The sequence below is a fragment of the Lepidochelys kempii genome, chromosome 9 (assembly GCF_965140285.1).
Source record: "Lepidochelys kempii isolate rLepKem1 chromosome 9, rLepKem1.hap1, whole genome shotgun sequence".
Lineage (NCBI taxonomy): Eukaryota > Metazoa > Chordata > Testudines > Cheloniidae > Lepidochelys > Lepidochelys kempii.
This window is the reverse complement of record NC_136388.1, coordinates 67,893,496-68,037,674: the sequence shown is the minus strand read 5'-3', so window position 1 is coordinate 68,037,674 and position 144,179 is coordinate 67,893,496.

The window sequence follows — 144,179 nt, the reverse complement described above, 5'->3', positions numbered from 1 at the left end:
TTCCTGTAAAGACTTATGCATGTCATTAATTCAATGACGCTACTTATGTGATGTTTTACAGTAGCAGCTGTGTTAGTCTGTATTCGCAAAAGAAAAGGAGTACTTGTGGCACCTTAGAGACTAACACATTTATTTGAGCATAAGCGTTCATTAGCTACAGTTCACTTCATTGGATGCATTCAGTGGGAAATACAGTGGGGAGATTTATATACACAGAGAACATGAAACAATGGGTGTTACCATACACACTGTAACGAGAGCAATCACTTAAGGTGAGCTATTACCAGCAGGAGCGTGGGGGGGAAAAAACCTTTTGTAGTGATAATCAAGGTGGGCCATTTCCAGCAGTTGACAAGAACGTATGAGGAACAGTGAGGGGTGGGGGGCAGAATAAACAAGGGGAAATAGTTTTACTTTGTGTAATGACCCATCCACTCCCAGTCTCTATTCAAGCCTAAGTTAATTGTATCCAGTTTGCAAATTAATTCCAATTCAGCAGTCTCTCGTTGGAGTCTGTTTTTGAAGTTTTTTGTTGAAGAATTGTCACTTTTAGGTCTGTAATCGAGTGACCAGAGAGATTGAAGTGTTCTCCGACTGGTTTTTGAAGGTTATAATTCTTGACGTCTGATTTGTGTCCATTTATTCTTTTACGTAGAGATTGTCCAGTTTGACCAATGTACATGGCAGAAGGGCATTGCTGGCACATGATGGCATATATCACATTGGTAGATGTGCAGGTGAACGAGCCTCTGATAGCGTGGCTGATGTGATTAGGCCCTATGATGGTGTCCCCTGAATAGATATGTGGACACAGTTGACAATGGGCTTTGTTGCAAGGATAGGTTCCTGGGTTAGTGGTTCTGTTGTGTGGTGTGTGGTTGCTGGTGAGTATTTGCTTCAGGTTGTGGGGCTGTCTGTAAGCAAGGACTGGCCTATCTCCCAAGATCTGTGAGAGTGATGGGTTGTCCCTCAGGATAGGTTGTAGGTCCTTAATGATGCGTTGGAGAGGTTTTAGTTGGGGGCTGAAGGTGATGGTTAGTGGCATTCTGTTATTTTCTTTGTTGGGCCTGTCCTGTAGTAGGTCACTTCTGGGTACTCTTCTGGTTCTGTCAATCTGTTTCTTCACTTCAGCAGGTGGGTACTGTAGTTGTAAGAATGCTTGATAGAGATCTTGTGGATGTTTGTCTCTGTCTGAGGGGTTGGAGCAAATACGGTTGCATCGTAGAGCTTGGCTGTAGACAATGGATCATGTGGTGTGATCTGGGTGAAAGGTGGAGGCATGTAGGTAGGAATAGCGGTCCGTAGGTTTCCAGTATAGGGTGGTGTTTATGTGACCATCGCTTATTAGCACCATAGTATCCAGGAAGTGGATCTCTTGTGTGCACTGGTCCAGGATGAGGTTGATGGTGGGATGGAAATTGTTGAAATCATGGTGGAATTCCTCAAGGGCTTCTTTGTCATGGGTCCAGATGATGAAGATGTCATCAATGTAGCCATCACTAGTCATCATTGGATTGGGTCCATGTACAAGTTAAAAACATTCTCCACCTGTAAAAAAGAGAGAATACTACTCACCTATAGTATGTAGAATTGTTTGAGGATGCTGGTGCATTGCTGTGAAAAATAAAGTGTTATGCAAGAACTAGGAATTACTTATTCTGATAATTTTAGAAGGCAATTAGAAAAAATTACCAAAATTCACTTGCTGTCATTATAGTTTCATAAGATTGCAATGCCCCCTTGAATTTGCTGACTTGAGTCCACACCACATACAATGTAAATATAATCACACACTGCTTCTTTTCCTGATGCACAAATAGCTGTATTCAATTTTCCAATGGGTGCTATGACACAAAAGGAGATCTAAAATTCAATACAATCTGTCATTTCAAAAAGTTTGCTTTCCTCTGGTATCTAGGCAGAAATACTGTACTTTGCACACTACAAGTTAGTGGAATTGGTTATTGCCAATTTCAACTTGGAGAGCTAGCAATGAGGTTTACTCAATTTCTGATGATTTATAAAAGATGAGTTTGTTCCAGTGGCATAGTCTAAACATACATCATTTCTCTAAATGATTTCTAACATTTCATATGATATACCTTCTCTTCTGATTATGTAAATTTTATAAGACCAATGTCTTGCAATTATTTCTATATGTTTTAAAGGAAACTAGTTATTTCTATTTTCTGAAAAAAGTAAAGATTGGTTACAGTAGGGAAAGTATCAAAACAATTAACAGAAATGGCTATTTTGACCTCATAGAAAAAAAATTCTTTTGTAAAGGCAGGTTTGGGCTTATTTTTAAGCACTATTTACATATGCAGTTGAAACATTAAACTTGTAACAAGTAATGCAATGTATCTCCTGTTTGCAAAAAAAAAAAAAAATCATAGACATTTTGAAGTTGTGGCATAACAAATAGAGTGCTTCTGAATTTGGTAGTCAAATTAAAGCTCAGGAAACAATACCCACATCAATAATCCAGAGGGACTGTACTTTAAGAAAAGCCTTTATTCAAAGACAATGAGGAGTCTGTTAGTCTTTAAGGTTCCACCGGACTCCTCGTTGTTTTTGTGGATACAGACTAACACAGCTACCCTTGCATTCAAAGAAACACTGTATAGCGCAAGTCTGGGAAATAAATACCTCATCCATCCTGCTTTTCCATAGCATGCTAGTTATATAGTCTCTCAGTGCTTTTTTCACTAAGTCTCAGACCAGATGTATAATGTGTTAGAGTAGAAATGCCCATTATATCATGGGGTGGAGATGCAATTCCTGAAGATATGCATGGCAAAGGGGAAAACCAACACAGTTTATATTATTGGAGGTTTTATTGTTAGTACACTCTAGCGTGTGCTAGTATTTGGTGACAGTGGGAATGTATGCTGGTGAGAAAAGTTTTCTTTACTTCCGTATTATAAGAGGAGAAACTGAACCTAAGTCTAATAAATGCTCCATATTTTGGACTGGGATGTGGGCAGTCTGGTCTAGTAGTCAGAGCAGGAGTCAAGTCTAGTGGGCAGAGCAGGCATCCAAACTGGAGAACAAAGCCAAAGGCTAGCACCAAAATTAACTTCCAATTACCAGAGCCTGGGCTCAAACCAGAGTCACAACTAGGAGTCAAAGCTGAGAGTAAGAGCTGATGTCAGATTCCAAATGCCAGACCCAAGAGTCAAGCCAAAGTCAGGCTCAGAAGTCAGAGCCAGGACTAGTAACTGAGGATTGGAGACAAGGTGTAAAGGCAGGAACAGAAGGAGAGGTAAGGATCAAGCACAGAGCAGGAACATGGTGGGAACAGGAGAGAAGACAGGGGTGAGTCAGGAGCCAAGAGCAGAGCAAGAATCAGGAACAGGGATAATGTCAACCCTTTCATGAGCTAAATAGATTCACGTTTGCTTCCCAACCCCATACTCTCAGCACTGCTCCTGTAATACAGGGAAAGGAAAGGAACTAACTGAAGCATTGCTGGTGTCTGAGCCCTCCTGGGAATTGTTCATCTTTCCCTTTTAATCTATAGGGAACAAAGGTCAGGAATCTGAGGGGAGCTGCATGAAATTGTGCCAGTTTCTAATTTACACAAGGGATAGAAAGCAGTAAATAAAATGAGTGTTTCTGGTGGTTCTGGCTTATACCACTGGACAGGCTGTAAACAAACTTGATCCTCTACTTATCTGCCTGCCTTCCCAAAGCTCAGCTAATCTTGCCTTGCTGAGGACACCAACATCCATGGAAAAAGACATATGTAACGGGAAGGGGATCTGCTTCTGCTGCTCCTGAATGGCTGCATTACAACCATAGTGGGATGGCTAGCAAGTTCCAGAACTGTAGCTAGGCTAGGGAAAACATCACCACCGAGCCCCCAAAGATAGGCTTGCATGTCACTGTAATAGAGCTTGTTCCGATCCTTGTACATTTTATTTAGTCTTCTCATTATTTGAAGAGCAATTGTATTTGTCCTAAGAGTACTGTACAATTCAATTTTCTTTTCAAGTGTCACAACTAGAAAACAATTCAGTTTTAAACTGACAGTCACTCACAGAAACAGTGACAAGTTCAAAGCAAAACTGATCAGGACATGCTGGTGAATGAACAAGCGATGCAAGGGATAGATTTTAAGTAGCAGGCCACAGCTTTATTAATTTAACAGTGTGGAGGGGCACTTTAAACTTCCCACCCCTGTTCTCACATACTAGGCATTTAACTTGGTCCAATTACAAAGGCTCCAAACACAGTTCCAATAACTCAGGGTGGACCCTTCCTCAACCTACCCCTAAGACACTACTCTTTGGAATCCTTTCACCCTTCCCCTACAGGGGATGAAGGCAGCAGGGTTAGAGGCTACCAATACAGACCTTGGGCCACAAAGACTTCAGATCTCCCCCTGGGCTACAGACACAAGGTCCACCAGAGAAATCCTGGCTCTCATTTACCTCTGGAAGCTGTCCTGTTAGCCTTTATCCTCACTGGAGACCAGTGGTAAGAGCTCACAATGTGCTATTTCCTGGTTGATCTAGCCATTAAGGCTACTGAGCAAAATTTCAGGCTTTGCATCTGACAGGTGGACTCAATCACCCTTTATAAGATCAGGCCCAGTGTTTCAGATGTCCCTTTGTGATCACTGAGCCACCTACATTCAAAATTGTCCCAGCAATGTTTTCTCCTCATAATTCACATTCTTCCAGGTCCTGTCCAGGCAGGCTGACTAAACAGCTTCCCACCAAACTCACCTTGTGAGCATCTCAGACCAAATCATCTTGTGTGTGGCCATAACCCCTTAATCAACTCTGTCTCTCTCAAGTCAATTTCTCAGATTTACTCTGGTGCAAGCCCCAGCATCATTTTCACCAAGTGGAATAAGCAGGACATAAGGTCACTGTAGTTCAGTCATGTGTGAATATAGAAGAGGCATAAGCTGATCCCACAACATGCCCCTTCTGCTATACCATTGTCACAAATCTAGTTGAGTTCCTTATGATAGAGCCTCAGTGTTGTGACAGGATCCCAATGAGAAATCCCACATTGGGGGATTAGCTTGCCCCAGCTGGACAGAATTTAGGTACTGTCCTTGGCATTAGGCCTCTAACCATGCACTCCATCGGCAGAGCTCATACCTGACACTCCTCTTGACAATGGGGAGCCCCCTGGAAAAGCCAACTGACCAGGCCCTGAACCTCATGCCATCTCCCCTGAGCCTTCTCAGGAGTTCTTGCTTATTCCTCAGAATCCAATGAAAGGGTTCAGTCTTCTTGCAGTGGTTTACAGTTTACCTCTAAAGGAGTATGTGGCAGTGAAAGCTAGATATGCAGATCTTGCACACAACTCTAAACACCATTATTTTTTAGTAAAGAAATAAAGCACAGAAGCACACAGATCATTTAGAAAACATCAAGCATTCTGAACCCAATGCCCCTCGCTCCAGCTCACCCTTCCCTTGGGAGTCCTGAAATTGTCTGTGTTGAGGTAGACAGCAATACCTTCTGCCTCACCAGGCTCCTGCAGCAGCTCTTCTCACCTTAAGCTGGTAAAAAATGGCTAAAGACCCAGAGTAGAGCAGTTCCTTTCCTTTTATAACTTTCCAGTCTCCTGTCAGGTGATGCCCTGATCAGCCTTCTCAGGCACTCACAGACCCCTACCAGATGACTTTGTTGCCATACAACTTCTTTCCTGACCATACCAATTATCCTATGTAGGAGCCAGCTTATTGCCTCAAGCTTTTTAATAGGGGACCATCAAGACATAGTGATCTTCTATTGATAGACCATCAAGATATAGTGATCCACTATCCCTTGGAATTTCAGCCCAGCATGGAGGTAAAAGGACAACCAAGAAGGCAAAGAATATATACAGAATTCATAAACCCACACAGAATTAATAATTTATACAGATTCCTTCAAAGACCAATGGCTTCAGGCTTGAAACCCAGTTGTGATCCATCTGCTGACCTGGCTGCCTGCTTGTGGGCCTACTGTGCAATAGAGTGCCTGAGGATCTAGACATCAACCCTCCTCCAGGATGTGCCACAGTGACCCATAGGTTGGGTGAACATAGATCCTACAGCAATCAGATTTCCAGCACCCAATTATCTGGACATTCCAGGAGTCAAAACCCTCCAATGCACTGACACTATTGCTCCAATCCTAAAGGAATATGTGCCAAAAATTTCAGGATTGGGATGTAAATAGGTTACTGCTTTCTTCGTGATCATGGCAAACTCATACCTGGTCAGGTAGCTGACATCAAGAGCTATCGAGAAGACATATGTGAGAGCAAGGAGGTTCTGCTTCTGCTGCTCATGGTAACTCAGATGGAATGCCCAGCAAGTACCAGAGATGTAACTAGGTCAGGGACACCACCTATCCCCAAAAGGAACCCTCGCATGTAGCTATAGCACAGTTTGTTCCAATCCTTTTCAATTTAGTCTTTTTCTCTTACTATTTGAAGAGCCAACAAAGCTGAATTTGTCATATGAGTATTTTACAATTAAATTTCCTTTTTGGTGTGACAACTAGAGGAGAATTCAGTTTGAAACAGAGATTCACAGAAATTGTGATTGAAGGTAAAAGCACGGAGATAAAATTATTGTGATTTGGTGAAACGAGCCACGAATGAGCAAGGGAAGGCATTTTTATATTTCACTGACAGTTCAAAAGCAATATTTTTTTCTTAAAAACAATCATACCTTTGTTTAAAGAACTACAGTAAAATAGAGACAATATTTAGTTTCCCTTGCTTGAGAACAAAACAATCCTTTTCTTCACTAATCACTGAAATACTGTATATCCCTATAGGTTGTGAATTCAAAACACAACCAAAACAGATTTTGACCATTTTTAACCATGATAAAATATTCACCTGAAGCAGACACAAAGAAGTCCCATTGCTAGGGACAGATTTACAATGTTATAATACTTGACGTTAGCAAAGCTTTTGACACAGTCTTCCACAGTATTCTTGCCAGCAAGTTAAAAAAGTATGGAATGGATGAATGGACTGTAAAGTGGATAGAAAGCTGGCTAGATCGTCGGGCTTAACAGATAGTAATCAATGGCTCCATGTCTAGTTGGCAGCTGTTGTCAAGTGGAGTGCCCCGGAGGTCGGTCCTGGGTCCAGTTTTGTTCAACATCTTCATTAATGATCTGGAGGATGGCGTGGATTGCACCCTCAGCAAGTTTGCAGATAACACTAAGATGGGGGGAGAGTTAGATATGGTGGAGGGTAGGGATAGGGTCCAGAGTGACCTAGACAAATTGGAGGATTGGGACAAAAGAAATCTGATGAGGTTCAACAAGGACAAGTACAGAGTCTTCACTTAGGATGGAAGAATCCCATGCACTGCAACAGCCTGGGGACAGACTAGCTAAGCAGCAGTTCTGCAGAAAAAGACCTGGGGATTACACTAAAGACCTGGGGATAAATTCACACTAGGCAACACCAAGAGCGCATGTACACACACAAATAATCATACATAGACTATATGCTTTATGTCAGTTGTTATAGCTGAGATTAATGTTACATACATTTATGATTTTAGCCCCCATTTTTACTTTCAGTTTCAGGTTTGAATGATCTACCAAGTTTTCCAGTTGTTCTGGACATGAAACAGCACCATTTTGCATGTGACACTCTAGGCCTCTAGGGGTTGTTCAAAGAGCCCAAATCCTGTTGAAACTGTGCTGAGTTTGTTTTTATCATGACACCTCAAATCCAATACTTACTGGACTTCCATGGTGAGGTTTTAATAGCAGAGAGGAAACAGTCTGAAAGACAGGACATATGATGAGATTACAGTACACTTGGCCACATTTTTCATCCAAAACTTTGCGGGGGGAATGGGGGTGCGAGAAAAGGCAGATTTGGCAACACCTCAACATTGAGCATCAGTGTCAGTTTTGTAGAATTGTTTAAAAAAATGTTTCATTTTAACTTTTAAAAAAAGTTTTAATTTTTCAATTCAAAGCAGCCTTTCATTTTGAAATTACTTTTGTTTTTAATTTTTTTAAATAAAATTTGATAAATGCTCAAAGACTAACATAACATTGTTTTCAGTCTAATGAAAATTAGAGACACTTAGATATGCTGAAAACAACAAAAAAAAATTATGTTTGACTTGATACAATTCCCGCCCCCCCCAAACCCCCTCCCCGATTTTTTGGAACTGTCAATAACAAACAAACAACTTCAGTTATTTCCACAGCTCCAGACTAAAGCTGCTCAAAAATTGTTCGAGGGAACAGTTTTCCATGTAGAATGCAGTTTTTGCAAAACAGTGCATAGGAATATGGTGATTTCAATGACATTTTTGACCAGAAAAAGTCAAAATGAATCATTTAAAATTTCTCATTATTATTTTCGATAATATTGAAACATTTCATTTCAAAAAAGTGAAAATGTTTTGTTCTGACTTTAGAAAGACAAAGTGGGAGAGATAATATCTTTTATTGGACCAACTTCTGTCAGTGAAAGAGACAAGCATAAGTAGTTAACACATTCTAAGGAACCATTCAAGGTGCAGTGGGCCACTAACAGATCAGGAGCCAAAGAAAAAGTGGTTAATGGGTTACAAATTGTTTCAATAAGCCATAAATCTAGTGTCTTTATTAAGACCATGATTTTTAGTGTCTAGCAAAGATATGAATTTAAGTTCGCAAGCCCATTCTGACTTCATTATTTTGAGGAATTTTTACTATTATATTAAATGTATACATTATTAAATATAATGCAGATTGTATATAATATTAAATGTAATATATTGTAATGTTTGACTTCATTGAAATAAAACAATTAGTGAATCCCAATAGAAATTTGTTGGAATTTGTTTTGCTGGAAATTTTGAAAATTTGTCTTTGTTTCAATTCAAAAAAGGCAATTTTTAAAATGTAGGAATTTCTCAATGTTAATTTTGTTTTCTGACCCAAGTCTCAGTGAGACATACAGTATGCTATTATCACTATCATCTCACCCTGGTTTCAATCCAGAGTAACAACATTAAAGTTAATGGAGTTACCAGTGTAAAACTAGTGTAGGAAGCGAATCTGGTGTCTAAAGCCTAGCTGATGCCACCTAAGGTCCAGAAGCATTACAAGTAGTGCTAGGTGAACTAGCTAAGGCACCCATTTCTCATTTCCTTTATTTTTACACCACAAAATGTGAATGAATTGGATCGGTTGTGACAGTGTGAATTACATAGTTTGTTTGTGGAAAATTATTTTGTGTTCTGCAAACAACTAATCGTTGTACAAAATCTGCACACCATTCATGAAATTCTTGGGTGAAAGTGCTTTCTGATAATTTAAAACATATGCTAGGAGCCTGAAGTCTATGCACGCCTCTGTCACATATTTGTTGTTTTACTTGGAGTAAGTCATTTAACCCCTCCATACCTTCATCTCACTGTCTGTAAAATGAGGAAAAATACATATCACATAGTGGCACTAGGAGGCTTAATTCCTGTTTGTGTATGCTAATTATTTAGAGCTTTCTCCTCACTAAAAATATGCACTTGTGTAGTGAAAATGTGTATGGAAGAGTTAAACTGGGAAGACTGGAATTTAGTTATGTCACTGAGATGCATTAAATAAAATACAGTTTTGTTGTAGAAACTATGGAAAATTGATTTTGAGAAAACTTCTGCCTTGTACAGGCTTCTGGAGTGTGAAAACTGGACTTTATTACTATTATTGAAGCACATTCTAAAATAGGTTTTTGTTTCCACATTTTCCCCCCTTTCATGCTTCATTGTTATTCCAAAACATATCCAACAGCTTTGCCAGACAGCCCTGCATCATACCATTTAATATCATTTCTAAAGGGAAACAAACAAAATGCATGTTTAGGAGGAAACAGGTGAGATTATTTTTATGAGTATTTACTGCAGTTTCATGACCTGAATATGGCCCCCACACTTGATGTTTTGGCATATTGATTTCTCAAGATTCCATGGTGAATAGTTCACACTGACAAAACTTGTCTAGTTTCAGACAAGGCTGCGATAAAATGGCAGAAGGTGACCCTCTATCTGGTAGCAGGCAGTGACCCACTATCTGAAGATTTGAGCAATAGTTTTAAGCAGCCCCATGGCCACCATGTGTGAAGCTCTGAACAGGAGACTTTTTTAAAATTAAGTTTAATCTTTAAAAATTAAACATAACTGCAAATGCTCCTACCTAAGGTGCATTCCTAGCCACTTAGTAGCTTTTTACACTGTTTATTTGCTGATCTTGTTTATGCTCCACTCACAAAAACAGGTACAAGACTTACCCCTGTAGTGCAGACAAGGCCTAAGTCGATCTCAGTTATGCAACTCCAGCTATGTGAGTAATGTAGCTGGAGTTGAAGTAACTTAGGTTGCCTTACTGCAGTGTCAATACCACACTCCGTTGACAGGAGACGCTTTTCAGTTGACTTCCCTTACTCCTCTCATTCCAGTGGAGTCCTGGAGTAGACAGGAGAGCGATCTGTGGTCAATTTAGTGGGTCTTCACTAGACCCACTAAATCAACCCCGGCTGCATCGATCCCTGGTAAGTGTAAACATGTCCTAAGGGTATGTTTTCTCTATGGAGTCTATACTGGTGTAACTAAGTCACTATAAACCTGTGGTGTAGACACAGCCTATACCAAGAGAAGAGCTATTTCCAAATGATGGTAGTTAGGTCAATGGAAGCATTCCACATACACTGGAGGTTAGGTTGGTATAGCTATGTTGATCAGGCGGTGTGGATTTTTGACATACAGTTTAAATGTAGACCAGGCCTTAGTAGTGAGAGCTACAGTTTTCCAAAAGTCTTTTCCCACATATTTCTCAAAACTCTGTCACAGGTATGATAGAAATTTTTCTTCTCTGTCCCACTGTGAAATATTTTCCAACCATCCCTTATAGAAAACATGTCAGATTTTGGAAAATATCCTACTCATTTTCAATGAGAGTTTTGGATGAAGTCAGAATAAACTCTGAGCCTGCTGTTGCCCCATTTGTAGACCTGCTCTTTCATCTCTTATACTTGTTGTCTGCTTTTCATGCTCTACAGCTTGACACTGCCTCATTTGCTGGTTTAATGCTGAAAGCTAATGGGAGATGAGGGGGGCTCAGTATCATGTAACAAAATGAGTCCAATTTTTTTTGGCAAGAGAACAAAATAAAATGCAGCCAGCAGATGATTACAGTTGTGAACTGTACCTTTTTGCAGGACTAGTATGGTAGTCACTGCTTGCATGATATTCATTTCTTAAACAGCTGAAAATATGTACCTATAATAAGTGTATCGTTTCCCACTAGCAAATGAGAAATTTTCAGTAAAGCAATGGACCCTCTTGTTTCTAGATACAATGAATAAATTTAAAGCCAGTTACATTTTTCTGTATTTATAAATGACTCTGTCAGAGTTATTTTTTCACCAGCTCTGGTTATGCAAAAAGCCAGATGGGGCAAGGACCATCTTTTTGTTCCATCTTTGTGCAGCCCCTAGCACAAAAGGAACCTGGATTAATACTGGGGTTCCCAGGCACTATGGTACCCCAAATACTATGGTACGCCAAACTGTAAGCCCAGTGTCCCCCTGACAGCTGGCGCTGTTAGCACCTGAACTGCCAGGATCCAGCTGTCAGTGTCTCAATGCCCCACTTCAGCTGGTGGAAGTGCTCCCGTGAGGACGTGCACCACCGGCAGAAGAAGCATTAAGTGGATATGAACCACCGCTTTGAGTACTGTGGTGGCAATACATTGACTTAAACTGACTTAATTTTGTAGTGTAGACAAACCCTAAGGCACTGTCTGTTTCCCAGAAATGGCATATAGAAGTTAAATGACTTACTGAATGTCATACAGAAGGTCAATGTCAGAGCTAACACTCAAACTATTCAGTAGCAAATGTAAAACCCACACCTCTGCCCAAGGCTGAATTAAGTCATAGGCACAGTAGACCCAGGCCTACAGTCCCTGCTCCTGGTGTCATGTGATTATGTGAGACTCAACTTTTTTTTTTTTTAAGTCACTCACCCTCATAGTTGCAAAAAAAGCCTGAACACACCACCCAGGTATAACTGATGTAGTCTGCTTGAGGGGGTGTGCAGACAATCTAAAAACAACAGCTCTGAGCGGTGTGAATTAGTCTATTCATCTAAATGAAGGATTAGCTGTAAGAAGCACATCTCTGGGGGCTCCCCCACCAACACCATTCAGCTACATGGCTGGAGAAGAAGAGTTCAGCAAGGCATGGTCCACCCACTTTACCAACAGATAAGTACCAGAAACTCCTGATAGTTCTAGGGGAGATAGGGCCGTTTCCCCTTCTCAGCCAGTTAAAGGTGCTCCTCTACTATTGCCACTTCAAGTGAGAGTCAGGGATGTGGTGCCCCAGTGTGGCGTAGCTAAATCCAGGCCTGACTCGGCCTCAGTTTTCCTACACGACTGCCCTCACTCACGCCAACTCTCCCACTCTACTCAGTTCAATACCAGTTAAAAAAAAAAAAGTAGCCTGCTTTCTATGAAGGAGAAAGAAAGGTTTCATTGGTGTCATTCTTGCTCTTTGAAGGTTAAATTAAAATGTGGGGGGTTCTGTCTTAATCTGTTGGCCCCCATTTTATGATATTACATCACACACACGCCCAGCTTCCATTAATGTAGCCTAGATAGGAACTAACACTATGCACCATTGAAATATGAGTTAGGACTGTGAGATGGCCTAGTTGACATTCAGAACGCAGAAATGCACAATAAGACCGTTGTAAGTAAACGAAAAATAGCATTTCATTTCAAGACAGGTAATAACAGTAATTCTTGAGCAATAAGGCAGGCACAGTCATCGATCCAGCTATCCTAAATACAATATTTGTCACCACCATCCTTGACTTGCTCTCACATATTGTACCTTTCCAGACACTATATAGCAAAGACATACAAAGTTGACATGAAAAGCTGATCATGAATATCTACTGACTAGAAAAGACCTTTTTATTCAGATCAATTGGCTTAGTGGTGATGATGGGATTTTAGACTCCCCGTTGCTGTCTAACAAGCACCCAGAAGCAAATATGAGATGAGGTGTTTCCAGGGAGAAAAGTCATTTATTTCTTCCACTAATTTTTTGCTTCAGTGAGTTTTGTTGGGTAAATTCTTAGGAACAGGAACATTTTTGCTCAGTATTTGATTTTAATTTTCACAGAATAAAGTTATCAGTCCCTCACACACAAGCACTACTAAACCTCCGCTGCTTCCTGCAGACACAAAAATACACAGCATTTACTAGGGTGTTCAACCACCACATAAAATTCTCCTGATGAAACAAAATTCAGCTTCTTTTTATTAAGGCATAGTTTCCATGATATTTCTGTTGCTAAGAAAGACATTATTCAATGTCTGGCCCCTGAATGCATCTGCCCTGACAGCAGACCTGCTCCACAAAATGGCATCTTCTGGATGCCATGACCTCGAACACACTGTACACGAGAGATTCTCTATGCGGTGTTATGCCATTTTGTAGATCATTTTCTTCTATATGTGCCCCACAGCTAGGTTCTAGCCCATGGCACTGAAAAGGTATTAACCACACTGCCTACCTCACAGTGAAGAGGAAGGCTAGTCTAATGATTAAGCCTATAGTTTAGGAGCCGAGAGACCAGTGTTTAGACTTCTGTTCTGCTACAAACTTCCTGTGAGCATATCACATCAGCCTTTCTGTACCTCTGTTTCCTTACCTCCAAATGGTAAGAATACTTCCCTAAATTACAGGGGTGATGGGCTGATAAATACATTGAAGACTGTGTGGCACTTAGTGTAATGTAAAAAACTAAGACAGATAATTTCTTCACATCGACTTGGAGAATGCTACAGCCAAGCTCAACATGTTAAAATGCTATAACACAACATGCCAAAAAAGTCTACACTTGAAATTCTTAGAGCACTTGCTGAAGGATTCAAGGATTTCACTGACGTGCAGAATTCAAACACGAATCATTTTAAATAACTTGTCATCCTATTGTAACATTTACATATTCTTAAGTTATATTATAAATACAGTTATATGATTTGTGATCTGCTCTACTGTCATATTTTAATTGTAAGCAGATACAGCATATGCAACATAAATAAACCAACCAACCAACATCAAACCATAGGATTAACCAATGCTTCTTGGAGCGAAAATATTAATGTAACCATGTTTATAATTCCAATATCTCTCCAATAGATGGCACTACTGCTCAAGAATTGCTTCAAGGATTGCACCTACAATGCATCTTCAACTCTGGGAATTGGATGGCTATTTTATAATACATTAGTTATAAGCCTGATAGCATAATAATGCCTCCTAATAGGTGAATATAATAGCTGAGAGCAAAGAGTCTCTGAGAGGAGTTTTTTTTTTTCCCTTAAATATCTTCTCTAATTAGGTCAGCATTTTAAGTACAGTAAGAACTACCAGAAGTAATAAAAAAAAATCTAGAGGTTCCAATAGATATCAGATGTAAAAAAAAAAACAGTGTTGCTAGCTGTATTCCTTCAGTTACTTTATTTTTATATGCATGTCTATAGAAAAATGTGGATACAAATATATACACCCACATACAAATAGACATCATTTTTAGAAAGTATGCTTTCTTGAATATGTACCATAAATATTTTCCCTTGATTCCCAGAATAACTACAAACACCAGTAAAAGAGAAACAACATTTTAAAATATCACCATTGCAACCTCATTTTTAGGTCATTATTGACCACTGGTATCTCCCCATCTTCAATCTTCAGCTCCTGGAAAGACTGGAAGATAGAGAAGCAAAGTTCTTCCAGAGATACTAATGTAGCCTATGCACTGGGTATTATAAAAATACTTGGCTCTAATATTTGAGTTTATTCGATTATTTTCTATTCCAGGTAGATCAAATATTGTCACAGAAAGTATTGCTGGTTTAATGGTGCTTGTTGTAGGTCTATTACATACAATAGACAATACATGTTTACAATATTTATCTGACAGACAAGACTGAAACAGTGAGCTCTTACTGCTCTTGCTAGCTACATAAAACATGTTTGTAAAAAGCTCAGGTGTCTGTATTTATACACAGAATCCAGGAACAGGAGCGGTTATGTTTTATTAAGCAACACATTTTTGACAGATAACTCTTAATAAAACCCTCTTGTCATATAAGGTTAGGGGTCTGCTTTTTTAAAAAGGCACCAACACCATGTCCTTTCAGCCACATTGATGTGCGCTTTTCCTCCCCTCTTACGAGAGCATAAGTTACAGATGGAATGTCAACCTTAACTGTCAATTTCCTGAGTTCAGACAGTTTAAACTAGACCTTCAGCAGTTTAGACTTTTTCTTCCAATTTCATTTTAAGATAGCTGACTCAAATGGACTAATAATTATTAAACTCTCCAAGAACATTTACCAGACACAAAACTGAGTAACGTTTATGCAAATCTATTGCATAATGTATTTTTTTCTACATAGATATAATAATCATATCAGGTCAAATATAAATATTTTTGATATAGCAACATAATGTATTTTATTCTCACAATCTATTTTCACTCCAATGTAAGCCAGCAGAAATAAAAGTTGGGAAGTTAATGTATTGTACATTTTTTGAGAAATTAAATTAGTCTTGGCTTTGATTGCAGTAATTGCAAAAATCACTGTAGTAGTAGATACATATAATGTATCATTATAAAGATTTTAAGTGATAATTTTTGAACTGGGTAATTTTCAGCTAGTTTGCCTCATCTGAAACACATCAAAGTGACATGTTTTCACAGTCACAGCTTAATTACTGTATTTTGCAGACCTGTTGATAAAGCCTACAGGAATTCTAATTAGCTGTGATTTTGCCTTGCTTTCCCTGTTGTACATACCACTGTTCTCAGCTTGTGCTCTCCAGCAGAGCAACTTGCTCAGTCAAGGATGACTACAGCTGCTGGCTCTTGGCTTCAATCCAAGTTAGAAACCCGCAGTGGTTATTTTGTGTGTGTGTGTGTGTGTGTGTGTGTGTGTTAAATCAAGGTCTGCTTACTAACTAACTCTCTTCTTTAACTTTCTAACTCTGGCTTTCAATTTTCTGAAGGCCTTGGCAAGAACATTTCCTTACAATCAGAAAATATGTTCTGCTTTTGTATATGTATCAGTTGTGCCTGTATTTTTAACAAATAAGACAATGTGAATGTAAATCAGTGATTTCAAATGTTTACACTTGCTATGAATAAAGTGAACACTGAATAGATATTAAAATACTCTTTATCGCTCATTGCGATAACAAATTTTCTTCAAGGAAAAGAGCTTTTATTATACTTGGACTTGAGTTTTTTTATTATAATAAATAATTCTTCAACAACTTATATTTTGCAGAATTGAACTTTCATATTGTGTTTTCTATGTTCTTCACAAGAGTTGGTTTTGGATGAGAAGTTACAAAGATGCTGTTAATTTTGCTAGACCAAAAAAAAAAAGTTTTTGTCCTCATGTTGTTGCAACACCCATGTAATTCCCTCCACTGCTTTTTAATGAAAAAGCAAACACTTCTATTTCTTTTCTAAACAAAATGAATGACAGTAGCAACCCACCAGCGTGTACACAATGGAAGAAAAAAATAACCTAGTAACAACTTCATATTCAAGCTTCTACTGTATTATAGACAATAGTCAACAACAAAAGACCTTTCAATATTACAGAAACTACCTTTACACTGGCTTTTGAAGTCCTTTCAAGTATGCAGGAAATGTAGAGCATTCTTTTGTGAGGTCCCTCTAGACCTGCTCTTGTTGCACATGCAATGCAGGGAGATGGTGGGGGGATTGAAGCAGGAGGCATGACTAGAGCTAGGAGTTCCTCAGCGGTGGTTCCAGGCTCTAGCTGAAGCTCTGAGGTTTCAACATAGGGTCTTCTGCACTGACTGCTATAGTCTCTGGTATCTTACTGGTTCAGGATCATTGCACTGAGGGCAAGTCCCTTCGTGATCATAGCCAGTACTGTTGAGCTGGCCTCTGAGGGCATTAACAGTCCTCGTAGCCATCCATATCTTCAGTCTTCCCAACCCCAATGTGTAATCTTGGCCAGCCCCGAGCACCATCACTAGGGCTGGCCATAGCCCACCACAAACCTCTGCTGCAGAGAGATGTAATTGTTGGTAACCAGGAGGGCACACCAATCCCTGCCTGTGAAGTCAGGATACCTGACTGTAATTCCAAGCTGAATGATCTCTTGGATCTCCCCATCTGGCAAAAGGCAAGGTCTTCAGAAAAATCGATGCTGTGGAGATCTCAGCTCCCACAGGTGCTGTAAATAGGGATGATTCAGCATGCCCTAGCTTGTGGTAGTTTCCATCATACACAGGGTTTACAGTTTGGTTCCATGTCTCTCAGCACCCCTACTATGCAAGTTGTTCCAGCACCCCTGCCACTCCTCTTGGATACCACAAAGATATCCAGCAACTCCCCTGTTCCCATATCCTTCTCTGTGTACATCCCTATCCAGTTTTCCAACATGAATAAGGGCTTATAAGAGTTTTGGGAGACATCTATAGTCTTTTTCTGCACATGGTCTCAGCTAGGAGTGTCTGTTTTAAGAACCATCTGTTATTGAGGTAACGTGATCCAGTGGACAGAGTACTGTGCTGGTAATCATAAGATGTGGGATCTATTCCCACCATTGCCACTCATGGCATGTAAACCTAGGCAAGTAATTCAGCTCTCTGGACCTCAATTTCCCCAACTGTAAAATGGAAACAGCCATATTTTACTTCCTTTGTAAAGTGCTCTAAGATATATGGATAAAAAGTGTTGTTTAAGAACACAAAATACTGCTGTTATTATTCGGGTCTCCCTTTAAATTGCCCCCCACCCCAAACACACACATTTCAGATTCTCTATCCTTTATCCAACCAGAAAAGGGGTATGAGCATTTTTGGCCAGGTTTGTGAAGCATTTTGACATCAACTTCCCTTCTCCCTCACAAAAACAAAGTGACTTTTGCAGAACATGATCACACCCCACCAAGAATTAAGGGTACCAACCTAGCAGCGTTTATAAATAGATTAGGGTAAATTAGGGTGATCAAGTACTGCTGAATGCTGGGCATGTCCCAGATTTCAGGACCTCTCTCCCTCTTTTTTTTTTTTTTAAAAACAGAACAGTGTTTTGTCCTTTTTCTTCTTTGGAAGTCCCTGTACACTGGCCACTTGAAGGAGTAACTGGCCAGCTGTACTAGAACAGTCAGCAAGCTAGGCTTGTTGTATATCAAAGCTGCCACTCTCCATTAAGCTTGTCAGTGAACGCTTTCCCCATATCGACTCAAAATCATGTTGGGCCAGGCTGTGGGTGTTACAGGAGCACTGCAAACATGAGAGATGTCTGTCTGTTAAGAAAGGGCCAGTAGATGGCACTCAAGAATATAGAGCAAAGTTCCTGGGGTTTTCAGGACCAAGAAAACTTGAGTATTGCAAATGGCTTCTTGTGTCTCTCTTTAGGTTATGTTCACAGCATACACACAAAAGTATAAAAATTAAAAAAAAATACTCTTGCTGCAAGGTTACAATGTAACTACTTTATTTCTCAGAATTCAGAGCAATAATAGACCAAAACCAGGCTGCTACCTAAGATAGAGAGGCACAACTTCAGCTGCCAAGAGGTGCCACCTTGCTTTAAAGCTAGTCCTTTCCAAACTGGCTGTCTGCTGGCTCACTCAGACCACCCAGATCACAAGGCTTCCCTCACTACCCCATATCCTGCGAGCAGCACCAGGGAATCACTCACAATTAATATGAAAGCTTGTCATTTTTAACTATTTTCCAATACACCACACTTAACACCAGAGAAAGTAAGAAAAGGGGGAAAACAACAAGGTAAGATTGAAAAGATGGTAAAAGAATGGGCTCCACCTCTTCTCTCTTTTCCTCCAATCTCAGCAATAAAAAACTGACCCCCACTAACCCCAAGTCCTCTGAACCTTCCTCCCAGACGAGTATCTTGATTTTTCACCTGGAAAATCAGTTCACCCTATAAACACGCTAGATGTTATTTTTCAAATTGCATAATACTATTGAACTATGGTAAACATTTGCAACAATGCAAAATTCAGGAAGCTCAAAGTTTCATAGGAAATTTTCTGAACCCTCTATGTATGAATTCATCTATCAGACTATAGTACTTAAGGCTTTTGACAGTTCATGTTCTAATATTGCAAACCCTGAGAGTCTCTCTTGACTCACAAAGGATCTCAGGTAGCACTTGATCAGCTTAAGTTTCAAAAACCTACATTCTACAGCAGTCATAATGTAAGTCATAGTACAACACAGCTGTGAGAGAAATTCTGCTAGTCTGTATATATTTCAAAGTCTTTGTAGCAGTTTGGCAGTTACTAATTGTGAAATCAACACAATAATTTGCTTTGTCAGCTAGTATTTCTTAGAGAGATATAACAAAACAGCCAACAAGACCATTTCTGGTTGGGTCTACAAAACAATGATTTACTCTCTCCACAAGTGAAACTGACTCATGTCCATCATGCTCGCTCCACTGAACATGAGACTGACTTGAGGGATTTGTGCTAGCATAGTGAAATGATTTTTGTCTTACACCCTGAACTTAAGTGGCCCTTAAAAATTCTGTCCCACCTTATTTAATGGCTCTTGTCTCAACACATCCTCCCTTTCACACCCTCTATTCCACCACTTGAGCCAGCTTTAACCCTGTTTGCTGCTTCTTCTGCAATGGTCCTCACACTTTTCTTTCACACTGCTGACTGAATTTATTTACGGAATGCCATCCCTGAATTAGGCTAAAAACCCACATCATTCCCTCCTTCAAATCCCCCAAATATCATTTTTAACAACAAATAAACCAAACTGGAGATAGCGGATATTCATAAAAAAACTGAAACAGTTCCCTACTTTGCCACCAACTCACAGAGATTGGTGACAGAGAGAAACCCCATAAGTTCTTGTGAGCACTTATCACTTAACTCCACAACTCAGAACCCTGGGAAAAACAACAGGGCTGAAATTCTCAAAAGTGTCTAGGCACTTAAATACTTTTGAGGATCTGGGCCAGGGTATACTGCTATCTTCCACTTAGAAGATTTGTCAAAATAGTTTTGCTGACATTCCTAGGCCCACGCAATAATGTCAGGCAATCTGGAAACCAGAAGATATATGATGTGAATTCAAATACTCTACACAGTGACAAACAATCCCAGCTCAAAAACAGAAATTGAAAATTCATTGTGAAAAGCGATGTCAACACATTCAGTTTGGGCCCTGCTTTAAGAAAAATATTGCTGATGAAACACCAAATGTTCACAGAAGCTCTACCAATTTTTTTAAAAAAGGTATGTTTTAAATGCTTTTACATTTGCATCAAATGTTTTGCAATTTGTTTGTACATCCAGGATATTTTTTAAAGTCTCCAAGTCCCAGACTAACTCCAATTAACCTACAGAAGTTAAGCAATGTAAAGTTAAGGCTGCCAAAACTTAAGTCATATTCCTTGCACCTACACACAACAGTATATATGGACTGTCTTCACAGGTCCGTACAACCTTGAACAAAATGGGCAATATTTATTTAGTAAATAATCACTAAATATAGAGAGAGGTAAAATTACAATATATACAGCATTCTGCAACACTAGAAGCATAGTATCAATTACAGATACATGACCTAACAAATAATCTCATTGTACTTGGCAATTTGATAGGCCATAAGTGTTTTCCAAATGATGGCAAATGCAATGTCTGGAGTGTATGCAGTAGAAGTGAGCAAGTTATTCTCAATGAGTACTTTATTCATTCAATTTAACCTTCTTTCTATTTGTGGATGGCCAGAGCAGATGGCAATTAACTTTAATTTATTCATTAAATCAAATTTACTCAATTTTTTGGGTGAGTTATTGTTTTTTTTACACTTCATGGCATGATCACAAACATTGAGCTCCAAGTATTTGAAATGAGAGATTAGAAGTCCAAACTAGATTGGTTAGTTATGATTGGTCACATGAACCACAAGCTTCCCCCCTCCCCCATTCTGTTCTCTGATAGGATGAATTTAAAGCTATAGGATAGCTTTAACATGCCATAGAGTCTTTGAATATATTAGAGAGGTAGCATTTATGCAGGATTAGAGAATTTTATATCATTTGAAGATTTTATTTTTCCCCTTTCTGAGCCACACAGATCTTGCAGAAGTCATAATTCCTAGAAAAGCTAAACTACTTCAAAACTCAATGGCTGGAGGCAGAATATAAATTTAATTTTCTTATCACATTTCCACAAAGTAAATATTTTTTGTGCATGTAGCAGCTGTAAAGAGCCAGATCCAATCCTAGAATGGCTCATTTAAATTACTTCTATGCTAAGTCTTGAGAAATGGGCTTGGGAGACTCTGTTCCTGCTATAAATAATTATACCAAATGATGAATCCCATGTACAGTTCTTTGCAAGATTAGGTGAATTATGCTTTGCTTCAGTTTCCTCCAGAGCCATTTTCACCTGCAAAAATAGCTTCCTGCCTTGGCCCACACAAAAGGGAGCTATCCAGGAAAGCAAACAACCAGTTTTGTCTTTAAAAAAAAGCTACCTTTTGGTTTTGTGCAAAGTGTGAAAATTTTTAGATGAACTCACTCAATATTTCGCTTTTCACAAATATGTTTCCTCTCCCACGGTGATTTTCCTTAACTACTTTACTCGTAAGAATGACTGCACTCTGATTTTTTTTTTTTACGTTTCTCCACTGTGAACATTCAGTATTGCCAAGTCCTCAGAAGGTTTTGTTCCTTTTTTCAGTGGTTCAAGGATAGCGCATTCATGGTAATGCCACAGAGCATGTTAAGTAGGTTAAGGGAAGCCCTGTGAGCATTATCGGAAGCCCTCTTATGACCCAATTTAAAAACTTCTTTATTGCCTGCAAATGCTTACTGCTTCAGGCCCAAGCATTCCTCTACCCTGCATGGTACAGAAGAAATCAAGGAATGCATAAAGAGAATTAACAACTCTGAGATTCACATAAGTTACAGAAGCCAAGCAGCATGTCCCTGCCCAAACACATTAAGTCCCTTCATATAAACCCCTCATGTTTGGGGTTCACACTGTCGGCTTGGAGTGGCTGAGTTAGGTAACAGCTACACTACTTTGCAGCCTCACCAAGCTAATGCTACCAAGAAAGGTAATTTAAACTGATTTTAAGAGTGTTAACTACATTTTCTTCCCAAAAATGCATAGCTTTAGCACAGAACAGCAGAAGCAACATTTTTACACAAGCCGGGAAGAAAGCAGCTATAAATTAAATCAGTGTCTTGACTTATTTGAGCATGTATTTTATATTGAGGCAATATTTTCAAATGTGTGATGATATTTGATCAAATGACAATTAAAGAGTTAATGTTAGAGCTTTGGAGCTGCACGGTGATGGTGCTATGCTCCCTGCAACCAGTAGGGATGAGAAGAATGCTATCATGTATTGAGATCATTTTAGATATTAGGCTGTCTCAGTAATCCCCTCTGTCTTGCTCAAAAATGATTTTTTTTCATCCACCTCTAAAAAGTGAGCCTGTTAGAGGTGACATGAAAACTGGGTAGAGTTGTAATTGTTTATAAAATAAAGAATATTGTTCTGGAAAAAAATCTGTTAACAAATTATAATGGAAGCCACAGAATAAGAGACCATCACGTCAAACACTGCATGTAAAAATCAAAGACAGACATTGGACCATTGTTTCTTGGAGCTTTGTCAGAAAGTCATCTGTCAGACACTGGTTTTATACTAGTCATTTCATCTATATGATTTACTCTTCCCCATCAATTAAATGAAGATTAATAATCCTTATTTGCCAGATTTATTAGGGTGGCACAAGGGATTAGAGAACACTGGCAAAATGAATTGGGAAGCTGAATTTTTCACAACTGAAATTAAACAGACAGACATTTAGCCCTCAGTATTCAGAACTCCTGGACGAAATTATGGTTAAGGGTAGAGGTTTGAAGAATATGTTAAAATTTCAGGCCATTGTGGGTTATGTTTACAGAAGTATTTGACTGACACCCATTTTGCAATGACACTCTTGCTAATTAAAAAGTCTCAATTCACCTCCCCCTCTTGCTGAAGATACAGTTTCCAGTCCCAATCTCTAACAAAAACAATAGGGCTAAAATGTGAACTACAGTATGAGTCAGGGGCCCATCACAGATTACATTTTATAACCATTATTTTTATTACAATATTTTCCTAATCTGACATATTCATTCAGAGCCTGCCACTAAAGTCAATGGGAGTCTTTCCAACAACTATTAAGGGCTGCACCCAGCCTTAGATGCCATCCTAGTAAAGGGTTATCTGTATGGCCCTACCAAATTCATTGCCATGAAAAACACGCCATGGACTGTGAAATCTGACTTCCCCATAAAATCTGGCTATTGTAGGGGTGCCATGGTACTCCCATCCTTACCTCTGTGCTACCTGTAGAGCTGGACAGCCGGAGAGTGGTGGCTGTTGGTCAGGCAGCCCGCCCAGAAGGCAGCACCACTGCCAGCAGCGGTGCAGAAGTAAGGGTGGCATAGTACAGTATTGCTACCCTTATTTCTGTACTACTGCTGGTGAGGGTGCTGCCTTGAGAGCTGGGCGTCTGGCCAGCAGTAGCAGCTCTCTGGCGGCCCAGCTTTAAAGGCATGGTATGGTATTGCCACCCTTACTTCTCTGCTGCTGCTGGCAGCAGCACTGCCTTCAGAGCTGGGCTCCTGGCCAGCAGCCACCACTTTCTGGCTGTCCAGCTCTGAAGGCAGTGGAGAAGTAAGAGTGGCAATACCGTGACCCCACATGTAACCCTCTTTTGGGTCAGCACTCCCATGGTTACAATGCAGTGAAATTTAAGATTTCAATTTCTGAAACCGTGAAATTAAATTTTTTTAAATGCTATGACTGTGAAATTTAACAAAATGGGCTGTGAATTTAGTAGGGCCCTAGTTACCTGATATCAAGTATCATCTAAATAAGGTGAGTGGAGTAGTCATTGCCCCCCCTGCACTCCCCTCCCCCCACTCCATAAAGACATCTGTTCCTCACCTAGTCTGGTTTTTAAACTTAGAACCTTCCCCCAAAAAACAAACACACCTGGATAGTGAAGACTTCAGCCCTTGATAGTTAGCAGGTAGAATGTGGCTTTCTAAAGCTGCAGTGGTGAACCCCCTTCACCACCAGAGTTATGGGGCTCTGTAAGGCCTGAGATCTGATTTCTCCCTCCCCTTCCCCCCCCCCCATATTAAACCAGCCTTGGTGAAACTCAGGGAGTTAACCACTAAAATTGAAAAAAGGAATGTTCTGCTGCTGATAAAGTATGCCCAACTCAGGAAGGTCCCTAACGAGAGTTATAACCACCAAGGTTGTCAAAACACTGGGAAATTAGGGAGGATACAGAAAGAGATTCAACAAATAGTAAGATAAACTCTGACCAGTACTTTATGCTGCCCATCTGCATAAATGGAGAAGGTCACACTTAAGTTACAATTTGGGCATGAAAGATAAAATGTAAAGAACTTGGGCAGGAAGGAGGACACAGAGGTGCCAGTGAGTAATTGGTTACAACTGTTGTTATTTAGGTATGTGGGATTATGTGATAGTATTAGTAAATTTGAAGGAGGGAGCTAGTTTTACCTATATAATGTACATGAAAATCTATGCTCTTTGGGAACCATTTCTGGACTGCAGTTCAACATCAAGCTGCTGGAACTCTGACCCCTCTGCATGACTGTGATGTGCAAAGGCATCACCAGGAATCTCCAGATGAGTGGATACTGACTGGCCATCGGGTGAAATTTGTCTGTATATTGGGAGTGGTGAGCATAAGACATTTGTTTGGTATACGTATTCTGTGTATGTTGCTAATAAATAGATGTTTACAGCACAACTGTGTAAGGCACTTTCACTGGGAAAAGGTTCCGCAGAGCCCTGAGCCGCGAGGGAAAGGATGGGTGCTTAATTGACCAGGTTTCTTCCTGAGCCCCATGGATAAGGATAGGTGCCTTACACCCTGAGCCCTTGGAAGAGAAAGTGTGGGGGTGCCTAAATTGACTGAATCATGCCTTGAGCCTTCGGTGGGGTATAGGTTGCGTGCCCTAAATTGAACAGTTAACACTCCCGGAACAAAAGAATCTTTCCTTCTCCTCCCCGCTTATGACTGTGGTTCATAGTAGGAGAGAGACACCTACAGACAGAGTTCTGAAAAAGAGCTGTCAGACAAGGAGTGATGGTTTAGGTTGTAAATAGAGCTGGTTGAAAAGCCCCCCCCCCCATGAAAAATATTCATTCAACCTTTTTGTTTTGATTTGATGCTTGATAAGTGAAAAGCTTTCTTTTAATTTCAGTTTTGGGATTTTTAGTTCCTCCCCACATTTCCCCCTGCCCTTCCCTTTTTGGCCACTGAGAAATATCCATAGCTTGGTTTGGTGTTTTGTTACGTTTTTCCATCTTACCTTTCTAAAGCTTCTGTACATATAAAAAAGCCTGGAGCAGCCAAAATAAATACAAAATTCTGTAACTCTACCACTCTCTCACTTTTCAGCCAAAGATTGCTTCTTACTCTCAGAGCAAGTAACCAGGGAAGAACCTGTCTTCCAATCAGAGGGATTCTGGAATTCACTGAGTATGCTCAGTGTATCTGCTCAACCTCACTGTCACAAGCTTGACAGCCCTGCATAGCAACATATTAAAACAAAAAACAGACTGGGAAATTCAATTCTTGTCAATCTAAGGGAAGTGGAAAAGCAATCAAGGAAAAATAAGTTTGGGCAAGATCCTCGGGTGGTTTAGACTGGTGTAGCTCCATTGGAATCAATGGAGCTATTATTCACACCTGCTGAATGTCTGGTGTTAAATGACAAATTACTAACTACAATTTAGATGAAAGGCTGAAATTAACATCCAGGGAGAGAGAGAAGAAAAATGAATATTTGCTGCCAGAAAGAGGATATTGCTTCACTTTTTTTAAAAAAAAATGTCTCAGGAAAAAGAGAGAAAGGAAAATCCCAAAATGACAGGTTTCAGAGGAACAGCCGTGTTAGTCTGTATTCGCAAAAAGAAAAGGAGTACTTGTGGCACCTTAGAGACTAACCAATTTAAAGTCCCAAAAGAATCCTTAGGAACAGAATAACCTCTTTTCCTCTCTAAATGAATGATAATGGGCAAACAATATAATTACAAAATAAAATGGTGTGATAGAAAAAGGTTACAATATTTTAACAAAGTATATTTCAGACTACTAGGATTACGCATTTTAAAATTTAATATAACTATTTTTCACTCTGCTACATTGACACGGAAAATTACATCCTAAGAGGCTTTTAATCCAATCAGTCTAGTTTATCACCCCTCATGGCAAATGCACAGCCATGCATCTAACTTTCATCCCTGTGCACCTCATGTGTTACTTTTAATAGTTATCTCTGCCATAGCTTAATTAGCTTCCTGTGTTTTAACTTTATTAAATATTTATGTACAAAATGATTGTTATAAAAATGGAAAACTAACTACATTTATCATTCCAAACAGGCCAGTTTACACACAAAACAAAAAAGCCAAACACCCATTTAAAAAGGAACATCCTCCCCCCCTCAACCCCAGTAATGTATTATGATTGTTCCTCACATATTTTTCATGTGTTAGGCACTTGGAAATATTTCCCTGTACTAAATGGGTCCTATAATTGTTTAAACATTCTATTTCTGATATTTTATTAAAGCTGGAATTAACACCTCTTTTAAAAATCTGGTATTAGGGGTTCAAAAATTACGCCCATTGCCTCCTGCACAGGCATATTATACTAGTTAAAACAAATGTAATTAAGTTAAAGATTTGCCCTGAAATGCAACTGCCAATGTGATTTGTTAGTATGTAACCAAGAGCATGTTATGGCCTAGAATGCATTGTGGCCATATCAGTTTGAGCTTTCGCAGTCTTTTGTCAGAACATATCTGTAGGATGCATTAGTTAAATGCCACAGAGTCAACTGTGGGCCAGATTCATCCCTGATCTAACACAAGGAGCTAAATAGTCTTACACAGCCCTTATGAGTGAGTTCAGATTAAGTCAATGGGAGTTTTATCTCCATAGTGACTGCAAAATTAGGCATTGAGGACTAGGGACCAGATTTTTAAAGTTATTAGGCAGTGTTGCACTCCGAGTTGCAATGCCTAAATGATTTAGGAGCCCAGATATTTTCAAAACTGATTTGGGCAATTCAGAGTCTAAATCCCATTGATGATCAATGGGATTTTGGCTCAAGTGCCTAAATCACTTTTGAAAATGAGGGTTTTTTTTAAGGCTCCTACATCTGTTAGGCCTTGCAACATTGAATGCAGTAACACTTAAATATTTTTAAAATCTGGCCCTAGATTCTCAGTTAATATAAATCTGTATATTACACCAGTTGAGAATCTGACCAATAGAACTAATTCCCTGTTTCTTGATGAAGGAGAGGTACATTTTTGAAAAGAGCAGCTATTTAGATGGCTTTTCTAAAAGTAGTTAATTTTAGGCTTAGGCTCAACATGCTTTCAAAAGCCATGATGTGAGCTGCAAAAGAGACTCACAGAGAGACTCTGTGGTGTGTGTTTATAGGTATGAAGTCTGTGTATGTTTTATATATAAAGAATAATTTGTGGGGGTGTGACAGTATGTACCCTTACATTCACCATTTTTTACAAGACTATGATAAATTTTGTACAAAGTATGACTTGTGAGGCATCATTCAAAAGCTCATAATCTGCTGAACATTATTGTCCTGGTAAAATGTGTGGGGAAACATTTTATATAAAAATCATAATATTTTACTGTATAACATTACTAAGACTTGTTCCAAGTCTGGAGAAGCAGCCCAAACCAGCTCCTCAGAGACAATAGGCAAACCAACACCACAGATGGTGGCAATTAAATCAAATGGACTGTCACTAGTCAAGTGGCCATTCTTTGGCAAGAAAAAGGGTGTGAGTGATAAATTTATATCTTGGCAAACATATTTGCTGTTGCCTGAACTCCCGCTGGAATGGATTCTCAAAGAAGGAAAAGATATAAAAGTGAGGAACAGAGGGCCCCAAATTTCCTCTCTCCCTCCATCTCTAACTCATAGCATCAACAACGTTTGAAAGAAAAGAAAGCATCATTGATCGTAGGGCATGGCCCTGGCTGAAGGAATCCAGCCAGATTGCTGTAAGCATATGGTGAGAGAAAACTTTTGCTTTAAATTCACTTACCTTGTTAAGTATTTGTTTGTATTTTACCTTTTATTTCTTTGTAACCCATTCTGACTTTTATGCCTCATTACTTGTAATCATTTTACAGAAAGATAGATTTTGTTAATAAACTTCTTTTATCTAAGCCAGCGTGTGCTTGGTACAAAGTGTTTGGGAAAATTCATTTGCGATAACAGGATCAGTGTATATCGTTTTCTATTAATGAAATGATGGACTTTTAATTAGCTCGTGTTGTCCAGGAGGGTACTGGGGTAGAATAAGACATACATTTCTCTGGACAAGTCTGGACTGGGAATTTGCTGGTGTAGCTCTGTAATATAATTCAGGGGTGACAGGCTAGAGGAATTATATATAATACTCTGTGGGTAATTTACACCCTAGAGGCTGTATATGAGCAGGCCAAGAGTGGTTGTTCTCGCAACAAAGCGCTGTAAATAGCACCCCCATGGTGGAGAACTGAGGGGACACAGCTGTTCAACAGCCCAGATTATACCCTGGAGAATGTCACGGGGGATATACATTTCATTGGTATGAGTTTGGGATGAAAACAATATTCACAGAGCCAGATTAAGGCAAAAGACTCTCTAACTTCAGTATCTCAGTACTTAAAAACATATACAGTTTATTCCCAATTATCCCAATGGCATTAGGAACATGGATTTTATTCAGATAATCACAAGTTTGGATAAATGAGAGGGCAGAAGCTATTCAGCAGTGAGGTGTCCTCACCTGTAGCTGGGGCTCCTCCTCCTCATAGTCCTGGCTGGGGTTCACTGCTCTGCCCTGCCACAACTGGAACCTCCCACCCGCATCTCATGCCTGCAGGGACTGGCTGTCACTTACTGTGCAGCAGTACAGCAAGCCCTCTGCAGCTTCACTGCCATGGCCCTGCTTACTCACTCCCATGACGGCAGGGCTGCAGAGGGCTTGCTGCACTGCCACAGGAACTATTCAGCTGCAGGGTGGCCCCCCTCATGGCTGGGTACTTGTCCTCTTCCTCCTTCTCGCAGCCCTGGTGAGGGGGTCTCTGCTCTATTATCTGAGCCTCTGTGTGACAGGGTGCTCCACTCACCACGTGGATGGTGCTTCCTCCTGGTCACTCTAGGGAATAGCACATAATGTCAAAGTCCCTTCACACAGTTGCATGCTGTCTCTCTGCCTCTCTCTCTGGTCTATAGCCCCTCTCGCTCGCTCCATGAGCTGCTGCTGCCTCTTTGTGACTCAACCATCTGGCCAGGTCACTCTACATGTTTTCCTGTCACAGGGGAACCAAAGTCTTTCAAAGTCTCTCTCTATACTAGTAGTGTTAGCAGTCTTCCCATTCATTACCCTATAGTGCTACTCCATCAGTGGCTAGCAGGGGAACAAAGGCCTGTCCTCTACCCTGGGTTCTGGCTCAGGGACCCTCTAGTCAGCAGTCAAAGTCTGTTCCCTTCTAGAGCTTACTACCTTTCTCTGAGCCCTGTCCTACCTTCTTGGCTCCCAGGTTTCCCAGCCCAAATATACCTCCCTTCTCCTGGGCAGGAACTGCAGACTTTCTCAGCAGCCCTTATCTGCTGTCAATTTCCTGCCTTTTTAGTCCTAGCCCAGCTGCTTCCTCCCAGCTGGGCTTCATTCAAGCAGGGGATTGCTTGGCCACTGATTCATATCCACTGTGGCCTGTTGGGCTAATTAGCCCCTTCTCAGTCTGCATTAACCCTTTCAGGGCTGTGGGATGAACACCCCATCACACTCCCCATTATCCAAATCCTTTCCTTTGTCCCCCAGCACGAGACACATTCTGCAGAGGGCATGTATCTCATGCTGGGGAACAAGGAAGGGAGTCAGATAATCTGCAGGTTCATATAATAGGGGTTCAAGTAAATAGGAGTATACTCTATATAGCCTTCATAGTCATGAAGAAAATCTTGAAAACAAGAACCAGGCGTAATTGCTGCAATCATGTCTGCAGTGCACCTGAGACAACTTCTCTGGAAGGTATAAACTGAACCATTCATCTAAGTGGGTTAACTCTGAAATCCACTGCCCTTGGCCACCCTAACTACCTCTGTGTGTGAGTCCTCCTGGCTGCCACCCAATCATCGCTTTGCTACAGTGGTACCAAAAAGGGCCCCACTCACTCAAACACACAGAGAATAAGTGAGGGCTGAGACTTGCCCATCCAGGATAGACACTAGCCTGCCCCAAACCAGAAAGTGGTGGTCCATGGACAGAAGGTGCAGCCTGTCAAAAGAATAAGTGTGGTGTACCAAGCCAACCCATCAGACAATTCTTTGTGTGGCTTCTGAGACTACCAACCCAGGAGAAGAAGGGCTACATTGCAGGTGGTGTAGTCTGGTAGGGGTGGTGTGACTAGAGTTCCATATTCCTTGGTCTGGCTTAAGAAATGACAAGTTAGTTAAGTAGGCCATTCCAGATATTGGAAAGAGAAAACTTAGCTATATCCCACCCCTTGTCATTCTTTATATGACATTTTGCTGTATGTTACCCAATAAACCTTTTTATTTAGAAATGTTAGGAGGAGGATTTTTGTTTTAAATCATTGGGATATTGTTTTATTTCTCCACTTGTACAGAACTCTGAGGGAAATGAATTTTATTTATTTTATTTATTTATTTAATATTTTTATATAATGTAAAAACTCTAAAAATGACCTAATATTGTTTGTGTATACTAAAAATATCACAGTATTATACTTTGATAGTTTATTCTCAGCTTGGAAAGACCTGGTCTGCTATGGTATCCACACAGAAATTGGGACTCTTCTCCTTTGCAATATTCTAAAACTCCTATTTCTAGTTCTGCAAGGTCATGAGATAACAAATCTTAATCATATCTCTGGTGGATGACTTAAAAAAGCCTGTTCTGGACTTCAGAGCAGTGTAATTTGTGGTGAAAATTCCACATTTTGTGGGAAATAAAAAAAACTATTCTCTTTGGAAGGTTGGTTTTGTTTTTGAAAGGTGGTTGTTAGAAGTTGCTTAGATGTTTAGGATTTTAGTCCTATGAGAGATGGATTAGTGAGCACAGTGCAGGAGAAGCAGTCAAAGGTGCAGGATATTTAGCACATGGCTACGTCCTGTATGTATATTTTGGGGGAGGGGAGCTAAAAAAAGGAGAAAAACCAGGAGAAAGGGGAAAAAATGGAGTAAAGCAAGTGGGTATTGATGGTAATTTTCCTCTTACCCCTTCTTTAGACAATGCAAATTGTCGCATATAGTAGTGCCGTGTAAAGTCAGGTCTTTGAAAGGTCAAATGGTTTAACACAATATATTTAGGTGGCGGAAAGAGCAGCAGTTAATACTACAATTGAGGATCTCCAGAGAATACTTAGACAAATCCTGACTCAACGCACATGGAAGTGCACAGATTTATGTTTCACCCTAGATATCGTACACATCTGTTCCTTAGCTCCATTGAACAACAGGATGGATATCTTGGACTTACTAAAGCAACTCATCAGCAGTTTGGAGGACAAAGTGCATACACAAGGCATACTGTATATTCTGTAAAATAGAACATCAGTAAAACTATGTTATAACAGAGACTAACTTTCCAAGAACTTCATTGTACAACTCTATTCAAAACAGATGCACTTCAGAGATATCAGTAATACAGTATACAGCAAATACAAGTTTGAGTTTAGATATAGTCCTCTACTCCTGCAGGATTTGTATTGCTAAAAAAGCAGCTTATTTAGTAAAGCTTTTAATAGCCTAATGTTTATTTCAACTGGAAACATGTAGGTCTAGACATAAATAGTACAAAAGTGCAAATGGCCTGTAAGCGTGCGGACTTACCCCTGCGGTGCCTCCTGCTGGTAGTCGTTGGGAATTAGCTCACCAGCCGTCGGAGCGCCCTCTGCAGGCCAGTGATCTACCTTACCGCTGCCTCCCATGTCCCTCCCAAGACCCGGTGCCCCTTTCTCTGGGGTGCTGCCCCCCTGGCAGTATCCCCACACTCTCAGGTTCTGGGTGTCCCCAGGGACCGAAGGGAACCCCCACCCTCTAACCCAACCTCAGTCTGGGCTACTGCCAGTCCCCATCTAATCCCACTCTCTGGGGCAGACTGCAGTATAACCAACTCATCACAGGCAAGGGGGTTTGGACCTGCTGCCTCCAACTACCCATGGGCTGCCCCTCTGCAACCCTGCACCTATTCGGCCTGTAATTAGGCCGGCAGCCTGGGGCTTTCCAGGCCAGAGCTCCCAGCCCCTCTGGCCCTTCCCCAGCCCTGCTCCAATCTAGGTGTCCTGCCCTGCAGCCAGGCCTTTCTCCCTCTACTGGCAGAGGGAGATTGACTAGGATCCTGGCTCACAGCCTCTTATCGGGGCCAATTGGCCTGATTGAGCTGGCCACAGCTACGGCTGCTCCCTTCATCAGCCTGGGCTTTTCCCCACAGCCCCAGCCCTCTCGCAGGGCTGGCCTCAGCCCTGTCAGGGCTGGAGTGGGTAACCACCTCGCTACATGGCCCAAAACTCACCCACTGGAATTTTTGAGATCAGATTGTCAGCATCCACACAAAACCACAACCACTTCCATCATCCTTATGATCTTCTCTGTGCCTGGACCTCCATGTCTGAGGCAATCCCTACTTTACATAAAGCTTTTGGGTCCATTTTGAATTCTCACATGATGCAGCGCGGTATTGGGGGGGGGGGGGGGGTGACATGACTTGGGCAAGTAAAAAGTGATGACACCTTTGGGGATTTTGGAGGGACATCCAAAGGAGGGAAGGGAGCTGTATGAGGCCCCACATGTTCCATCACTCAGGACACCATTAAATCTTGAAGATGGCCTTAAAAGTACTAGCGACTTGTGATATTTATAGTCTTATTTTCAAAGGTGTTGAGCATATGTAACACCCATTGAAGTCAAAGGTAACTGCACTTCAAAGTCAGGTAATTAATGCTTACAGTGTTCGATGCCAACAAACATTAACAACGAATAATTTTAGAATATATACCTAGTGGCCCGTACATAAATGGAAAAATGTCCCTATCATAATACATGGCATTGCTCCTGCTGGACCACTCACACACACAACAGTAATGATTTGTAGTCCAACTGCGTGACAGACAGCCATGACTTAATGTAAACTCACTAGGGTACCTTTTCATAACAGCAAACAGAGATTTAGCTGCATGACTCCCATTAACATTAATGGGAGTCACATGGCTAAATCCTTATGTACAACTCCGAAATTATATATCCCATTCTATATCATTGAAAATAATTTTCTCTGAACTGACTTCTTTCTATACAGCTGCATGCTGTGACAGAAATATATGGCAATGTCATTCCACCACCATGTTTGCAGACAGGTTTTACAAAAGGACTGAGAAATGCTTTCCAATGATTCTGACAGCTTCACTCTTGCTTTGACAACTTCCTGTTCAGTTTCTGTTCTCATTTATCATGTTTTGTGAACCTGGGTATGAATTTAGAGGCGGTAATACCTATATAAAATGCTTACTTTTTAGCATCATACTCATGGAGGAGTAAAAACAATGCAATTTGAAATCATACATTTAAAAAAGAGAAGTTAGATTTTTCCTGTGGTTCAAGTACAGGACCAGGTATTGAGACTGTTGGGTTCTGTTTTCTGCGTGTGCCACAGATTTACTAATTCACTTTGGGTAAATCATGTAAACTGGGTTTATCTAACTTGTGGGTGTGTCCCCTTCCCAGCTCTGAGGTACCAGAATTCCCCAGGAGGTGAGGCATATGTGCCTTCAAAACAACTGCCACCAGTTCTCTCCCCACTTTGCTGCTGCAGCCACATGTGCTCCCACAGCTCCTACTATCTGTCACACTCAGCAGGTGCTGCTGTTTGCAATCTCTACAGCAAGAGTCAGCGTGAAAGGAGCAGTTCTGTATTGCGTAGGTAGGTGGAAGAGGTTGACAAAGAATATCACGGACAAGAGCAGAGAAGGAACTTGTAGAGACAAAAGGAACACTGGGAGATGAATGAGGGGAAGATAGACACTCTACTGCAAGAGGAGTCATGGTAGTAATAAGACCTGCATGGGGGCCAAGGTCACAGGCAGTAAATCCAGTTAGTTCACAACTGCACAGGTATATACAGCAGCACAGACAGTCCTGAGAGAGGCAGCTGCCTCCACACATAGGAATAATAGCAAGGAGTGAAGCACTCACTGAGAGCTCCCATGATGGGGGCACTGGAGAAGGAGAGAAAAACAAGTTTATATAACTGTGGGAGAAGAAACTGCATCAGTCTTAAAAAACATGTTAAGGGGTCTGCTTCTAAGTCTTCTCCCAAGGTCTATAAAACTTGGCTGTAGAGACAGTAAGGGAGGGAATGCAAAAGAGGTGGAGGGGAAGGGGAAAGGTCTGTTGTGTAACTGGGTCTACAAATTTACCCTCACTGTGAGCTCAACTTTAAAAATGAGTGAAGTTCATAAGATGTCACAATAACCTATAACAATATACATTGATCGGAAATGGGACTAAAGTGAGACAGACTGAATTAGTTCAAACAAAAAGACCTATTGCCATAACTCAAGGACTCTCTTAAGTTCATGATTGGTATAAGAGAAAAGTGTGAAATCAAAAATCAGTGAACCAAAATAGAAGTGTTGGAATTTAGGCCTAACTGGTGGATTAAATAATGATAGTCTGCCTTTCACTCCCTTTAATGTCCTTAAAGAAAGAGTTTAAGGAGAAAAATTGGCTACTGGAGCAAGCTTCTCTATCATGGTTGCAATCCTCACCAACTCCTGGGATCCTGGATCTTCTTTGTCCTAGTTCTCAGATATGTCCTGACAAGACTGGGTCAGAGAGAGCGCCAGATGACATCATCTCCACCAGCTCTGCCTGAATCCTGACCACTACTAAGAGTCTCCCCGCCCCTGCCATGTATCCTTTTCCTTTCCTAGCTTGTTTATTCTCTTTCCTATCTCTCTCACTTTCCTTCTGTCTAATAAAGGTCTGGCCTAACCAGTCAAGACTGCTTATTTTGCAACACTGCTGTAAGCCTGTGACCAGAGAGGCAATTAAAAGCAATGCCCTAAACAGCCCAATGCTGGTACATGTTTGCCAAGTCTCAGAGTGGCTGATAAGAGGAGGTGCCGTGCCTGTGTTTTTCCAGCAGTGAGGTTGCAAGTTTAAGTCATCACCAGAGACAAAAGCTGCATTTTCTATCTTTGCTGTTCTTTTCTTGCCCCTTTTGTGTGTGTTTTTATTGTTTTGTCTTAGGAAATGGGGTTGGACATTAACAACTGTAACAGCAACAACAAACAGTATGCATCCAATGAAGTGAGCTGTAGCTCACGAAAGCTTATGCTCAAATAAATTGGTTAGTCTCTAAGGTGCCACAAGTACTCCTTTTCTTTTTGCAAATACAGACTAACACGGCTGTTACTCTGAAACAAACAGCTCAAGTCCATCTCTCTTAACTTCTGTTTTCCCCCAAAGGGCAGTTATTACCATCTTTAGTACCCTCTAAAAGATTGTCAGACAAGAAGCAGGGATGGGGTTTGTTCTAAAAACTGTCTCCAGCTAAAGAGAACGGGAAACAGGAATATTGTTAAAATGAAAGCCTTATTTCATACTTGACTTTTCAAATGTATTAACTGTTTTTCCTTCTTTTCTGTGTCTTTAATAAAAGGTTAAAAGGATTTTGAATGGTGTGTTGGCCATGGTACTAAGCAGTCTGAGGTTTCTGTATACGAAACTCCAAATCTTGTTTAATATTGGACAGTGACAGGGTGTTGATAACCCCTTTGATTCTTTGAGCCCATATATCCCATCTAAATTAATACAAAAGGACAATAAATGGAAAGAGAAGGAAACAAGCTAGTTGAAGAGCATAAGCAGAATAAGAGATAAGGAAAAACAGAAAAAGGTAAGAAAGAAAGAGAAAAAAGAGTCAGCAGCTTACACACAGCAACAGTTTTAGGGCTTAAGGGACAGAGGGAAGGGGGCTAAGTAAATACCCAGGAAAAATGCCTGGAACAAATGACAAATTATGTATCAGTTTACCCCTTTATAAAATAGGTATAATACCATGCCTGCCTGACAGCAGCATGGTGAGGCTAAAGTGGTGCTTATTAAAGCTCTTTGAAAGCTACAGATGGTGGGTGGCTAGATATAATAGCCAACTAAAGTGTCATTTGTTCACATAAGCTTAGTTACTGAACAGGACTTTCCTGTTCCTTTTCCCTTCCTGTTATTGCTGAAAACATATACTGAAAAAGTTCTCCAAACTGATTAACATTTCAATTTCTTTATTCTTCAGAATATTTTAGCCCACCTTAATTACTTTTGGCTATGAAACGCTATTTCTATAGACCTCGGTGTTTCTAAGAAAAATGGAACAGAAAATAAAGGAGGTAAGGAGTAATGTACCTCAGATGGTTACATTGGTCTGTTTCCAGTTTTGCTATGTTGAAGACAACAGCAAACTTCAATTGTCATGTAAGCTCAAAGAATTTCTTTGAAAATTATCCTTCAATAACAAGCAAAAGCTGGGTAAAATGGTAATAGATGGACTAATCCCAATATGTTGAAGGGTATGCTTGTTTTCATTTTAAACAAAATGTGATTTACAAGGTACTTATGCATAAGAAGCATGCTGTGGCTCACCACCCAAGGAACATTCTCGAAAAGGTGAAGGGGAGGAGGGTGAGCTCAACATGTGAAGTGGAGAAGTATAAGCATGTGATGAACAAATCCTTATATAGAAAGATTAAATATGATTGGTTACAGGTTTGTGTTATGTAACTTGTTATGTAAAATAGCAATGGAAGGGGCTCCTTGCTGGAGGGACTCTGGCTGATTTTTGTACCGGGGGCTCTCCCTTTGTGCACATTGAATGAAGTCCTGTTGAATTGAATTGAATCAAAGACCCTTGATTCTGCCTGACATCTGACTCATTTGCTTATTATTGGGAACCACAAAATCCCAAGTTTCTTGGCACAACGAGCCAGGTGAGAAATATCCTTCAGGATCACGATCTACAAATCAAATTAGAAGGTGAGTTTGTTCATTTTTTATTCGGTTGTGTGTCTCTGACCTGACTGGTGACTCTCATATCTTTTGTAGTAACCAAGTCTTGGTGTTGGGGAATTCAAGGGGTTTGTTGCAGTTTTGAAATATTTAGGTCGCAGTCTTAAGACATTGTACTTAGTGTGGGGGCTGGTTAAGCTGTAAGTTCCTCTGACTAAGTGTTGAAGTGGGAAATCAGAGAGGCCGTAAGGACCAACAGTTAGGGTAGGGGCAGGTATAGCCATAAGTACTTCTAGTTAATGTGTTGGCTGGCCCAGGTCTCCTAATTCAAAATTGTAATTGTGCAGATCAAATAAATTGGAAAAAGGATTAATCTGCTGATTGGGCATTTGAGTCTGGGGTGTTTGATTTTAATAAATTGTTATTAGTCTGTAAATAGAATTGTATTTAAAAAATTGGAGATTGGAGGATATTTAGGTTAAAAAAGCGGGGGGGGGGGAATGAAGGGATATAGTGATCCACAATATGAAGAGTGTATAATTAGAGTTTTTTATAATTACTGTAGCAGTAAGTTTATTAGTTTTCTTGTTGAGATAGTTTAGTTGTAAGAAGGGTAGGAGAGTTAGAAGCAGAGGTAGGAAAACTGAAAGCAGAAGCAAAAAAGTATAAAGAAGGAGACTTGCAGGGAAAGAGATCTTGTCCTGCAGCACCTTTGGACCCTACATATGGAACATGGGGCTATCAGTCTAGTTTCATGGCTCCGGTAAGAGTGCACACTGTCCCTAATCCTAATCAAGGGGAATGGGACCCTGCCACTGTTAGTTGTCTAGAGCACACTCCTATGAGTCCATCTGACTTGCGGAGCATGTTAAAAGAATTGCCATCTTTTCAGCTTAATAACCCAAACCTACCCTTCTGGGAAAAGGTACAGGAGTGGATGGCAGTGGGAGGCTTACATGCATTTGATGTTTTCACCATGGTAAAAGCAAGATGTCCTGGCACAGCCTGGAGTAGGATTGCTGGTGGTTTTAATAACTCTACATGGGCTTCAAACATTAGCAATGGCTTTTGGTCTGTTCCTGTACACCCTGACAGTCAATTCTGGTTTGCATTTACTGTTAAAGGGAAGCAATATACCTTTACTCACCTAAGCCAGAGTTTTCATAACTCACCTACTTTGGGTAGGTCTACAGTATGAAATTATTTCAAAATTATTCTATTCTAATTTTCGGAAGCGATTTTATACATTCGGTCTTCTGTGTCCCCACTAAAGCGCATGAATTTGGCAGAGAGAGTCCACAATACCAAGGCTAGCATCGAATGTTGGAGCGGTGCACTGTGGGTAGCTATGCCACAGTTCCCGCAGTCCCCACCGCCCATTGGAATTCTGGGTTAAGCTCCCAGTGCATGATGGGGCAAAAACATTCTCACGGGTGTTTCTGGGTGTGTGTCATCAGTTGCTCCTCCCTTTGTGAAAGCTACTACAGGCAATCCTTTCATGCCTTTTTGTCATGCAGACGCCATACTGCTTTCAGCAGATGGTGCACTGCTGCTCTTCTGCTATTATGAATCCACCTCACATTTCTTCTCATCTTCCTATGTAATTTCTACTATCTACTCTCTCATCGAACGCTTCCGCTGCCTACTCTGCTCGGCCATCGTGAACCAAGCAGCACAGCTTCCACCGCCAACTCTGCTCTCCTGCTATTGCTGTGCTTCTGGGGGTTGGTATTGGGTTGGGGGGTGGAGGAGGAGGGAAGTACAAGTCCAGAAACCAAATCAAAATTTAAGATAGGCCAGCTTTCTGCTTCTTGTGCAGTCCTCTGGGGTTGACTGTGTGGGTCCCTGTAGCCTCCCCCTGCCCCTGTGTTCTTGGGCATCTGGGTGAGGAGGCTATGGAACTTGGGGAGGAGGGAGGGCGGTTATACAGGGGCTGCAGCGGCAGTCTGTGGTCTTGAGCAGGGTGCTACCTTTCCCACATTAGAGCCACCATACAGCAGATCATGTCAGTTTGCTCCCCCATGAGCTTGAACATAGCATCCTGCCTGCTCTCATCTTGGACATCCCTCCTCTCTTCGTATTTATGTAATGCTTTATGTGACTCTGCAATTGTTTGCCTCCATGCATTCAGCTGGGCCCTATCAGTGCAGGATGACTGCATGAGCTTGGCAAACATGTTGTCCCGAGTTAATTTTTTCCACATTCTGGGATGGAGTAGATAGGGGCCGCGTTGAAACATTTGCACTTGCTCTGGGAGGAGGAAAAGGGAGGGTAATATTTTAAAAGATACATTTTAGAGAACAAAGCGGACACTCTTTCTCAGTGAAACAGGCAATTCATAGTACACAGCACATGTTCTTTCTGTACAAGGTCGCATTTTGCCTCTTATACTGAAGTGCCTGCCACTTTGGTATGAGTAAGCCATCACATGTGGCTGGGCAACAGAATTCAGCTTGCAGGCAGCCATGGTAAGCCCTAGGGGCAGGCAGCGTTCTGCTTCTTCTGCATTCATTTCAATGCTTTCAAATTGCCAGGCCCCCTTTTCCATAGCAAGCAATGCCTGGTGGGTTTGCCATATAGGAGGGCCTGTGAGCTCTCTGGCATGATTGCTTCACACAACACCCTCCCCCACCACCCCTCCACTGCATGGTTCTGATGAGGCTCTGAGCAGGGACAAGCCCTTTAAACTAAACGCAAATAGCCCAGCGTGGCTGGGTTTCCCCCCACCCCACACCACATGGCTCCAATCAAGCTCTCACTCACCAGAAGTGCATTCTCCAGGGTCATGGTCCGGGAGCATGCCTTGGGAGTTGGAGGAGGCTATTGGCTCCAGCGTTAAGAATAGTTCCTGGCTAGGGGGGAAAAAAACGGATTCCCCACTTGCTGCCTGTGCACTGTACTCCTCCTCCTCCTCCTCTTCGTCCTCCAAAAACTCATCATCCTTGCTCCGTGCTACTCCCCCCTTGCAGGTGTCCACGGGCAGTGGTGGGGTAGTGGTGGCATCACCCCCCATAATTGCATGCAGCTCACAGTAGAAGCGGCATGTATGGGGCTGTGACCCAGAGTGACCGTTCGCCTCCCTGGCTTTTTGGTATGCTTGCCTGAGCGCCTTGATTTTTGTACAACACTGCTCTGTGTCCCTGGAGTAGCCTTTTTCCGTCATGGCCCTGGAGACTTTAGCGTATGTATTTGCGTTTCTTTTTTTGGAACGTAGTTCTGCCATAACAGATTCATCTCCCCACGATGCGATGAGATCCAGTACCTCCCATTCGGACCATACGGGAGCTAGTTTGCGAATCTGGGACTGCATGGTCTCTTGTGATGGTGGACTCTGCATGGTTGCCTGTGATTGTGGACTGTGCTGATGGTCACTTCTGCTGATGGTGACCAAACAGGAAATTCAAAAGTTCCCGAGGCTTTTACTGCCTACCTGGCTTGTGCATCAGAGTTGAGAGTGTTGTCCAGAGAGGTCACAAGGGATAGCTTGTGGGTGGGATAGCTGGGATAGCTTCCGGTGGCCAATAAAGTCAAATTGCATCCACAGTACCTGTAACCCGGAACTGCGATCTCGATTTTAGCGCTACTCCACTTGCCGAGGTGGAGTACAGAAATCGGATTAAAGAGCCCTTTAAATCAAAAAAACTGGTTTGGTTATGTGGACGGAATCAGTTTTATTTTGAACTAACTCGGCTAATTCCGAAATAACCACGTACTGTAGACCAGGCCTTTGTTTCATAGAGTGTTAGCTGATGTGCTGGCAAAGTTGCCAGGCATGGCTTCTTGTGTTGTACAGTATGTGGATGATCTTCTTATCTCCTCACCAGATCGTCAAACGCACATGAAAAACTTAGATGTGATTCTGCAACACTTGACAGACACTTGGCAGGGGTAAAATGTAATGCTAGAAAGGCTCAGATTGCAAAGGAGGAAGTATCATATCCGGGGTATCTAATATCCAAGGGGTACAAGTGTTTAACTGTTGACCGCATTGAGGCTATTAATGAATACCCATGACCAATTACGGTCAGGGGAGTTAGGAAAGTGTTAGGGCTATTCAATTTTTGCTGAACTCAAATCCCAAATTATTCAAGGATTGTCCAGCCCCTGAATAATCTCCTGAAGCGTGCTGGTGGACCACATGATGCAACTGAATGGACACTTGAATGTGAACAGGCATTTCCCACATTGAAACAGAAGCTAAATACTGCCCCAGGGTTGGGACTTCCTAATCCATTAGTGTCTTTTACATTGTACACGCATGTCAGTGAGGGACATATGGCAGCAGTGTTAATGCAAAAACATGGGGACAAACAGCGCTTAGTAGCATACTACTCTTCTAAACTAGGTGCTGTTGCTCAAGCAATGCCACTATGGCTCCAGGCAGTGGAAGGAGCTTCTATGGCTCTAAGTCAGGCCTCAACACTTATTGGCGAGCAGGATGTAAATATTGTCATGCCTCATGCTGTCCTTGCTATTTTATCAGGAAATAAATCTTCGGCAGTCCATGTGGCAAGATAGACTTGATGGGAAATGAGCTTGCTAATGCCTTCAGTACATCTGCAACGAGTGTCATGGCTAAACCCTGCCACCCTCATGCCTACCCCAGATGAGGGACACCCGCATCATTGTTGCCTTGAGGAAGAGCCCATGAACCTTCCACTGGAAGAAATTGAAATAGCTGGTGCCCCTTGCCTATATGTGGATGGCTTTTCCTTATATGTGGATGGCAAGCGACACACAGGATGGGCCATTTGTACTCAAGATGGGCAGCTGGTGGTGCATGGCAGTTTACCTGGGGCATCTGCACAGGCAGAAGAACTACAGACATTAGTTGCAGCATGTGAAGCTGCGAAAGGTCATGCTGTTACAAGGAAAGACTGGGTCACCAACCTACAAGTGGTTCTCATGTCTATGAGAGCCAGTCCTACTAATCCACATTCCTTATCTCCTTTTGAAATGCTGACAGGGAGGGCTATGAGGACGCCAGGAAATCTGTGCATTGGGGGGAGGGGAGGAAATTGTATGTCATAGGTGACCAGCTTGCTGAAAATTGCAAATTGTTATCACAGTGTGTCTCAAACTGAACCAGACCCAAAGGCCAGCGAAGAGGACACATGTTGGGTGCAGCCCGGTGACCAGGTGCTGGTGAAAGCTTATAGAAAACAACTGTTTGAACCAGCTTGAACTGGGCCTCACACAATTCTCTTGGTAACTCCTTCAGCAGCCCGGGTCACTGGAATTCCAGTTTAGGTGCATCTGTGTAAAGGATACAAGGGTGAGACTCAACAGGGGGCACAATAATCCCTGTTTACCTTATGGACTCCTGGAGAGCCACTCAGTATTGTTAAGTGTTTTCATTTAATATTCCCAGTTTAAAATAATCCACAGTTTAGAAATTTGTTGTGGTTGTTTTGAGTCGTTTCTAAAATTGGAGAGTTCTTTTGAAGGTCTCATCTTAATAATATTGCAGTGGCTTTCAGTGTTTTATTGATGTAATCATCTGGGGAGGAGCCACTGGATGTAAATATCATTACTCAAGCTAGCAAATCTAATAATAGGAACTGGGTTGAGCTCAACATGTGAAGTGGAGAAGTATAAGCATGTGATGAACAAATCCATATATAGAAAGGTTAAATATGATTGGTTAGAGGTTTGTGTTATATAACTTATGTAACTGCCATGTGCTATAAAATAGCAATGGGAGGGGCTCCTTGCTGGAGGGAGTCTGGCTGATTTTTGTACCAGGGGCTCTCCCTTTGTGTACATTAAAAAGTCTTATTGAATTGAATCAAAGACCCTTGATTCTGCCCGGCATCCGACTCATTTGTTTATTATTGGGAACCACAAAATCCCAACAATGTAATCAGCCAGAGTTATTTTTTTATATTTCTCCAGTACCATTTTCCGTTTCTGACGAGGGAATGCTTATATTCTGATTTTCAAAATCCCCTACAAATCCCCACGTTCTATATTCTTTCTTTGAGCTGTCATAACTGATGACTTTGTACTTATTTGGAACCGTAACACCTTTAATAGTTGAATAGTTGCATTTGAATGGAGGGAGAACTGGAGGTCCTGGTGATGTCAAGGAACTATGACGTGATCGGAATAACAGAGACTTGGTGGGATAACTCATATGACTGGAGTACTGTCATGGATGGTTATAAACTGTTCAGGAAGGACAGGCAGGGCAGAAAAGGTGGGGGAGTAGCACTGTATGTAAGGGAGCAGTATGACTGCTCAGAGCTCCGGTACGAAACTGCAGAAAAACCTGAGTGTCTCTGGATTAAGTTTAGAAGTGTGTGCAACAAGAGTGATGTAGTGGTGGGAGTCTGCTATCGACCACCGGACCAGGGGGATGAGGTGGATGAGGCTTTCTTCCGGCAGCTCACGGAAGCTACTAGATCGCATGCCCTGATTCTCATGGGTGACTTTAATTTTCCTGATATCTGCTGGGAGAGCAATACAGCGGTGCATAGACAATCCAGGAAGTTTTTGGAAAGCGTAGGGGACAATTTCCTGGCGCAAGTGCTAGAGGAGCCAACTAGGGGGGGTGCTTTTCTTGACCTGCTGCTCACAAACCGGGTAGAATTAGTGGGGGAAGCAAAAGTGGATGGGAATCTGGGAGGCAGTGACCATGAGTTGGTTGAGTTCAGGATCCTGACGCAGGGAACAAAGGTAAGCAGCAGGATACGGACCCTGGACTTCAGGAAAGCAGACTTCGACTCCCTCAGGGAACGGATGGCCAGGATCCCCTGGGGGACTAACTTGAAGGGGAAAGGAGTCCAGGAGAGCTGGCTGTATTTCAAGGAATCCCTGTTGAGGTTACAGGGACAAACCATCCCGATGAGTCGAAAGAATAGTAAATATGGCAGGCGACCAACTTGGCTTAATGGTGAAATCCTAGCGGATCTTAAACATAAAAAAGAAGCTTACAAGAAGTGGAAGGTTGGACATATGACCAGGGAAGAGTATAAAAATATTGCTCGGGCATGTAGGAATGTTATCAGGAGGGCCAAATCGCACCTGGAGCTGCAGCTAGCCAGAGATGTCAAGAGTAACAAGAAGGGTTTCTTCAGGTATGTTGGCAACAAGAAGAAAGCCAAGGAATGTGTGGGCCCCTTACTGAATGAGGGAGGCAACCTAGTGACAGAGGATGTGGAAAAAGCTAATGTACTCAATGCTTTTTTTGCCTCTGTTTTCACTAACAAGGTCAGCTTCCAGACTGCTGCGCTGGGCATCACAAAATGCGGAAGAGATGGCCAGCCCTCTGTGGAGATAGAGGCGGTTAGGGACTATTTAGAAAAGCTGGACGTGCACAAGTCCATGGGGCCGGACGAGTTGCATCCGAGAGTGCTGAAGGAATTGGCGGCTGTGATTGCAGAGCCACTGGCCATTATCTTTGAAAACTCGTGGCGAACCGGGGAAGTCCCGGATGACTGGAAAAAGGCTAATGTAGTGCCAATCTTTAAAAAAGGGAAGAAGGAAGATCCTGGGAACTACAGGCCAGTCAGCCTCACCTCAGTCCCTGGAAAAATCATGGAGCAGGTCCTCAAAGAATCAATCCTGAAGCACTTGCATGAGAGGAAAGTGATCAGGAACAGCCAGCATGGATTCACCAAGGGAAGGTCATGCCTGACTAATCTAATCGCCTTTTATGATGAGATTACTGGTTCTGTGGATGAAGGGAAAGCAGTGGATGTATTGTTTCTTGACTTTAGCAAAGCTTTTGACACGGTCTCCCACAGTATTCTTGTCAGCAAGTTAAGGAAGTATGGGCTGGATGAATGCACTATAAGGTGGGTAGAAAGCTGGCTAAATTGTCGGGCTCAACGGGTAGTGATCAATGGCTCCATGTCTAGTTGGCAGCCGGTATCAAGTGGAGTGCCCCAAGGGTCGGTCCTGGGGCCGGTTTTATTCAATATCTTCATAAATGATCTGGAGGATGGTGTGGATTGCACTCTCAGCAAATTTGCGGATGATACTAAACTGGGAGGAGTGGTAGATACGCTGGAGGGGAGGGATAGGATACAGAAGGACCTAGACCAATTGGAAGATTGGGCCAAAAGGAATCTGATGAGGTTCAATAAGGATAAGTGCAGGGTCCTGCACTTAGGACGGAAGAACCCAATGCACAGCTACAGACTAGGGACCGAATGGCTAGGCAGCAGTTCTGCAGAAAAGGACCTAGGGGTGACAGTGGACGAGAAGCTGGATATGAGTCAGCAGTGTGCCCTTGTTGCCAAGAAGGCCAATGGCATTTTGGGATGTATAAGTAGGGGCATAGCGAGCAGATCGAGGGACGTGATCGTTCCCCTCTATTCGACATTGGTGAGGCCTCATCTGGAGTACTGTGTGCAGTTTTGGGCCCCACACTTCAAGAAGGATGTGGATAAATTGGAGAGAGTCCAGCGAAGGGCAACAAAAATGATTAGGGGTCTGGAACACATGAGTTATGAGGAGAGGCTGAGGGAGCTGGGATTGTTTAGCCTGCAGAAGAGAAGAATGAGGGGGGATTTGATAGCTGCTTTCAACTACCTGAAAGGGGGTTCCAAAGAGGATGGCTCTAGACTGTTCTCAATGGTAGCAGATGACAGAACGAGGAGTAATGGTCTCAAGTTGCAGTGGGGGAGGTTTAGATTGGATATTAGGAAAAACTTTTTCACTAAGAGGGTGGTGAAACACTGGAATGCGTTACCTAGGGAGGTGGTAGAATCTCCTTCCTTAGAGGTTTTTAAGGTCAGGCTTGACAAAGCCCTGGCTGGGATGATTTAACTGGGAATTGGTCCTGCTTCGAGCAGGGGGTTGGACTAGATGACCTTCTGGGGTCCCTTCCAACCCTGATATTCTATGATTCTATGATTCTATGAATGCGCTTTGTAATTTGCTGAAAATATGATCTAGCTACATTTAAGAACTGATTCAGGATTACAATTATACTTAATGCATGATGGAAAAGCAGTCTTGCAATTTTTGCTACCATGGAAAGCTCATATAGCAGCTGTTTGATTTTTTTCACCTCCCAAATCATTCCCCCTTCTGATATCTTTTCAATCATTGATAATTTAGGAAAAAGAAAAGGCCATTTCTGAGAGGAAATTTTATCAGGTGCTCTACCTTTCCATTCTCCAATCCATTTTATGCATGGAAGGCACTCAGGTTATGGTGATGGACAACATATAAAACCTTAAGATAGGTAGAATTTGGAAATCAGTTTCTTTTCAGGTTTCCCTTTCTCCTTCCAGTCTCACTAACAATATAGCACAGTGCCAAGGATGTATGATACACCAGACCCTCGCTAAAATGTGGGTTTTGGGATCCATGCCAAGTACCGTGTTATAGCAGGGACCGCGTTAAAATGAAATTACTGTATACAGTGAATGTCACATCCATAAAGTATAAAAAACCTTAGAAAATAAACTCCTACTTGAAGAAAACAACAAACAAGAAAAAAAGTGTTGCTTTATTAGAGATTTAAAGTAGACATTACAATAAACTAGTCTAGTTTTTTAAAAAAAGTCGGTGAGTTGCTTTTGCTTCTTGCTGCTGTGCTGCTTCCGCTTAGCAAACTGCAAAAGACTACGTAGCTGCATAACTTTTATGGGCTCAACGTCTTGTGTCTCAAACCATCTCAAAGCAGTCTCTAAGCTGACTATGATTGCAGTTGATGTTGGAACAACGTCCACTTCATCTTCCTCTTCTTCTTCCAGGGTGAAGGCCAATTCTTCAGCTTCTGGAATGTCGTTTGGTCGCACTGCCTGAAGAATTTGGTCATCTGTTAGACTTTCAGCAGCAGGACAAAAATTCTTCAGTTTCATCATCCCGTCTTGTCCAGGACTCGATATTTTGTGGCAGAACAGTTACCTTGAGCCCGGAAAGTTGCTGGCGCAGCTCCTGCATCCACTCCATGTCTGTTCTTCCAACTTTCTCCTCTGTTAATCCCTCGAAATCGAATTCCTTGTCAGACTGTGATCTGCTTTCTTCATTTTCTTCCAGGAGCGGGTGGCCAAATGACTCTCTCAGTCCCACCATCCAACAGCGGTTTATCATTTCAGCGTGTAATAAATTCCAGGAATCGCCGCCAATGTAAAAGAAGTCTTTTATAGTCAACTTCTTCAGAAAAATCGGTGACAGACAACTCACTTTCTATCATTTGTTGTACCAAGTTCTGTTGATAGTGCTGCTTAAAGTGGCGATAACACCTTGATTAAGTGGCTGGATTCTGGAAGTCGTGTTTTTAGGTAAGTATTCAACCCACATTTTACCATCACAGGTTCTGAGTCTTTCAGCTGGAGGATACATTGGACAGTTGTCTAGCAAAAGAACGGCCTTTTCTTCTAAGTGTTTTTCCCTCAAATGATTTTGCACAAAAGGGACAAATTTGGTGAAGAACCATCGTTCAAAAATTTCTCATCATCCAGAAATTTTGGAGTTCTTGTACAAAAACGGCAGGCAATTCACATTTATGTGATGAAAGCACCGAGGCACGTGAGACTTTTCAATGCACATTGTTTTAATGCTTGCCTGTTGCATTCACACAAAACAATAAAGTAAGGTGATCTTTTGCCTGTTTATATCCTTCTTTCTTATATTCATCTGTTCTGAAAGCAAGGGTTTATTCGGGCAACATTTTATAATAAATTCCTGTTTCATCTGCATTGTAAACCTGTTCCTCCGAGTAACCGTCTGCCTGTAAAATTTCCCTCAGCTTCACAGGGTATGATTAGGCATCATCATAGTCAGCAGAGCATTTTTCTTCCAAAACTGCAATCTGAGAGAGTCCGTGTCTTTTCTGAAATCCCATAGCGAACCCAAATTTGCCTTAAAATTGCTGAATTTGCCATTAAGTTCCCGGTCGAATTTTTCTGCTTGCACGGCTATAAGCAGACCAGAGATCAGAATGCCTTTCTGCTGTTTTTGCACAAACCACGTGTACACCGCAGAATCAAGATCAGCATCATTCACTAAACGGACTCGTTTTCTTTGAAGGACATGCTCTTCATCCAGGTTATGAATGTAAGTTCCGAGCTTGTCAGCATTCTTTAGTCATCCACGAAAGGTGGACTCATTAATGCCAATATCCCTGCTAATCTTTGCCTGGGTTTCGCCATTTCCAAGTCATTCAATAGCGTCCAATTTCTTCTGTACCAAGTAAGCCTTCCTTTTGCCTGACATTTTTGACATCTTTCTAAAGATAAATACAGTACTGTACCTGTAAACTTTTATTACATTACATTTGTATGGCGTTCTAGGCCTACAGCAATCGTCTTAGGGCCTGTCTACACTACCACGTGGGATCGATCTAAGACACGCAACTTCAGCTACGTGAATAGCTGACGCTTTCCCGTCGACTGCGCTTGCGCTCCTCTCTCTGGTGGCATAGTAGAGTCGACAGGAGAGCACTCAGCGGTCAATTTATTGCATGTATACTCAAAAAATTGTACTGTACCGTACTTAAATTTGGGATCCGTGGCCGCGACCGCATTATATCTGAATTCGCATTACATAGACATGCGTTCTAGTGAGCGTCCAGTGTATAATCATTCAGTTTGCAGTAAATGTACTCCTAACATTCCTAAATGTCCTTCATGTTTCCACAGATAGAGAGATATAATCTCCAACAGTGAGATAAATGGTAACCTCAGCATTTCTATTATCAGCTATCCAGCAAACAGGTTACTTAAACCACAGTCATTTTCAGGCACAGATCCCACTGCAATTATACTATATAAACATTCTTCTCCATTCTCTGTTCTTGATTTACACACAGACACTCTCTTTCAGGCTAGTTTTACTGCTAATAGTCTTTTCACTAGCATTCCAGATCTTACTTGTTTCCTTCTATTATATTAATGGCCTTATTTTCCCCTGCACAATATCCTAATTCTGACACTATTTACACAGTATGGGGAAGATAGCATACTACTAACACTATATTTGGTGACACCAGCATGGATTCACATTATTCTTAATATCAGGATTCATTTTGGGTAATTGCCATTATTTTTAATTTAAGGTGCTATATTCATAGAACATACAACCTTCCATTCAATCCTTAAGTGTGACTTCCACAAAGTTTCAGTTGGCCTGAACTTCCACCAAGTTGTTTAGTACACACACTTCATGCCCCTGTTTATTCACAGTCAGATTATTTCTGCCCTCCTTCCTTTCTTATGAAATGACCATTGATGACACTTGTAAAGCCATATTATTTTGCAATACCGAAAAAATATGCATATTGTGTTAACTGGGTTCATTGTACACCACTGACTTCTTGTGAGGTCTAGGCATAATATATAGGCAATACTAGGTTTTTCATGGGGTTTGCTCATCTTTCATGGAATTTTTGAGGTTCAGGCAGACCTGAGTCATTCGAAGGATAGGGTGGCCTTATTGCCATCTCCAGACTCTCTCTCTATATGTTGTACCCGTCAGACACTATAGAGTAGCTGATGGAAGTATACCCTACACATAATTTTAAATTTGAACTGTGCATGTAGAAAAACAACACCCAGCACAAAAGATCCTATCCTCTTTATAAATTAGAGAGACCCCATCATCTGGCTACAAGATATGTAATTGTGTGTGTGTAAGAGTGTATATTTTAATGGGTAAAGTGGGTTCTAAAAATACATAGGCTGAAGAAAAACCAGCAGGCAGCTAGTATACTGAAGATGTTTTTCCAGTGTGAACCTGTATCTAAGCTCTGATATTAGACAGTGATAAGTAGCCTGTTAGTGCAGTAGGCAATATTGATCAAGAGATCAGGAGAAGTATAATCAAATTCCTGCTGTATCTATGACTAACACATCCCAGATGCAGAATAGAAAATATTTGACTGCCTAGAACACTAACCTGTTCTGATATTTCCCTCAGCCTCCTCCCTCCCATGAGCAACCATGTTGCTTTTCTTTGAGAAAATGCAGCATCAATGGCTGAGAGAAAATCAATTTGTTCTGTCAAAATTCATTTAGTGTGTATTGAGGGTGTTCCTCTATTTGGCAGTGGAGGAACCTTATATTAAAACTAAAAGCAACGTCACTGTCTCTTGAACTACTTATCTGTGACATTTACTGTCATTCCACTAGAATCTTCAAAGGACAACAGCTTCAATTTTCGATTTTGTTGATGCAGAAAGACTAACCATTACCCATCTTACTGCCCCTTGGAATTAAGCATCGCCATGTTCATCACTGGGATGACAATGGAATAAAGTGTTAACGAAAAGCTACCAACATATTGACCTAGTGACTTGGGTCCTTTGTTTTATCCACAGAAGAACCCTTATTGCATGACAGGGGCCGTGCAAGCTTCCTCAAATTAGTTTGCCTGTTAAATAAAAAAAAAAGAGATTAAAATGATGCAGTTATAGAAAAGTCAGTTCAATTTAAAATAGAAGAAATTTATGAAAATAATACCTGAAAGGATCAAAAAGCAAGAAACAAGAGGAAAGGAGTACTAGTGGCACCTTAGAGACTAACCAATTTATTTGAGCATAAGCTTTTGTGAGCTACAGCATCCGATGAAGTGAGCTGTAGCTCACGAAAGTTTATGCTCAAATAAATTGGTTAGTCTCTAAGGTGCCACTAGTACTCCTTTTCTTTTTGCGAATACAGACTAACACAGCTGCTACTCTGAAAAAAGAAACAAGAGAAAACTCTGAGCTGCTCTTGGCTTCTCTTTGGGTATTGACTCTGGGCAGACAATCACTGTATTCATAAGAGCTCCTTTCATAGGAAAAGAAAGAGACTTAAAAAGTCTTCATACAAAAGTACAGATTATCTCATCAACACTAGCCATCAATTCTGAAACTTAGAAACCATTTCTAGGTTGCTAATGGACAGTGTAGACATGCTAATTAATATTCTCTGCAGAGAGTCTGAGGATCCAAACCATAGTAAGGGTAATTTTTTTGATATACGTAAGGCTCTTTTCACACAGACCACCTAACAACCATTAGACAATAACAGGTATCAGACACTTCTAGTTCGTCACCTATATAATTTAACAATTAGAATTCAAAACAACTGTACTAAGCACACTGAAAAAGGTTAAGATTCAAAAACTAAGTGGGCTAGGTAGCTAGATCCGAACTCAAAGCATTGTACAGTCGATACCACTATGCTGTGTGTAAAGTCATTCAGCTTTATGATAAAGTCAGTATTATTGCTCAAATAGTTACAGAGCAGATATAAAGTAACCCAGAAAACACTTATCTTTAATACTGAACCAGCAAATCTTAAGTATTTCTGAAATGCTGCCAACTAAGACAGTCCCTGAAAGAAGAGCAACTGCACGTTCAAGAGCACAAGTAAAGTGAAACCCAAGACAACAGCATTGAGAAGTTATCTGTGCCTCAGAAGTAGACTCATCTTCGATCTAGAACAGACTCACCTCACTTAAAACAGAAGAATTCTGCCTACTAATTTCCTTTTAATAAGGCATTCTGGGAATGGGAAGTATCTTCTACCTTATATAATACAGACTCTTCGCCCATTCAGTCAGTGCTGAAGAAAGCAACAATGAAAATTATGTTCCAAAGACTTTAGAAACCATAATCTATTGGTGACATACAGGCAGTACCTTGACTGTCTGAAGCAGTCTATTAACTGTCAAGAAAACCTTAGGAAACCAATAGCACTCATCTCAACTCAGTATGCACCTTTGAGGGATTGAACTCTGGATAACTTTGAATATCTGCCTGTATATTAAAACACCTGTGTTTAAAGAAGGACTCTCTATTATGTCACCACTTCTTAGAAGGATGACACCATATTAAGCTCTTCCCTTTCTTCTCAAGCCACAGTGCACAATCCTGGCTCATTCATTATGTTTTCTTGCCTGGACTACTCTAGCCCTTCCCCTTGTTCCCTTGTGACATTTGCCTTCCTACTACTGGGTCTATCTAATTTGTTTTAGCTAAAAATCTTGTTGTCCCACTTCAAAAACCTGATCTTTTTACTTCAGTCAAGCAAAGTTTTTGGATCCTTGTTACCCTCATTTCCCTCTTCCCTTCTCATGTCATTTCTAGTGACATTTCTCACATTTATCTAATTTAGAATATAAGCTCTTCAGAGCGTAGGCTGTGATTTTTTTTATTTCCGTGACTGGCCGTTAAACTTCTAGTGCTATAGAAATAACACACAAATAGTAGCAATAATTTACACTGGAGTAACTGAGATCAGGATCTAGCCCACACTGCCTGTTATCTGTTACTGTTAATCTGTATTCTTGGTTAATTGTTTTTCTTTCTTTTTTTAGTTGTATTTGTTTCTATTCCTTTCATTATGCTATCTTTAGCACTCCCATTAAAAGTAATGTTCACAAGAAAAAGAGAACACTGTAGGTTGACAGATGGAGCACATATTGCGTTGAATATCATGTAGACAATGAGAGACTTGAGAGTCAGATGGTCTTAAAAGGTGCCATCCCATTGCAAAGATCACGAGGCATCACTGGTTAAGTCTGGTGCTCAAGCGCAGTGATATATTGCTGCTGCAAGATTTACAAGACCACGTGTATAGCTGAAAACTATTTTGTCTGAAAGGTAAAGTATGTTAAAGTATTATTTGTTTTGACAGTTTATTTTATTTTCTGTTATCATCTAACCTTCTAACTACAATATGTCATCAATCACCACAATATGCAGAATCCTATGCTTCATTAAACAAGTGGATAGGTCTTTGCTGATAGCAATTGATCCTTAACATTCTGTTGTTCTACCTTTTCAGAATGGCATGGACGTTGTTGGGGTGTTTTTGTTTCAATTGCATTCATTTTATTATAACTAGATTTGTAATTATGGCTAATGAATATAATCATATTACCCTAAAGAGAAACAGATTTTGGAAAAGTGGGGTTGGGGAAGGAAGTACAAGTACACGTTTTTGCTTTCTAATTCACTAGGTGGTATATGGGCAGCTAAACAACTACCAAGTCAATCTAGATTAATGAGTTGAAACTGGGAACTTCTGAGTTCTGCTCAGGCCTCTGACTAATGCTGTGTGACTGCACAAAGTCCCTTGGACTCTGTTCCTCATTTTCACCGCTTGTAGAAAGTACTTAGCTACTCACATGAGCACTAAGTGATAAGATATTGTTTAAAAAGCCCCAGCCCCCAAACTGCACCTTTGGGCTTGAATGGTAACAGGACAGGTCCTACAAAATTTCTAATACTGAGCATTATTTCACTATGGGACATTTTCAATACACAACAACATTTGAACAATGGGCAATAAAATGTAAGTCTTACATGGAAGAGCTATGTTAGTCATAATATATTAGTTTGATCTAAAGCTTCATTGTTCCATCTACACTTGACAGATAGAATGTGATACAGAGAGAAATGGACAACTGTAGCTATATTTTCCTTTGATGGTAGAGGTATTAAGTTAGTAGGAAACAGGCAGGAAGAACATACCCAAAGAAGAACAAGTTGGGCTGACTTTTTCTTCACCATATCTTTCCCTGAAGCTTTTTGGCCCTGTACTCCAGTCCTGAAGTTGTAGGACCCAAGAACTCAGGTTTGTTTCTCCCATTTTGAAGGCAGTATTTATAAAACAAATTATTCTAGGAATCTCAGGGTTTAATTACCAGGTTGGGCTGAGCTGTCCCATTTATTTCTTAAAGAATGGAATCTTACCATATATACTCGTTCATAAACTGAATATTTTTGGTAAGAGCGGAGGCCGGCTTATAAATGGGTCTACACCAAAATTTGATGATTTTAAACTCTATGGAATCATTGAATATCAAATACGTTGTCGTTTTGTTTACCTGGAGCGTCTTCAGGGATGGTGCCCCTCAGCTCCCTGTGGCCGCAGTTCACCATTCCCAGCCAATGGGAGCTGGTGGAAGTGGTGCACCACTTCCCACAGCTCCCATTGGCTGGGAATGGCAAACCGCAGCCACTGGGAGCTGAGGGGCTCCAGATGCTCTGGGTAAACAAAATGTCCAGGCCCGCTAGCGGCTTACGCTAATGGGCCAGGAGCCAAGGTTTGCCAACCCCTGAAATATAGGGTCAGCTTATAAAAGGGTCATACAGTTTTTGTTATTTTTACCTAACCATCTTGGGGGGTCATCTTATAAATGAACAGGCTAATGAGTGAGTATATACGTAGTTATATTTCCCCTTTAACAACTCCAGTTTTATTTTTTAGATATAAGAAAAGTTAAAAGTGTATGAAATGGAGAGAAAATTTTAATTGATTGTTGGAACCAAGTCACATTCAGGGTAATAAAAATGACATATTTTTATTTAAACTTTTAATGGTTTTATTTGTAAATGGATCTTAGCCTAGCAGTTCACTTACTTTCCCTTGGCAGTTTAGACCATTTTTATTTCTGACTACCTTATTCTTCCAACCTACCTTCTCTTTTCTTGTCAGCATCCATAGCTTTTACTGTTATATTCATCTTATTCTTGAAGTCCTTAATCAGCTTCCTTGTCAGTTTGTATCGTTTTTATTTTTAAATCCATCTTATTACTTCAGCCCCTTCCGTCATCCTTGTCACTTTGCATCACTGTTATAGTTTAATCCATTTGATCTCTGCAGTCCTCTTCATCGTTCCTCTACGAACCCGTGCTCCATTAAATTTTTGGCAATGTTGTGGTAGGAGTCCCTTCTGTTTCTTCTTCAGATAGTCCAGGAAATAATTAAATAGGGTACTTACAAACTAGTTTATTTCCTATAACCACTTTCTAAAACAATAACATGGCATTGTTAATTCTAATTATATCTCTAAAAATAGTTGAACGAAAACACCTTCATTTTAAAATAACACCCTCTAGTTTAAACTTTTTCAAGCAAATTTAGTACTGGATGACAGTTAGACTAAACTAGCTTGAATCAGACACAACGCAAACTTCTTAATCCAACTCTATATATATACCTCAATGTCAACTTTAAACACCCCATATATTCCAGGAACCTGAAGTGTCCTTAGAAAGTTATTTGAGTGTTCTTTTAACATTTTAGGTTAATAACATGATATGCAGAAGTATCTCTCACATTACAAATTTTAATATTATTATTAAGCATTTTAACTACTTCAGTTGATTATTAAGGATATAAGGTGGGTGAGGTAATATCTTTTACCGGATCAACTTTTGATGGTGAAAGAGACACGCTTTTGAGCTTACACAGAGTAAGAGTAAGGATCAAAAGTTGATCCAGTAAAAGATACTACCTCAGCCATCTTGTTTTTCTGATATCCTTATACCAACATGACTACAACAACACTGCAAACACCAGCTGAATATGTTTGCATTTCTTTCCCATAAGCAGTGTCTGAGCCAGCTAAATCCAGAGGGGAGGAGAAATCTAGCTAACTAGCTATGTTTTTTGTGTGTACATCACCTTAGCAGCGAGGCTCTTGATCCAACATCTACTGGCACCAATGGGAGCCTGTGATGGTGCGCCCCATAAGGCTTTATGGAAATATGCTTATGAATGTATATGTGACATAACTGGAATATGTTTTATGCTAATATGTCATGTAACATAGTTCTGTGAAAGTTATGATCTACTGAATCTATTCATCCTATTTGTATGCATGGATCATTTTTGTATTCAAAGTTATGACTATTGGCTGTGTACTTGCCTGATTTTTAAATAGCCTTAGTAAAGCATTTGGTCAGCTTCTTGAGAAAGGAATGTGTAAATTAAGTGCCCAATCAAGAAACATTTAATGAACAATGGACCTTGGAATGCTCCAATCCACATAAGAAGTCTACTTGAGGACGTCCAAGATAGCATGTGAACCGTGGCTGCTACCTGTAAGTTCTGAGTCATGCATAGACATGTGACTTGCCCATGTGACTCCAAAACTCCATCTTGTAGTTGGGATTCCACACAGGGGAAGGGAGGGGTGTCCACCCACAAGAGAAAGTCTATTTAAACCCCAAGGAGACCCCTCCATTTTGTCTTCAGCTGGCTCTCCACCCCAAAGGATACCTGAAAGAAACTGGAACAAAGGACAGTAGTCACAGGGGATGTGAGTGATTGCTGGACCTAGACTAAAAGGAGACTAGCCTGTAAAAGGAAGCTTACTGGACACCTCTAAGGGTGAGGTTTTATCTGTATTCAGTTTTCTTACTGTATTAGGTATAGACTTGCATGTTTTATTTTTATTTTTCTTGGTAATTAACTTTGTTCTGTCTGTTACTACTTGAAACCACTTTAATTCTACTTTCTGTATTTAATAAAATCACTTTTTACTTATTAATTAACCCAGAGTATGTATTAATACCTGGGGGGGGGAACAGCTGTGCCTATCTCTCTATCAGTGTTAGAGAGGGCGAACAATTTATGAGTTTACCCTGTATAAGCTTTATACAGGGTAAAACGGATTTAGTTGGGGTTTGGACCCCATTGGGAGTTGGGCATCTGAGTGTTGAAGACAGGAACACTTCTTAAGCTGCTTTCAATTAAGCTTGCAGTTTGTGGGACATGGTTCAGACCTGGGTCTGTGTTTGTGGCCAGCAAGCATGTCTGGCACAATCAGGCAGGACTCTGGAGTCCCAAGCTGGCAGGAAAGCAGAAGCAGAAGTAGTCTTGGCACATCAGTTGTCAGTCCCAAAGGGGTTTCTTTGATCCAACCCGTCACAGAGCCTATGCATTAATTTCACTATGAAATGGACTGAACTTTAAGTGCTTAAAGTGGTCTTGAGCCAGCTCAGAAATTAGAATAGATATTTCATGTAAGTGTGGTTGTGATAGTCTGCAGTGGCATGCCAAGAAAAAGAGCTCTATCATGCACACAACAGTTACAGTACAGCAATGGCAGTAGAATATTCCTGCTGCTGCCACATAATATTCCTGAATACTGCCTGAACCTTGGAGGAACCAATTACAGAATGAAAGGGAAGTTGAGTCTCTAATCAGTTCAGTCCTTTGCCTCTCTGCTGGGACTGCCAATTGTGGTGATGGTTCTAATGACCTCTTCTTCTGCCACCTGCTGCACCATTGATACTGATGTGAATACAGGCATTAATCAGGGAAAATGCATCATCTCTTTAGAGAGGAGCTCTTTAAAATATGGCTGAACAACATACATGTTGACAGACCTTTATCTGTAGCACTGATAGTTGCAGTACTATAATAACTCAGGGACATTTGTTCTTAAAATAGGGCTTCATTTTTCTTATGAATCTCCTTGGTGCTCAGTTTTTCAAAGTGGAGCAGAAAATTTCTATCAGTGTGTTCAAATACGTCAACCCAGATGAAGACAGCAGTAGCAATACAATTAGACTTCAGAGTATGCTGGAGTATAATTCTGCTCTCGCACTAGAGAGAACTAAATAATCCAACATGTGTTAACATGACATTCTGTACAGAGCTCTTCCTTATACTTTGTAGATATAAGGAAGAGCTCCCAGTAAAGAAATTTAAACAAACATCTCAAAGATGGTAAAGAATGATAATTGACTGTGAGAACAACCCTTTTATGATGATATCATAGGCATCTGACGCCAACGCTGGAAAGACCAGAAGCAGAGCAGAGGACTGTATTACTAGCAGAGTTATCTATCTATCTATCATATCCTACTACACGGTTTGTAAGACAAAGCAATGTAACAGAGTCAGGGGGCTATAAGCAATACTTAGGCAAAGAAATAAAGATGAAAGTGGTAGAGGCAGCAGCTGGGCACATAAACAAAGAGTTCAAGATATTATGGGGAGAGCAGTGGATGGGCATATGTCAGTTCAAGGTGAAGATGTTTTAACATTAAAAATGAAATGGACAGATACTGTACACAGAGCGTGCATTGCATCAATGTAAACAATTTTGGAAGAAATGGTCCTGTTTTGACACACAGAGCCTGTCAACCAAAAGCCACTAGTTTCACCAAACTCAGATAACCTATTCTGTACCTTATTTACAACTATGTTTTAGTCCTTAATTTTAAACTGGACACTGAATGGCTCTGTTCTGATAGGTCTGAACCATAAAGCATTTAAGCAAAGGCTTACTCACAGGCTTAAAGTTAATAAAACTGCAAACGCTATGCTGCGGGGCTTATGGTAAATACTGATGACTCAGATTCCTGAAACACGAGACAGAGTGCTTAAGAACTGCTCCTCACCTAGAATAGATGGGTGAATACAATCAATGCAATCAGAAACAGTTTGCTACATGGGCTTTCATTAATATGCTGCATTTAATTCCTGGTTGGTATGAGTATCACTTCTCATCGCTATTATTGTAGAAAGGGAACTGTGGCACAGAAAGTTGCTTTCAGGTAGATGCACTGTACAAAACCCAGCTAGCAATCCAAGATTTCTACTAAAACTGAGCTGATGGGTTGGCCCCTGAAGTCTCATGATCTCTTGTGTGGAAGATAAAAACAGAGGGAGCAAAATAAGTATAGGAAATGTCAGTGTTTCACAGTAATATACACAGGGGGAAATCTTTGATAAGCTTCTGCTTTAAGACTGCAAAACTCATAAGTAAGGCTCCATGTCTGCCATGGAGGTCATGGAAGTCACGGATTCCAGGACTTTCTGTGACCTCCATGTCTTCTGCTGTAGACAGTGTGGCTGACTCCAGGGCTGCCCACATAGCTGACTCCGGGGCCAGCCACACCAGCCACTGCTAGAGTGGCCACGGGGCCAGCCACACTAACTGCTGCTCGGAGGGCCCTAAGCAGCTATCCCAGGGCAGCTGAAGCAGCCGCGGTCCATGGCCCCAGTCAGAGGCCCCAGGGTAGCCAGAGCAGTTGCAGTCCACTGGCCCCAGCAGAGGTCCTGGTGTGGCCGGCTCCAGTCTGGGGCCCCTCTGAAAGCCAGCCAGAGCAGCTGTGTTCCGCGGCTCCTGACTGTGGTGCCTCCAGCCCCAGGTGCCTCTGGCCCTGGGCATCCCCCTCCCTCAGCAGCAGTGTTCCCTTCTCCCCGGCCTCTGAGATTTAGTCACTGGTATTTTTAGTAAAAGTCATGGACAGGTCACAGGCCATGAATTTTTGTTTATTGCCCATGACATGTCCATGACTTTTACTAAAAATACCAGTGACTAAACTGAAGCCTTACTCATGACTCCTTTATTTATTGTGCATGTATAAATCACACAACAGATATACGTTGTGCCTGCAAATACTTTACAGACAAAATTTAAAAGGGCAACAGAAACATTTTCCTCAGGCAGTCTTTATAAATAGTGCAGACATTCTCAACCATATTCTTTCTGAGGCCCCCCCAAACATGCTATAAAAACTCCAGGACCCACATGTACCACAACTGTTTTTCTGAATATAAAAGCCAGGGCTGTCATTAGGTGTCAGCAAAGAGGACAATTGCCTGGGCCCCCACGCCACAGGGAGCCCCTACAAAGCTACATTGCTCAGGCTTCGGCTTCAAACCCGGATGATGGCTCAGGGTCCCAGGCTTCACACCTTTGCACTGGTAATTCAGTTTTCTGCCTTGGGCCCCAGCAAGTCTAATGCTGGCCATACTTGGTGGACCCCATGAAGCCTGCTTGCGGCCCCTCAGGGGGCCTTGGACCCCAGGTTGAGAACTAGTGAAATAGTGAATACACACAAATGGAGATTTCTTTGGCAACTGTAAGTGTATCAAGGGAAAATATTTCTTCTCTATTGATCATGTTCAACTAAAAAGATGAGATTTTCTGTCACAAATTGAATTTGGGAGGCTAGAGTGATTTTTACTAAATCCAGTCCTGTGTAATTGATGGTTCATTTTCCACAGTGTTTTCTTCACTTGTGGGTTAGGCTTGAGGTGGGTTGGATATTTTGTGTTTTTAATTTCAAAAATCAGCATTTCCTTCTGAATTGTAATGCACACACAAGTATCAGGTTAATGCTGTTTATGTGTTGGGCACCAGAAATCTACTCCCCACTAATGGCCTGTGCAGCAGAATGACTGAGTGATGCTCAGGTTCTCAGATTACAATATGGTGGCCAAAATACAGCATATTACACCAACTTTTTTGGGGAGAGCAGGGAGGACAAGAAATGGAGGGATCTTCCCGTTTATTTCTTCCTCTAACCTCAAGATACCTGCATCATGATCAACTATTCTCCAGCTAAGGGTACATCTATAATAGCATTTCTGATAGGATCATACTTGGGCAGCTAGCGCCTCTTACTGCTCATACTGCCGTGGGTAACACTGTATTTTTAGCATGCTACCTCCATCGGAGCTGGTGTGGATATGTCTCCTTGAACTGAGAATCTCACCCCCAGCTTGAAGTATTTCTTTACAAGGCACTTGAGTACAGAGTATTCTAATTGTGCAAATCAATGTTGCTCTTAAGGGAGCTAGACTCTCCTTAATAGCACCAAGATGGGGGCATTGAATAGTATGTGAATAGTTTCTTCCTTCAAGTACTAAACACATTGTGCTTAGAACCATCTCATAACAGCAGGTGTAAACCTGTTCCATTGTGTTTCTCCTGAAGAACTACTCTAACCCACTGGTTCCCAACCTTTCCAAATTACTGTACCCCTTTAGGAGTCTGATTTCATAGAATCATAGAAGATTAAGGTTGGAGGAGGTCTAATCCAACCCCCAGCTCACTCAAAGCAGGACCAACCCCAAAAATCATCCAAGCCAGAGCTCTGTCAAACCAAACCATAAAAACTTCTAAGGATGGAGATTCCATTACCTCCCTAGGAAACCCATTCCAGTGCTTTACCACTCTCTGACTGAAACAGTTTTTCCTAATATCCAACCTACACCTCCTCCACTGTAACTTGAGACCATTGCTTCTTGTTCTGTCATCTGCCACCACTGAGAACAGCTTAGCTCCATCCCCTTTGTAACTCCACTTCAGGTAGTTGAAGGCTGCTATCAAATCCCCCCTCTTCTCTTCTACAGACTAAATAAACCCAGTTCCCTCAGCCTCTCCCCATAAGTCTGTGCCTCAGTCTCCTAATCATTTTCGTTGCCCTCCACTAGACTTTCTCCAATTTGCACATATCCTTTCTGCAGTGGGGTGCCCAAAACTGGATGCAATACTCCAGATGTGGCCTCACCAGAATAGAGGGGAATAATCACTTCCCTCAATCTGCTGGCAACACTCCTACTAATGCAGCCCTATATGCGGTTAGCCTTCTTGGCAACAAGGGCACACTGCTGACTCATATCCAGCTTCTCGTCCACTGTAATCCCCAGGTATTTTTCTGTAGACCTGCCACTTAGCTAGTCAGTCCCCAGCCTGTAGCAGGGCATGGGATTTTTCCATCCTAAGTGAAAAACTCTGCACTTGTCCTTGTTGAACCTCATCAGATTTCTTTTGGCCCAATCCTCCAATTTTTCTAGGTTACTCTGTACCCTATCCCTACCCTCCAACATATCTGCCTCTCTCCCAGCTTATGTCATCCATGAACTTGCTGACGGTTCAATCCATCACCTTATCCAGTTCATTAATGAAGTTGTCGAACAAAACTGGCCCCAGGATCAACCCTTAGGACGCTCCGCTTGATACCGGCTGCCAACTAGACATTGAGCCGTTGATCCCTACCCATTGAGCCTGATGATCTAGCCAGCTTTCTATCCACCAAAAAGTCCATTCATCCAATCTATACATCTTTAACTTGCTGGCAAGAATACTGTGGGAGACCGTATCAAAAGCTTTGCTAAAGTCAAGATATATCATGTCCAAAGCTTTCCCCATATCCACAGAGCCAATTATCTCATCATAGAAGGCAATCAGGTTGGTCAGGCATGACTTGCCCTTGGTAAATCCATGCTGACTGTTTTTGATCACCTTCCTCTTCTCCAAGTGCTTCAAAATAGATTCCTTGAGGACCTGCTCCACGATTTTTCCAGGAACAGAGGTGAGGCTGACCAGTCTGCAGTCCGCCGGATTCTCCTTTCTTTTTTTAAAGATGGGCACTATATTTGCATTTTTCCATTCATCTGGGACCTCCCCCGATCACCTCGAGTTTTCAGAGATAATGGCCAATGACTCTGAAATCACATCAGCCAACTCCCTCAGCACCCTCAGATGGATTGCATCCATTCCCATGGACTTATGCATGTCCAGCTTTTCTAAATAATCAGCCTGTTCTTTCACCACTGAGGGCTGCTTACCTCCTTCCCATACTGTGCTGTCCTTGTCTGTGAAGGACGAGGCAAAAAAAGCATTGAGTACTTCAGCTTTTTCCACATCATCTGTCAAAAGGTTGCCTCCCCCATTCAGTAAGGGTCTCACACTTTCTCTGACCACCTTCTTGTTGCTAACACACCTGTAGAAACCCTTCTTGTTACCCTTCATGTCCCTTGCTAGCTGCAACTCCAGTTATGCTTTGGCCTTCCTGATTACCCCCCTGCATAATCTAGCAATTTTTTATACTTCTCCTTAGTCTTCTGTCCAAGTTTCCACTTCTTGTAAGCTTCCTTTCTGTGTTTAAGTTCACCAAAGATTTCACTATTAAGCCAAGTTGGTTGCCTGCCATATTTGCTATTCTTTCTGCACATTGGGATGGTTTGTTCCTGTGCCCTCCATTAGGCTTCTGTAAAGCACAGCCAGATCTCCTAGACTCCTTTCCCCCTCATATTAGCCTCCCTAGGTATCCTGCCCACCAGTTTTCTGAAGGATTTAAAGTCTACTTTTCTGAAGTCCAGGGTCCGTATTCTGCTGCTCTCCTTTCTTCCTTTTGTCAGGATCCTGAACTTGACCATCTCATGGTCACGGATGCCCAGGTTGCTACCTACTTCTACTTCTCTTACCAATTCTTCTCTGTTTTTGAGCAGCAGGTCAAGAGGAGCATGTCCCCTAGTTGGTTCTTCCAGCACTTGCACCAGGAAAAGTTGTCCCCAACATTCTCCAAAGTCTTCCTGTATTGTCTGTGCACTACTGTATTGCACTCCCAGCAGATGTCAGGGTGATTGAAGTCCCCCATGAGAACCAGGGCCTATGATCTGGAAACTTCTGCTACTTGGCTGAAGAAAACCCCATCTACCTTATCCTCCTGGTCTGGTGGTCTATAGCAGATAGCGACCACAACTTTTTGCTCTTGCCTCTAAACTTAACCCAAAGACTCAACAGGCTTTTCTCCAGTTTCATACTGGAGCTCTGAGCAATGATACTGCTCTCTTACATACCGTGCAACTCCTCCACCTTTTCTTCCTGGCCTCTCTTTCCTGAACAGTTTATACCCATCCGTGACTGTGCTCCAGTCATGTGAGTTACCCCACCAAGTGTCTCTTATTCCAATCACATCATAGTTCCTTGACTGTACCAGGACTTCCAATTCTGCCTGCTTGTTTTCCAGGCTTCTTGAGTTTGTGTACAGACACCTAAGATAACTAGCCAATTGCCCTACTCTCTCAGTATGAATCAGGAGGCCTCCTCTCGTCTTACATACCCCCATGTTTCACCTCACTTAAAAAAAATATGTGCTTACAAAATCAGGCATAAAATACTCACGTGTCACAGCCAGGGCCAGCTCCAGGCACCAGCTTTCCAAGCAGGTGCTTGGGGCAGCAATGAGAATGGGGTGGCAGCCCGTGTCCCGCAGTGGCAATTGGGCAGCAGCTCAGCTGTTGTTGCGGTGGCGGCAATTGGGCGGCACCTGCTTGGGGCGGCAAAATAGGTAGAGCCGCCCCTGGTCACAGCACACTATTACTGAAAAATTGCTTACTGTCTCATTTTGACCATATAATTATAAATCAATTGAAATATGAATATTGTATTTACATTTCAGTGTATTGTATATAAAGCAGTATAAACAAGTGATTGTATGAAATTTTAGTTTGTACTGACTTTGCAAGTTCTTTTTATGTAGCCTGTTGTAAAGTTCGGAAAATATCTAGATGAGCTGATGTACCCCCCTGGAAGACCTCTGCATAACCCCAGGGGTAGGCGTACCCCTGGTTGATAACCATTGCTCTTAACTACCATTATCTTTCACAGACTAACATTCAGGAAGAAAGCTGTCTTTACTGGAGCAACTACTTTATTTTATTGAAGGGTAAGTTTTGTTAAAAAAAAAAAAACTAAATTGATCACAGTGCCCAGCTGTGTCCAACAAAAACCTAACCAACAAAAGAAGTTATCAATTTACTTTACAATATCACCATGGGCACAATTCTTCAACAATGTGATCTTCTAAAATCTCTGTTGGAAGAAGAATCAAATTCGGTGACTAAACACTTTGCTGACGCCAACCACTGAACACTCACTTGCAAGGTGAGAAGGATGATCAGATATACCCCAAGCTTATAAATAATGGGAAGGATAAAAACCTCAAAACTTAATCTAAAGAGAAGGTTTTATGGTGGTAGGAATGTTAAGAGAAAGCAAAACTCTTGAAAAAAACTGATAAGAGATGCTTGTGTGAAGGTTTTAATGAGAAATGGTCACCTGATCATCTTGAAATCTTTTTGATTTCACTCTTTTTATCAGCAGAGATGATTGACTGGTAAGGTTTAGGCTAACACTATAAGCAAGGAGCTGAAGTCAGTCAAAGGAAATAGTTAATGAACAATCCAGTGGCTGATGTATGTTCCCACAAAGGAGGACAGTTTTCAAGTAATGAACACATTAATAAAAATAAGTATTTATTGATACTGCATCACCTGGAAAAGTACTAATTAAAATAAATTCTTTCCTTGCCATCTATAGTGACCACAGCTGTATTAGCTGAGTAGACCTTAGTGATGGAGAATATGATTTGATGAAAATGCCAGAGTGACTACACATTAATTGCTGATAATACAGCAGCAGTAACACATGCAGAAAGGATTACTGCAAATGAACGTTATTACTACAGCCATCATTTCCTATTACAGAAATAACAAGCAGGAAAATGGGTTATTGTTAGGTTTAGCAAATTTGCCTCAGATGAAGTATGTCACCATTCTAGCCACTTTGAAAAATATGAGATTGAGAAAGTGGATGTTTTAAAAATATTTTGAGAGAGAACACAGAAGGACAGATCCTTGCACCCCATTCCAGCTCTTCAAGCAGCACAAGGTAGCCAGAAAGATGCCAAAGAGGGACCATAGAGTTAGGAGGGTCCCAGCGCTTGGGTTGCAGCCCGGGCCCAAACATCTATACTTAAGTTAAATAGCCCCTTAGTCCAAGCTCAAATCTGCTGGCACAGGCCAGGCATGGGTTTTTAATTGCAGTGTAGACATACCCTTAGGTCCACACCCAAGCCTTTGAATCAGGTTGTGCTTGTCTTCTGGTATTTCAGAGGGCAACTTCCACTCACTGTAGCCTGGCTGGTTTCTCCACTACAGCCTGCCAGGCTTCTACTCCATTTGCTTTCCCCTCAATCCCTAGAGCGGGGAATTGCCTTACTAATTATCCCCCAGCTGCAGACTCCAGACTGTCCATTAAAGGAATAGCACTGTTTTCCCCATGCACTCTTTCACAAGCACCTTTATTTGAAGTCTCAGCAAAGATATCAAGGACTAGAAGAGCATGGAGCCTGATATACCTTAACACAAAAGGTAAAGGTCCCACTGCACATGAGTGTTGATACAGGTTGTGGAAATTGCACTGTTACGGATCATGCGGTAATTGTTCTTCAACTCTATGTCAGTAGAAGATTTGCGTCTTCAAGGCTGTTATTACAGCAGCCTCTAAGTAGTAAATTTGTGTATTAATTATACGAATGAGTTAAATTAAATCAGGGAATTAAAACTATGTGGATTATTGCTGGAGTCAGCAGCTATCTATTAGCCCTACAATTAATCTTGTGACAATTTAAGCTATATATTATCAAAGCAATAAATCTAATACTGGACCACACTTAAACACAATGTCCTATTTAAAAAAATTATAAATGAGATCATTGATAACTGTGAAGCCAGAAACAAATTTAACAAAATTCCATTGTTGGTCAAATTAGTCTCTTTTTATTAAAATGACACTTCTTAAGTATCAATTTACTGCTAATATTACCATTTAAATTATTCTGTAAAATAATAATATAATTAAATGAAGTATCTGTATTACATTTCTGACCAAACTAATTGAATGGAGTATATAGAGTTATTTAGAGGTTTTCTTTTTTTATTATTAGAACATGTGAAATGATGGGGGGGAAAATTAAATGTTGGATAACTACAGAAGTAATTTAACGTCCTGGTCAATGCATTAATCCTATTTAGCGTCATATATTAAGTGCGTTACACAAAAATAAAATTTTGTGAAGGTAATTGACTTCTTAGAGGTTATTGTATTATTCACTATGTTTTCAAAGAAACTACAAAACACTAAAACATCCTTTACCTCATACTAGAAGTATAGTATTATTGAAGCATCTCAAGGTGGAATAACTTACGTTAATTAACCCTCTAAATCAATGGGACAAATATTACACTCATTTCGCTAAGGGATAAAATAACACAAGCAATTAATAGATTAAAGTATGTGCGCAGCCCAAGGAAGCACAAAGTTAGTGGTACATACAGAATAACCAGAATTTTGATTCTGAATTCCTTACTGTAACTTCCTGAAAAGCAATAGGGTTTCTTAAAACACACTACTAGAATTCTGTCTTTGCATATAGTTTTCTTTTCTCCATCTACAAAAAGCTACTGTGGCTGCCCTTAAAAATAATTTAACAAATTACAAATACTTCAGTATTATTCTATACTTACAAATGTGATCTATTAGTTGGTAAATAGTGACTTTAAATGGCAACAATTGCAAAAGTGTGCTATTTGGGCTGTATAGTCATTCCGATCTAGGATTGTGTCATCTTCTGGGTCACACCTAGGCCATTTTTCCAGCCTATAACTTTCTACAGAGCGAAACTCTGGAATAAGGAGGTACAAGTGGTTTGAATTTGTACATTGCAGTTTGACAAATGTTTATCCTAGGGAGCTCCTTTTCACCCAATTACATAAGAAAGTACAAATTCACAAATGCGATTTACATGAGTAGCATAGTCTTTGCTTCTATAGAAATCTTTTTGAAATCCAAGTGCCCAAAGCATTTCTTTACAAGTCAGTTAATAAAGAGTACGCTAATTGTGCAAGTGAATGTTGCAGTCACATGCACTGAGCAGGAACTCAAGCATTGCCAGGAACGTTAGAAAAATGTGTTTAACGAGAGGTGGATTGTTGGGCAGAATGCACAGGTTAAAGCCCTCTCTTTTCAAAAGGTACCATAATCTTATTGAAGTTGAGTGGCTTTCTCCCTTTATTCTCCATTCATTTTTTGGAAGAGGAAATTGTATAGGGCTTTGAATGTTTCATGCTTTCAATGGCAAGGAATTAAAAAAGGCAAGTAAGAGGTGGGTGGAAGAGATAGGAGTGAGGGAGAATGTCACTTTGATTGATGCTGCATTGTATATGCAGACAAAACAGTAGCACATAAGGAAATCAGTACGGTGGAGGCAAAAGCAGTCATGTGACAACTAGTAATTAGACACAATCTTTGTATTCATGTAAGGCCTGAATCAGCATTTCTTGCATATACTCAAGGTACTAACCGACTTTGACCATGTAAATATGAAAGACTGGACCAATAATGTTACGGGGTTTATGATTATTTGTGTAGAGCATAAGTGGGTTCAGAATTCAGTACACCAACTGATGGCAACTCGGGTCAAATTAACTATTTGCCACTATTTCCCTTAAAGTTTTCAGGAAGATAATATCTAATCTGTTTTTGGGAGAAAAATTCCTTGCTTACTATATGTTGCATGCTCATTAGAGAATGAACTCTGCTAAGACACATGATGTTACTCAGGCTTTATAATACCAATTATACCAACGTCCAAAAAGACCCAGTATGACTTTGAATCGGATGCTAAGAATGACTAAGTATAACTACTGTGACAGGCTAAGCTAGCTACACAAATACAATAATAAAGGGATATGATATATTGAATTATATAATATTAAAAAGGAAGACATTCAAAACAAATAAAAGGAAATAGTTTTAATCAATGTGTAATTAGGCTGTGGAACTCATTGTCACAGAAAGTCACTGAAGTCAAGAACTGAGCAAGATTCAAAAAGTAATTGGATATTTATATGTATATCAAGAATATCAATAGTTCAGGTCTTAACCCAACCTCTATAAAAGACCAAGGTGAGTCCTATTTGGGGGGACAAATTGCCCTTTATCTGCCTACTGTGCGGTTTTTACACCATCCTCTGCAGAATCTGGTTCTAGCCATTGTTGGAGACAGGTTATTAGATTAGATGAATCACTGTTCTGATCCAGCATGGCAATTCTTATGTTCCTATAATATGTGGAGATGCTGCTATGGTATGTGCATAGCAGCATGAGGAATTGCTCATTACACAGTACCATAACATCATTCTTACTCTCAACACTGCTTTTATTCTAAGGTCTCCTGAATTTTGATAGGGTATTTTTCCCCATAAAGATTTTAAGAAGATAATTTTCATTGGTGCTTCCAGTTAGTCAGCACCATATTTTAGGAATCTTAAGTCAAATTCTCAAGGTCACAAGCTTTCTGAGTTTTAGAACTGTGTAGTCGTTCATAAACTTTAACTGGATTAAACCCCTTTTTTATTTATACCTATATAAAAATCGGCTAGATGACCAATTAACATTGAATATAAGATGCTGATTACCTGCTCTTGAATAGCAGGTTAGCAGGCTGGCAAACCCTCTAGAGAAGAATTAAAATTCTATGTAAAAATATTAGAAGGGCAGTAATGGGCCATAGTTCTATAAGTAACTAACCTAAATGTCTGATTGGCCTGAATATAGTGCTCATTAACCACCACCGGCAATTTATTGCTGATCATAATATTTTTAATGATTTCATAAAGGAATGAAACAGTAGACTGGCCAACTATAACTTTAACAAATGTAATATTTTCCATTTGGATACTAGCAGTAAATCTGGGCTTGGATCTCTCTCTCTCTCTCTCTCTTCACATATACCCCCTCACCTCCCTTTGGAAAAAAGGCAGACACAAGACTGGGTCCTGTATAACAGAACAACATTTCTCTACCCTTCCCATGTCAAACACTATATACCACCACAGCAGTTCCTAGATTCTGCATCGATTTATTGCACAGCTAGGAAAATAGAATTTATAAGAAATATCAGAGAGGAGCATAAAAGTACCACAAGAAAGGATGAGTTGGTGGCATCTACTAGTAAGAGGAGGGGACAGAGTGGCTTTCTCTGGTTCTATTTCCTCCCCTGAAAGTAACTTGCCATGTAATCTTGGACAAGCCACAGGATGTGTGTGTTTCATTTGCCTCAGAAGAGTGATTTGAGGATTAATTTACAATTGTAAAAAAAGAGATCCTTGAATGAAAGCTGCCATGTTAGAAGTTCAACATAAACCAGAAGTTATAAGTTTAAGAAGTTTGCTGCAATAGCTCCAATTACTTACCTAGATTATTAATTGGATTAAATATTGCTATTTTTTCATCCAACAAGTTGTGGTAATAGAATACAAACTTAATTTTTTTCAATTAACTCTCCACCCAAAAGGATGTACCTAAAATAGTAGCTTATTCAAAGCAAACAATTTAAATCTTTCTGCTGTATTAGCTTAGTTTTATATTATCTAAATTCAATAGCAGAAAAATAACTACAATTAAATACTAAACATTTATTTCCACCCATGGTAGTTTTACAAGACAATGGCCCAATCCTGTGAGGTCTTCAAGAACACAGTGGTAGTTGAGGATACTCATAATTTGACAGGATGCACTTCCCTGCTTCAGGTCTTGAAGTGTGATTGCTAATAAGTGATACATTTACAGTGGTTCGTTATCAGTCATCTCTATAGACACCTGAAGCTCATGATGAATGAGGCAATTAATTGCTGGAGAGAAACACAATAGTTATACACGGCAGGGAAGCTTATTTGAATTTTGAAACATTATTTCCAATTAAACAAAAGAAGAGTGTGTGGTGGTCTCCTCCTTTTTAAGCCTTTTTCTTAGACAGCATGACTCTCTTTAAGATACCGCATAAATGAGTAGAGTTCTCAGGTTGCGTGTCTCAGAGAGACACTACATACTACACACTGTGAAACAACATACTGGGAAGAAAGAAAAAAATAGACTCATTCTGCAGAAGCTGTAATGAGACATGTCAGGTGTGTAGCTTACTGGAAGTGAAGTTCAACTCATTTATTATACCTTATCGTCTTTGGGCCTCTGATTTTCAGCAGCATCTGTGGAATCTCAGTATAATTTTATTGATAAAACCTAAGTCATTCAGATGGCATTCAAAATGTAAAACTGAAAGCCCCTTGTTATCTTCCATGAGACCTACCCTATTCTACAGCCGCTCATCTCAACAGGCAGTATTAAAGCCTACTAGTTCACTAATTGCAAAATGGGGCAACCTGGCATTGTATAGGCTGGCATTCTGACATCCTGTGCAGGCAAGCATGACCACAAACCTGCTTGGTTAAAGGAAGCAACAGGATCTCTAGTACTGAAGAGGGCATGTGGGGGCAGAACGTTGTTATTAAATCCTGAGTACAGCAGCAGTAAAACTAAGCAGTAAGCTTTTAAGGCTGCTTCGTCCAAACAAATAAACCTCCCTGACATCTGCAAGTGAATGGTAAACATAAACACCCAACTTTTTTTTTTAAAAAATGTTGTTTCCTTACTGTACACACCTCAGTGTTTATTACTTCACTCATCTTCTGAATTAAGTGAACTCCACATCTTAAATGCCATCATAACCACACACACAACTGGTCACGGACAGATTCTTAACTTAATTTCCCTGATGTAACGCCCCTTTCTAGAGGATGGAATATTGCATACACTTAGGATGATTAAAATTTACGCTGCTGGCATTAGGAAGTTAACCTTGACCAACCATGGTGCTGAAGTACAGGGAAAACCTGCAGTGCCTCCGATACCACTGTGAATGACTCTTTTTTTAAACAGCAGTGTGTGTGTACCTACGCTAACCAACACAGAAGTGTTATTAAACTCATTCTCCCACTTTCTTGTTCTTCTGTTGCTTTTGTTAATTTTCCTTGACTGCATTAATAGAAATAACTACTGTATATATACACAAGAGCCCTATTTCCTACCTTCTTTATAATGACATATTGTACAGGACCTTTAATTACTGAGAGATCCTATAAAAGCCTTCTGTTTCTTTCCAGTTTATAATTCTGGCCTTGGGAAAGCTAAAGGCTAACAACAAATGACATGACTGGAAGCAGTTTAGCAGTTCTGTGTGGGAATACTGGCAACCTGAGCCAAGTATCTTCAGCTTAGCTGTAGTTACTTTCAAACAGCGTACTAATATCAATAATCCAGAAACTGAGTTCAGTAATTTTTCCTAATGAAGGACAGGATATATGCACTGATTTTTATCACTAAGTCAGCTGCAGGATAGAATTTACTGCAGATTACACCTTCATGTGATATGCTCATCATAGGAGGAAAATGGGTTCATAATGATGAACGGTGAGCAATTTCCTACCTGATGTTTCTTGTTGTGAAGCCAATTTGATTCTAGTTAGTGCAAGCTCTCCCATGTACACAAGGGAGCATAGTCACACTATAGCTGCAATCACTGGCTCAGAGCATACAGAATGGCATTACATTGCTAAGTTAACCTCAAGGAGCTCTATGGTAATTCACGGAGAACTATACTTGAAACAAAGGTGAGTGAGAGCAGGGTGGAATGAAGAACCTTCACACAGAAAAGTATTCATTGCCCTGTCCATAGTGCTTGATAATTCTGTCACACAGCACTTGTTCTTCTACCCTGCACCATTGAAGATAGTGAAACCATTGTATGGGCTATGCATGGAAAGGTTAGTTTCTATTCACATTAAGGTTTTTCTATAGAATCCAAGGCCTAGAAAGTTTTTGAATCAGCATCTTTCAGAATCTGTTAGAAATAATGTCGTGCCTTCATGGTATTTTGAGACATACAGAGTTGTTAAAGTGGTGACTGATGTTACATTGGTTAAGGGTCTGGTCATCTGATATTCTGTTGGGTGCACGTGAAATTGAGTCAAGGTCTTAACTCAGTTATTTTTCCACACCTGCTTCCAGACGGACATTACTGCTCCAAGCACAACAAAATGTATATGCCACACCTCTTGTCTGTCCATGAGGAGTGGAGTATGTCAGAGATGATGGGTATAACATTGTTCTGTTTTCTGATAGATATATTTCAATCAGTCATAATAAAGTAGAATGGAATCCAATCTGACCATCCAAAACCAAGCCTCCCTTTTAGTGAAGTTCTAATTCATGAAGCATCCTCTGGGCATCAGAGCAATTTGATTGTTGCAAATGTGTTGTTTGTCTGCATACACTTTATATAGAAATTTGAATTCAATTTTGAAATTCATTTCCACTTGTAAACAATTGCCTCTCCAAAATATGAATGCACAAAGGGCAATTTCTTCTAGTAAAAAAAATATAGCAAAGCATCTTTTGAGCTACATAATGTGTCAGAATTTGTATTGGAGCTGTAAACCAGGAACTGTTTCCCTGTGGGAAATAAATCTATGGCTCCTATATGCATCCTGATTTTGCAAAAGATAGATAATTGTGCATCTTTAGAGTGAGTGTGATTTATGCAAATGTACAAGAGATTTACATCAAATCACCTGCCAATTAAATTGCCTTGTAATTAGGTGCTTTCAACTTCAGCAGTGATATGTCTTATCACTGTAATTCTCTCTAGCACATTTAATGATGAATCTTACCATATACGTCCTGTAAATTGGCATCTACAGTTCTACAAGACTAAATCTAAAGACTATATCTAAATTTGTCTGGATGTTCTATTTCTATGCAGGGATATTATATTAAAAACATCAAACACGTGTCATAGCAAAATAAGTGGTTAGAAAGCCTAGTGACTTTATCCAGGCATATGTCCATAGTCATTCTGCAAGAGTTGTTTGTCACATATACCATGTGGCAAGATGGCTGATTTTAGTTTGGTGGGTCCTGCACTTTTCTTGGTGGGGAAGCTAAGAAGCCACCCTTTGCCCCTGCTCTTGGGTTCCGAGGGCCCCGCTACTAGCCCAGAAAGGTGGTAGAGGAGGGAAGCGGAGGAGGGGTTTGGGTTTGCTCTTTGCTCCGAGTCCCAGCCCCTCTCAACCCCTGTGGGTTTCTTTCCCTTATCCCCCTTAGGTGGAGTTACCCTCGGTCCTTAGATGCTGGAGGGAAGGGAGTCTCCCTGTCCTGCTGGGCAGGGTCTCCCTTACTCCAATTCTCAGGTCTTCCAAATCACTCAACACCCCTCCAAGCTCCAGTCCTTTCTCCTTCCTCCCCTATCTGCCTGGCACAGGGGGTTTTATTAGGTTCCTAACAGGGCCTTAATTGACTGCAGGTGCTAAAATTAACCTGCAGCCACCTTCCCTAGTCTACAGGGAACCAAGCCTTAATTAGTCTTGAGTTTATATATTTCCCCTCTAGCACTCTCCCACTGCTCCCTGGCCCTCCTGTATCACAACCAATAGAGGTATGAAACATATATGATGATAAAATATTATGTTAAAAGCCACATTTTTGAGGGGCATTGGGAGAGAAGATGCTGTGATCACAAAGCACTTAAGGATCTGTCTTCATTGCAGAGTTAGCCCAAGCTCTTATATGTGTGTTGTCCAGAGCCTCCCCTCCCCCTGGAACAGTTAAGAACTTTGTTTCCAGATCGTGTCAGTGAAATATTGTGGAAAGTGGGGTTAATTATTTATTTTATAAACTACAAGGGAAAGAATCATCAGCCCGAAGAGGCAGTCAACTTATTTCTTATCTTCTTTTCCTTCTATTGTCTTGTTAATAACTCATTTCCTAGTAATTTTGGATAATTGGTCACACTTTTTGAACCCAGATATACTGATTTTTTTTATTTTTCTATTTCAACATAACATTAATGGACTTTTGATGGCTCTTAGGGTGCCCTGGACAAATCATTGAAAATACTTTTCAAGTCAGACAAACAATAGGAGAAAACCAACAGCCTTCCCTCCCCCCCCACCCCCAACAAAAGACACCAGAACACAACAGATATCAGACCCCAAAAACTATTTCCACTTCAGCTCATACAAAATCCTAAGCCCCATCCAAATAAAAATTCCTAACCACATCTCCACACACCCAAAACCCTTTCCAAATCCCACAACATTCCTCAGCTAGATGCTCTTTGCACATACTCTAAAAGTCAAACAAATGCTGACTATTTTGGACCAATTCAGTAGGAACTGAATTTTAAATTTGCGGAAAACAGCAGCTCCCTGTTTTCCACACCTACAGAATTGCACCCCAAGTGCTGCCTCCAAACCAAAATGCAGGACAGTTGCTAGGAAAAAGGCAGCCTTTCAGGTGTGTGCTGTAGGCTTTAGGCTTTCGTAAGTCAGAAACACCCTTACATTCTACCCAGAATCAAACAGGTAGCCAGTGCAGCTTCCAGATATTACGTGCTCCCAGTGAGATACACAGCTTGACAAGCAAGTCACCACCTTCTCAACTAGTTTCCATATGAGTTGACTTGGGGTGTCCCCCACCTTATAGAGTAAATTATAATAGTTGAATCTTGAAGTAAGAAAGGCACAGTGAGTGCCACCTCTGAGAGAAAATGTTGCAAACTCACGAAGAGAAGCTAATGGGGAGAAAAAAGACTTCCTGGCCACTGTGGCTCTATAAATTAGAGAACAGTTGCAACCTTGTAGAAGCCTGTACAAAAGAGCTCATGGCAGACAACTAATTACCTTTGTGGGATCACACCAATAGAGGGAAACACACACACACAAAATCACTACACCACTGCAAGGTAGTTCTGTCTACTCTCACTTGGTTCTGCCAGCAATTCAATATCATCTCATAATGAATGGGATCAAGAACAGATGAGAGACCTAACATCAGCCTGCACATTTGACTTTTAATCCATTGCCAAGTCATATGAAGGTCCATATAATCACTGATAAGCATCAATGAGATCTGAGGTAGACAGACACTCAAAGTTGTCTTGCTAACAACTTTGCTTGATCTTAACCAAAAATTCTGATTTTTAAAAGTTCTATAACTGGGCCTGATTGTGAGCATTAAGTGATGGTTTATTGAGCTAAGGTTGTATATGCACTTCCTTAGCTGCTTTCAGCAAGCTGCCCTAAAAAATCATGATGACTGCCGCCAATAGCTGAACAATAATGTTATCAAAAATACATTTGTTAACCCTTTTTGCGAAAAAAAAAAACCCTTCATAAGTGGCACACTCTGTTTAAAGAAATTGAAGGGGGCCAATGACCTTTTCGCTGGGTATCCAGTAAATAAGAGGGTATCATGTTGCTCTTTGTCTGAACCTTAGATAGTTGAACACATGCTTTAATAAGTCACAATTAAAAAAATAATCAAATCTCACTACTGGGAAGCAAAATTGCCAGAAGGCTCCAGCATAGATGAACTGTGAAAATATCAGCAGGTCAAGGAACAGGCCTCAATATAATACCCTGGGTCAACAATGCAAACGTAGGTGTTATTTTAAAATACTGATTACCAATACTGTCGCCAGTGAAACATATTGCAGGCAATGATTAATAAAACTGCAAGAATTTCAATAATACTTACAACAGGTTTCCTGATGACCCACACTTCATGGACTCCAATAAAACATTAATCATTCTCATTGACTTGGCATAATGATGACATTGCAAGGTGATATTAGTGCACCAGTACAGGTGCCTTATGAATGTCCTGTAATTAACCAGTTTTTCCCCTCATTTGGGACTCTGTACAGTTGTGGAAATGTCCATTTCTCCCACAAAGTTAAATCCTTTGTCATATCTGTGGAGACATAAGAGATAATTACAGAAACTGGTAGATATAATTAATAACTTCTGTAGAAAAGCTAATTGTCAATAAGGACAACTCCAACATGAACCTTAGCTCAAGGCTTTATTATTGCATGAGCACCTTCTAGAATTGAGGAAATTGGTAACTATGGTAACTGAGTTCATGAAGCTATCTTCTTCAATGTACAAATATTTCAAAGAGCTCCACAGTGGAACACCTTGTATTTTCAAATTTTCATAGATGTATAGAGTTTAAAGTCAGAAAGGACATTAGGTCATCTAATCTGACCTCCTGTATATCACAGGCCATTACATTTCACCCATCTACCCCTGGATTAAGCCCAGTAATTTGTGGTTGACTAAAGCATCTTCTAAAAGCCTAAACATCTAGACATGGAGAATCCACCACTTCCAGTGCTAGTCTGTTCCAACTGTTAATCACCCTAACTCTTAAAATGTTTTGCCTCATTTCTAATTTGAATTTATCAAGCTTCAGTTTCCAGCCACTAGTTATGCCTTTCTCCTCTAGATTAAAGAGTCCTTTAATACCAGGTTTTTTTTCCCATGAAGCACTTATACACTGTAAACTTTTTGAAAAGCTAAACAGGTTAAGATCTTTAAATCGGTGACTGTAAGGCATTTTTCCCAAGCCCACAAGTCATTTTTGTGGCTCTTTTCTGAACCCTCTCAAATTTTCAATGTTCTTTTAAAAATGCAGACACCACAACTGTATATAAGATTCCAGTGTCAGTCTAACCAATACCATATTCAAAGGTAAAATCACCTCACTACTCCCCTGTGTATACATCAAGGATCACATCAACCCTTCTTCCCACACCAGTGCACTGGAAGCTCATGCTGAGCTGCTTATCCACTATGAATCCTAAGTGCTTTTCAGAGTCATTACTTTCCAGGATTCAATGCCCCATTCTGTACATATGGCCTGCATTCCTTTTTCCTGGATGTATAACTTTACATTTGACCATGTTAAAACACTTTTTGTTTAAATGGGCCCAGCAAATCAGATCATGCTATGACTACTTTGTGATCACCACTAGTCACCGTTTTGCCAATCTTTGCTTCATCTACAAAATTTACAGCAGTGATTTTATATTTACTTCCAGATCATTGATAAAAATGTTGAATAGCATCAGGTCCAGTACTGATCCCTGTGGAATCCCATTAGAAACACCCCCATTTCATTTTGATGATTTCCATATTGATAAATACACTGGCACCTGTCGTTTAGCCAGTTCGTAATCCTTTTAAAGAGAACTTTATTGAGATTGAATAGTGTTTTTTAAAAAATCAGAATGTTGTGTGTTGCTAAGTCAAATACTTTATAGAAGTCTAAATATATAACATCCAAGCAGTTACCATTATCATCCAACTTGAAATCTCAAAGTATGAAATCATATTTATTAGACAAGACCTAAGAACATAAGAACAGCCATACTGGGTCAGACTAAAGGTCCATCTAGCCCAGTATCCTGTCTTATGAGAGTGGCCAATGCCAGGTGCCCCAGAGGGAATGAACAGAACAGGTAATCATCAAGTGATCCATCCCCTGTTGGTCATTCCCAGCTTCTGGCAAACAGAAGCTAGGGACACCATTCCTGCCCATCCTGGCTAATAGCCATTGATGGACCTATCCTACATGAATTTATCTAGTGCTATTTTACATAAACCCATACTCACTGGCACTACTTATATTCCTATCCTTTAATCCTTCATTAATCAGCTTACCCAGGATTGCTGTCAGACTAACTGGCCTATAGTTACCGGCGTCATCCTACTTACCCTTTTCTTTCACCACAGAAAATAAAAAGCCAATAAAAAGAGAACAGTAAGACGTCGCCTACTAATTTATCTAAAAGTGAAAGAGAATTTAGTCCTTTCATTGGTTAGCGTATCACCCCTGGTTTGGGCTTGATCATTTCACCATAATGAAGGCCGTTTAATTTCCCCCTTCACCTCCCGAACCTCCATCTTCTCTGTGTTCAGACTTCTTCTGGATTGCTACAGAAGCTCTCTCTGACTCAAGAAGGTGTCTTCCAAAACCACATCAACTTGATACAAAACAAACCCCGCTGAATTCAGTGAATGTTTCCCTTAGGAGGTGGTTTCAGATGCCCAACAGGAGAACCATGAGAAAAGTGTATGTGTATGAGTGGGGGTGACTACTTGACTTGCCCCAAAGTGCAAAGGTCTGTGAGGAAAAGATAACAATGAACCTGCAAGTTCCTATCTGACCCCAGTGTTCTAATGACAGAGAATTCGAAAGCATGTCCATTTGGATCTTTCCCTGGCTGATATTACTTACCCAGACCATACTTTGCTCCACTGTGCTGTGGAGAACTGCTGGCAGACCCAATAGGGTTGCAGCCTATGCTATGTCACGCTGGCAAACACATAGGTATTTGGGAAGAGAATAGGGGTTATCTTTTCCTGCACAGTCATGCTGTTTGAATGGTCTGGTGATACAGGCTGGCTGAGAGTATGGGCTAGACTTCTCTACTGCATTGTTGAGGACAGTCCGTGTAAAGTAAGGTTATATGGTAGCTGAGTTGGCTGTCCTGACAAACACTCCAGGGGAGCAGGTATTAATGCAGACTCAGTATATGGTATCCTCAGATTGCCCTGAAAATTGAGCTACCAGTTTCCCAGTTATTGAAAATCCAGTTCTCTTTTAAGTTTGTACTATGTCCACAGAAGAAATTCTCACTCTGAAACTCTCTCTTGTGAAGATCAGTGAGTCAGAGTTCTTTACTAGACCACATGGTAGGGCCCATGAATGTACTTAGAAAAGAAGTTTTACTCCAGCAAGACACTACTTTTACTCTCCACAGATTCATACAGCCAATAACCTGAGCCCCCTTTTGTTAAAAGTTCTCCGCAAGAAAACCTGCAGTTTTTTTGTCTGTGCACATCCGAGGTTACCAATTTGACACCATAGCAATGAAGGGGTTTTGTCCATAACTTCATTAATATTTGCCCCATAAAAGCCCAAATTGGCTTAAAATTATTGAAATGTATATGGAAGTATTTATGAATAAAATATGCTAAAGAACTAAAAATTTGTGGTGTTTTATGGAACAATATGTTCAATGATCATCAGTCTAACGGATAATATACAATAAATTACGATATCTACCTTTGGGTAGTAAGTATGGGTCCAGGTATTACCCTATCCCTACAATTTTTTTTCTTGGCAATACTCGCCTTTCACTCTAAACTGGATAATGTTACCATTTACCCTCAAGAGAAGTGTTTGTCCACCAGACTAGCTACATGAAATGATAAATTTAATATATCTGATGCATTTTTCCATGGAAATAGCTAACATATTACTATTTTCCTTAAAACCAGCATATTTTCCTCATCAATGGTACTGAAAAAAGTAAAAAAAAAAATCTTACCTGGAAAGTCCTTGTATATGACATTTATTTCTCAAATATTTATAAGTGACAACTTATCTGGATTGGGTATGAATTGAGGTAATTATTGATATAAATCTATATTTTATTTCCTTATTTAAATCCTGTGTTCATTTTGAATTATGTCTATTGCTGTCAGCACTGTAGCGCTTATTCCCCAAGTAAAATACATTTTTATTTCCCAGTTTGACAATCATGACATCCTTCCCATCAAAAAGAAAAGGAGTTCTTGTGGCACCTTAGAGACTAACAAATTTATTTGCACATAAGGTTTCGTGAGCTGCTACTATGAAACTTCCCATTAAAGTCACTCTCATGGGACATGTAATCATTGTGAATGACAGGTTCAGCAGCTTTTTTGTCAATGTTCTCACACTTCTGACACTTTCACAAGTCTTTGCAGGAAAGCCCATCAGCAAGACAGAAACGCCTTCCTGTTTGACATATCACATGCTTGCAGACACAGCGCACTGCCTACAACATACTATTTGGTGGGGGACTTCTTGTCATGCAGGTGACAGCAAGCTCCTTGTTTTCTAAAACCCATCAATGGCCAACAGGGGAAGGAGCATTCATCCTCTTGACAAGAGTGTGCCTCATTATAGCAGCCTGGTAATTTGCCTGCTTGCTGTGTTGGTGTAGAGAATCACATGTTGGTGGCAGGCTCTGTTCAGGCAGTGAACATGCACAACATCTTGTATCGGGCATCACTGACATCCTGAGATGATGCTTGGCCATACAGATGGACTCAAATTTCTCAGGCACCAAGGTTTGTTGAAAGTGTTCAGTCTTTCCCAAGGTCTCTGAGAGCATCAAGGAACTCTTCACTATCAGAGGCCACAGCAAATGCCTCTCTTTCCCTTCCCATAGAAGGCACTTGTAGAATAACATCCTGTGAATGTGGCAAAGAGTCCTGTGGCACCTTATAGACTAACAGACGTATTGGAGCATAAGCTTCGTGGGTGAATACCCACTTCGTCGGATGCATATAGTGGAAATTTCCAGAGGCAGGTATAAATATGCAAGCAAGAATCAGGCTAGGGATAATGAAGTTTGTTCAATCAGGGAGGATGAGGCCCTCTTCTAGCAGTTGAGGTGTGAACACCAAGGGAAGAGAAACTGCTTTTGTAGTTGACTAGCCATTCACAGTCTTTGTTTAATCCTGAGCTGATGGTGTCAAACTTGAAAATGAACTGAAGCTCAGCAGTTTCTCTTTGAAGTCTGGTCCTGAAGTTTTTTTTTGCTGCAGGATGGCTACCTTTAAATCTGCAATTGTGTGTCCAGGGAGGTTGAAGTGTTCTCCTACAGGTTTGTATATTGCCATTCCTAATATCTGATTTGTGCCCACTCCATCACCGGTTCATTCACCTGCACATCCACCAATGTCATATATGCCATCATGTGCCAGCAATGCCCCTTTGCTATGTACATTGGCCAAACTGGACAGTCCCTACGTAAAGGATAAATGGACACAAATCATCTCCCGCAATATGCTATTCCCTACCCTTAGTATTTTTTCGTAGATCTTAATCCCACCTCCTGAATTTTTCATCTTTCAGATAAATCCTATTCCTCCTTCAGAAAAGAATCTAAGTATCTTACAGTAATTTATACAATATTCTATTTCAATTACCTTCTTTTACAATTTCTCCATGTGTTTACCCTCACTTGTGCAAAAAACAGGAGTGTCGTGTTTATTCCTACTGTAATCTCCACATTTTTAGATTACTACTCAATAGTACTCCTGATTTTAGAAGGTATTAAAATCTCAACTTTGAGACATCTGGAGCACTACATTATTGACTACTTTACTGATTCTCCTCCCTCCCAGCCCCGAGGTTTTATTGTTCCATTTGGCATTTTAATTACTGACCTATTGTCAATTTTACATACTTGCTGGAGAGAAAAAATGTTAACTGAGCAACCTCCCCACTAATTTACATTATAACTAGGGTTTTTTTTAACAAATAAATAAATGAAAAACCAGAGCATTTAAGAGCTGTCTTCATTTCTATGATGTGGACAATGTGTATAGCACCAAGCCTGCACCAGGATCTGATAACTCAGATTCCCCATGCTCACTTGACTCAACATGGGCACAGGGATCAGCAGGAGCAGGTCTTGATTCAGCATCAGGATCTACAACACTCAGATGAGGATGAGCAGCATCAGGTTATTTTTGTTAAGAAAGAACCAGCATCTTTGATTAATCCTTTCCCAGTTTTCCTCTGTGCATGAAGTAGTCTAATGATCTAAGGACTTGGAGTTGCCTGTCAAAGATTTTTTCCACTTATTTCCCCACAAAAAATCTTGCTGATATTAGTGAACAGCTGCCAGAACTCATCAGAACACTTAACACATACCCTGCAATAGATGACAGATATGAAGCAAAGGTTTTTCCATAATCAGTATGTCTGACACCCTCTAACAAAATTAGCTTTTCTTAGACCACTTATGTCATCTAATAAGGGCTAAAAACACAAGCTAAAGAGTTTTTCCTTTCCTTTCCAGTTTCATGCAAATTTTTTGTTAATGCTTTGCTAAAATCGAAAAGAACATATTTTCTAGTATTGAAGGTGGATTGATGAATTCAACTTTCTATTCATTTATTTTAACATAAAAGTGACTTAACAGGTGGAGTTGAGAATTTTTTTGAATAGTTTTTAAGATTTGTTAAACATTTCAAGATGGGAACCTAATTATTTATGTAATTCCAATAGGAAACAGTAAAAAGGCTTCCAGAATTTATAAACTTATAACTGGCAAATATTTGTTTATTTTAAATCAAATGACTTTAATTACACAGGAGGGATTGACAAAATACTTAAGAATTATACAGATTTTAATTTGCACTCTGTTAATTTACCTTTTAATTAATTTAAGTTGATATGCCCAATAGATTTATTTCCACTTACTAAATTACACAATGAAAGTGGCAAAAGAAAAACAAGGATTTAATTTTATTACTAAAATAAAGCATAAAGTAACTTTCACTTTATATTACAGAAATATAGTTAGAAATTTACATGCTTCACAGCAGAGGGACAATTAACATTAAATGGATGGTACACAGACCAAATTGCAGCTGCAGACACATTTAAATGGAACAAAAAAAAACCTCATCACTTTTAGCATGAGAAATGCTGACACGATATTGAAATTGAATTTAGATAAATAGATTATAAATATTCCAGCAAGCAAACACAGAGGAAAGAAGAGAAATGAGAAAAGGAAGAAAGAGTGACTATGTTTAACAAAATGTCAGACAATGTGGGGCCAAGATATTTCTGAAGACAGTCTATCAAATGGAGTATTCCTACCCATCAAACATAGTATTTAAAATACAGCACACAATATGAAAGACAAAAATATGCCAGATACATTTAATGGAAATAGCATGCTGCATCAAGTAATGAAACTGGTCTGATGTTGTACGAAACTAACACATTGGCTAAGTGTGCTTTTCCACTAGTCCGCTAGAGGATAAAGCCTACTGCTGCTACCACCTAATGAAGTTATTCCTTTTGGTTGTATAGTAAATGTTAGTTTTGGCACTGAAGATCCAGGGTTCAAACACTGCTGATAACCCAGGGCAGATGAGGAGTGGGAGGAGATGTTACACTGACAGGCAGCTGGGAGGGATGCCAAGTCCAGGAGGAGGAAAAAAAATGAAGAGAATCAGTGGAGACAGTTATTGTGAGCTTGGACAAAACACTTTGAAATCCTAGCTCCTGCCCAGGAAACTAACTGAATAAATACAAAAGCAAAGGCAGTCTTCTTACAGTATAAAGTAATGGGACAAATTCAAAACATGATCACTTTATTGAAAAAAAAAAAAAAAGCAAATGCTCAAATTACCCTTGCTATGGGCAAAAGAAGTACTCCGAGATCCTCTGTAACATCCAACCATTCATTCATAACGTTTTAGGTGAAGCATTACATTGTGATGCATTGGGTCAGGTTGTTTCAATCACATCATGTACTGTCATCTTACCTAATGTGATTTGACAGATACCACTTGACATAACATGACATGAAATATGGATTTTTAAAAGGAATCTGGACACCAGATTAATTTTTCCTCCTGTAGAGAATGAGTCTCTTTAAAAAGACGTTTTTTTAAAAAAATTGATAAATAAACAAGTCCTAAGAACCATCTACTTTTCATACCCATTAAATGAAAAGAAGACTACAATTGTGAATGTGTCAAGTGAATGTTTTAGCAGGTAAATTTTTGATGCTAGATAAAATTGATAAAATTTCTTTATTTCTTGTATTTTTCTTTAGAAAGAGTGTTCTTTGGAAAGTCAAATGGATCCCCAGTGAGTTGTTGAAGGTCATTTTCATTCCCTGCATCCTCTGACAATTCTTGATTCAGAGGATGAGTAGTCCCTTGTCCACAAGCCTATTCTAGGTTTATACCCTGTACCCATTGCAACAACTGAGCACTTATTGCAGGTTGAGTAATGATATACAAGCCCTAGAAGTGAAATATTGGAACTTTCACAGACTCTTTTCCATCTCTCTTTGTATCACCCCAAAATGCAATGAGCAATCATGGGCATTATTACTCACTCCACAGCTGTATGAAGAGGATAAGAAAAAAAGCAGGTAACTCAGAATGCTCCATTACGAAGGGGAATTACATAAGTGGATGACTATAGCACATCTACCTTTGCAATAAAACCTTAAGGAGCAGCTGTACCTAATAATCCCCAAATTCAGTTCCCATGATGCAGTCATTCAGCAAATGCCGCCAACTCTGAAACCATTATACAAATTTCTTTTCATGGTTTCAATTTTCCCTCACTAGGTACTGATCCTGAAACCTGTTCTATAGCCAGAGCCTGTGCACTGCATGGATTATTAACTAATTCATTCATTTATATTTATAAAAGCACCAATACAATGCTCTGGATGGTATAGTAGTATTTAGAGATACATCACTAAAAAAAGTTCCTTGTATATCTTGCACCCTGTCTTAATAAAATAAATAAATAATTTTCTGTCAACAATTTTGTTTATCATTAATAATATTAGCAACTAAAGAACTTTAAGGGCCTGACTTTCAAAACTGCAGAAGCCCAAGGCCATGCACAATTACATACTTAATTTGTTATGCAAATTAAGTATTTTTTCATGTAAGTGTACAGTTCAATACCTAATAAACCATATCCAACTGGCTCTGGGCTCTTGAGGTTCTGGAAAAGAAGGCTCTAAAAATAAATAGACCAGCTATAATTTATCATTGCCATCACCATATGATTTGACTCCAAGGTCTTCCTAATCCTTTCCTTTCAAGATTCATCTTTGTAATAGGTAACTGCATATAAATACACAAGATCTGAATTTCAGAAGCCCTCAGCTAATGTGATTCTTTACATATGGCTACTTTATGAGCAAGCCATTAAACTCAGCTGCAAGAATGCTTATTATACTAACATTGCTGATTCTCTCTTTCCTTTTACAATTTGCTGTTTCTGTATGTTGTTTTCACATTGTACCTCAGAGTCTGTGACAGATTTCTGTTATCAATCTGCCTGAGGTGTTAGGTGATCAAGCTGAGGCTGCAGGATCATTAGGGAAGGAGATGATGGAGCACACCAAGTAACTGAATTTTAAAACTTTATTGATAAAATAATAAAACAGCGGAGAGCCCTCGGAAAGTTCCCCACATCACTCAGAGGAAAGAAGAAAGCGTTAGCGCCCCAAGCCCTAACCCACTTTCATACTCACACCCACAGTACATGAGGCTGGCCAAGACTAGGTGTAATGTAAGAAGAAGAGGGGGAGGGGTGGATGGGAGTTCTTGTTCCGTGCACGGGTCATCCAGGGTCCGCTGGTTGATATCCAATTTGCCTCAGCTCCTGGGAGGGTTTTTAAGTCTCTGGGGTCTCTTGGGGGCATCTCTTTCTGGGACCTTTGTTCCCCAAGCTCTGTGCACCAGTTCAAACTGGCCTTCAGTGGCTTCCTCAGCTTTCCCAAAACACACCAGCTTCAGGGCCGTGAGATGCCTATTTTTCTCTCATTGACCTTGTTGTCTCACGCCTTTTTGCGGCCCCTGCAATTTTGTTCAGAAACTCTTCTTTCTTATGGCTGGTCGGGGTGGGGGTGGACTCCCCACCTTCTGTCTTGGCAGGTATCAGAGTGTGTGCAATGGCCTTGGGCTGGAGTCAGCTCCTTCTCTTCGGGTTTAGCTGGAACATCAAGTTAGCCCGTTCTTTTTTCCTTTCCTCTCCCTTCGGCCTTTCGCTGCCTGTAAAGAAACCTTTTGTTCCGCATTCAGACCTTTAACCCTCCCCGAAATTCTTTCCAATACATACAGAAGCATTAACAATATATGAGGCTGGTGTTTAGCCATGGGACTCCCTGGGGGGGGGCGGGAGCCATCTTGTGAGAAGTCACCATAACCAGTTCCACAAAGCTCCTCCTTTAGCCCATTTCCTGTCACAGTTTAATAGTTTATATGTAAAACTATTACATATAAAATCATATTGTACTTTATTTCATCTGAAGTTAATCCATTTTTATACTCAATTATGGAAAATAATTGAATATAATTTCCTTCTTTTTAGATTGTACAAAGCAAACCGCAACTGAAGCTAAGACATATACTGTAACAAACAAGACATGCATAAAATACAGACTAGAGTTGTGAAAATATCTGATTTTTCTATTCTTTAGCTAAACTGGAGAAAAAATGGATTGACCTGAAATGAAATTTTTTCAGTTAACCAAAAGTCAAAAACATTTTGTTTTTGGCCAAATAAGATGTTTTGTTTGACCGCAAACTAAATATTTTATTTCAGCTTTACAAACCATTTTTAAATGAAATAGAACAAAAATTTCAAAGTCTTTTTCTCTAAATAAGATATAACTTAATTTTTTTAAATGTTGAAGCAAATTTTTTTGATGTTTCTGATTTTTTTTTAACTGCAACAATTTGGCTAATTTGCCATGAATTCATAAAGCATTTTGGTTGACCTGAATCTACTTTTGTGTCAAAATAAGTATTAGCTGAAAATTGTGCTCATCTCTAATACTGATAACAGTTATCAGTGGGTGGGAGTGAGGTCAAACACAGAACCTTGAGCATCAAAAAAGTAGACCTCTATCACTTGACTTGAGAGATAACTCAGTTGGGAAGGAGTTAGTAGCAAACTGTATAGCCACTGGGACCGGCCACAAGAGGGATACTTGGTCTCATTCACTAAGCTAATGTGTTACCCAAGCACAGAAAGAAAATAGGGAATCTACAGACCCTGTAAAAAGTACTTTTTGCCTGATGGTCTAATTGGTGTGGTTGGTTTAAAATAAGTCTTGCCAGCTTTTATTAATGTGAGCATTTAAGAGATCTAATTTTAGTTGGTCCAAGTCTGTCATTTATATTTTTAAAATATTACCTGCTTGTGTGAAACCTTTATCTAAATGTTTGACACTTAATCTACATGACCTCATGTAAGTACACAAAGATGTCTATCAGCATGTTTCACCTTACATACTCATCTGCTATATAAATTATTTCTTAACAGAATTTCTTTATAACTGGAGCAGCTGTTAAACAACTCTTGTAACTGCTACCTTTTAAAGTAGTATGATATTGCATTAGTATGGGGTGTCACTACCAAGGACAGCATCACATGGAAACCTAATGACTTTTAGCGAAGGACTGATACCACTGATTTGCTCTGATCACTAACTAAAAGAGCAGACAATCTCATAAAACCCCAAAGCATTAGGTTTGCTGAATTTCCTATACTGACTAAGCAGCTTTATCAATTCAAGGACAGTGTGGGAGAAAAAGGACTTCAGCTCTCCCTAAATGTAAATTACTGACACAATTCCAGATACTTACGCCAACATAAAGCTGAATTTAACAGGGCCCTCTGGAGTTTTAAATCCTCTGAACAGTGAATCTAATGGGCAGTATGCACTTTCTTTCAGGCAAGTTGTCAGTATTAAAATGAAAAATATGCAGGTAGGGGGATATTCACCTTAGTGAACTATTTGGAAAATAAAAATTAATGATCATTTTCTTGTTTAGGTCCAGTTCACAGATTATCAATAAAAAGAAATTGGACCAAATACCCACTGTCTATGTTTCTTACCATTATCTAGAGAGCCTATTAGGAGATAGTCTGTAATGTGACAAACACCAGGAAAAGCAATTTTTGGCATCTAACTACTATTATTTCCAAGTTTAACAGAAGTGCAGAAAAAGGCGAATGCTAAACCAAATACATTAGTAATTTCTTAATATAAATTTAAACGCTTCTTATACAATGGTGACATTTTTACTAGCTATTTTATATGGGCTTGATTCCATCTAATTTCAACTTATTCATTAGAAAGTGTAATTAGAAATTAATTAAAATACTAGCTACACACATCAAATACTAATAAAGTCTCCAGGAGTATATTAAATTGCTTGGTGTTCGGACATCACGGTGACAGGCATAGGCTTAGAACTCAACTAGAATAGCACAGGTGTGCTTCTGACTCACAAGGAGATTCTCACTCAACTCAACTGGAAGTTCTACCTGCACACCGACGACAGGATCGGACCTAAAAATGTCATATCACCCTGTAATATACTGCCTCCAGAAAAAAAAAAAATCAAGGATTGACCATGCCCTGTCTATATATGCAACTCTGTTGCCTAAATAAAACAACAAGACAGGATGAGGGCAGTGCTATGTAAAACAGTGCTGAAACATACGGTAGGGTTAGCAGCTCTCCAATCTATTTCCAGGCCTCTGGTGCCCCAATTTTTGGAAAATGTTCACAAACATCAACAGAACTGTTTTTCTTCTATTAAACTGAATTCAGTGATCATAGAAGATGCCAGATTCATGTTCCTGAAGAACAGAGTCCTCTGTTTATCTGCATAGCAGGCACACCATGAAGGCATTAGGTCAAGATTTCACACAGCATGCTCCATCAAGGTCACTGAAAGTGCCAATTCTAGGCGAAGAGGGTAATTAAGTCTGCATGCCCACTGACTAATTGGTCTCACTGCTGAGACCATCAGCTAGGTACCATTTTTTGAGTGTAGATTGATTTAACTGTCAAAGGAATGCACCATGGAAGTAAACAATATCACATAATGCTGTACAGAGCAGCCCACCACAGAAGCACTTGCAAACTGAACAATGCCATAATTAAACCATTAAATCTAATTTTAATAATTAAAGAGAGTGACCCTCTAAAAATGTTAAAATATAAACAAACAGATGGTATTAGACCAAAAATCAGTGGGAATAGGGACTGTAATAATACAGGTTCAAAATGCACTTTTTGGAAGAAAAGAAGGGTTGTCTCATTGACACTAAGCTGGGAGGAGAGGTAGATAGGCTGGATGGTAGGGATAGGGTCAAGAGTGACCTAAACAAATTGGAGGATTGGGCCAAAAGAAATCTGATGAGGTTCAACAAGGACAAATGCAGAGTCCTGCACTTAGGACGGAAGAATCCCATGCACTGCAACAGGCTGGGGACTGACTGGCTAAGCAGCAGTTCTGCAGAAAAGGACCTGGGGATTACAGTGGACGAGAAGCTGGATATGAGTCAGCAGTGTGCCCTTGTTGCCAAGAAGGCTAACCGCATATAGGGCTGCATTAGTAGGAGTGTTGCCAGCAGATTGAGGGAAGTGATCTATTCCGCGCTGGTGAGGCCACATCTGTAGTATTGTATCCAGTTTTGGGTCCCCACTATAGAAAGGATGTGGACAAATTGGACGGAGTCCAGTGGAGGGCAACAAAAATGATTAGGGGGCTGGGGCACATGACTTACGAGGAGAGGCTGAGGGAACTGGTCTTGTTTAATCTGCAGAAGAGTGAGGGGAGATTTGATAGCAGCCTTCAACTACCCGAAGGGTGGGGTTCCAAAGATGATGGATCTAGGCTGTTCTCAGTAGTGGCAAATGACAGAACGAGGAGCAATGCTCTCAAGTTGCAGTGCGGGAGGTGTAGGTTGGATATTAGGAAACACTGTTTCACGGGGAGTGTGGTGAAGCACGCTGGAATGCGTTACCTAGGGAGGTGGTGGAATCTCCATCCTTACAGGTTTTTAAGGCCCAGCTTGACAAAGCCCTGGCTGGGAGGATTTAGTTGGGGATTGGCCCTGCTTTGAGCAGGGGGTTGGACGAGATGACCTCCTGAGGTCCCTTCCAACCCTGATATTCTATGATTCTAGGAATACCAAAAAAAAAAAAAAAAAAGAGGCTGGGGAGGCTGAAACAAGTGCTAGCAAATTCCATTCTCTAGCAAACCCTACCCACAAAGGCCTGGATACCTGCCAACCATAAATTTAATGGTGGGGTCCATAAATACAGGTGTTTTCTGAGCAGAAATACAATAGCCATCAGGTTGAGAGTCAGGAGCCTAGATTCTATAGTCCAGAGTTTCATTGACCCCCAGAGTTCCAACTTAATTTGCCAATTTATAGGGACCCATTAAAAAGCAGCATGATATGATCCTAACAGTGCACACCAGTGAGCCGCCTGTGGCAATTATTTTTTAACAAGCTCCAAGCAACAATGATAAGCACTGATATGAGGAAATTATGAAAGTCAAGAGTATGATGCTGTTGTGATATCATTGTGGCATATTTATTATATATAACAAATTGATTATCCCTAAATACCCCCACTTTTCTCATAGCCAGCTGGATAGATTCTTGCAGCCATTATGCTGAAGGGTGTCTTATGAAGGAGACTTGAATGTGGATAAGTTGTGGCCTCTTGGACCACCTGAGGCGCCAGCGTGGATGAAAGTGCTGAATGTGTGATGGATTCAAAGGAGCAGCAGGAAGCAAAAAAACAAGAAACACCTATCATATTCCTTTGGGGATGACTTGGGGTGGGCAATGTGAAAAGAGATCTCTTTAAGAGAATGTCACTGCTAGAGTCCGTCAAAAAAAATTCCATGAATGTGTGTGTGTGTGGGTGGGTGGAAGGGTCTGATTTCAGTAGAAAACGTTGTTGTTGTTGATAATATCAAAAACCCTAATGCCCCAGAACCAAATATTTTGATTCAGATATACCACTGCAATCTGGTGTAGTTTGTTTTGCCTCATGTTCCCATTCTCCTGGATGGGTTGGGCTCCTCATGGATTCCACCTCCTGTGATGCACTGTGACCAGGAGAGTCACATGGTGTACCATCTCCCCTCATCAAGAAAGTAGACTGTGGTGCACCATCAGAGACATAGTCTGACCAGGGAGCCCAGCTTGTAGAAAAGAAGGAGGAGGATGAGGCACTGCGGTGGCATTTCTGAATTGCAATGTCCCATTTTAAGCCATTTTTTTTAAACTCAAGTAAATAATTGTCAGTGGAAAATTTCTACGAAAGTTTATTTTGGTTGAAATATTCTTTGGAGCACTCCCCACCCCAGATCCAGCAGTACTAGAGCATGTGACAATGGGGTATTCAGGGCTCAGCAAGCACCAAAGTAGGAAGAAAGAAATGGAAAGCTTGTTTAGGTTAGTTATGCAGAAAATCCAGAAAGAAAAGAGAACGAGGGATAAAGACCCAACCTGCACAAATTGGATATCTGAAAACCACTTGTACAACAATCAACTCATGACTTTTCAGGGAAAGGAGATGATTGAAAACAATACCAATATTCTTAAATTTACTTTTTACTTTCCTCAGTCAATGGGGTCATGGAGAAAGGGAGAGCATTCTTACAAAGAAACCTTTATCCATCAATAGGACTTTGTCTTTTCAGGGTGGCTCTGACACTATCATTTGGTAATATCATCAAAGCATTCCTCCACAACATAGACTTCATAGGTTCTATGAATCAAGAGATACCAGGCTGCGTATAACTGGAAGACGCACACGGAATTTTTCCAACTCCGTGTTCAGGTATGATCCCAATATTTACTTAGATTCATAAACAGAGCTAGAAACATAATTTTAGGTACATTTTTTTGAAATCAGCCCCTCATATGTAATATATAGATATGATTTGAACTCCTGGGTAAGGGCAATCCAGACATGTGAAAAATAGTGCATCAAAAACTGTTAAGTGGTTAAACAGAACAAAAATGACCGATTAATCCATCCAGATAAAAAACCAGATCCCCTTCTTCCTGACAAGCAGTCTCAGCATCAAAGGAAAAGCTAATCTCAGAGGTCCACAGTAACTAAAATTGATGTCCCTACGCCTTCTCATTCACCTTCCCTGAAAAGGCAAGGTGTGAGATGTCTATTACAGTAAGGGCTGCAAAAATTAAATCTAATGAGAAAGGAGTACAGGATTTTAAGGTAAAGTAATGGGAACAATGAAGTATTAATCTAAAATTATGGTACAGCACAGAATCAATTGACTGTACATAGTATAAAGACTACTACAGCCATCAATGAGAAATGAACCTGAGACCTCAGCACCACCACCATCATTTGAGCTAAAAAGATTAAATCTATTCAATCCAGAGCAGTTGAAAGCGGTTATCCTCTATTTGTGCCAGTAACAAGATAGGCAACTTAGCCAGTGTGTTAAAATAGCATTGCACACACTTATTGCATTATCATGGATAATTTAGGCTCCTTATTATATTAGTGAGATACAGTTCAATGATGAATCCCTGTTCATAAAATCATCTTATGTGCAGGGCCTATACTAAATATTGGAGTGAACATATATTTCTTATCTCTAAAATTTCTTGACACCCTGCAAAACCAAATGGACTTAATTTTATCCACAGTTGCAATTTTATCCTAGGTGCATTTGATGATCTCATTCCAGTACTCTCATAAGAAAGGTAACACTGCCTGAAGTTTACATGCAGCATCCCTGAACCTAGATGTGTGAGAAGAAATATCTGTAGCTTAAACTCATGGCCGGTATTGTTTTTGAAAGGGATATTACAAATCTCCAAATTGAGCTCCTTTTCACCTCTAGTTCATTGTGCAAAAACTAATCTTAAACTTTTAAATATATTACTTGACATTTTATAGCCATCACAGCCCAATATCATTTTTTAAGTGTTAGTGGAAATTGGATAAGAAACCACATCTCAAAGGAGAATCACCAGAGTATGGAAGTAGGCTATTCATTTTCTTCCCATTACCACCTGGAATCTCCTTTTACTATTCACAATCTATCATCTGTTCTGCTTAGTCTATACCCATAAAAAATAATTTCATGATTATAGGACTGAAAAATACCATCTTGTGATTTATAGTTGATCAGTACTCTAAAAGTAACACTTGAAATTAAGTGTCTCAAATAAGCATTTAATTTAGATGTAACAAGACATTTATTGTGCAGTATGTTAATTAAATAACCATTGATAGCTAAAGATCATTTGTTTAAGTTACATGGACCTCAAAGGATGTTTTTATAATTTTAGTCACTGAAGTGAATGACACATTCATTCTTATTAATCTTTATATGCTAGGTATCAGGGTGTGGAGGGGGGCCAAATGCCTTGATATTACCCCAAAATTACCCTCCAGAACCTCTCTCAAAGAAAGGAGGGAATGAGAACATAGGACCTCGCTTGGTGATTCTCCAGTCTGCTGTCATCCTGTGTCCTGTCATCCACAAGTGGAGAAATATTCGTCAGTTATCTTGTACTATAAATAAACAAGAACCTTCCTGTGGGCCACCTTAATCATTTACATGAACAAAATACCTCCCACAACCACAGAAGCTAGGATTGCAAAGTTAAGACATTTAACAGCACATGCCCATTACTCCTTACATGTACCATTACCACAACTCTCATACACTGCAGTCCACCCACCATCCTGTTACTTCTGCCCTCCTAGAGATGCCAGCCTTCCAGCACCCCATTTACTCCTCCCAAGTCACAAGATCACTTTCCCTTCTGCACACCTACTCCATCTCACTATTCTCTCCCAATACTATTAGTATGTAGGTCTTGTTGTGGTAAGGCGGTGATGTGCATTCTGGAAGGCTATGTCTCTTACAGAGTGTAGTTAAGGTTCCGGCATACATCCAGTTATTGTGCTTATTTCCACAGTTCCTAACTGCCTCCCATGACTTCCCCATAGGGCAAGAGCCACAACTGCATATTACCCAGCATCCAGAACATCCAGGTTCAACCCCAACAAGTTCTACGATGCAGTTGTGAGGTTTGAATACAAAACACATTGGCATATCAAACCATTAAAGTACAGGCAAAGCACAATATAAACTGAATTTAATCCCAAAATAAACACTGGGACTACCTTATTGACGACATCATTTATTTTCATATATAATTCATTAAAACTTGTATTTTGTAATTAAAATTGAGCTGCCATGTGATTAAAGCCCACCAAGAGAGTGCTGCAGAATCCAGAGGTCTCACTACAGAATTTTGGTTCAACCGGTAGCAGATAGAGTGCACTGGGCAACGAATGTGCACACATTACATTTCAGTAGTTAAGCAATAAATTAATCAGTTTTGTATAAGCAGAGGGTGGAAAGTACTTTAAAGAACTCCAAGTGGATAAGCAAGATAAAGTTGAGCAGACTGGAAACTACGTGTGACTTAAGTTCTCTCATGCCTGTCATGAGAGTGGAAGACATGCAGCATCTCATAGGATTGGGCCCTCAGTAAGGAAGCCCTGGCCCTGTAATGGCCTGTGGGTTCAATTGCTGGTCCTAGTCTTACTATTTCTGTGGAAGCAGGGGTTGGGAGTGCTACAGAGCACAACAGAAATCCCTGTTCCCAATTAAGCAACAACTTCATAGACGTTTCTCCCCTTACCCCCAGCCCAACTCCGTTCTCCTGAGATTTAAGAAAAATGATCAGCTCATGGTGCCATAAGGATTTAGCTAATAAAAGATAGAGGGATCTTCACTGCACTCATAGCGATAAAGCTTATTTCCCTCATCCCCTGGAATTTCCCTACATTTTCTTTCCCAACAGTGCTGACTGGCAGTGTTTCCAGTCCCAAAACAAAAACAAATTCTGCTTCTCTTAATCAGCCTCTCTTGGCCTGATTTATTGATGGTACAATCCAGTGTGCATGAAGCTAGTGTGGAAGTGATAGTGATATCACTAAATGACTGTCGCAGAAGCAAGCAGCAGATTACAAAGGAGAATTCTTATCTAGATACAAAGGGCCATTTTTTTCTTCCTCTGTTCTTTCCTCTTTTGTTTGTACCCACATGATTTTTGCAATCCATTGTCAGGGAATGATTGCATTTAAATATGTCCTCAAATCGTGTTGTTAGATTACTTGTATGTGGCCACAGCTGACTTCAGGAGCACTAGCTGAGGGTAGGTAAATGTCCCTTTAAAGAATAGGCAAAAAGACTACAGTGGGCCCAAACAAATACCACAAACCTAAATGATTCTAAACTTTGGGGAGATACGGAATCTAAAAGAAGATGCAGATCCAATTTTTGCATTTGGCTCATCTTTCTATAAAGACTGAAATTAAAACAGACAGATGCCAACTCTCCAAAATCTGAATAATAATGTGTGAGAATTTTTAGGTCTCGCATTTTAAAAAATTCTGAATTAAGAAAGGTTGGAAAGGAAATGGTAAGAAGTGTGTGTATATATATATATATATATATATATATATATATATACACACACACACACACACACACACACACACACAGAGAGAGAGAGAGAGAGAGACTCCTACTTCTTAGAATTTGTATATGTATTCAGCTTTTGCTGAGATATAAACTGGTCAATAGAACCATTTCCCTTCTTGCATGTTCTAGGAAAATGTTGGCAGGATTAAGAAAATCATAATTCAACCCCCAAAACTTTTGAAGACTAGAACACTGTCGTCAAAACAGCAGCTGCCACTGTAATGGGAATGCCTGGGAGCTAAAGGAGCAGTTATGGGATGTGGAAAGAGGAAGCTAAACTGAACTCCCCTACTCCTGACCAGGCACGTGGCCTTAACTCATTCTGTGGGCACCATATAGGGCAGGAAATGTGGCAGGATTTTCGCATCCCCAACAACTCCCCAGACTGTGGAGTATGAGTGAGTGCTGAGCCAGGCTCCTGCCTACCATCCCCCAGACCCATCAGCTCATTCCCCCTTCAAAGGGCACCACACAGAGCAAGGACCTCCTCCAACTCCAGGAGGTGAAAGAAAGCCATGTTAAGAAATGCCATATTCATTGTTGCCCATGCAACCTTAATTCTGTCGCCTTATATGCATAATACATATGCATAATACAATCTTTAATCGTACGCTCTCTTTACTTTTTTTAAAGGATCACTTCCTCATTTAGTTCACAGGATGGATGCACAAGGGGACAGAATTAAGGTTGCATGGCAACTGTAAATCTGTCATTTTCCAATATTGCAACCTAAATAACTAACTTTTATACACACAGTGTCACAGTTACAGGGCTACTTCACTTTTGTCCCCACTTTGTGGTCTCTCAAAGTGCACTCCCTCAGATGATAAGCTTTATGCCTGCACCTCTCTTATGGTGGATTCTCCCACTCTTGGACCAGGTCCTAGGTAGCCTGCAGGTTCAGTGAGTTCAGGCACCTATGTTTCTTCCCTTCAACTGTGAGCAGATGAATATAGTGAGAAAACAACCTTCTTAAAACAACAGTACTATTTACATTAGCAGTCAGAACAAAGCTTTTAGAGAAAAAGTATTTTATAACAGTCTACGTGAATGTCTATCTTACCTAAAATCTTACCATCCCTTGATGGTAGCCTAGGCAGGCCTAACTTCACTTCCAGTGAGTACCTGAGTCCCAGCTCAACTCCTGCCCCCCACCCCCACCCTCTCAAGAGCATCCCTTTAAATTCCACCAGCGTTTTTTGTTCTTCTGTCTCTGGTGGGTCCTTGGTCATTTCTAGTCAGAAACAGTTTCTTAGATTTTCTGGAGACAGAGGTAGAATCAAAGCTAACAGTTCTGGCATGTGTCCCTTAATGACTCTTAACTGCAGTTGCTCGGTGGCTGCCTGGAGCCATCTCTTCTCGGCTGCCTGTATTCCACACCAATCCCGTATGAATTAAACCCAGATTTTCAAGCAGAAGACATCCCAATAACCAGGCCAGCATAGAGTAGTCAAATTATAGAGCAGCTCCAAATCCATCAAGCAAGGCTATAGTGCAGTAGGGGCTCGTTAGTACCATTAAACAATCTTGTTAGAAAATATGGTAATAAATCAGAATGTCATGCGGAACAAGGAAAGGGATACTTGGAACAGCTTCTGACATACAAAGTAAACAAGAGGCAGTTACTAGCTATATTCCTATGCTCTTAGAACAGAAAAGCTGGAAACTGCCTCCTCACAGAAGTCTTTGTGTACTGAATCCCCTGCTTTTTTCTCAAGTATTTTTGTAGTTATATTGAACTCTGCATTGCAGTCACTTCAGGGGATTTTATACACATTAGGCACCAGTTGCAGGCATTGCCATTCTGGATTTGAGAACAGAAGAAACTGCACATAGTGGTTGTATTTCTTTTGGATACTGAAGTACCACTCATGCAGTTATAGAGACTCCTATTTAATTAGTGTACGTGTTATCTCAAGACAGGAAAAGCCTGGACCCCACTACAGAAATCATTTCATCTCCTGTAACTGGGTGATGTTTTCTCTCTTTTACATGACATAACATTGTGGGTTTGGCAGAAGAGCTACCAATACTGCGCATTTTTGGACTCTTCATTTCTAAGCTGTTCTAAGAGGTTGAATATAAATTTCATTCACAGATAGTGTACATAATAATTGCTCCATAATATTACAAACTCAGAAGTGTGTGAGAAAACACCATCATATACATTTTTCTGAATACACATACAAATTCTGTTCAAATTGGGAAGGGGAGGTTGATTTTTTTAAAATCAGATACATATCAATTGCAGCATGTGAAATAAAAGTTTTTGCATAATTTATCCACAGGATGGCACTGCAGGATTTCGTAATCAGCATGTTTTAGGGTGAACAAGTAGGCTGAAGTAATGTTATAAAAATAAAAGGGGCACACCTGCCAGATTCCAACAGGCACTGTTTTTTTATTTATAAATTTGTATTGGCACCCATCACTGTGCACCTGGATGCCTTACATCAATACAATTAACTTTAGAAACAATGCACCAGCTTCTAAAAACCAAAAACATGAGCTCTATTTCTCCAAAGTTCTCAGAGAGCAGAGTGCAAGTGTCACAGTTATGAGGCTGATGGCAGTTCTTTCCCCCTTTAAGGTCTTTCTGAGTGCCTCCCCTCAACCATGAGACCTACTTGTACCCTAATCTCTCCCACAACGTTATTCCACAACTCTCAAAGCTGGATCTGGATGCAATACTTTGTCTGTGCCAACTGCTTATTACCTCTCAGGTCCTATTGGATGTCTGTGCTTTTTTCATTCGGAAGCCTGTGATCAGTGACACACCATGATGAAGAGCTCTCTTAAAACAAGTTGGTTTATTAGAAAATGGAACAAAGCATTAGAGAAAATGATTAACGAACAGTCTACACACATTTTGACTCATCTAATCTTATGCTTCACTACAAGCTAAATTAGATGGGCTTTGCTCTTGGGTTGCACGAACAAAATATACTCAATTTACATTCTTTTAGCAAGTCCAGAAGCTCCTGACACCCAGCCTGGTCTCTTTCTTCCTTCTGGAGAATTTGTTCCCCAGTCTGTTTCCTTTTCTCAGGGAAACTCCCTTTTCTCAAAGCACCACCGTCTCTGTGTGACCTCAGCCCAATTACCTTACTGCTTAATGATTTTCTTACAGAGCCTAAGTGTGAAGTCTTCCTTTTTCCTCAACTCTACACTACAAAATTATGTCAAACTAAATTTGCATCTGCATACAGCCACCACAATTATTAAATCGCCTGTGCGCGAGCACACTTGGCTCCTTGCGTCAGTGGCATGTGTCCTCACCAGGAGCGCTTGTAATGACTGTACTGTTAGTGCAGGGCATTATGGGATGGCTCCTGAAAGCCAGTAACAGTTGATGTAAGCAGTGCAGTATCTACACTGACACTGCGTCGACCCAATTACATCAACCGTGACTCTACGCCGCTCGGGGAAATGATGTTACTAAATCGGTGTAGAGAGTCACTTACATCAGCAGGAGCCAAATTTAACTGAAGTAATTTCTACGGTTAGGTTGATGCAAGGCAGCTTACATTGACCTTTGTACTGTAGACCATGTCTGAATCAGCCAGCCAGGCCCGCTAGGTGTAAGCCCTTGTGAAGGTTGCTGCATTGTTTGGCATTACAGACCCATTCAGCTTTAGTGACTTTAAATCACAGGTCTTCTGACTGTGGAGGAGTGAGCTGAAGTTGTCTGCTTCCTCTGACATTCCAGCATACCATCTGAGAAATCCTATACATAAAATGTTTTGAGTTACAGAGCAATATTAATTATCAAGCACACTTATATTCATCACAGCAAGCTTGTATGCTTATCTCATGATTTAGAACATGTGTAGGATTGAAATATTGAGACACCCACATTTGGCCAGTTAAGCCAACCCAGCTGACACCAGAAGAGGGAAGACTGGCTGTTCTGAACCCAAAGCAACTGCCATGAAGAGTGTACAAAAGAATTGTTTTGTCTGAACTTGGCACCACACTCCTACAACGTAAAAAGGAGAGACGACAACACACACAGCGTCTCACCCTGAGAATTTCTGAGCTCATTAAAGTGAATGTGAGTTGGGGACATGCCAAGTGAAATCCAGGCTCTATTTAGGTCAATGGCAAAAGCCCCACTCGCTTAGTATAGCCAGGATTTCAACCTCAGTGTCTTGTACGATTGAAATCACAGACCAGTGGGATCTGTGGGCATCAGAAGATATAGTGTTCAGATGTTATCCAAACCTCTGAACCTTTTCCTCATCTCGCAAGGTCTTTATGCTTATGCTTTAACCACAAACTGTTTCCTGATGGATGGTCCCAGTAGCATAGTTCTGGGGAAGGCTTCTGATTGGGAGTGCATGTGCTTCCACATTGGAAACACCCCAGAGTGTATTGCATGCATCAGAAAGAACATAAATGGGTACCATTTATAAAGAGAAAATGCTGCCAGGATTGATCTGCCCTAGATGTATCTACTGGGAGTTACACAACTCTCCCTCCTTCCATTCAGTCCACAGCAAGACTCTCAGACGCTGGTAGCCACAATCCCCAATCAGAGAAACATAAGGGTCCTTTGGGGTTTGTTTGTTTGGGAGTTGTTTCTTTTGGGTTTGGGTTTGTTTAAGGAGTGGGAAGTTACTGACAGGCTCAGCCTCCTTCTCTTCACATTGCAGGGGGAGGTTTATCAAAAGGAAGATGGCTGAAGGCTCTCATTTATGGAGTGGGGGACCATTGAAAAGAGGCAGTTCTTTGGGAGAGACACACTTCACGTCTGTTGTTCAAGGTGAGATAACTTTACTATGTCTCAAAAAGTAAACTATGGGTTGATTTATATTGAGGGAATTGCTTAAGTTCAGGCAATTTCTGAATTCTAAGGCAGAGTATGAAAAAAACAACTATTTCAGTATTGTCCTAGAGACCCTTCCTCAAACACAGATCCTCTCCTGAATGTATATTAAAAAAGAAACTGGTTTCTGGCATCAGAGATCAGCTGCAACATTCACATAGTTGAATACATCTGGAGCACTGATGCTTACTTTCATATTTGCTAGCTCTCCTGCAGAAGACAAATGTCTTTTGGAAATCACCATAGCTTCTGCACTGGAAGACAGTAAAATACTGGTATTAATCATCCTCCCCAATGAGTTTTAAGTTTGAGTCAGCATTACTGTCTTCAATTTTCTAGCCTCAACTGAGTCACTCATTATCCCATGTCCAATTTTCTGGCACTGGGAAGGAGATTGTTTTGGCTGCTACAGAATGGTCACAGGTGGTGTAGTAATGCTGAAGGCCTGTACTCACATAGCACCTGCTGCAAGTTCTGTTCTTGTTACCTTTACAAACAGCCTTGATCCCTGCTATACCTCCGCTCCAGTGTGGGAAAAGCAGGAAACCCCACTTGATCCTTAATGTTCAGTAGCATGATTGTTATTCACAACAGGAGAGGTCTTTTGATTGATAGTATCCTGATGAGAATGGCCAAAGCAGCTTCAGAGGTGGTAGCAGCATGCCCCTCCAACTCCGGTTCAGTTGATGAACTGCAGCAACCTGGCACTGCAAGAGCAGGAACCAGAGGACTGACTGCGGCCAACTTTCTCCTTTGTTATTTTTCTCTCTTTCATTTTGTTTGACATTTGTGAAGCAAGAGTGTTCTTACAGATGAGTGGACCATGGCAGCCGGCTGCCAAGATGAGGCGTCAGTGAGTGATAACACACACATACACACAGAGACAAATGTGTGAAATATTGAAACAGCAAAGGCTGTTACAAAGAGAAAATGTGTGAAAATTGAAATGACAAAGGCTGCATTAGCAGCTTGTCCCACAGTCACAGACAAACTGAAATGGCTGCTAGCAATCTTGGAGTCAGAAAGAGGTAACATGATGGAAAGAGTGGCTGTTAAGTGACCCCTGCCCCCCTTCTTCCCTCCCTTTATAAGAGTCTTCAAATAGGTAATCTGAACTTCCCAACCAGTTTTCAGTAAGTAAGGGGTGCAGCATAGTAAAATATTTATATGTAGCCAAATACTATGCCCTGCTTAGAAGTATTTGAACTTCTTTGAACTGTGTTAGCACATTTCCATGTGATCATTCCACTGATGTTTGCAATTTAGTATCTTTTAGTGAAAGCTCAAGGTTAAGATGCCCAGTGTGTCTAGTATGTGGTTATTTATACTCTAATTGATTCATACTAAAATATATAATATTCAGAAAAAGACTGACTACAAAAAGAATAAACAGAGGTTAGTGCAACTGAGAAGTGAGAGATCCATCTAGAAAGAAAGGATTAGCAAGACATGATTTTCAAAACTGGTCACTGCTTTTTGGATGCCCAGCTTAAGAAACCTTAGGCCTGATTTTCAAAGTGTGGCAAATTGCCAGCACTACTATGATGGGTCTTGTGCTTTCTCTTCTTCGGGGGGAGGGGGTTCAGGGCACCATTTCTTGCCCCTGACCTGGGGTATTAAGTGCCCCACTAGTGTCCTAGAGGAGGGGAGTAGAGAGGGAGGGACCCAGGCCCGCCCTCTACTCCAGGTCCCAGCCCAGGGGCCCTAGGGATAGCAGTAAACCACTAGAACTAGCGGTTCCTTCCCCTGGGCTACTTCCCTCTCCTGCCCTTCAGCTTGTGGGGCTTCTTGCCCTCCCTCTGCACAAACCAGGTGTCCCTTCACCTAGGGTCTTGGTCTTCTTAGCCCACCGCAGCACTTCTCCGAACTCTCCTCTGCTTCCCTCCAAACTGCTCTTTGCTCCAATGCCAATCCACTCTGCTTCAAGCCCTCCTCTTGTCTGATTGAAACCAGGGGGTTTTATCATGTGACTGGCTTCAGGTGCTCTAATTGGCTTCAGGTGCCTTAATTGGCTTCAGGTCCTTTAATTAATTTATAGCAAACTTTCTTCCCTCTCCTGCTGCCCTCTGGCCATGCTGTATCACAAAAGGCACAGAGCACTTGTAGCTTCACTGAAGTACAATGGGAAGTGCAGGTCCCCAGTACTCCCCAAAATTTCCTGAGACTATTTTGTCTCAAAGTGGGCAGTCAAAAATCAGTGGGCATTTAGAAAGTTTGATTAAGGACCAACATTTGCTCCAATTGAAATTTTGCCACCAACTTCAATAAGAGTGAATTCTGACTTCACCTATTATAGCACTTCAGATTTACTAGGGTGACCAGATAGCAACTGTGAAAAACCGGGATGGGGGTAGGGGGTAATAGGCGACTATATAAGAAAAAGTCCCAAAACATGGGACTGTCCCTTTAAAAACGGGACATCTGGTCACCCTAGATATATCTAGGTATTGTTTGGGAAACTGGGAAACACCAATTAATTATGCCAAAAAGGAGAATATTTTCATGGAATCATAAGTGAAAGTAGACTCATAAGTAAAACTATAAAGTCTGATTATTGGACTTCTTTTGGTTGACCATATAAAGACTGCCAGAAATACACGATGCCTTATTTGCCAATTTAAAATGAAAATAGTAACCAAGTAGGGAATATACTCTACTTCCTCCTCCAACAGTATCCGTTGGGCTGGAAGTTGGCAGTGGCTGTGATTTCAGCTGAGAACCCCCTGCCCCTTACCCTAAATATGAATAGAAAGACAATAGTGAGACTGACTCAGAAGATTAAAAGACAGGATTATGAAGTCAGTGAGGCAGAGAGGACAGCCCCAGGCCTACACTTTGTTATGAGCCAAATTTCTTCCTAGAGGCTTTAACCAAAGATGCTTTTCCTTTCCTCTAAATCCATACCCTAGTAAGAGAGGGACAATTGAGTTATGTCAAAGGCTTATTTCTAAATTCATCTAACACAAAAGCTGGGATATAAAATTGGGTTTATTAAGCAAAATACCCAGCCTCTATGTATTAATACCCAGCCTCTATGTATTAATTCCTTTTCCTGCTATCCACTACCCGCTCCCCTCCTATCCAGTAATATCCATGAAAAGGGGAAAATAATACTGAATCACACAAATGATTCTGTTCCACATTTCCATGGAACGGAGAAGACGAATAAAAGGAAGCCAAACCCCTGAGTTTTCCACTGAAGTGGTATGTTTCCAGCTATCATTGGTTTATGTCTCAATATGTACAGTTTCTGTTACTAACCACTGTGGATATAGGGGTTTCACGAATAAATCTTTTCACAGGTGAAGTTTTGTAGTGATTTGTCAAATTCAAAAGACATCATCTGTGCAAACCTTCACTCTCTGACTGACAAATAACCCCCATATCCAGGCTGAGGCGGAGAAGCTGTGAAATCAATTCAAAATAGAATTATTTGTAAAATGTCACGTCTTCCCCTGCAACTGTTAAAGAAAGAGAAAAAAACTTCAGGGTTGTAAAAATATGAAGTGGATAAAGTGGGTCTGTTAGACCCTAGTAGGTGGAAGGGCAAAATTTAGCAGATTATTTCCCAAGCATCACTGTTAGAGGGCTTTCTCTTCACCTTCTCCCCTGGTTCTTGTCACACAGACAGAAAGCAGACGACCAGCAGTCCAAAGTGTAAGCAATGCAATGTTTATTGGGGTTCATTCCAAGCAAGCATATCTCTAGTTCTACACACCGGCAGAGTCTGTTTCCGAGTCCAGCTCTGACACCACAGAGACTTTACTCCATGTCCCCTTTCACAGCTCTGACGCTGCAGAGCCTTGCCTATGTTCCTGTTCGCCATTCTCATTCCCTATTCCCCATTCTCATTTCCTATTCCCCGTTTCCCCTATTCACCCCTCCTCCTTCTTAGCAGGCCAAAATAAACCTGCAATGAATGCCTACAGTCCCACTCCTTACAACTTAGGGTCATGTTCCATTTTGGGTCTGGGGTCTTCATCCCACCCCTTCCGTATCCTGTGGGAGGGGAAAGGAGTGAGGTTGTGCTGTGGTCAGGGACGGGCATTTCTTTGGTCTTTTAGTTTTTTATACCTCTCCCCCTCAAGCCCCTTTGCCCCTCCTGACTGGTTGCTTGACTTTGCCTTGAGATAGGGGTTGAGGCAATCTTAAAGTGTGCTCTTGAGTAACGCTTAAACTGCTTTTATCTGTTCCCATTGTACTAACAAATCCGGCTGACCAGACAGAAGTAACATCACAGTACCTTTGTCCCTTGTTTACACATTTTAGTATAAGAGTATAAAAAAGTCAAACCTAAAATTCTATCCCAGGCTAACAAACAGACCTAATATACTAATAATCACCAATTGTTCGATTTTTGCAGATGGACATACCTTCAGCTCAGTTCTGTTTGGCTTTAATCCATTCAACTCAGGAGATCATGGTTGTAATGTTAGCTCTGCTACTATCCTGCTGTGTGACCTTTGGCAATCCATTCAACTCTATTTATGCATCCCCTCCCACCTTTTGTCTGTTGTGTCTATTCAGTAGGACTGGTCCAAAAAAGGTAAGTATTTTCTTTGAACAAAATGCTTTTCCTTCAAAAAATTGTTTTTCTATGAGATTTTTGGATTTTCTTTCTCTCCCTCTTTTTCTAGTGCAAAAGGGATGGTGCTGAGGAAATAAAAGGGAGGAAACAAGCTGAAAACCCCCAAATTCATTTTCTCCTTCTAAAAATTATTGGCAAAATTTTAACTGAAAGATAATTTTTGAGGAAAGTATCATTTTAGTTGGAAAGTCAATTTTCAAAAAGCATTACCAATTTGATTGTAAAAATTGGTTCGGCCACAAACTCCCTCAAAGGGCATGGGAGTTGGGGGTGTGATTCCCAGCTTGTATAGACATACTAGCACTAATATGCTAAAAACAGTAGCATAGCTGGGATAACACAGGGAGTGGGGGCATGAGGTAGCTGTGCAGAGTATTTACCAGCAGGGTTCACGAAAGTTTGTACTCAGCCATAGCAGACCAGGCAGTGGTGAGTGTCAGCAGAGGCTAGCCATGTTGAGTACAAACCTACCTGAACCCCATAGGCTAGCCCATGCCTCCCGTTGCCACTACCCAAGCTACCCTGACGACGGTAATATTTTTAGTGTGCTAGCATCATGAGAGCTAGCCTGAGAATGTCAGCACAAGCTGGAAACCATACCCCTAGCTCAAAGTGTAGAAGTAGCCTTACTGTGGGAATGTACATGGCACAATGAGACCGGAGTTACAGCTGGGGCCTGTGGGCAGTAAAATACAGAAACATAAGCATACTGCATGTATGCACAGCTTACCTTTTGTCTAAAGAGTCACCAATATGAAAGATCTCATCTGGAATGGCATCCACTAAGTATTTTGCTATTGATTTAACATGGCAGGTGCTCAGAAATTATGCTAATGGGTGGCATCAAACCAGAGTTGAGCTAATACTTCTACAGCAGTGGTTCCCAAACTTGTTCTGCCGCTTGTGTAGGGAAAGCCCTTGGTGGGCCGGGCTGGTTTGTTTACCTGCCGCGTCCGCAGGTTCGGCTGATTGTGGCTCCAGGCCAATGGGAGCTGCTGGAAGTGGCGCGGGCCGAGGGACATACTGGCCACGCTTCCAGCAACTCCCATTGGCCTGGAGCAGCGAACCGCGGCCATTGGGAGCCACAATCGCCGAACCTGCGGATGCGGCAGGTAAACAAACCAGCCCAGCCCACCAGGGGCTTTCCCTGCACAAGCGGCGGAACAAGTTTGGGAACCACTGGTCTAAAGTGTGGGGTGGGCAGGTGCGAGGAAGAGATCAGCTTCTACTGATTTAGGCCACCCACAGTTCATAGTCGATTAGCTGGTAGTATCAGTTTGTTTTTTGTTAATGAACTGGACTGTGTCATCTTGAAACCACACCTAAGTTCATGTAATGAACGGTTGTGCATAGGCATACAAGGTACACAGATAATAAAATGAAAAAAAACGGTATTGTAGAATTCCAGCTGCCATCCCAAACAGTGCAGACTAACTACAATACATAAATTCTTGGATTTAAAACCCTTTGGCCATTACATATTAATAAATAAAACTGTGAATGAAAAAAATATAACAGCTGCTACCCAAGTAACTGCAGGCCCTATGACATCTTTCAAGCAGCACAGTCCCATTATCCTTACCGATACATTAGTGCTTGAGCCCCCATGGAAATTTTTTAAATGCCTTTCAGTGAAATCCTAGCCCTACTGTGTGTAAAGTTTTTCCTACTGAATTCAACAGCCAGGATTTTATCCCTGTGCCTTAAAATGCCTTTTCTGAGATGTAACACAATCCCCAGAAGAAAATCTTCCCAGAAAAAGAATCTACTTTGGAGATATGGTATGTGAGATTACAGGTGGAATAGTTTCGTTTAGGGTAAAATTAGGTATGGGTGTCGAAAAATTAGTCTTGTACCAGGAAGCTAGCTTCAGCCTTAATTATGGAATGGCCACCCCTGTTCCATAATGATCTTTTTATGCTTTTGAGGTTTTTACAAAGACACACCTTTTTTTCTGTTTATCCCTGCTTTATCTATTTTAGGAATTTTTTTTGTACCGTCACAGGGCTTGCTCCACAGGGGGTCGTCTCCTTGTGGCTCCTCTGGGGACTAGCTCAACACTGTTTTGATGCCTCCTCTTGCGGTTCTTCATCCCCTTGTTCCTATCTCTCACTCTGCAGCCTCTCTCACACCCCATGAGCTGTAGCACTTCCTCTTTGTGGCTTGACCCTCTGGTCAGGTCACTACAGTCTCCCCCCTTTTGGTCTATCAAAGTCTCTGTAAACAAAATGGCCTCAAGTGATCTTCAAAGTCTGCTGTCTATGCCATTCCCCCAGTTCCCTCGTAGAGGAACCTAGGCTTGCCCTCAACACTGGGTTGCAGCCTAGGGACCCTACCAAAAAGAGTTTTCTCCAATTTATATTCCCATTCCGTGATTATTGGAGCTGTCTAGAGTCAGGGCAGTACATATCTGTCACACCCATCACCATGGCATCTGAAGTGATTTATTTGGGAATTAAAAATCATATACCATTAGCAGTCTTCCAGAATATTTAATAATAAAAGAGAATATACATGCATAAACCCCAGGTTTCATCAGACTAACCTACATGTAAAAAGACAATGCTCTGGTGGTCTTACAAGTCTGTTGAAAAGATTGTGTGACGTAACAATAACATGCCTCACCTGTCTCTTACAAAGTAACTGGCTTCAAAACTATGGTGATCTAGTTTTGTTGCTGCTTACTGTTCCCTATTTCAGTGGTTTCTTGCTGGGGATATATCGAAAGTACACTTTCAATTGAACATTTATTTAAAATAATGTATTTTATGGAGTGGGAAAAGGAAGATAACTTTCGATACTGTTGAAGTTGGCAGAAGAGAAGACAACAGATTAGCCAGAACATATACAAGTTTTCATACTTCGCCTCACCTTTAGATGGGGAAAATGGGTAAAAAGCTTGCTATGACTGAAGAGTTGGCAAGACTGCCAGAAAAGAGGACTGCCAGAAACAATGGGTGTTTCTGAAAAAATGAGCAATATCTTCCATAAGTGCTGACTACAAAATAGTAAAGTATCCTAAATAATTTATTAAATAATAATAATAATTAATAATAAAGAAAATCATGTATGTTCCTCCTCATGGCCAGCATCACCCACTACTGCACAATCTCCATGTATTTTCTAAGCCTACAAAGTCCTTCTAGTATATGTGTCAAGTTCGCCAGAGGTGCACTCCATCGTCAGAAGGGCAGAACAGCCTTTTAATTTTACAGGACAGAGATGCACAACTCACCTTGTCACATTACATAGTTGGAAACCTAAACTGCATGCTGGATATATAAGTGACAGGTGAAGAGAGCCTTGCGGCTTCGAGTGCTCTGCCTGCTCGTGGATGTGATGTTCAGTGCTGAATAGAGAGGAAGATAGTAACTGCCTTGCCTTTCCAAGCAGAAGTACAATGAACAGTGCCTGGAGTGGGGAAACAACAGATAGAAGGAAAAAGTGATAAAGGGAGAAAAATAAAATTGTTAGAAGGAAGATAATGTCCTCACAGTTTGACCAAACAACATTCAATTTGTTTTATTCATGTTATGCTTTTTTTGAAAATAGAACAAATGGCAAACAGTAAGTAACCTGGACAATCCATATTTGTTCTGTTAAGCTCTCCATTCTCCTTCTAATATATATGTTTTGTACATACACAACTCACTCTGAAAATGTTTCTACCGATTTGAACGATATTCCCTATGAAGACTGGGGAATGGGTAAACAATTTCAAATTAGTGTCAGCTTTTTGGGTATGCATTCTGAACAAGTACATTCATCAAAGGAACAAGGGATAATAGAAAGCATATTCACACCTTGTATATTGTGTGTATTGTTTCTAGTATTTCTGGAGCTGGGTGCCAGCAAAGAAGAAAAGAAGTAACAATTAGTTAATAGGCAAACTTCAAATGAAGTCAAAATTTTAAAGTTAGGCTTCTAAATCCATATTTAGGCTCCTAAATGAAAACTTTTGTTTAGGTGACTACATAACAACAAAATGTCCTCTAAAAATGTTGTTCCTATAATTAAAAAAACCTCATTTTCCACATTCCATTTGTTCTAGAAAACAGTAGTATAAAAGAGAAAACTAGGAGACTGGCTTGGTTGTCAGAAGAAATGGTAACTCCCATTGTTATTCTGAAATAAAGTTAACAAAATGAAATGTTAGTCTCCACAGAATTACCTTGCAGAGCAGCTCATCAACAATGCAAACATGAAAAGCAAGACTAGACAATCAGACTAATAAAAATAGCATAATGGCTTAGTTTCTGAACTGCATGAGCCAAGGGGGAATGTCCTGTATAGGTTTTCCAGCACTAAAGATTGTGAGTTTAATTCTTAATCCAAAGTGTCATACCATATAATTACAGGTTAAAGTTTAGTCCAGTCCTCTTGTTGTCTTGGAAGAAATAAATTTAAAAAAAAACAAAACAGGTTTGCCATAAGTTATCCGAACAATACATTTGACCAACATATGGGATATGTAACTATCACTGAAAACCAATAGAACAAGTGGGAACAAAATCCTAAAATGCATCTTAATCTTTTAAAAGCAACAAGCAGAAATTCCCCATGGTATAATCAAATAAATACAATAAGCAACAAGGACTAAAATACAACTTCTAGTAAACCAAGTTCATATTAAAGACAGATGAATGGGGACTGTTGAAGAGTGAGGATGATGGAAACCTTATCCCACTCCAGGAAGAATGGCTGCCTGAAATTCCATCTCTGAATAGAGAGAAACATCACAAGTCCAGTGAAAAAGCCGGTCCATTATAAAAAAGGTTAATACAATATTTCAGGCAAAAAAGTACTAGGTTTTTTCCTCTTCATGTAGAAACCAGACAGGCCATAAGGAACTAAACAGAAGAAAGAGAGAAAAAAAGACTCCACACAGAAAATCAAGGTGGTGCTTTTGTAACTGCCAAGACTTGGACACAGGGTCTAAAAATACACCTTCTGCATCACCGTAACAACTGTGGACTTATGGAAGCTATTGGGAAAGACAGTCTTTCACTCATAGCCTGACCTGGAAGGGTTAGACTCAGACGTAGTTTGAATCTGTAAAACCTAATTTATACTAGAGACTTCAGGTATTTACAAAACTTGCTCAAACAGCTGAAACAAAGTGTCCACACAGATGAGTGCTCCCAAATATTCAGAAGTGAACTGAGTGTGGATACAAGTGCACCAGTTCAGACAAGTTCTGAAAGTGGTTCCACCTGAACAGTTTCACTGATAGCATAGCTGGGAAGCACAAGTTGTGTAGCTGCACTGGTCCGGTTAGCCCTTCCAGCATAACTCCACACTATTGTGGATAAATAGGAAGAACAGTGGAGTTCCCAGTTTTACATGTGGCATTCCTGCATTTTCCATCTGCACCACTCTCCGTTCCTTGTTAGATTACTGCTGTTTGATAAGCAGACAGTCTCTCATGCTCCCAATTCCTTTCTTGTTTTGGGTTCTCTGCGTGTTCTTTGTTTCTGTTTTGTTGTTTGTTTTTCAATGCAATGTGACCTACCTTTTTCTTACTATACACAATGTCTTCTATTATAAATTAAAATACTAGTTTAAGTGAAATTACAGACTAAATTTTGTACCAGACCTCTCCAGTTGTGATTATAATTCCCACAAACTCCCACTTCAAAGAGCTCTGCCAGGAAGTGCTCAAGAGATACACTGGGATGGTAAAAACCAGAGGTACTGCTCTACAGAAACACTCTGAAAAGGTTTATACAAGTGAAAGTGGCTACTGTGGATACCTTAAGGAAGCCTTAAGAAATGGGCTGTCTTATGGCTGCTTACCTACTAATAAATAGTTTTGACAGCCATTTGGTAAGCGATTTGAATAGCTTTTTCTTAGATAATAAAAAGGTTAGAATTGGTATATACTACAACAGCTACAACTAGACTAAGATGTTCAGAACCAAATATACTGTACAGATTGAACAGTTGATTCACAGGAAAATTGGATCCCAATATTATCATAGTGGCACTGGTCATATGGCAATGGTAAATAATCACAGAAGCTAGGCTATTTTCTAACAATGACTAAGCAACTTCTTTCGAACAATTAAAACAATACTACCCCTAAAACAGCTCTCTGCTTCATAGAATTTCTGCCTAATCAGTTCCCCTCCTGCCTGGCCTTCTTCAAGAGATTGAAAAAGACTGTACATATCCTCAAGGCACTGGGATGGGAAAAAAGTTGGGAGGTATGCCTGGCTATTCCTTTCCATACTGCACAGACATGATAGAATTAGACTAACCAACAAAAGATAAAGCTGAGAAGAAAAGTCATCTGGTGAATTATGCCAAGTTCATATTTTTTGTGTCCCATGTTACAGTGAAACTGAAACTATGTCTACACTACAGCTTATGTCGGCATAATTTATGTCACTTAGGGGGGTGCATAAACCACCCACTTGAGCAACATAAGTGATAGGAACAGTTAATAACACAGGAGAACTCTCTCCCATCATCTTAGAGCAGTTACATTAGAGAGCTCACAGTGGTGCCACTGTAAACTCTCTAGCGTAGCCATAGCCTGTATGTACAAGGTTAAAATGTAACAAAAGTATTAAAACAAGGGGGAAAAAACAACTTAACGCTGTATCTGGATCATCAACAGAATTGTTCATTTGTGTCAAAGCCAGAGAAAGCTATAGATTATTGGAATAATACATCATGGTTCCCCTTCACATATCCCCGTGGAATAAGGAGAATACAAATAATATATTTTTGAGCCATAAACAGATCAATGAGGCTTTATGAATGTTCTCTGTTTTCACAACCCCCCCACACACATTCAAACCAAACACAAGTTACAATTTTTGCTTTTCTACCTTTCCAATAACTTTTTAAAAGTAAAAAGTCTAAGTCCACATCATAAACTGCAGCATAAACTCACATCACTTCTTTTTTTAAAAAAGTAACAGCATTTACGCATAAAGAGCTATGTTGTGGCAAGTACTATGGATAGCCTAGCGGCAAACCTACAACCAACATTGGGAATGCAGGGGGGCACACTGTTGTGATCTCCGCAGAACCTGCATAGAAAGCCTGATTCAAATTTCACTGAGGTGAAAGGAAGTCTTTTCTCTAACTTCAGTAAGTTCTGGATCAGGCCTAAGCACTTCTCCATGGGCTATCTCATAGGAGCCATAAAGGAACAGAGTGGGATGAAATCTTGGCTTACTGGGCATCAGCCACACACTTGTGCACATATTCCCCACCCCCACCCCCAACACAGTCTTGGCCCCTGCACGGATTATGTATTTTCCTGGCATGAATTATATAGGAGGAACTGTGTGGTATGCTGGTGCCGGCCATGTCCTGGTGCATGTTCATCCTGCTTTCGCAGTATGTAAAAGCTAACTAGAGCATATAGGACCTCAACTTGTGCTAAGGCATCACCGGATACATAATTTACCCTGTACACATAGGTTATTTCTTCTACTGCATTAGACTTTGTAGATGACAATAAACATACAAATACTGAGTTATCTATTGCTAATGACTGCTGGCTATAGTCATCAACTGGAGCACCCTCACACACCTTTTCATTATCCTCTCTTCACCCCATAAGCTACTCCTAACTGACACATGACTCTAGAAAAAAAGAAAACTACAATTATCTGTATATCTTCAATAAACTTTAACCAATTAAATTTAGTAGATATTGTTCTGATATTTTTACCAACAAAATTCATTGACATTCTGTTAACTTCAGTCATTAAATTAATCCTGCAGCATTGGAAGGATGCAACAGAATTACGTATTGATCACTGGATTCATTATGTCTTCATGACTTTGAAAGATGTTATGTCATCAACCACAATAAGTTAGAATAAGGAATGCTCCAGAATGCATAATTCATGTATAATTATGCATACTAACAGGATAGACGTACTCCTAGAATAGTCAAAAGGTAGATATGGCTTAGAAATATGTATCATTTTAACACTGAATTCTGTAAAGAAAATTTGAAATGAAATACAATCTCATTTTGAAAAGGAATGATAACATTTGCAACCCAGAATCTCTCAGCATTTTGGAGGGTTCTGTTCCCCTTTATAAGGCTGATCATGCTTTACATATTACACTGTAGGGTTAAAGTGATTTTAACTTTCACTTGCTTCTGTGGATACTGTACCTTTTGTTTCATTTTCCTTTGTGTTATTTCCAGAGATTCCAATAAGCTGTGGGGTGCAGGGCTATTTTTGGTTTTTCCTTCTTTGCTTTTCATTTACAGGGATGGGCGTAGAAAAAAATTTGGTTTCTTGGTGAAGGTAAATGTGTAGCTCCACTGCTGAAAGTTTCTTTCCTTCTTAAATATCTTGTGAATGTTACCCATTTAATTTTAGCCGGATTTCTGCACTGAGAATTCCTGCTTGTAGGACACGAGAGGTATTAAATCACTGACACATTTATTCTTCCAGCACATCAGAAAGGAAAGCATTTCTGTTTTCATGTTTTCCAACAAAAGGCTTAACTCGTTAAATGGGTGCTGCATTATAGCTCTGGCTCATCTAGCATTGGGATGAGCCTGAATGTAATGTCTCGGTTTAATATTTTACTTCCCCTGCTCATGAAGGAAATAGCTCTTATCCCAAAGAAGAAAGAATGATAGTTGGCCTTACTCCAGCTTGATACAGAGAAAGAGAGACTGTGTAAATTAGCTACCTCAAAACAGTTCATGACACTGGACTCGAGACAGCCCAGCATAGGTACAATAGTACCCAGTCAGCAGGGACTCAGTTAGTTTGGATGTGTAATTTTGCCTTAGGGAAGTTCTGCAGCAGGTGCCTGAATTTCATTGCTGGTGGAGGCTCGCAGGAAGCAGGATTATGGAGATAAGGCTCCTATTACTAGTCCTGAGGTGAGAGAACATGGATCTGTTCTCACCGTCGGGAAAGCTAAATCATATGTTTAATGTTTTGTTCCTTTCATATCTTTGAAATATACATTTTAATCTCCATTTGTTCAAACCTACTCTAGGCACTTGGCTGCTGATCATAAACCCCCCCAAAACACAAACACCCAAAGATGCCTCTGGCGAGAGCTGTACAAATAATTGATGTTTCAGTTCCTGGCTGAACCAGAAAAAAAGTGTAGTTTTGGATTGACCAAAATGTTTTGTTTGAACACAAATCAGCCTATTCCGATTTTGGGCACTCACAAAATGGAGAAGGAGACGATGGTGTTGCTGGTGCCACCTCTACATCCAATAGCCCAATGGTTAGCACGTCATCTGGGTTGTGTCAGATCTGGGTCTCAATACCTGCTCTGAAGGTAGGTTTCCCACATCCCAGGTGAATGCCCTAACCACTAGAATAACCAATAGCCCAAAGTCAGTTTCTCTCAGTGTCTCCCGTTGAAGTTGTTCCACATTATATAAGTAATTAAATGTTTCTTGGAGCAGGGACTGGAACCCCGGGTATCCCCCATCCCAAGTGAGTGCCATAGTCACCAGGCTATGGAGTAATGCTCATTCACTCACTCTTTCTCGTCCAATGATTTTTTAATTATTCAAGCAAAGTGGGTCAGCTTCAACAGGAAGAACAGAGAGACTCACCCCAGAATACCCCACAGGCTATTGGAGTGGATGGCTCTTTTCTGTTCATAAATTTTCTTATGGTCTTAACTATGGCATCATAAACAGCTACACATTTTTAAAAAACCTGACATTTCAGGTTATTGTTCAACTGTTTTTGTCACCTTGGTAACTGCTAGTGAGCATAAGATAAGTAATACTTTTGTGTTGCAAACGTACAACCATATTAATAATATTTGTAGAAGACATACACATATTTGTAGAAGACTTGGAGAAAGCAAACCTTGACTTGTGTGAGTGTTAACAGTAAGTCTTTTCTCTAAACCATCTGCGTCTCTTTCACATGAACACAACACCTTTCTACAAGTACCCAGAGGATTTTTTTTCCTAGTTCTAATCCCACATTCACATATTAGTTTCCTTTTCTATTTCTTCTTCACTCTCATTCTCTAACATGCATTTACTTTGTCTCTATTCTGTCTGGTAAAAGAGGAGGTTACTCATCCTGTGCAGTAACTGAGGTTCTTTGAGATGGTTGTCCCTGTGGGTGCTACACTTTAGGTGGATCTGTATCCCTGCACCTGCAATCAGAGAATTTCAGTAGCAGTGCCTGGTTTCCTCACACATGGGCTGTCCCTGTCTTGAGCCGCCTATGGCAGTTATACAGTGCTGTGAGACCAACCCCACCCCAGTTCCTTCTCCACCACAGGAAACACCAAAGTAGAGAGGAGGAGGGAGCGTACTGGACCACCCACAGGGACAACTATGGCAAAGAACCTCAGTTACTGCACCGGGTGAGTAACCTTCTCTTCTTCTTCAAGGAGAGCCCCTGTGAGTGCTCCACTTTAGTTGACTGTACAACAGTGCCCCTCGTTGGATGGAAGGGGCTTTGAAGTTGCAGTCGTGACAGACGATAAAACTCTGAAGTCCAAGCAGATGTCAAGTCCTGCTCTATTGCATAGTGTGTGTGAAGGAGTAGGCTGACACCAGGTTGCTGCTTTACACAGGTCCTTGATAGGTACATTGTTAAGGAAGGCTATTGATGTAGCAAGCGATATGGCGGAGCGTGTGAGGGGGTTGTAGTTGTTGCTGGCAGTAGCAAAGGTGAATACACCCAGGGAACCATTTCAAGAGCCTTTGTTTGGATATGACATCTCTTTTAGATCTTTCTGTGATGGAGAGAAATAACTTTGATGACTTTCTGAAAGATTTAGTCCTGTCAATGTAAACGTAAAATGCTTTCTGACACCCAGGTATGGCCAGGGCAATGGAACATGCTGCTGTGTCTGCCGAATCCAGTGGGGCTTGTAAGGCTGTTCACACTAAAAGGTGGCCCTCCAAGATGATTGCATTAAATTGTTCCTTTATGTCCTCAGGGAGATAATCAATAAAGTCAGACATCTGAATACTTGGAGTGGTTGTATGAGGTATTAATGCCTCATAATTGGCTATCCTGAACTGTAAGGTTGCAAGTGAGTAGGCCTTATATCCCAAAGGGTCTAACCATTTCCAGTCCCTGTCCTATAGAGAGGCTCTGGAGTGATGTTGTCTGTCCTGCTCATTCGCGGCCTCTACAACCAGAGAGTTTGGAGTGGGGTGTGAAAATAAAAAATCCATTCCCTTGGAAGGTCTGTAATATTTTTGTCTGCTCTTTTGCAAGTGGGTGGAATTGTTGCTGGGGTCTTCCAGATGGTTTTGGCTAGGTCCATGAGTGCCTCATTTAATCAGGAGTGCAATCTTGAAGGAAGTTAATGTTTGTAGGATGTCCAACAATTTATGCTGGGACTCCGCTACTTCTTCAAGAGGTGTCTCCAGTGAGTCTGCAATCCTCTTCAATCGTTCTTGACTATTTAAAATCATCACCCATTGTAGGTGGTGGTGGCATGACAGCTTCATGAGGAGGAGGAAAAATTGGTAGCTGGCTGACCTCCTGATCAGAAGTCTCTTCCAGTGGCTCTTCCAGAGGATCAGAGGGTCTGGGTATTGAGGGTCATGGGGAATGTCTTGACCTCTCTCTGTGGGTACTGGCAGGCTTAGGATAATGGTGATGGTTCACCACCCATGGGTCCCAGTAGGGCCACTGTGGAGGGAATGGCATTGGTAATGGCATCCATGTATGTCTGTCCAAACCATGTGTTTCAGGTCTAGGGTGACATTCAGGTTGTTGTGGCGGACCTGGTCTGCTGGCTGTCTGGATGTAAAAGGAGTGGCACAAAAAGATCTCTTCTTCCTCCTCCTCCCGCTCATTGCAGGAGAAATGAGAAGCTGACCTAGATGGTGATGTAAATTGGTACAGTACCAAGCATGCTGGAGTAACATCGGTACCAAGGAGAGGAGATTCTGGTGCTGAAGAGACTAGGAGGTCTTTGTGCCAGAGAAATTGTTGCAGCACTGAGAGCATCGGTACCAAGGAGATTGTTGTTGGCAGTGCCATTGAAACCGCAGATGTTAGTACCAAGAATTGTGCTTGATTCACTGTGGAGGCAGAAGGTGATGCCATAGACTGCAGTGCTGATGAGCAGCTCTGGCAGTACCACGGAAGGGATGGAAAGCTTTCCCTTGCTGCTAATCTCAGAGCCCGCCAATTTAGGGTCTTTGACTTGCACGGTAACCGCAGTACAAGAGGGTCCCGCTACCTCAGAGATATTCTGCCTCAGTGCAGTCGGTACCGATAGTGTCCAACAGGTCAGGGATCGTCTCTTTCTGGTAGATTCCTGGGAAGGGGAGGTTTTAGCCCGCTTCTTCACCATCTCTTTGGAGGAGTGCTCTTTCCTCTGAGAATGTGGTGGAGAATGTCTGTCAGACACCACTGGAGACTGGTGCCCAGAAGGTGTCCGCGATCCTGGATAGGACACCGGGTGCAGAAACCTCTATATCAGGAGAAGTTTTAACTTAAGAGCCATCTCCTTTCTGGCATGGATCTTAAAATTATGGCAGAAGGAGCACTTTTGCAGTACGTATGTTCTGCCAAGACAGCAGACACACTGCTAGTGCCTGCCAAAGACCAGGATTGGTAACTTTGGCAGCTTTCAAACCCAGGGATCTGAGCATGACCCTTAGAATAGGCTTTCTTCCATTGACGGAGGGTATCTACACTATACTAAAGGGTTTAATAAGAAAATGAAACTTGATCTACGAAGAAAAAAAAATTCCCTAAGAAAAATTAACCGGGGAAGAGAAAGGGTAGCTAAAACTAGTAATTAGCAAGTTACTGGATTCTAAAAACCACTAACCTAAATTAATTATTAAGATAAAGTAAATTTTGAGGCACTGCTGATTGCTCCATCTCAAGCCAAGGACAGTAGACAAGGAACTGAAGGGGAGGGCGGTTGACCACACAGCGGTATGTAACCGCCACAGGCAGCATGAGACAGGGACAGCGCATGTGCAACCCAATCAGGAACTGCTACTGAAATTCTCCCATCACAGACGCAGGGATGTAGATTCACCTAAGGTGAAGCACCCAGAGGGACACTCCTCAAAGAAGAATATAAAGCCATCCTGCTCTAATTATAGGGACTCATCAGTACAGACCTTAATTTCAGATTCCCTTTATTATTGCATATGTAACAGGTCAGGACTTTTACAGCATCACTGATTAAGATGGTTTGCTAGTCAGTAAAAGTATTTGCAGGTATGAGGGGTTTGTCTTTTCCTTTTTTATAGGGTCTTGGGACCACAGATTAATTTTGTGATGGAAATGTTACTGCTGACTCATGCATGTATGGTCTCATCTCCTTTTCTTTTGAACTGGAAACATATTATGACCCAGGCTTTGAAAGGCATGTGCATGACACAGAAGCTTACATGTTGGCAATCTCTGAAAAGGGACTGAAAAGACACAGAGATTGAACTAACCTCCCAAGACCTACTTATGGTTTCTCTAGTGTTCAGTCAATATTGTGTAGGCTACACAGGGAACTTTAAGCACTGCCACTTCCTATATCATAGCTATTGCATGGATAAATGGATCTTAGTTTCCAGGGCTCCAGTTTCCAGCACTGTTTTGGAGCAATTTCATTCACTGGATCTGGCCAAGTATTTTTAATGTGTCAGGGTCTCTTGCCTCACCCCCTTTTTTGGTCAAAGTTTTGAAACAAAATATTTAGACCAGCTCTGTCAGTCACACACAAAAATGAAAAAGAGAAACACTGCAGCCAGTGTTAGAACCCCTCCCCTCATCCTTCCTTTAGAAATTCAATGGCTTGGAAAGCTCTCACTCTTACCTTGGGACAGGACATTTATTTATATTTAAATTCTGGAACCATCAATGCCAGAATGCTCAGCCAGAGTATACTCCAAGAGAGTTCATAAACCATGTGTTAGAGCAAGTGACTTGACTCAGGATTCCTGGTTTTAATTCTGTGCTCCTTCACTGACATGTTGCAGCATGCTGGGCCTGGAGGCTATTTAACCTTTCTACTCCTCACTTTCCCAGCCACACAAAGAGTATATCATTTACATGTGGCATTTTGCAGGGGTGTCTTGAGTCTTAATATCTGTGAAGTGCGTACAGATCAGTTAGTGAATAAATCCAGATTATTAATTCCTATCAATTCAGCACATTTGCTTTTTTGACACGTGCTTGGCTTTGGAACCCATGTGTTGGTAAGGGATGTGGCTGGCTTACTTAGATGTTAGGAACTTTTTTACCCTAATATTTTTTATTAAGTATTGAATTTAGCTTTTACTTCTTTAAATATTATACTTTTTGTGAAGTTAACTTGTTTTTCTATGGCACACACTGGATAAAAAACTGAGAAACTGTATTCCACAGACTTAGCAACCCAGTCTAAATAAAATTCATTTAAAACATCTATATGCACACACAAATACATTTCCTCTCTACTTATTTAAATTGTGTCTAGTGGGTACAGGTGGTTAGGAGCGCCTAGATTGTGGTATGGGGAACTGTTTCATGTCTCTTCAAAATGGAGACAGTAGAACAACTCAAACAATAAAAAAAAGAAAGAGGAAAGATGACAATGAAGTTGTGTTGACAAGCAGAAAGCAAGAGAGACCATAAGTAATGCACAGTCACAGTGAGCAATATTTTGAAAAATTTATTTGATTGCTATTGAATGGTACTTCCTGGATAAAGGCTTCATCATGATAAAAAATTAATGGTTCACTCTTCTTTACCATCAGTCATATTAAGATGGAACATGGAATGCTGCAGTTTCAGCTCAAAATAATTTCTTTAATAGCGTTTGCATGCTGGGTATTTATTTGTTATGTTACTGCTGCTAGTTCTTGTTCTATTTAGAGATCATAAGGAAAGTATAAAACAATACCATGTCCATAGATGCAGTCTGAAAAAGAGGAGAGGAAATTAGAGTGATTAAAGGGTTAATTACTCTGGTGCTTTCTGTATATTTCTGTGCCGTTTTAATGAGTTGCAGGTCGTTCAAAACATGCGTCTTTGACACTTGTATTTTTACAGATGTGTTGACAGCTACATATAAAATCTGAAATGTCATCATGGTACTGAAACCACACAGTGGAGCTTCAAGTTACCTGCCTAATTAGATCAATTGCCATTTTCTTGCCTCATCAGGTGAAAGGGTTGATGTGTTACATACATGTTCTCCATAACATTCCTATGAAAGTCAAAACTAGTTCATTGTTGTGAACTTACTATACAATTATAGCTAATACCATACTTTCTCTTAAAATGTCTGAATTAAAATAGCATAGAAGGGAATCTTTGTGCAAATAATTAATTTGTGCAAATAATCTTAATACCTATCTTAGGTCCTGAAATGAAATATATTTAAAAATGATGCCACCCTATGCATGAGACAGAAAAACCTCTTTGTATGCTCACTCCATTAGTAATTCAGCCCCGAGATATGAGAGTATGAAGGGTTTGATCAGTAGTAGTATTTCAAATCTGGTATGAGAATTTTCCACACTTCTCAGCATATATTTTTTTAAATTTTCCTTTTCTGATTTCTCCCCAACCTTTCTGTTCAAGGGGTCCTGCTTCCTCCCTACACTTGACTGAATGGAAATTTCAACCACTCTATTCTCTGTCAGTATTTTACTACTTTGAAATTCTAGCCCAGCCTTTGAGCACAGCTGCAAGCTACACTGATCATACATTGGAAAGTCCAGACACCCACCTTTAGGACAATAGTGCTGATATAAAAAGCACAAAAGCCGAGCAATATGTCCCCTCTACCTCAAGGAAATGAATACATTGCTATTATAATCATCCAAGGCCAAGATATAAGAATCACAAAAGTTGCTTATGAATCTTGATATATACTCATGCCCTGTGACACTAACTGGAGGTCAGTTTTTAGGGGCTGCAAAGCCCATAGGCAGAGACTCCCTGATTTTGGGAAACTAATAAGCATCAAGGCTAACCTCAGCTTTCATTTAAAAAAGAAAATGAAGTCTCTATGCCTCCTTCCTTAAAAATAAAGTTAAGTCTTCTGAAGAGACTCAAGAAGTCTGCAGGTACCTACACATTTTTTCATATATCCTCCAAAACTCTTTTTCCCCAGCGTAATATGGAAGTAGAGCAAGCCATTAAAATGCTTCGGCAAGCCCTTGTGAAGTTCCCAGATCCTTATCTTGTGCACAGCTTAGCATTCAACTCTTCTCACAAATGGATTCCAAAAGTAGCTGGGGAGGCAAAGGGGAGAAATGGGGCATTTTGTGATGGCAAGCTACAAGTTGCTGAAGTTCTCAATCAAATCTACTCAGAAACAATTTTGGCTAATAGATTAAGCAAAAAACTAAAAGCACGGAAACTTCAAACAAGGACAGTTATACTGGTTTTAATCCAACCCCACTAACATTTCCTTTAAAATCAGACAGACACAGTCATTATAAAGAGATGTTCAGCTTCTGAGTTAAGTATATTGTCAACGTTGCCCATACGGTCTCTGCTGGAAGTCTAAAACTGAGAGCAGTGACTGAACATAGGCATCTGAGTTCCCATACAGAAGCATGTATCAGTACCTCATCTCTGCCTGGTCTCAGAAATATAACTCATATCTGACCCAAGACTTTATGTATTCCAGTTGGTAAAGATTTAGTAATTTAACACCACCACAAATTCTTTAAAGACATTAAATGAAAATATCACAGTCCTATTAAATTAAAGCAGTAAAATACTGTATGCATCATTTATTTAACTCTGGCAGTTTTGTTCCACACTTACTGAAACAGAACACATTTCCACAAGAGATGCCCTCACAGCTCTCCACTGTTTTAAGATTAAGAATTATCGTTTGACCTTTTGTAAAAATATTAAGCACATCAAAAAGCAATGGTGAAACATAGGAAGCTAATATATTATTCTTCATTCACACATTTGGCAGAGTTTTCACTCATATTTTCACTTCCCACCACCTCAATCCACATACTGTCGGCCTGAAGTGATAGAAATCACAGCATATCAGTTGTATGATATGGGTCATCATAAAAGGGAAGAGTACAGTGAACGACAGAAGACTGGAAAGAAAATTAGGTGAGAGAGGAAAAAAATCCAGGTATTTTCAATAATGCTAATCTCAAAAGAAATAAAGTGATATGTGAGGTATATGGTGTATAGCAGTGAAGAAAAACTGGAACATAAACTGCTTTAAATAATCATCTGCAATTTAATAAGAGAAATTAAGTCTAATGCTTTCATTTACCACTACAAGGCTAGTGATACCAAAAGGTTTTTCCAATATACTATATGCACATAGGGGAATAGTTGATCAACTTCCTTTGAGGCTTTCAGCATCATTTGCAATTTTTTTCCCTGACATTTTACTGCTTATAAGCTTACACTTTTGGGGGTGTATATTAAACATAACTGCTCCTGGTAGATACAACACTTTTTCACCTGCTGCAAGAGCATTAAGAATGGGATAAAATAATCAACCTTGGGGAATGACAAATCAGCATCTGAAGAATCTGGAGCACATTGAGTTTTATATGCTCTCCAAAAAAAATAAATCCTATTTTGCATGGCTAGACCACACAGGAAAAATTGCTACTAAAGAAGAGATAGTTATTTGAAAAATTACTTGACACAAATAAATGGAGAGTTACTAGAAACCCCATCTAGAAGTGGAATTTTGTAACATTAATATAGACACAAAACACAAATCAATTTCTTTCATGCAGTTTTCCTAGAAATGTTATCAAGTGTAAATTTGGTTAAGTAGTCCAGGGGATATTGCTTACGCACGTTGAAATATATTATTGATTCAGCCGAGGCTGAAGAGTTTTTGAGATGAAGAAATAGAAAGAGAGCATTGTAACCCTGAAATCACAGAGACTGATCTGAAGGTGTTTTCTGTGTTTCTTACTTTCTCATACTTTATATCAGAGCCCGCATGTGCTGCAGATGTATATTTGTGAGGAGCTAACCTGACATTTAAAGTTGTTTTCAAAAAAACTTTAGAAATATATGAAGTGGTTTATGGATGAAAAGAAATCATTTGGTTACAATCTAATTAAATTCAGGATGGCTGGCATGAATCTATGCTAAGTGGGTTTCAAGCTGTCTAAAGTTTATTTCCAGTCACCTAAAATAGAGTATGATGGAAATAGCGTACCATAAAGCATATCAGACCTCTACGTTGAACAAGATATCTAAGTGTTTAAAGTGACTGTGTGTGTTGTCAGTCACCTTTAAAACCAAAAATATTTATCATACCAATACTTTTTAAAAAGAGGAGATTTTAAAACTGTAACATGATAGAGTAGCTGGTTAGGATTTCTACAAAGATACTGTGGTGTTTGTTCATTTTCTGAATCTAACAATGATTTCCAGCTATAAGACTTATCAGATATGTCGCACTATTAAAAAAGAAGCATGGACACATACTTTATTTCTAATTCAGACCTGGAGCTTTTCAATATTTTGTGCATGTAGCTCAGATTTATTTATTGGGCACAGGTATAATTTCAAGTTAAACTCAAGGTACTTTTTGATATCTTCCTTCAGCAGTTGTTTCTATAAGAATCCAATATAAGTCTGTTGGTTGCTAGAATCACCTGGCTTCAGCAAAATTTCCTTCTGGGTTGATTACAACACACTGTAAAAAAAGACATGCAACCATTGAAAGACCTCCCAGAGTTCCATTTCTTAACTGGGTAATAACATAGATAACCTGCACTGTACTGACTCTACGAGCACCACCATTACCTGTGAGAATATATTTCTGACATGGAGGTCATTTTCCAGTTGGAGGAGAAATGTATAAGGCACAATTAGGGTAGTGTAACTTGTTTATTTAGACTATATCCATTTGGCCCCAAACAGCATTCAGGCAATCTCATTTCAGGAATCTCATCCCCAACACTGACACCCAGTTTCCGCTAAACAGCTGTGCACCAAGAATTGACTCGAGTGAGAGAGAGAATAAAGAAAAGAGCAAACTCACTTGCTGTTTACAAGAGCTCCACACAAAAAACCTACCCCTAAGACAACCCCCCTTATAGTATTTCTTCTGAAGACTGAACAATGCGTGCATGGTAAGAAAAAGAATGTGCAACAGGATGTGTAATAGCACCATCTAGTGAGGCCTGCCATAACAATGAAAGAACTCTGAGCAATATTTTAGTGATTTTTTTCCCCTGCTCTCCAGCAGGATTTTGTAAGTTTTAGCCAAGCCAGTATAACCTACAAAGTTACAGACTGAAGAGTATCTACTTAGAATTTATGTTAAATTAAAAGAGGCTGCATTAGTAGGAAAACAAAGTTTTAACAATTAACCACAGATTGTTTTCCTTGTTTTTCAAGTATGAGTATTTGAGAGCACAGAGGTAATTTCATTGAACTGTTTTAAATTATTTGTTTAAGTGCTTATGAAAGGGGCCTGGATTGACTAAACAAATACAATAAAGACACTGCTAGTCTAAGGCTTCCCATATTACCACACTTCAGTTCCTACAGAGAAGAAATAAACCTAGGAATTATCAAAATACAATTTCTCCACCATTTCAGGGCCTGAAGTCTCATTTAACGGTGCTAATTAGGGTCAGTTATTTTGATGCTTTCATTCATTATGTGTCTACCTGGCATCAAAGTTGATTAAAATGATATATAACATTTATACATAAAAGCTATGTATATTAGTCAAGATTTTTTCTCACTTAATTAGGTGCACGTAATGAAGGTAATGTTTGAAATAAATTTTGGATTGGGAGAAAAGAGAAAATGAAAGCCTCAGACAATATTTTCCAACTAAAGAGACCAATCCTGCAAACCCATATGCACAGGCATCATCTCCGTTCAAATGACTGAGGATTATTCATGTGACTAAGAGCCCTTGATTTGCAGTTGCCATTTCTGTTTCTGCCAGCTTGAGGAAAAAACTTTAATACAATCCAGTTGAGAAATTAGCAACAGACATTGCTAAGGGATGGGAAATTATCATTTATGTATGTGTAGTAAGGACAACAAGGGTAATGCACAAAGAAAGTATTGACATATAGTGTTATTGGCTGCAGTGTTGTTGTAGCAATGTTGGTCCCAGGGTATTAGAGAGGCAAGGTGGGTGAGGTAATACCCTTTTTTAGACTGGGGTGTTGGGAAGGTGCTTGGGCATAGGCATAGTTTGACTTTTCTTATGGGGAGGCAGGGCCCAGCGGGGATTGTCCCTGCTCCACATGGCGCAGCCTGGGGAGGGAGTGCCATATCCACCCCTTGACTGACCTCAGCAGGCCACCCAGACTGTCTGGGTTCGGGGAGGAGGGCACCACCAAAAATTAAACTCAAGGAGGGGTGTCACATAAGAACGGCCATACTGGGTCAGACCAAAGGTCCATCAAGCCCAGTATCCTGTCCTCTGACAGTGGCCAATGGCAGGTGCCCCAAAGGGAATGAACAGACCGGTTATCATCAAGTGATCCATGTCCTGTCACCCAATCCCAGCTTCTGGCAAACAGAGGCTAGGGACACCATTCCTGCCCATCCTGGCTAATAGCCATTGATGGACCTATCTTCCATGAATCTATCTAGCTTCTCTTTGAACCCTGTTATAGTATTGGCCTTCACAACACCCTCTGGCAAAGTGTTCCAGAGATTGACAATGTGTTGCATGAAAAAATACTTTCTTGTGTTTGTTTTAAACTTGCTACCTACTAATTTCATTTGGTGGCCCCTTGTTCTTGTATTATGAGAAGGAGTAAATAACACTTCCTTATTTACTTTCTCTATACCACTCGTGATTTTATAGACCTCTATCATATCCCCCCTTAGTTGCCTCTTTTCCAAGCTGAAAAGTCGCAGTGTTATTAATCTCTCCTCATATGGAAGCCATTCTATACCCCTAATCATTTTTCTTGCCCTTTTCTGAACCTTTTCCAATTCCGGTATATCTTTTTTGAGATGGGGCGACCACATCTGCACACAGTATTCAAGGTGTGGGAGTACCATGGATTTATATAGAGGCAATATGATATTTTCTGTCTTATTATCTATCCCTTTCTTGATGATTCCCAACATTCTGTTCACTTTTTTGACTGCTGCTGCACATTGAGTGGATGTTTTCAGAGAACTATCCACAATGACTCCAAGATCTCTTTCTTGAGCGGTAACAGCTAATTTAGACTGCCATCATTGTCTATGTATAGTTAGGATTATGTTTTCCGATGTGCATTACTTTGCATTTATCAACAGCTCACAAAGTTTGAAAATCACTCAGGGTGCAGGCAGAGGGCAGCTAGAGAATGTGTGCAGGCAGGAGGGTAGCTCAGGCTGCAGGGAGAGGGGAACTAGGGTCTGTGTGAGGTCACACTGCAGGCAGGGGAGTAGATCAGGGTGCAGGGAGAGGAGCACTAGGGGCTGCATGTAGGCAGTGGGGTACCTCAGGGTTCAGGGATGGAGCTAGTTACGAGTTATGTGCCAGGAGGGTTGTGGTCACTGATTCCTGAAGGCTCAGCCGGGCCTATTATACCCGCCACCCACGTCTATGCGGAGCTCTGAGTAAGCTTGAAAGCTTGTCTCTTTTACCAACAGAAGTTGGTCCAGTAAAATATATTGCCTCACCCACCTTGTCTCTCTAATATAGGGTTATTAATGTATAGCTCTATTCTTATAGGGAAACACCAACTTCCTTGCACTGCGACAGTTCAAGGCCCTATGCCATACTGAAGCACCCTGTTAAATACTTAGCTGGTGGGTAGGACTTTGCTTGGGTCCCCTACAATGGAGTCAATTTCACTCAACCATTTTTCAGCGGTATCTGTGACACAAAGAAAGACAGGATTAGAGTGCTCCCAAAGTGGTGTGAGCTGTTGAAACAATTAATTCATAGCCTGCAGACATGGATTTAATATCTGGCGAGGCATTAACTACATTCAAGTGACATTTCTGCGGGTTGAAAGGTAATTTCTCACACTTTATCAGCATTTGACAGAGGGCACTTAATCTGGCTAATCAGAAATGGATTATACCATCAGAATTGAGGCACTAAAATGCCTTAATAAATGTTTTTGATATGTTTTATTCATTTAAACAGTGTGGCTCTGATAGGCATATTAAAAGTCTGATTCCTTAAGTGCATTCTTCCTTTAAGCATTGTTTGCATCTGTCGGTTACTCAGCTAAGTGGGATTTATTTTTACTGGGGTATATTTGGCAAAAATTAAAAAATAAAATATGGATTGTGAATACTGCAGCAGCAGAAACTCACTAGTTCACACCAATGATAAAAGCATATTATAAAAATCTCATTGCTCATTGATTTTGACAACTCTAGTTTACCTTTAATTATTTATAATACTATTTTATAATGTAGCAGTGTGAGTTCTATAGTATATTTTGTAAAATAATGAGTCCTAGTAATGCTAATCAGTAGATACACAGACAGACCTTCCAATAGAGTTTCTGCTATTTTATACTTTAGGGGCTTAGTGAGGAGGGAGAATGTCAAAATGCTGATTAGAGAGGTTCTACTCTGTCCTTATTTACAGATATTTCACAAATATAAGATTAAAATACGCAATAGAAAAAAAATCTGTTGCTCTCATCCCCTATGATGTCAATACTTTTGAAAGAATGAACAATATAGACAGGACATCCTAGCATTTCCTAGACCCATTTCTCACTATCCAACAGCATTTTTCCCTGTCATTGTTCAACTGAGTCCCTTCTTGAGTGACAAATTGATTATAGGCAGATTATAGGCAGTTTCCTTTTAGATGCCTGTTGCATGATACAACACTTTCCTTCCTGACATCTGAATAAATATACTTCAGACGTCAGCTATGAAGACTGTCTTTGCTACAAACTATTGTCCTTATGATGAATTAGACTATTTGCTATGGTGAATTTTAAAACAGAATCAGTGTCTTGGATTCTTTGGAAATGCTGCCCTAACAGCTTTATTTACCCAAGAGGTGTTTTCTGTTTCGTTGATCAAAAGAGCTTACTGAGTTTTTGGTTAACTTTTCCAAAATGGAGATGTTTATGACTTGGGCCACATCTACACTATAGACTTCTGCTGGAACAGCTATGTCAGTCAGAGTGTGAGGAGGTGTGATGCTGATAGACAGAGTTCTGCGGGCAGAAACCCCTGCTTAGATACAGTTATATCCCCAGCGAAGCTGCACTTTCACTGGTTTAGCTTGTTTTTCCTCAGGGTGTGTGTGTGTGTGTGTGTGTGTGTGTGTGTGTGTGTGTGTAATAAGCTAAACAAATAAAAGTGCAGCTTTGCTGATAGAACCTGTCAAGGTTCCTCCCCCACTCTGAACTCTAGGGTACAGATGTGGGGACCTGCATGAAAAACCTCCTAAGCTTATCTTTACCAGCTTAGGTCAAAACTTCCCCAAGGTACAAAATATTACCCCCGTTATCCTTGGAATGGCCGCTACCACCACCAAACTAATACTGGTTACTGGGGAAGAGCTGTTTGGACGCGTCCTTCCCCCCAAAATACTTCCCAAAACCTTGCACCCCACTTCCTGGACAAGGTTTGGTAAAAAGCCTCACCAATTTGCTTAGGCGACTACAGATCCAGACCCTTGGATCTTAAGAACAATGAACAATCCTCCCAACACTTGCACCCCCCCTTTCCTGGGAAATGTTGGATAAAAAGCCTCACCAATTTGCATAGGTGACCACAGACCCAAACCCTTGGATCTGAGAACAATGAAAAAGCATTCAGTGTTTTACAAGAAGACTTTTAATAAAAAATAGAAGTAAATAGAAATAAAGAAATCCCCCCTGTAAAATCAGGATGGTAGATATCTTACAGGGTAATTAGATTCAAAAACATAGAGAACCCCTCTAGGCAAAACCTTAAGTTACAAAAAAGATACACAGTCAGAAATAGTTATTCTATTCAGCACAATTCTTTTCTCAGCCATTTAAAGAAATCATAATCTAACACATACCTAGCTAGATTACTTACTAAAAGTTCTAAGACTCCATTCCTGTTCTGTCCCCGGCCAAGACGACTACAGACAGACCCTTTGTTCCTCTCCCTCCTCCCAGCTTTTGAAAGTATCTTGTCTCCTCATTGGTCATTTTGGTCAGGTGCCAGCGAGGTTACCTTTAGCTTCTTAACCCTTTACAGGTGAGAGGAGCTTTCCCCTGGCCAGGAGGGATTTCAAAGGGGTTTACCCTTCCCTTTATATTTATGACACGCCCCCCCAAATCTCAGCTAGGGTGAAACACTGGCTGGGATTTCTTCCTGGAGCTCTAGGAAAAACAGAGTTAATAAGACACATGCATCTCTAAATATACTACCAAGTACATAAAGACTAACAATATTTTCCACATCTCAAGGACGATTTTAACCAGTTGATTCTGGGAAACTTTCACGGGAGAGTGCATCAGCCACTTTGTTAGAAGCTCCTGAGATGTGTTGGATGTCAAAATCAAAATCTTGGAGAGCTAAACTCCACCGAAGAAGTTTTTTGTTAGTTTCTTTGACGGTGTGAAGCCACTTTAGTGCAGCATGGTCGGTTTGCAGGTGGAAACGCCATCCCCAAACATATGGGCGTAGCTTTTCCAGAGCGTAGACAATGGCATAACATTCTTTTTCAGTGACTGACCAGTTGCTTTCCCTCTCAGACAGTTTTTTGCTGAGAAACACTACAGGGTGGAATTCTTGATCAGGTCCTTTCTGCATTAAAACTGCTCCCACACCACGCTCGGATGCATCTGTGGTTACTAGGAACGGTTTGTCAAAGTCTGGGGCCCTTAGTACAGGGTCAGACATGAGTGTCGCTTTAAGCTTGTTAAAGGCCTTCTGACACTTTCCGGTCCACTGAACAGCATTTGGCTGTTTCTTTTTGGTTAGGTCTGTCAGTGGGGCAGCGATTTGGCTGTAGTGCGGTACAAATCGTCTGTAATAACCGGCCAAGCCTAAGAAGGATTGAACCTGTTTCTTTGACTTTGGGACAGGCCACTTTTGGATAGCATCCACTTTGGCCTGTAGGGGGCTGATAGTTCCTTGACCCACCTGGTGTCCAAGGTAAGTCACTCTGTTTAGGCCTATTTGACACTTCTTAGCCTTAACAGTTAGTCCTGCCTCCCTTATGCGCTCAAGGACTTTTTGTAGATGTTCCAGGTGGTCTGCCCAGGAATCCGAAAATATGGCCACATCGTCAAGGTAGGCGACTGCATATTCTCCTAATCCCGCTAGGAGACCATCTACAAGTCTTTGGAAAGTGGCGGGTGCATTTCGCAGCCCGAAAGGGAGTACATTAAATTCATACAGCCCGAGATGTGTGATGAAGGCTGACCTTTCCTTGGCAGATTCATCTAGCGGTACCTGCCAGTACCCCTTGGTTAAGTCCAAGGTAGAGATGAACTGGGCCCTTCCCAGTTTCTCTAATAGTTCATCTGTGCGTGGCATGGGATAGTTGTCTGGGCGAGTTACAGCATTTAGCTTACGGTAGTCCACGCAAAAACGTATTTCCCCATCTGGTTTGGGAACTAGAACCACTGGAGATGCCCATGCACTTTCAGAGGGGCGGATTACACCCATCTGTAACATATCCTGGATCTCCCGTTCTATAGCAGTTTTAGCTTGAGGAGACACCCGGTAAGGGTGGACCCTAATTGGGTGAGCATTACCTGTGTCAATGGAGTGGTATGCCCGTTCAGTCAGTCCTGGGGTGGCTGAGAACGTTGGCGCGTAGCTAGTGCACAGCTCCTGGATCTGCTGTCGCTGCATACGCCCAAGGGTCATGGAGAGGTTCACCTCTTCCACACCACCAGCACATTTCCCTTCGTAATAGACACCTTCAGGCCACTCAGCGACGTCTCCTCCCTGGGCTGTAAACTGACAAACCTTTAATTCTCTGGAATAAAAGGGCTTTAGAGAATTAATATGATACACCTTAGGCTTTCGGTTGGAGGTGGGGAATGCTAGGAGATAATTAACAGCTCCCAGGCGCTCCTGGACCACGAATGGCCCTTCCCACGATGCTTCCATTTTATGGGCCTGGAGCGCCTTTAAGACCATGACCTGGTCTCCTACTTTGAAGGAACGCTCTCTGGCATGTTTATCATACCAGGCTTTTTGCTCTTTTTGAGCATCCTGTAAGTTTTCTCTAGCAAGGGCTAAAGAGGTTCGGAGGGTGTTTTGTAGGTTGGTTACAAAGTCCAGAATGTTAGTTCCTGGAGAAGGTGTAAATCCCTCCCATTGCTGCTTCACCAACTGCAATGGCCCCTTAACCTCACGGCCATATACAAGTTCAAATGGGGAAAACCCTAAACTGGGATGTGGTACAGCTCTGTAGGCAAAGAGCAACTGCTGCAATACTAGGTCCCAATCATTGGAGTGCTCATTTACGAATTTACGTATCATGGCCCCCAAAGTTCCATTAAACTTCTCCACCATGCCATTTGTTTGATGATGGTAAGGAGTGGCAACCAAGTGATTTACCCCATGAGCTTCCCAAAGGTTTTTCATAGTTCCTGCCAGGAAATTAGTCCCTGCATCTGTGCGGATGTCGGAGGGCCAACCTACCCTGGCAAAAATGTCTGCTAGTGCCTGGCACACACTTTTAGCCCTGGTGTTGCTTAGAGCTACTGCTTCCGGCCATCGGGTGGCAAAATCCATGAAAGTCAGTATGTACTGCTTTCCTCTGGGTGTCTTTTTCGGAAAAGGACCCAGAATATCCACAGCTACTCGCTGAAATGGAACTTCAATGATGGGGAGTGGCTGGAGAGGAGCTTTGACCTGGTCTTGGGGTTTTCCCACTCTTTGGCACACCTCACAAGACTGGACATAGGTAGAAACATCCTTGCCCATTCCCTCCCAGTGGAATGACACCCCCAAACGGTCTTTGGTCCTGTTCACCCCAGCATGGCCACTAGGGTGATCATGGGCTAAGCTCAAGAGCTTGGCCCGGTATTTAGTTGGAACTACCAACTGTCTCTGAAGATGCCAGTCTTCCTGGTGTCCCCCAGAAAGAGTTTCCTTGTATAAAAGTCCTCTTTCTACAACAAACCTGGATCGATTAGAAGAGCTGAGAGGCGGTGGGTTGCTCCGTGCCGCCGTCCAAGCTCTCTGGAGGCTTTCATCTGCTTCCTGTTCGGTCTGGAACTGTTCCCTTGATGCTGGAGACATCAGTTCCTCATGGGATTGTGGACCTAGGCTTGGTCCCTCTGGAAGCGATATAGGGGATGGAGCTGTTTCTGTTGACTGTGAACCGCTCTCTGCTGGTGTACTATGTTGGGATTCAGGCTCCGGCTGAGCCTCTTGTGTAGGGTTATCGGCTGCTGCCAGTTCAGGTTCGGTGGGGCCCTCTGGTGTTGAGGTTGTCAGCACTGAATCCAGTACTTGCAAGTACTGGGTCTCTGGGACTGGATCCACTACTGCTGTTGCAGACATTGGCCTGGGGTCCAGGTCCATCACCTCTGACTGGGTCCTGATAGAAGTTTCCGGAACAGAGCTAGGCCTCACGGCTTGTTTAGCCTGGTTGCGGGTGACCATTCCCACCCTCTTGGCCTGCTTCACATGATTGGCCAAGTCTTCCCCCAACAGCATGGGGATGGGATAATCATCATAGACTGCAAAAGTCCACATTCCTGACCAGCCCTTGTACTGGACAGGCAACTTGGCTGTAGGCAAATTGAAAGAGTTGGACTTGAAGGGTTGAATCGTCACTTGGATCTCTGGGTTGATTAAATTGGGGTCCACTAAGGAAGCATGGATAGCTGACACTTGTGCTCCGGTGTCCCTCCACGCGGTGACCTTCTTCCCACCCACACTCACAGTTTCCCTCCGCTCCAAGGGTATCTGGGAGGTATCTGGGCCTGTGGACCTCTGGTGTGATTCCGGTGCAATGAACTGTAATCTGTTGGGGTTCTTGGGGCAGTTGGCCTTTACATGCCCCAGCTCGTTACACTTAAAACATCGTCCAGCTGACGGGTCACCGGGGCGAGGAGGGTTGCTGGAGAACGGGGTGGTGGGACGATAAGGGGTCTGGAGGGTTCTTTGGGAGGTAGGTGGGGCTTTGGGCGGCCCCCGGTAATAGGGTGTGGTCTGGGGTGGTCCCTTCTGGTCTCCGCTCCAACTGCCACCAGTTTTCTTCTTCTCTGCCACCTCCACCCATCTGGCTCCAATCTCTCCTGCCTCGATTACAGTTTTGGGTTTCCCATCTAGGATGTATCTTTCTATTTCCTCAGGAACACCCTCTAAGAATTGTTCCATTTGCATTAGGAAGGGCAAATTTACTGGAGATTCAACACTTGCTCCTGATATCCAGGCATCCCAATGTTTTACAATGTGGTAGGCATGTCGGGTAAATGACATGTCTGGTTTCCACCTTAGGGCTCTGAACCTCCGACGAGACTGCTCGGGTGTTATCCCCATTCTGACTCTCGCCTTGGATTTAAACAGTTCATACTTGTTCATGTGTTCTTTAGGCATTTCAGCTGCCACCTCAGCTAAGGGTCCACTGAGCTGCGGCCTCAGCTCTACCATGTATTGGTCAGTAGAGATGTTGTACCCAAGGCAGGCCCTTTCGAAGTTTTCTAAGAAGGCCTCAGTATCATCACCTGCCTTGTAGGTGGGGAACTTTCTGGGATGGGAAGTGGTACCTGGAGAAGGATTGCTAGGGTTTGTTGGTATATTCTGCTGGGCCTTTATCCTCTCCATCTCCTCCACATGCTTCCTCTCTTTTTCCCTCTCCTCCTCCACATGCTTCCTTGCCTCCATTTCCCTCTTGTGGGCAGCCTCTTGGTGTTGTTCTGCCTCCCTTTCTTGTTCCTTCTTCAGCTGCATGAGTTCTATCTGTCTTTCATGTTCCCTTTGTTTTTCCTCAGCCTGAAATTTGGCTAATTCCAGCTGTAGTCGAGCTGAGGATTTGGCCATTCTAACCTCTCTGTTTTTAACTAACTTTACACCCGAGGTTTAGAAATAAACAAACAAAACTTGGCTGTAAAATTTTGCTGTGCTGGAATAGAATACCTATTCTCTGATAGTGATTGTCAGCCTACAGAAAAAGACAATTCCCTTGTCTCTGCTCTGGGCCCAAATTAAAGCAAAAAACCTCCAACTACTTGGAAACCTGCTTACCCAGCCCAAAGAAGAAAAAAATTTCTTTTCAAACCTGTGCTCCTTGTAAAACAAAAAAAAAAAAATCAAAATCCTAAAAAAAAACCCTGCCACTTTTGTCTCCAGGCAAATGGGTAGAGCACACACCCCCTATTTACTTTTAGGAAGAAAAGAAAAAAAAAAAAAAAAAAACCTCTGGGTTGGAAGACTGTGAATTTCCCTGCAGGAGTTAAGTACCCTGCCTCCAGGCAAAGAAAACCTGCAATTCACAAGATAATCCCCTTTTGTCTCTGCTTGGCCACAAAGCAGAGAGAAACTAAGCTGCTTTCAGTTTCAAAGCTTCCTTCTGGACTTCCTAAAAATTCCTTTTTAAAATCTGTATTTCTAGTTCAAAAAATCTCAACTGGATCTCAAAATGATTTCAGGTTAATCCCACCACTGTGCCACCATGTCAAGGTTCCTCCCCCACTCTGAACTCTAGGGTACAGATGTGGGGACCTGCATGAAAAACCTCCTAAGCTTATCTTTACCAGCTTAGGTCAAAACTTCCCCAAGGTACAAAATATTACCCCCGTTATCCTTGGAATGGCCGCTACCACCACCAAACTAATACTGGTTACTGGGGAAGAGCTGTTTGGACGCGTCCTTCCCCCCAAAATACTTCCCAAAACCTTGCACCCCACTTCCTGGACAAGGTTTGGTAAAAAGCCTCACCAATTTGCTTAGGCGACTACAGATCCAGACCCTTGGATCTTAAGAACAATGAACAATCCTCCCAACACTTGCACCCCCCCTTTCCTGGGAAATGTTGGATAAAAAGCCTCACCAATTTGCATAGGTGACCACAGACCCAAACCCTTGGATCTGAGAACAATGAAAAAGCATTCAGTGTTTTACAAGAAGACTTTTAATAAAAAATAGAAGTAAATAGAAATAAAGAAATCCCCCCTGTAAAATCAGGATGGTAGATATCTTACAGGGTAATTAGATTCAAAAACATAGAGAACCCCTCTAGGCAAAACCTTAAGTTACAAAAAAGATACACAGTCAGAAATAGTTATTCTATTCAGCACAATTCTTTTCTCAGCCATTTAAAGAAATCATAATCTAACACATACCTAGCTAGATTACTTACTAAAAGTTCTAAGACTCCATTCCTGTTCTGTCCCCGGCCAAGACGACTACAGACAGACCCTTTGTTCCTCTCCCTCCTCCCAGCTTTTGAAAGTATCTTGTCTCCTCATTGGTCATTTTGGTCAGGTGCCAGCGAGGTTACCTTTAGCTTCTTAACCCTTTACAGGTGAGAGGAGCTTTCCCCTGGCCAGGAGGGATTTCAAAGGGGTTTACTCTTCCCTTTATATTTATGACAGAACCTATATCCACACTGGGAGTGCTTTGCCAATATAGCATACTGACATTCCTATACCAGCAAAGTCTGATGGCTGTCAACAGGCCTTCTTTATGTCACTTGATAATTTCAAGTATAGAATTCTAAATTTTTACAAAGGATTTTTCAAAAATCAGCTGATTAAAAAGTGGGACAGCATAAAAATCCCATAGTTTAGCACCAACTACATGTGCAACCTTCAAGGAGCCAGACATACCACAATTTACTATGTACAAAAACACGCTTCTGGGTGGTGCAGTTTTCCCTGCAGTGAGAAAAAGCCTGAATCTTTTTCAAAGCTTTGGCTCTGAACTCCCAATTTACTCAGAAATCTCTCTGACCTTCGAAAACTAATGGCTACTTAAGAAGCAGAAGTGAGATGGGAGGAAAATATTTTGCATTGAAATTTCTTTTAAAGAAATCTTTCATTGTAACTACATTACAGAAAAGGGGATGATGAAGTTTTGCTCTACCAAAGAAAGAAAAGAATCGATAAACATGTAAGTAGGGTGACCAGATGTTTTTGGGGACTTTTTCTTATATAGGCGCCTAGTAACCCCCACCTCCTGTCCCGTTTTTTCACAGTTGCTATCTGGTCACCCTACATGTAAGGCATATGAACATAAGGCTGCCAGGGCACACTCTGTGCCTGATCCTTCAGGGTGCCCTGAGCTTTCAGCTTCCCTTGAAGTCAATGAAATCTGAGCGTGCTTCACACCTAGCAGGAAGTGCAAGCTCATGCCATTTTCTCTTGTTAAGCAGAAAGAGGCATTCTAATCTCCAGAACTGTTCAATAGGGTTATATACCTTTGTGAATAATCATTGTAGCATGCCCTTCATATTCTGTTAGCTCTAGAGACTCAGGGTTGGCTGAAACTTAAAATTTATATCAACCTAGCTACATCACTCAAGGGTGTGAAAAATTCACACCCGAGTGCCATAGTCAAGCCAACCTAACCCCCAGTGTAGATGCTAACCCCCAGTGTAGATGCTAGCTCAAAGGAGGAATTCTTCCATTGACCTAGCTAGTGCTGCTCAGGGAAGTGGATTACCTAAATCCATTCCTAAAACCCATTCCATTGACATAGGAAGCATCTACACTACAGCGCTGCACTGCAATGTAGACATGCCCTCACTGAAACACACTTAAGAACACCAGCAAGAAAATATCAGTTTAAGGCATGTGTTTATCTGGAATTAGAGTATTTGGTTTTGGCCAAAAAAAACATGTACCTACTTTTTAAGCAGAGATATGCCAGTATGCTGCAATGTGAATGTGCTCTCTTCCCAGAGAGAAGGAGGGTCTATATGAAGGCATGCTCAGCACTCAGCAAGCTTACATAGCGGTGATCTTTCTGTCTCCTGCTTGATGTCACCAACCACAGCCATCCATAAGTTCCATTTGGCACTCGAATTATCACCAGCCAGATAAGAAGAATGCTATGAAAGTGTGAACCATCTGTAAACACACATTTTTATGGGAAATCTCAGCAACCCCCCCAGAATGAAGGGAAACACAAGGGTGTACCTTTCAACATTCATAAATGATTCTGCAGTGAAAGAAGGAGAGGCGTGACAGAAGGCACCTAAAGAATGAATTGTGTTGGTCTCACTACACCTTGAAGTAGTGCTGACAATCTCTGTCACTTCAGGTCTATCATTGCTAACAAAGCCCTTATTTGTGTTGCAACCACATATTCCTCTCTGTGTTTCTTTCGCCCAGCACCACCAAACTTTTCTGTTTACTGTGTTCTACCACCATCAATTTAAGAGCAAGAGCCAACCCTGTCTGGTAACGTTCTAACCTAATGCATTTGGTCGTATCACAATTATTACAATGTCTGCTATTGGGCTTATATTTCCAGTTTAGCTTTTTTAAAATAAAAAAGAAGTCATGTATGTTTAATTCTTACACAAGTGTTTCTTGGGGTTTATGCAGAATTACTGTTTTAGTAATGATTTTTCCCCCCTGCTCACATGAGGTATTCTGCCAGACAGCCAACTTCCTTTCCCCCAACCCCCTGGCTTCACATTATATCCACCTGTCCACTCTCAGTCCACCACCACTTTAAGCACATGCATCCCTCCTGCATAGTTTAGCATCCATGTGTTACCTAGCCAGAAGAATTATAATGCAGAAGAGAAATTGATTATACAGTGATAAAATCCCAAATCCTTCAGACAGCACAAAAGCATAACCATAAGCTGAAAAAATAAATTATTACAACAGATTTAAATAAGAAAAGTTTCTCAACAACATTTCATAATTGTCAAAAAATGGGAAGATTTGTGAACAATGCTATTGGAAGCTGCTATCACCTGACATCTGTGTAAACATAATAGGGTAATGGCTATTTCATGCCAATAAAATGCATTATTTCACAATAAGGGATAATATATCACCAACACACTCAGTGAAAGCATTGTTATTCCTTCTGATCACGATTCATGTTCAGAAGGAGTCGGATCAGAATTTGCTAGAAATAAAGCTGCATTAAAGTACCTGAGTCTGAAATGTGCTGAGCAATTGCAGCTCTGATTTACTTGAATGGAAACGGTGTGCTTAAAACTGGATTTTGATAGGTGGATAGGATATAGCCAGGTCGGTATCATGGACATACTTAAGGATCTATTGTTCAGAAACAAACAGGCTATCTTGTAATTCTAAAAGTGACTGTTGTGGGGTGTGTTTGCCTGTAGCACCCCGCTGCAGAGTAAGTGTGCTACTGCATATTCCCTGCTCAGTTTTGCTTCTTAGGAAGCTAGTAACTCCACTTCAGGCACCTTAGACATTTGACTCAATAATACCTCTGTTGATGGTTTATTATAAACACCTCTCATGAAAGGGCCCATAACAAAATTCCCAAATAAACAAAAAATGCTTCTGGCTTTGTTGGTTCCTCTGAAGCCTGCCTTCTAAGCTCTGTTCCCAGTCTCCTCCATGTTCTCTCTCTACCGGAACGTCTACATGGGAATAAAACCTTCCTCCACACTCACAAGTTCCCAGAACTTGAGCTCCAGCCCAAGTCTGAACGTGTACACAGCTAATTTTCAGCCCCAGGGCCAGATGTAAATTTTTTAGCCATGTGTAGACATACCTTAAGTATCTCCTCATGGCAGAAGCCCCAGTCCTTCTGCTGGAGCTGGGTAATACAAGCAAGTATTGTCCCTCTCCTTATCTGGAGTCTCCAGCTCTTCTCCTGGCACTGGGTTGCCACACAACCCACTGCAGGGCCCACAGCTTCTCCCTGAGCTGGCTCCATTTAATCCATAGGCTCATAGGGTTTGACAGCCTCCTCCTGTTGGTGTCTGCCCAGCTACATGGAGGAGGTAGCATTTATACTTGTCCCAATCTCTCAGCTCATCCCCACTTACCTGCCCTCTCTGGAAGGCTTCTGGCCCTGGGCCCTTAGAAAAGGGAACAGGATTTCCTCCCGAATGCTTCTCAAGTCCTCTCTCCCAGCATCTGCCAGGTCCTTGTATCTATAATCAGATGTTTCAACTCTTAAAGAGCCATGCAAGGTGGTGGGGGAGGCTGATCATCAGGAAGTACTGCCCTCAAGGGAAAGACTATCCCATCATAGACTCTCAGAATGAAGTTCCACATTTATTGTGTCTTCAGTTACTTTGTCCCTGATTGTACAACGAGCTCTGCAGACACAGACCACCACAGAGCTCCAGCGAAGTTAATGGGGCTCTGTGTGGATGCAGGGGCACACTGCTTGGGCCTCATTGGAGGACTAGCACTTACTGAAAATAAAGACACGTGACTCTGAATGCACATGGGGAGAAGATTCTCCCAGTAGACAGAGACTGGTTTTAGATTGTGTCTTATATAGCAGAATCACACCCAGGAACAGGCCTCAACGTTTTGCTGTTTTTTGGCACCCAGGATGGAGATTTCTGGTGCCCCTCCCCCCTCGCCCTGGCATGCCAAGCCAAAAAAAATAAACATGGCTAAGCAGAGAGTGATACGGTGCCCCCAGAAGTTGGCACCCACAATCATACTGCTCACCCACCACTAGGGCAAACCTTGGCCACACTTAAAGATAGACAAGAGTGACAATGTATGCCCCCCTCTTTGCAGAGTTACAGAACATTTTGGGACAAATTCTCAAAAGGGCCTAAGGGAGGCATGTGCTCAATTCCTAGGCACTTCTTAAACCCCACTTCTGTCTGCAGCGGTACTTGAGTCATGCCTGGGAGTTGGGCACCCAACTCCCTTAGGCCTCTTTTAAAATACCAGTCAAAAAATGACAAATCTCTTCTGAATTTCCCTCATCTTTTGGCCTTTTCCTTTGGTTCAGCAGCGCACCCACAACATGGGAGCTTTTTCTACTCCTATTTTTCCTTCTTTAAAAGGTCAAAATGTGAAAGTCACTGAGTTGCAGCCATTTATGGGGAATGGTCACATATGAGAGGCTGCCACGATTAATTAGACAGTATGTTTGAAGCTCACAGTATTCATCAGAAATATCTCTGTGAGCACTAATGATGCAATTACTGGCATGGAATGTAGTTCAGACATAGTTAGCTACAGTGTAGAACAACTTTCCATAGCCTTTCCTATTATAAATATATAATCTTCCAGAGTAAAGTGCACACTAAACATTACCAGTAATTAGAAGTTTGGAAGGGTGACAAAAAAAAAAGCCTGCAGGAGAGAAAGCCTTCAGGGCAGATTAATCAATTCCCTAATATTACACATTAAGATCATTCTCAGAGGAATAAAATGAGTTCGTCAAACCCTGAGGTTACCCCTCTCTGCAGGCGCACCACTGGTGTAGCCAATAGGATCTTCTGACCATCAGAAATAATCTGCAGAGACATCCAGCCTTTGCCCATTAGTGAGAGACAGTGGCATAGCCAGGTTCTGCAATTTGGGGGTGATGTGTCATTGGTGGTGGGATGGAAAGCGAGCCCACCCAGCACTCAGGAGCAGCAGCAGCTCCTGTCCCGTGGCTCCCCACTCCGATCATTGCAACCTGGCTTACGGGGTTACAGTGCAATTCAGTTTTGGTCAGACTGCCCATCTGTCCTCACGGAGGAGCTGCTGGACTAAATTAGAATGTGTGGCATTGTGACATGGGGTAAGGGATTACAGTCCCATGGGGCCTTGTACGTCATGTTGCGTCGGGGAACCAGGCCCAGCCTTGAGAGGCAGAAGTTCCCGCTGCCCCCCTAGTAGCTCCACCACTGAAAAGAGATCACTGCCCAACAAGACTACTATTGCCTCCACACCCAGGTCAGAAGCCAGACTGAAAGTCTGTGGACACCAGGTGACATCAGAGCTCTCTTTCCATGGCCTATGACTACCTATTTTCAGAAAAAAATGGCTGGTGACAGAAAAAGTGAATGCCAAACTTGCCAATATGGTAATAGCTGGGTTTGAGCTGTTCACTCTTTGAAAGGAAGCTAGCAGTTGGCTCTCAAACTGGGGGCCATTATTAAATTCTTGCAATAATGGCCCCAGTTCCAAACATCCCACGAGCTTTTACTAGGCAGGAGGTGCTTCTCTCCAACTGACATTCTCTCACACTCAAGCCCAAAATATGTGACTTTGTGCAGGAAATGGTATTGAGTTCTTGAGTCTTCAATTGCCATTACAATGTTTCGTTATAGAAATAGATTATCTCTATACGAGTATCAGGACCTTACTGTGTGTAAGCCCAAAAGCTAGAAGACTTAGTAAGATGGAACTCTCAGCTTCCTCTACAGAGAAATAGCCTATTCTGGGAGCTCCTGTTCCATTTCTGACATCCTATGTGGCTGGAGGAGTACAGGTCTATTAGAGTCCCTAGATGGAGTCCCCATTCCTGGCTATTACTGGGGCAAAGTCCTTGTTGTTCCTGAGATCTGGTTCCATGCACAAAAAGTCCTGCACTGTTGCCCCGTGGTCCACATGACTGGATATGAGAGCTGGAGAATCCCCTGCAGTTAACTGCATGACTTGTGAGTTTCCAATTTTCCTCAAATATCCATGATCACAGAGACACCTCCCCTCTGCATTTATTTGTGCTCACTACTAACAAAGGAGGAAGGGGTAAAAACCCCAGACAAACAACAAAACCCACCAAATGTATCCCTTGTGCATCTCCAATGAAATCAACCCTAGATATTATTGCAGGTATGAAACTGATCTCAAACATGGATGGTCAGCCCTGAATTCAGTTCAGTTTTATAAAATCTCCTAAAATCCATTTGGAGGATTACTTATCCCTTCTTACTCTAAACTGTAGCTCGGAAGATGACCTCCCTTAGTATAAGACATGTGCTGCTACCTACATTTTAAATGAGCCATATTAATCTTAATCGGGAACCTTCTTTCACAGCCACTGTTTAACTCCCCTCATAGGTGGACCAAGAGCAGTATCTGGCTGCTTGTCTATTAAAGCAACATATCAAATTCTGCTAAATCTGTGCAACCCCACTTTAGTTAATGGGCTTACATAGGTTTGACTGAATGTAGAACCTAGCACACTGGCAATATTGCAGTAGTATAAGAGAAAGGGTCTTAAAAGCTTCAGCATTAAGAAGAGTCATTTTGAGGACATATTGTCACTTTATATTATTAATCAGGAAGCACCACCGTAAGTGTAATACCCCTGGGTTTATATCGGAAAGGAATGAAAAGAAGCAAAAATCTAATGTGTAGTGGATTTTTATAGATTCATTTGTTCATCTATGCTCTACTTTTGCATTCAATTTTCTAACCTTATTTTGCATATACTGTATGGAACTGTAACAAATAGTGCTGAATAGGGAACGATGGAAGACAAACAAAAGATAAAAATGAAGTGTTAATTAGTCACCAGCCCTTACCTAATTGCGCTCTTGTTACCACTTCAGTAGCTAATTAGTCAGTTCACCCAGTATTTTCTCTCTCCCCCATTAAATTTTTGTCTTCATTTTAGACTATTTAACCCATAGCATGAACATTTACCATGCTCTACAGTATGGTATCCCTAATGCCGCTTATGTAACTGAATATCTCATTAAAATAATGTTCACACAACATTCATTTGATCAGTTGTACCATCTTCCAAGAATATGTTTAATATTTAAACTCATTTGAAATGTTGGTTTTGAAAATATAAACATACTTATATATTACATAAACATATTTATTTTCTTAACTCCAACTGTTCAGCTTTACAGGAGAAAGTTACAAATCACCAGCACTGGGCATGTGATTAAAAGTATTGCTGCTGTACTCGTTTCTTAATACTAGAAGGTACCTTGGCACATAGCTATTATCATGTCATGTCCTTATTAAACAGTTCCAGTAGGTGCCCCTTTGCTTAACTTTCCACATAAAATCAAAAAGCGCTGAAAGTTCAGACATAGCCCGGAAACCTAGTTTGGGTACTCAAAAAAAAAGTTTGGCATTTAGTTTTACTTTTATTTCTTTTCGGCTCTTTCAGAAGCTTTGGTGAACAATGGCTTCAATAAGTTAGCAAAGGCAGCATGACACATATTAAGACATGATGTGCTAACAAGTGTTTTACTTTTTTTTTTATTTGATCCCACACAATGAAAACAGCTTGGTGGGATATTTATGAAATTTTAATTGAGATCGATTCCTGCAGAGACTTTAAAGACATTCTTTTCCTTTACAGACATATGTACATGAAAACCAGGTTTTCCTTTGTAAAGGAAGCCAGCCTTACAACAAAAGAACTTTATTTCTTCACTGGGTAATAGGTGACTGCACATTCTTAGAATTGAGGATGCTGTCCTCAAATTCTGATTGTTTTTCCCTAAACGTTGAAGCATGTCATGCTATTTGACAAACTACTGGAGATTTGCAGGCTTTGGCACATATTAATGTGGTTTTGTAAAATTCTACTCAGATACTTGCTATGGCTAAGTCATTTCTTTTGACAAGAGAGTAGAATATCATTCTGCCCTATCCCATCCCACCCCTATTATAATCAATCATCAGGGTAAAAAGGCTTGTGAGTAGACTTTGTGCCTGCACTGGTAAATTTCAGATACAAGTTTGTTGGGATGGGTTCACTGTTTCCAGTACCTCCTAAGTTCATATACTAAACCCAATTAGTTTAACCTAATACATAATGTTACGGTCAGCTAAACTCTCTCTCTCTCTCTCTTCTTGCAATACTCCTACAAGGACTGTGAAATTTAGGATGAATTGCTCTCTAAGAACTAGTTTTTATACATTAAAACTGTGAGTTGCTTTAAGTATATCTGTACCTTACTTGTTTGAGCCAGTTCTGACCCTTTCCTTCTTTTTCAGCCACCTCTCTTGCATGCCTGGCAAGTCTCCTAATTGTTGAAATCAGGCACTACAGATGTGTAAGATGACAACTGGCACCTATTTAAATTGTAAAATTAATTTCTTAAAAATAGAGCCCCAAAATTCTAAGAGCACAAATACAAACTTAAGTTGTGCACTGAAGCTATTTTTCCTTTCCACACACTAATAATATTTCATTTGACATTCTCTAGGCACTTTACAAAAGTTTAGTTTTCTTAATACCTCTGTAAGATAGTTTATTTTACATTTTGGTAAACTGAGTCACAGAACAAGTTAGGATAGGGTGACCAGATAGCAAGTGTGAAAAACTGGAACTGGGGTGGGAAGCAATAGGCACTATATAAGACAAAGCCCCAAATATCGGGACTGTCCCTATAAAATCGGGACATGTGGTCAGCCTAAGTTAGGAGCAGAGCTGGGGTGAGACCCATGATTACTTACTCCATGCCTCCTATTCTAATCACTAGATATATTGTATGTCCATTACTATAATTCTGGTAGATAATCTGGATAATTATATAAACAAAAAGGTGTAATTTCACCAATAAAAATCTGCATTTAGATTTTGAAAGTCAAATACAATTTATTCAGGAAAAGTTTCATCTAATTAACATGCCACAGAAATGTGACCCAGCCGCAGGTAAAACCCAAGCAAACTTTACATGAAAATAGAAGCTAAAAGACAGGAATTCTTGCCTTCCTACAATTCTCACAAAGGAAAGAAGTCAGTGAATATTAAAGCAACTGATTGTCACCATGCAAACTCTACTATTTATTTAAAACAGTAGTATGCCAAAAGAACGTCTTGAACGACAGTACACAAGGAAGCACCAAGCAACACACAGTTGTGGAAGACTATCCTCAATTTTAGCCTTGCTATCTTAATTGAATGTAGGTTTGCCCATTTACTCAGCTTCATCTACACGGGGCCAGCTTGCTAACTCATAATAATGAGTTCAAATTAGGAGGAAATATGTCCATGATTACGTACTTGCCCTGGGTAATACCTGCTTCTCTTTAAAGCATCTGACTGTTGGCAGGATTGTAACTGAGGGAATCTCTGGAACAAAACACAAGAGATGGTTGAGAATTTTCTTAATGAAAAGGTTGCTTGTTTTTTGTCCAAAAATTCCAGTTCATCAGAACAAATTGTTTTCCTCAGAAGT